General features: G+C 46.8%; 4 protein-coding genes across 16 annotated transcripts; 1 reads left to right on the top strand and 3 right to left on the bottom strand.

Moving 5' to 3' along the window:
• Positions 1–40,925: 40,925 nt before the first annotated feature.
• On the bottom strand, positions 40,926–66,494 carry TSPAN17 (tetraspanin 17). Of its 2 annotated transcripts, none has more exons than XM_082213582.1 (8): positions 66,329–66,494; positions 56,512–56,562; positions 47,840–47,986; positions 45,402–45,572; positions 44,116–44,241; positions 43,544–43,591; positions 43,062–43,178; positions 40,926–42,518 (listed from the first exon to the last, which is right to left on the bottom strand). In XM_082213582.1, exons 1-8 carry the CDS (start codon positions 66,413–66,415, stop codon positions 42,453–42,455), a joined length of 813 nt encoding a protein of 270 aa, XP_082069708.1. In that variant the 5' UTR covers positions 66,416–66,494; the 3' UTR covers positions 40,926–42,452. The 2 variants fall into 2 exon arrangements, with proteins under 2 accessions (XP_082069708.1, XP_082069709.1); XM_082213583.1 differs by having other exon boundaries at positions 66,380–66,492.
• A 2,550-nt stretch (positions 66,495–69,044) lies between these two features.
• SNCB (synuclein beta) lies at positions 69,045–115,258 on the top strand. Of its 3 annotated transcripts, none has more exons than XM_082213593.1 (6): positions 69,045–69,100; positions 83,985–84,119; positions 109,505–109,543; positions 110,137–110,255; positions 113,651–113,740; positions 114,470–115,258. In XM_082213593.1, the coding sequence occupies exons 1-6, from the start codon at positions 69,049–69,051 to the stop codon at positions 114,500–114,502; spliced, it is 468 nt and encodes a 155-aa protein (XP_082069719.1). In that variant the 5' UTR covers positions 69,045–69,048; the 3' UTR covers positions 114,503–115,258. The 3 variants fall into 3 exon arrangements, with proteins under 3 accessions (XP_082069719.1, XP_082069720.1, XP_082069721.1); XM_082213594.1 differs by lacking the exon at positions 69,045–69,100 and adding an exon at positions 82,700–82,953; XM_082213595.1 differs by lacking the exon at positions 69,045–69,100 and adding an exon at positions 83,300–83,497.
• On the bottom strand, positions 74,090–82,539 carry EIF4E1B (eukaryotic translation initiation factor 4E family member 1B). Of its 2 annotated transcripts, XM_082213592.1 has the most exons (8): positions 81,643–82,539; positions 79,980–81,273; positions 78,343–78,431; positions 77,027–77,122; positions 76,472–76,535; positions 76,073–76,186; positions 74,709–74,848; positions 74,090–74,342 (listed from the first exon to the last, which is right to left on the bottom strand). In XM_082213592.1, the coding sequence occupies exons 2-8, from the start codon at positions 79,983–79,985 to the stop codon at positions 74,228–74,230; spliced, it is 624 nt and encodes a 207-aa protein (XP_082069718.1). In that variant the 5' UTR covers positions 79,986–81,273; positions 81,643–82,539; the 3' UTR covers positions 74,090–74,227. The 2 variants fall into 2 exon arrangements, with proteins under 2 accessions (XP_082069718.1, XP_082069717.1); XM_082213591.1 differs by lacking the exons at positions 78,343–78,431; positions 79,980–81,273; positions 81,643–82,539 and having other exon boundaries at positions 77,027–77,385.
• On the bottom strand, positions 114,692–132,237 carry LOC309527087 (glutamate dehydrogenase, mitochondrial-like). Of its 9 annotated transcripts, XM_082213604.1 has the most exons (6): positions 130,129–130,321; positions 128,660–128,740; positions 127,266–127,333; positions 124,358–124,420; positions 124,036–124,122; positions 114,692–117,207 (listed from the first exon to the last, which is right to left on the bottom strand). In XM_082213604.1, exons 1-5 carry the CDS (start codon positions 130,208–130,210, stop codon positions 124,057–124,059), a joined length of 360 nt encoding a protein of 119 aa, XP_082069730.1. In that variant the 5' UTR covers positions 130,211–130,321; the 3' UTR covers positions 114,692–117,207; positions 124,036–124,056. The 9 variants fall into 9 exon arrangements, 4 of the variants coding, with proteins under 4 accessions (XP_082069730.1, XP_082069731.1, XP_082069729.1 ...); XR_014217095.1 differs by lacking the exon at positions 127,266–127,333; XR_014217093.1 differs by lacking the exons at positions 114,692–117,207; positions 130,129–130,321 and adding an exon at positions 130,431–130,597 and having other exon boundaries at positions 123,735–124,122.
• Between the last annotated feature and the right edge of the window lie 10,412 nt (positions 132,238–142,649).

The raw sequence follows: 142,649 nt of genomic DNA, 5'->3' as shown, positions 1-142,649 counted from the left end.
TCCAGGATTGTAGATAAGTGTCTCTCCCAAGCTTCGGTAAATATCTCTTCCTTTCTCTCAAGTAAGAGCCTCTGTTGTCATGATCTGAGTGGGAGCCAGGAAAGGCAGTTGGGTGGAACAGTCAGACTCCCTGGTTTCCACACTGCCCAAGGTTTTGCCCCTTCTGCAGGGCAGAGGTAAGACACCTGTGCAGTGCATGAGGTGTCCAACTCTAGGCCTGCACTGTTCTTCCTGCTAAAAACAAACAAACAAACAAACAAACAAACAAACAAACAAACGCCTCACTTGGGTTTGTGTCAAAGGAAATGGTTTCAGACTCAGCATTCCAAAGGGCTGGTGGCCCCTAGACATGGGGTATTTGGCCATGTTCCTTATGGGGCTGGGAAAGAGGGGTTGGAGCCTCCCCACTGAGATTTGGGACAGGTGGGTAGAACCTGTGGAGAGGGCTAAATGAGGAAGGCCCCAGTTCCATATTTAATCCAGGTCAACCCACCTGCTGTGATTCTGCCCATGGAAAAGTATGTTGTGGGTGCAGTACATTTCCTCAATGCATAAAAACAACTTTGCCCTAGCCACACACAGAGAGATCCCTGTAAATCCCACTTATCATCCTCTTATTTCATCCTTTATCCACCTGTCATGCCACGTCCTTAACTGGGAGTTATGAAAGATTGAGTGGGCCAGCGAAGGCAGCTGATGGATTCATGGTCGCAAGCTGGGAAATGTCCTTTGGATAAATCTCCTACCTTCTTAAGGGAAATGGCGATTTGCCATACCTAATGCTGAGCCAAGGATTGGAGACTTGGGGCCTGCATACAAGGAAGAAAAGTGGAAAAGGAAGACAGGGATACCGTGTATGGATGATGCGGCAATTTGAGAGTTCCACACAGGTGGGATGCTATGGCAGGAGGGCTGCCACTTGGCTTTTGAATGCCACACAGGCTGAAGCTGGCATGGAAAAGTGAGCAGAGGCCCATCCTCTTGAGAACAGGGAGCATATGCAACTAGTTTTGTGGCAACTGCACTGGCTGCTGGTTAGTTTCCAGGCCCAAATCTGCCTGCTATGGTTTTGGCGTCAAAATTCTGCAAACCCCAGAGTTATTGTCTCCCCCTATTTATCCACTCACCACTAATGAAGTTCTAGTTTGGGCTCCCTGCTTTGAGTTACCCCCATTGTGTGAGGTTAGATTGGCCACAGCAAGAGCACAACACGGATGTCTTTTTAGGAAGGCGTTTAGGAACTGAACAGGGTTCTAACAGGAGGTAAATGTTTCTACATTATAATTAAAACAGAAACAATATATGTCTGAAATATTGTGTGTGAGTTGTCTGGCATGTAGATGTGGGAAGGTTAGAAATAAATATGCACATACACCAAAGAGATCCCAGTAATTCAGCTTGATAATATATCCATGCCAGGGGTACTGTCTATGATCCCTGTGGAATTGTTCTCTCCCTCTCCCTCTGTGTGTGTGTGTGTGTGTGTGTGTGTGTGTGCGCGCGCGCACACACACACACACACACACACTTGTTTTCATGAGGGCTTGCAAAGAGAAAGAATTGACTTGGGAGGGGCTTGTTTACTCTACAAAGATATAGAGCTTGCTATCTTAGATTTACTCTCCCAGGATTGTTAGCCTTGGATAACAAACCCTGTCTATAGAAAGAAGGAATTTCGGGGGTTCAACCCATAACTCTTGCTATCGCTTTCTGGTCACTCACAAGACATTGTTTCTCCATGGAACTGTACACTGTACTCTCATCAACTGGAGGAAGCAATCTTGCCTCTCTTTTTTTCCATGGGTGAAAATGAAGTGAGCCAGGAAGAGTCTTTGACCACAGGCTTGACTCCCCGAGCTCATTCCAACTTCTGTATCATTGCTCTGCTTAAGTATTTCAGGGAGGGCACCCTCCAAACCTACCACCTCTGCATGGCAAATTGTTTTGAATTTTTCATCTGCCTGCAAACACTGCCCCTAAAACAGGCATGTTTGACAAACCCTCACCATGATCAACTCCTGCCTGGAAACCTATGTCCCCACTGTGGAAGGACATGAGGGTCCAGAATTGGCTTCCACAGTCACTTAAAACCATGTTCATGGAAGACATTCTTACTCAGCCAGGAGTGGTCACCAAAGACTCTTCTCTCTGGGTCATGCAATGCACTGTCCATGGTCCTGATATGGGACCCGCATGTTCTCCTCTGTTACTTACTTTGTCCAGTACTCCACTCCTGTTTCAGATTGCAGGCTCTTTCCTCCCTCCCTCTCCGTGTAGATGCCAGATGTGAACAGAAGAAACTGAAGTTCCTGCACATTCTGTTCCCAACCTTTGTACAGAGTGTTATGCTTCTGTCCTGGCCCTCCCCACACTCTCCCTAGACTTCCTTGTTGCAGGCTTGGCATAATTCTCTCTCTCACACTCTCTGCAAAACCACTCAGCTCCTCATCTCTCATATGGCTTGGGGAGGTTGCCATGGGAACATGGCATACTACCCCACTTAAACTTGAATGCAAAGTGATTAACAAAGCTGGCTTGAATCACTCAGGAAATCTGAGGAGGACCTAGAGGCTCTGAGTTCAAATGAACATCAGGAAAAGTACACATCCCAGGGCAGAGTGCAGCTTGCTTCACTCCCCTAACAGTGAGGCGAGGCAAGTGCCCATCAAGGGTGATGATCTCGATTTTGAAGTGGTGGGCTGTGCGTACGAAAGAGGGGGTGGGCTTAGCAGGGAAACTGCTGTTGCCATGACAGGCAGCTCCCAGGCACAATAAGTGGCTCAGTGCCTACTAGGAGAACTTGTTGGGTCTGCTGCCCTCCATCTCTCCCCACTTGGATCTATTCACTTTGGAGTCTTGGTGCTTTCTTGATATGTAGCGCTCACCTGGCACATTTCAATCCTGCTGGCTTTCCCCTTCCGACATTCTCTCTAATCTTGCTCTTGAGAGAGACTACAAAGTCCAGTCTCACTCTGCCGGCTGATGCGGGAGATCCACTATTATAGCATCCCTGATGATAGGTGGCCGCCCAGCCCCGCTGCTTGAAAACCTAGCAAAAGAGAATCCATCTTCCAAAGCAAGTCTGCTCTGATGTTGAATAGCTTGTACTGTCAGGAAGTTTAGGGCAGCTGCCTACCATCTCTATTTGGTACTCTGGCTGAGACTCTGCCTGCCCACACACCATCTCGCCAGAGTGGTACGTGCTCTGGCTATCTGCACTCTCTGTGGGCCCACCTTTGAAGGTGACTACAATTAATCCAGAATGTGGCTGGTGACTGGGAGTGGCTGCCAGGACCATATAACACTGATCCTAAGAGATTTTCGCTGGCTCCCAGTACGTTTCCAAGCACAATTCAAAGTATTGGTGCTGACCTTTAAAGCCCTAAATGGCCTCCGCCCAGTATACCTGAAGGAGCGTCTCCATCCCCATCATTCAGCCCAGACACAGGTCTAGCTCTGAGAACCTCCTGGCTGTTCCCTTACTGTGAGTTTCTCATACAAGAGAAAGGAATGAGGCTGGCTGGTTTGTGATTGCCAATGCATTTCCTGACTGGTTCAAAGCGCTGTAAGGCCAATTTACTTAAAAGGGTCACCTTCACATGTATGAACCTACCTGTGCTTGAAGATCAAGTTCAGAGGTCCTGCTTGTAAGCCTGCCCATCAGATCAATAAGCTTGGCAAGCTCTAGAGACAGGTGCTTTTCAGTGGTGGCCCAGCATTTGTGGAGCCCTCCCTCTCAATCAATGTACATATGGCCTTATCAATACAGACTTTAAAAAAAGTTTTCAAAACCTGTTTCTTTCAAGTTGCTTTCTCTTAAATGTTTCAGAACGCTGCTGCTTTGAAATGGTTTTTAAGCATTTTTAGCTGATCTACAGCAGTATTTTGCAAGCTTGTTGCTGGTTTTTACTGCTGTTTGAAGTGGTTGCTTTACTGTAATGCAATATAGCATTTTGTGATTATTTACATTGTGCCACGCATTTTATGTAAACTGCCTTGTGATGGCTCTCCCTTTAAAGGCACCCTTTAAAGAGGCCTAAATAACTTGGTGAGTGCATGGGCAGCATGCTTTGAGGAAGGATTCAGGAGTCACTGGCTCAGTCAGTTTTGAGATAGATGGAGGGCAGTATCCTCTACATCAGGGACAAGGGACCCTCCCACAGGTGTCATGGGACTATGACTCCCATCATCCTCAGCAACTGGCCATGCTGCCTGGCACTAATGGGAGTTGTAGTCCAACAACACCTAGAGCATTTGGTGCCTCTTTCATCAGAAGTAGCTACCTCAACTATCCCCCTCCTGGCTCTCCAGAAGCCTTAACTGCTTTCCTCTGCACTGTGCAGAAGCTTTATTTTTTGACAAACGCAAAGTGGCACTCGCTGCCTGGCGCCTTCTGAGGGCAACCCTATTGATAATAGGGTGGTATGCAAAAGAGAAAGGCTAGGAGTGGGGAAGAGATGGAGAAAGATGCCGCTTTTGAGAAGGCCCCCATCTCCAAGCAAAAGCGGCCAGGAGGGCAGGAGGCTGAACATTCCTGAGGGCAGGACCCTGGCAGCTGCAGCCCACACACGGCTCCATCTGCGCCATGACCTGCTGCTACACCTTGTCACACTCCAGCCCCTCCCTAAAGCAGCTTTGCCAATGCACTTCTCAATGCAGCACTTTTTACTATTCCAGTCTTGCCATCTCCAAACATACAGAAACGGCTCTGCTTCAGCACATCAATCCCGGCTTGCTGTGCCTCTTCCAGCACCCCTGCTAGGATCACACGCTTGCACCCCCAGTGACCACCCCCAGCCCTTTCCTGCCCTCTTCTCTTCAGCTGCCCCAGACGTGGCTTCCCCCAGGTGCTCATTTCAGCCAGTGACCAACAGGCAGATTCTGGTGCTATGCTCAATATTCACCCCGTTGGGTCATTTTTCTTCTCCTTTCTGATTCCCTCACTCCTGGGCTTTGCATATTTTGAACGTTAAAAAAAAAGGTGCAGGGGAAAAAATGTGAGTTCTGGGACTTCAATAAATGACGCAAGTTAAGCCAATCTGCAGGCGTTTTGTAACATTGATTCTGCTTCTGCACATCACAGGGGAAGGACAAGGGGCTGTAGAGAGACTGAGGTCCTGTTCTCTAGTTTCTGGAAATGTTTCTCTCCCCCTTCTGAAATGTCATTAGGCTTTCCAGCCTAATTTCACAGCCTTCAGTACCAGAAACTGGCTTGTTTAAAAAATAAAAAGCTGAGCTTCTTTGGGTCCTGACTTCTGTGCCCAGTACCAATGGTGTATTTTTCAAATGCAGGTGGCAGCCCTGCTCGTAATTTTTTATCTCTTCTAGTGTGAGAGCACCTAGAGCTAAGCTGCTTCATCTTGAGCTCAGTGCCAACACTCCCCCCCCCTTTACCCTCAGGCTCTCTCCCCTTGCAGGGCTGCACTGCTGACACCTTCCACTAGTGGTTCAGCACTTATGGGTCATGGCTGTCCTAGTTCTGATGTTCCTCTTGCCACATCAAGGGCTGCCCTTGCTTCTTGAACCCAGTGTGTGTGTGTGTGTTTGTGTACGCACACACCTTTTCTGTGCTTATTCTGGTGCCAGCGAAGAGCCTACCACTGACTATGATCCTGCGTCAGGATGCCTTGTGATGTTAAATTCTAGGGGGGAACCCTCTAACAGCCACATCTAAAAAAGAAAAAGCAGCAGAGGCCACCAAACTCATCTCACGGGTGACCTAAATCCCAGCTCTTCACCTGTATCTCTGGAGACGAAGGACTGGCTCCGAAGTTAATTAACGTCGCAGACAATTGTGCCGTTTGCAGGGATGTGCCTCTTTTATTGACAGCTCCAGCGGCATCATCTGCAGTGACCGAACAGAGTGCTATCCTGGAGGGAACTGAGAAAATGTGTGTTTGTGGAGTTGGAGGGAGATGTTGTATTTGCATTGTGGGTGGGATGGGAGGGGGAGCAGAGGAAGCGCCTGCAGCAGAGGCACAGCTACACACTCACCCTGGTTCCCAGATCCCCATTTTATAGTGTGTCATTGTTGCTTTTTTTTAAAAAAAAGACTTGTGGTTAATTTGAGGATTGAGTCACTCGACTCCACAGCAATTTAGATGCTACTGTTCTGGCCACACTCCAGTGCTATGCCTTTGTGGCTGTGGGAACCATTTCTGTTTATGGGGCCTGAGGATATGGACTGGGTGCTCGCAGGGACATGTCCAACTAAATGCCATCTTGATCCCTGCCCATTATGACAGGTGAAATTGAGCCAGGAGGGGGGTTGATCAGGTGGGTCCAGGGAGCAGTAAATATGTCTTGCATTAGTGGCGTGGGAGGGCTTGCCACTTTAAAGGAGACAGTTGTGCAACCACTACAGGAAAAAACTAGCCCTGGACCCAATGAACTGGAGCAGCTATTGGCCAGTTGAAAAACTGGCCAGTTTCTGGGGAAGGTGACTGAGAGGGTTGTGGTGGAACAAGCACAGACATTCCTGGATGAGACTGTCTATCTGGATCCATTCCAGTCTGGGTTCGGGACTGAATCAGCCTTGGTTGCCCTGATGGATGACCTTTATAGATAGAAGGATGGAGGGTGCAACCCTGCTTGATCTCTCATCGACTTTTGATACCTTCTGGATTGACTCTGCAGGATGGGTGTTGATGGCCCCATGCTGCATGGCTCCAGTCCTACCTGCAGGGTTGTGTCCAGAGACCGTCTCAAGGCCCCATTTTGTCCCCAGTGGTATTCAACATCTATATGAAGCCCTTGGGAGTGGTCATTAGGAGTTTTGGAGCAAGGTGTCATCTATTTCCTCAGGGCTTGTTTCTTGCAGCATGTTTTCTGTGGGGCTGCTCTTCAAGCTTCATGCTGCAGCAGCCAGACCACTCATAGGAGCAGATTACTGGCAACATGTTACCTCATTGCTGAAAGAGCTGCATTGGTTGCCAGTTTGCTACCAGGTCAGGTTCAAAGTACAAAGCCCTAAACTACTCAGGCCCAAAATTCTTTATGCTCCACTTTGATCACTGTGATGCTCTGATGGGGCACTTCTGGTGGTTCCCAATGCCCCTGAGATCTGGTTGGCAGGCCCTGCCCTGTGGAACTCCCTGCTAGTAGAACTTCAGGTGGAACTATCCCTCCCATCTTTCAGATTCTTGTTTGGACAGGCCTTTGCAACATGAATTTTCTTTTTAGTCCGGCCAGTATCTATTGATGTTTTTAATGACATTTTTATGGATATTGCTGTTGATTTTGTGTTTATATGTTGTACTCTGCCTTGCTGCTGTTATTATCTTTTATGAAAATGCAGCTTATAAGTTCATAAATAAATATATTTAGCAGAAGGGAATCAACTTCCAAGTTTTGCATATGGTGTACTTAGGATACCCCCAGAACTGTCATTTCCCTCTATGGTGAAAATGAAAAACCTTTCCAGTGCCACATTAAAACTGTCCTGTCTGGGGTTTATTCTTTGCAGCTGGGTTCAGGGAAGGAATTCCTTTTTAAAGGGGGTTGGGGGGGAAACAACTTTAAAGATCAATAAGTCAGCCAGTGAAGTGTGGGAATGCACAGCATGATGACATCACTGCATGGGTACATGTGGCCAAATGTTTCAGGAAGAGGGCCAAGGACTTGGCACAGGGATGCCGTTTCGGGTGGGAGCCTTGTGTTGCAACATGCACAGTTCTGCCTGGCTAGGCAATGAGCAATTTAAAAATTCAGCACATTAAACCGAATCAGCAATATTGCTCCCTCCCTACATGTAACTGGCATTACTAAAGGATTTGAGAGAAACCTGGGCAGAAGGGAAAGCTCATAAATCCTACAGCCAGGAACAGGGGAAGCTGCCTTATACCGATCAGACCATTGCTCCACCCAGCTGAGCATTGTCTGCTCTGACTAGCAGCAGCTCTCCGGGGTTCCAGGCAACCCCTCAAGTTGCTGGGGACTGAACTGGGAGCATGCAAAGCCATGCTCTGTCCTTCTCGCCTACATGGAACCTGCTGGCAAGGGCCAGAGAGCCCTCTAAGACTCCAACTCAACATGCAACTGTGTGGTAGCTCTGGCAATGCCGATAATGCCACCAAAAGGAATCCCTTCAGCTGAAGACTTTCATGGAGCACACAGATAAGCCCAGTCTCCTTATTTCCTTAGAAGCAAATGCAGGAAACAAGAGGCAGGAGAGCAATAAGAGGTTTCAACTCATTGTTCTGCATAGTGGAAAGCCACAGGAGAAGGAGGGGGAAGAGGTGGCTGTGAGCTTTGCTCAGCTCCCCGCTCTCTCCATTCTCATGGCTGCTTCTCTGTTGCAGCTGCCGTGCTGGGCCAGGTAGCACATGTGGAGTTATATTGCCTATAAATAGCTTGGCTGATGAATGGGTACCACTGCACAGTCGTCAGCGCTGCAGCCCCGTTCCCCTCCCCTCCCCTGCTCTGTGTGTGCCTTGCCACCTGTTCTGTCCCAGATGGGGTGGAGGGGGGAGGGAGGCAGCCTGCTTGCCAGGCAGCCAGCATCATCCATCCAGAGCTATTAAGTACCCAACAAAGTACAATGTTTGCAGAGCAGCCTTCAGCCCCTTCCTTGCTTCCGTTGGCTGTGCCCATCAGTTTGGCAGGGGCGGCAGCTCGTGGCTCGTCATGGGATGAGGAGGAAGGATCCAAACTCAGGGGCAGAGCTAGGGCTTTGCATGCAAGAGGTCTTGGGTTCAATTCCCTGGCATCTCCAAGGAGGACTGGGGAAGGGCTGCTGCTCAAAAAACTGGCAGTGCTGCTGTTAACAATATTGGGCTATATGGGCTTGTGCAAGGCAGCACTATTGGACCCTAGGAAGCTGTCTTCTTCTGAGGACATCCAGCTGAGTATTGCTGGGCCGGGACAGCAGGAGCTCTCCAAGGTAGTGCTTTAAGCTACCTTTTTTAGCACAATTCAAGGTGTTGGTGCTGACCTTTAAGGCCCTAAACAGCTTCGGCCCTGTAAACCTGAAGGAGCGTCTCCACCTCCATCGTCTAGCCTGCACACTGTAGTCAAGCTCCAAGGGCCTTGTGGCGGTTCCCTCACTGTGAGAAATGAAGTTACAGGGGACCAGACAGAGGGCCTTTTCAGTAGTAGCACCCACTCTGTGGAATGCCCTCCCACCAGATGTCAAGGAGATAAACAACTATCTTTTAGAAGACACCTGAAGGCAGGCCTGTTCAGGGGAGTTTTTAATGGCTGGAGCTTTATTGTGTTTTTATATATGTTGGAAGCTGCCCAGAATGGCTGGGGCAACCCAGTCAGATGGGCAGTGTGCAAATAATAGAATTAGGAGGAGGAGGAGGAGGGAGACATTCCCAGCCCTACCTGGAGATGCCAGGGATTGGACATGGGACTTTCTGCATGCCAAGCAGATGCACTGCCACTGAGCTATGGCCCTTCCCCGTGCAGTGTTCTATGTTCCTATGCCAGGGGGAGTCCTGCATTTCTGTAAGAGGCTGCAGGGTGGCAGGTGTCTTTTGTTTCTGCTGGAGGAAAGAGCTCCAGAGACTTGGATGGTGTTTTTCAATATCAGCCTATGTGCAAAGATGCAGGTCAAGCAGGCAGGGAGCAGGAAGGCACAGCGGCATACGAACACGGGAAGTGGCCCTATTCTGAGTCAGACCATTGGCCCATCTAGTATTGATGAGTTACAAACTGGCAGTCTGGTTGGGAAGATGCTATAGCAGCTGCAGCGACTCCCAGTCACTTCCTGTCCAGACTTCTCTTTGCCCCACTCTCCTTGCTGACCACTCTCTCCATTCCAACTATCACTCCAGCTCTATTTCCCCATCCTCTTCCTCCTACACCCTGTTCCTTCCATCCACTCCACACAAACACATCCATTTGCCCACTTAGCAGTAGCAATGCTGGTCGTAGTGCTGCCCACCCGAAAAGCTATTGTATGATAGCAGAGCATGCAAGCCCTCCACTCCTCCATCCCCTCCAGTAGCTGTCGCCGGAGCAGACTGCAAAGAGAAGGCATCGCCAGGCACTACCCCTCCCTGATTGCGCGTATAATTACAGATTATCACCCCCACCCGCCCCTTCACCTGCAGCACAAACAATAATGGAGCCCTGCCTACTCCAGCACTTTGGAGCAAGCCCTATTGAAAGAGGGCAACATCCATTTCCCTGAAGAGACCTAGAGTAATATAGCAGCTGCTATCCCCGAAGCAGCCATACAATAACAGAGCAGTGTCTTTCTCTACTCCAGCATGCTAGAATAAACCCTGTAATTACAAGGCAATGCCTGCCTACTTCAGTGGGTCTTAAAGGACATCTTTCAATAACATACCAGAGACGGTGTGTAACATGGCATTCACAAGCAAATCTTAACATTTCAAAATGCCAGAGCAGGTGCCTAGGGCTTAGTGCTATCTCTGTCCCTTTTCCTTTCCGCGGCCAAAGAGGGGTGGGTGGGGAGGGGGGACTGGGAACAACGCAGGAGGCAAAAAAACACCTGAAACCAAGGCACTCAGCCAGCCCTTAGCAGATTCAGCGCATCTCTTGATCACAGAAGTCAGATTATTTATATGCCGCATGGTCTGCAAATAGCATTTGTGCGCGCATGGGCTCACAGATAATGAACAGCCAAATACAATAATCATAGTACACAAATAACTATCATAATATCAGTACCATGAAAGGGAGGCAGTGGAATAAGGAACAGTTAATATATACAAGAAAATGTAAGTGAGCATCAAGCTTATCTATGGGCCAGTTCAGAAGATCCACCTTCCAAAGCGGAGCCAAAGCTGGTGGCATGAGTGCCAAGCAACCTCCACCCAACTTTTAGACGCAAGAGGTCAGGAAGCCCCCTCACAGTTCCTCCAGCAGCAGCTCCCTTATGAAGGTGGGGCAAGGGGCAGGTGGAAGCAGCCACCCCCTGAAGGCATACGCAGATTCTTTCCCCCCACCCCAACCATTCACATCCCCAAACCCAGAGCTTCAGTAATGGCTAACTATGAACTTTTGTGTTTCTTGGCCTGACAAGAGATGGTCCTTCAAAGGGGCACCCACCACCCTTTTTTCAATTCAGAAGTTCCAGAAACCATTACTGCGCATGCATGCACACACACAAACTAGCTTTTTAGAAGCCTCTGGGTTAACTTTATTTATAGAAGGTGTCATTCATTAATGCTAGTCTTGCATCACGCATCAGAGCAGCAATCATCAAGTCGTTCAGGTGGCCAGAAACAAAAAGAGGGAGCACATTGAGATTCACACTGGGTGCTGCGTCTTGTTTGTTTAAGAACATGTTTACTAAGGGAAATGAGCAACATTGCCTCTATGCTCCAGCAGCTGTCAAACAGGCAGAAGTTTCTGGTTGCCTCTGCCTTGGGGGGTGGGATCTCTTATTTGCTAGAGGTAATTAAGCAGAGGCTGGGCAGCTCTCTCTCTCAGGGATGCTGGGTGTGCAAGATTCTTGCATTGAGCAGGGGGCTGGACTAGATGACTTCCAAAGAGCTTGCTGGCACACCCAAATCCTGCAGCAAGCAGGACCAAACTTCCCACACATCAGATGATGCATGGCGAGCTCAGTCCTGCTTTATGGCTATCTCCCTCCACTCCCTCAGGCCAACTTTGATCGGTGGGTGGGGCAACCTACCTGTCAGTCACATGGTGTCATTATGATGTCAAATGACTGGCAGGTGGGTGATCCTGCCCACCCTTCAAAGTTGCTGTTGTTGTTGTTGTTGTTTCTTATTATTATTATTATTTATATACTGCCCTATACCCGCAGATCGCAGGGTGGTTAACAAGATAAAATTACAATATAAGAACACAAAATACAGAACCTAAATGTAAACAGAAATAGCCAAATAACACCCCCCAAAAAATAAAAACATTTAAAAACAATTAATGTTTTTAAAAAATGAAAAACACAATAAAAAGCAGTTTAAAAGAATGTAAACAGTACTCTCAACTGGGCAGCAGCAGTCCTTTTGTATGCTGTCAGGCCCTGCCCTAGGTGGAGAGAGGCAGGAGCAGGACCCTCAACCAGTCAGCATGGCCCTGAGAGCCAGTGTGGTGTAGTGGTTAAGAGCAATAGACCCGTAATCTGGGGAACCGGGTTTGTGTCTCCGCTCCTCCGCATGCAGCTGCTGGATGACCTTGGGCCAGTCACACTTCTCTGAAGTCTCTCAGCCCCACTCACCTCACAGAGTGTTTGTTGTGGGGGAAGAAGGGAAAGGAGAATGTTAGCCGCTTTGAGACTCCTTCGGGTAGTGATAAAGCAGGATATCAAATCCAAACTCTTCTTCTCTTCTCAGCCCTGCCATACTCAATGACACTGACTTACCTTACAACTGTAAGGATTGCAGTGACACTATACATCAAGCCCTCTGAACAGGCTAGGTATTATTTTTCAGAAATATTCCAAATATCTGACTGCCCTCCTGGAAGCCCCCAAATGGGCTGCCACACCTAGGAAGCTGGGTCAGGTCTCCCCAAGGCATGCAGATGGAGAAAAGAGATTAGGTATTTCATTAATTAAAAGAGGCTCTTTCTGCTTGATAACAACCGCTAACGACTACAAATAACCAGTTGATGAGGAGGGGAGGGCAGCAGAGGGGGCAGCGAGGAGGCAGAGTTCCTTTGCCAGACATGTCTATTTGATAAACATCAACTAATTGCAACAACTAATTATACAGAACTCTTCAATTTGGAACAGAGTCTCCTTCCCACAACGTGACAATAACATCGGTGTAAATCTTTCAACTAGACAATAGGTAACACTAGTTATAGATGGCTTCACAGGTTCTGAAGATTTTATAGAATTTCTCTCCTAGTTCTAGAAAGTATGGGGAAGATGGGTCATTACAGTCGCCAAGCCAGGGATTAGCATGATAATGGCAGTCTCTTTCTCACAGGCACAGCACCTGGGTCAGAAGTAGTCCAAGCATAGTGGTCTACAAACCGAGGTGGAGCTTTAATTGAACTTTACTGCCCCCATGCACCTTTGATTAGGGTTGTTATGTCCACATGGAGTGCCTCTTTGGAGCACAGGTGTGGGGCGCGCATGCATGCATGCACTCTGATGTATCCATGTGTACTACTGCACACTGGTTTTATACACAGGTTTTGGTAGTCAGATTTCGTGCCTCTGGATAAACCGGCCGGCGAGAGGGTTCCTGCTGGCATGTGGCCTTCTTTAGGCCAGTACCAGCTCCCTCGCTGAGTGTGTTGATTGGAGCCATCAGGGGCTAGAGCAAAACTGGGCTTAGCTGTAATGAGGCAGCCTGCAAACGGCAGGATTGATTGTGTCACTCCAGCTTTGGGGAGAAGGGAGGGGAGAATCAAATTATCAGGTGGGCGCTTGTTACAGAGACGCTGCTTTAATGGATTTGCTCATATTTTGTCAATAGATGTTTGTAAACGATTGCCGCAGCTTAGCCATCGATTTGGCACAGGCAAAATCAACCAGCTGCTCATGCATGCCAGCCTAGGTTGGGGAAGCTGCATGGCCATAGGCAGGGGCAAGGCAAGCGGGGAGATGTCAGTAACTGGGCGGGCAGGAGAGGCTGGTACTGCCACCTCCCTCTGGAGGGGGAGCAGATATCCAGAGCACTTAACTGTACCAAAGCTTTCTACAGCATTGCAGCTGCCAAAGGGTTTAGCATGAAGCATACCTGCACGACCCTCCCAGACCAGGTGCGTACGCCTCATGCTGCTGAGACCGGGGACTAGGACTGGAGGAGCAGCAGACCTAGCACAGACCTCCGCTCAGAAAGATTAAGCTACATCCAAATGTTTGTCTTTCATCTTTTCACACTAAGCTGGCTGCTTCTCCAGATCATCTCCAGGATCACAGCACACCCGACTGACAATGCCCATGCTGGCTCCAAAAGGAGGACAACTTCTGCAGCGCTCTTCCCTCCTGCAGTATTAAAAGCTGCACCTGCCGCTCCTCTTTCGTACCTGGCAGGGAACAAGGAATTTCTTTGGCCTGTCTCGGCCAACACCATCTATAGCAACCTTCTTCAAACTGGTGCCCTCCGGATGCTGTTGGACTGCAACTCTTTTCGCCCCAGGACACTGGCCATGCTGGGCTGGGGCTGATGGGCCTTGTAGTCCCAAACTTCTTGAAGGCACCAGCTTGGGGAAGGGACTGGAAGCAGCTTTCCAAGGTGTCTGACAGAGGGCTTCTACAGCCCAGTCGTTTGACTGGACTTGCCAGATTCTGAACCTGGGGCATATTATGTGCGCTGTGTTCATGCACTGTGCCATTGAGCCATGGCACACCAACCTCTTGTTCTAGCTTTGCAAAGTAATATGTCTCACGCAAGAAGTGCTCAACAAGAAGGGCAGGGTCAATCTGAAACCTGGAGTGCAGCACCCTTCCATTTATGCCTACATGTGTGCAGTGCTTTCTTCCTGTGAATCTTTGTACTTTTGTCCATTTACTGTATTTATTTTCCCAATTTGAACTATAAAATGGTGATTTTCTTGAGACAAAATGAGAGTACCCCCAAACATATTTTTTTTAAGAAAAAAAAGCACTGCACGCATGTATTGTTGGCACCCATTTGTCTCAAGAGACAATGGAGTGTGCCTCTGGGGTGAAGCCAAGCCCAGGCATGTACATAAGCAGCATAGATATCAGACAGTCCCAATACTGCTCAAATAACAAAGGGCCACACTCCTTTCCACCCTGGTCCTGTGCAGAGCCACTGCTGTTAGTAGTCACCAGTTGCTATGGTTTTGCCGCTAAACCCGTTGCTGCGTTCCATATGCCCTTTCCCAACACCCCTGCTATAACCTCATGCTCAGCCACCACTGTACCATCAAATCCCCAGCCTGGTCCATGCACAGAGCATGCCGTGCCATCAGCTGCATGACCCGGAATGATGCCAGGCTGAAGCCCAGTCCACAAACAGTGTGCCTTTCCTCACTATGTGTGTGATTCTCACAGAGCTATGCGGGGTGGGGGGTTGGGGGTGTCCTTTCTGCAGCTCTTCCACCCATCAATCACAGGCAGCAAGAAAGAGCATGCAGCCAGGGATAAGGCAGTGGGAGGGTGCACTGGCAGTGTTCCTAATGAACAGGCAAGTAAGAAGGCAGCAACGGAGGGTGGGGGGAGGCCAGAGAAGCATTCCCAGTCTTGGCCATGAGCCAGCTTCTCACTGGCTGCCGGCAACCAACCAAGGTGACCCCCATCAGGGCGGGGGTGAGGAGGAGAAGGAAAGGCAATGGCTGGAGCGGTCAGCCAAGCACTGGCTACAGACCACCTGGTCGGGATTACTGAGAAAAGACCCTTCAAATTCTTGTCAGTCTCGCCTGTGCAGTCCTACACCTTAGCTTAATGCTGACGACTGACCAGTCCTTTCAGCGTGGATGCTGACAGCAGCCGCTTGACAGGGCTGGCAAAATGGCCCTGTGCTGACTGCTGCTGTGAGATATCGAAAGGCATGCACGCACATTATTGCCAGCCCATATTTGCATTCAGGTGGGAATCTGCTGAACCCCCAACTCATTGCAGAGGGTGCTCCGTCCTTAAGGAATAATGTACCAAAAAGAGCCTGGATGACAACATCACTTCCCTTCCCTCCCCTTTTCTCTTTTCCTTCAAATTCCTCTCACAAGGCACCTCACTCCCACCCTGTGGAGTGTGTGTGTGTGTGTGTGTGTGTGTGTTGGTGTTGTGTGCAGGTACAGCGCACAGCAATAAACATAAATACATATAACTGCACTTCATGACGTCAATTTCTTGTTATCTTTGCCTCCCCACGCTCTCTGATTTCTCTGCTGCAGCCAAACTATCAATTTGTAAGCTTCTTGGGGCAGAGCCTGTCACTTCAGCACCACGGACAGTGGCAGGGCTCTATTCATTGTAGTCACAATCCCAGTCTTACCATTTTGACAGGCTAGCTCTGCCCACACCCCTCAAAGGGCTGCTGTGAGAGGCTGATCTGGCTCCTGCTAGAGCCATGTCTGTAGCCGCTGAGACCTATTGCTCACTTGTGCTGGGGGCTCCTGTTGCTCGGCCCCCTGCACTGCCCAGCTTCTGTTCAGTGGTACCCATTTCCCATTCACTTCTGCTTGGGGCTAGGGCTGTTGTGCCCACACAATCCTCATTGGAAGAACTCTGCAAAGCCCAACCAAGTTTGTGTCCTCTGATGCCAGAACAGGGAAGGACAACTCCAGCAAGGGGGGGTGCCCCCTCCCCACCATTTGCTGCCTGTTCTTCTTCTTCAAGATGCCAATAACTCCCTTCCCAGTAGGTGCAGCGTGGTCTGGTCTCGGCACATTGCCTGCCGCGCAAAGCGCCCACCCGCACCACTGACTTCCTGTGCCAGGCTAGCCACACGCGACACCATCTGCTTCGTTCTTTCATTAGGAGAAGATCTTCATTATTATTGTTATTGACAAGACTGAATCTCTGCAGCTTGTGCGGCAGCAGGACTTGACCAACTCCAGGCAAGCCTACGGTAACGATGTAGGACTCCATACCATCTGAGCCTGCAGGGTGGCGTGGGGGAAGGCAGATAGGCAGATTGGGGTGTGTGTGTGTCCTGCATGCTGCATGGAAGTCTCAAGGAGTAAATGGTCCCGGCTGTAGCAGAAGCCATTGCAGAACTTTATGGCCAATGGTCTAGAAATGGCACTAGCATCCCACTTCTAGTAGCGTCCGGTGCCCAATGGGATGGGTAGGGTGGAAAGCAAGGAGACAGACAAGAGGTGGAGCCAGAGCCAATGAAAGAGAGAGCCAACCCATTCCAGATTTCTCCCCAGCTGAGTTCTACAATGGCAACACTGAGACAAACAAGAGGATGGAGCTGGCTACCCCCTGGACTGGTTGTAAGTAAGAAGGCAGGCAGGTGGGGGCTGGCTGAGGGAAGGCTGAGGCTGGTGGGACAGTGCCCCATTTAGCCAATTGGACCTGCCTTCACTGTGCCTACCAGCCCTTTAGTCCAAGGACCAAAGAGGTAAGAGTGCCGTGTTCATCCCTTGACTCTCCTTTCTTCAAGGCCTCCTTTGTGCAGGGTCTCTATGCTCAACATGCGTAGCCAGCCACACCCACACCCACAGCAGACTGCAGTCTCCCCAAGACACGCTGCAGTGTGAGGAACTCACAGTGTAAAAACAGGCGGTTGTGTCCAGTGCCTCAAACGCAAACGACGTTGCATGCAAATCTTCACACAGAAATGAAAATGGAGAAAAATGTTTTGCTGGAGCTTTGTAGCATCCTGTCGCCCCCGCTTTGTGGGCTTCTATTCCATAAAGAGCTCTGCAGGGGACCCAATGTCCAGGCCTTGGCATAAACCTGAATGTGGATGCCTTTCCTTGCTCTGCTCCCTTCCCTTCATCTCCCTCCCTACAACCCACTTCCCTGTGCCATGCTAGGCAAGGAGTTGGCTCTGAGATGGATGGGCTGCTGCATTCATGCTCAGCACTTTCTATTCCCCAGAAACAGGCTGGGAAATTTATGGGGACGAGCAAGTCAGAAACATTAGTTTGGAGTCTCCCCACCCACCCAAGCGCAGGCCAGCCAGAGACTGTGGCAGATGATGCTCAGTGGCCTGTGGGACCCTGCCTGGCAGCTGCATTTTGATGAACTGCATTGTAATGGGACCTTCCAACCCACTGCATCCTGCAGTTCATTGTGGAGCATGTGGGGAACAGGCTGGCGTAAGACACCCTGGCTTTGTTGGCTGAGAACAGGTTGGGGGGGGTTGGGGGGGAGAGACTAGAAGAAGCACCATAGCACTGCAGTGGCCAAAACAGATTGAGCCTGGAACTGCAACTGGATAATCTTGCCTGTTCAGCAACAGCTTTCATGCCCAGGTCTGGAATGCTTCCACGGAGCAGAGCTCATGCATCTCAAATGAATGCCACTGAGCGCCCAGGGCAGGCAAAATAGGACATCTTGCCCTGACCTACTCAGTAGCATCCAGCATCCCTTGGCCCTTCTACGTAAGCAGAGTCCAGCAATATCACTGCAGTTACTGGGTTCCTAAAGAGCTCCATTTCCACGGAGGGAGGTGTGCTGCAAAGGTCACGTTTACACCCCTAGGACCATGGCACCACTTTAGCCGGTGGTGCCTCAGTGCCAGTAAGTGTTCCCACTTAGTGATTCTATAAAGCACAGATGTAAAAACCATTTACAACGTACTAAAGTCAAATGCTCAATGTGTGGTGGGAATGGCTGAAACACTTGAAAGCGACTCGCTTGTTGTGCACCCGCAAAGATATCACAACACAATGGGAATAGGCTTGAGTTGTATGGGCCTCCTGGTGTGTGGATTGGAGGGTGTGCATGTACATACTCTTTGGCTTGCTACAGAACAAATGTTGTCCCCCATGGGAGGAGCTGATGCCTTACAATGCGCACGAGGCCACTGCCTTGCTGAAGCTAAGCAGCCCTGGGTTTGGTCAATGCCTGGATGGGAGACCAGCTGGAACCGCATACATGCTGCTCTGGGTTCCATAATGGAAGAAAGGTTTATAGTTTTAGGTACAAGAACTTGAGGTCTTGTGTGGATGCTCTTGACTGGTGTAATATACTGGAAGTGCAGCAACTATGGAGAAGGTGAAGGAATTCAGTATTCAAGTGCTGTGCTTCTTAAGGATATCATGGAGGGTTGGGACCACCACAGGTTTTCTCCCTCCCTGCCCCCTGTTGCCCCAGTTCTCACTCATTCCTGCATCAAGGGGCATTACAGACCCCATGTCCATAATGGAAAGGGTCTTAGCTCAATGGGTACGCAGAAGGTCTCAGGTTAAACCCTTGGGATCTCCAGGCAGAATTGAGTAGTAAGCCTCTGAATGTCAGTTTCTAGGAACTACAAGTGAGGGGGGTGCTGTTGTGTTCAGGTCCTGTTTCTGTGAGCTTTCTGCAAGCATCCAGTTGGCCACTGTGAGAATAGGATGCTATGCTGGATGGGCCACTGGCCTGATCCAAAGGGCTCTTCTTATGTTCTTATGACTTTGATGGAGTTGCTTTGGGAGCCACTGCCCGAAACTCTAAAATCTGCAGCCACACAGTGTCAACAATACTGAGCTCTCTATATTAACCAATCAATGTTCTGTTGTGGTGTAAGACAGCTTCCTGTGCTCCTGTTCTTCCTAATGCAAGAAGTTTAATGGAATTATGGAAGTGCCCTCAAATTACAGGGGATACCTGCTAGCTAAACTCACGTCTTTCAACCCTAGGTGTGTGGTAGAATTTAATCAAAGTGTCTACTCACCTACACTAGCCTCTTCAAGAAAAAAAAAAGCTGGGCTCTCTGTAGCCACGTGGTCTTCCCTCAAAAACATGGCTATGAAACTGGTGGAGCAGGTAGTGGCTGTTATGTTCCCACTCACTTGAAATCCCTGCCTATGACTTTATATGAATTATAATAAGGCAAAACAAACAAGCACTTAGTGCTCGTGTCAGCACTGGTCCATGCCTGCATACCAAGGTAACCTTGAGCTGCAGAGCTCATTGCTTTCCCCCCAGCTCTGAGCCCCAGCTCAAGACCACTTTTAACCCCTTGAAGTGCCAAGTCAGCAGTTCATCCTCCAGCCTCCCCTGTCCCAGTATAATGCAGGCTTGGTGGGAACTTACCTTTCCAAGTTTGGTTTCTGTTACAGACCTGTGCCTATGATGAGTGGTAGGTGGGAGGACATGTGGCAGAATGCCCCAAACCACAAGGCAAATCAGAAAAGGAGGTCTGACTGCTCTGAGCAGGGCACAACCTCTATCTGATTTCTCAGGACTGGGGGGAAAGTCATTCAGTTGGGGCCTTGGGACAACAGGGTGAAAAGGCTACCAGCAGCTCTAAGTTTTATGAACTCCCCCATCCTCAAAGATACTGCGGACACTTAAGCAATGCAGTTAAGTACGATGACTTAACATCTAACTCAACCTAGCCTTTAACTGAAACATGGTTGGAACAGGCAATGAAAGAGCACCCTGGCCATGCCATCCATTTCTGGTGTTAAGCAAGGTGAGGATAGCATCCCATTATGTTGGAATGCGTTAGGAGTAGAGCACACTGAAAGAAACCATTCCTTGGGATCCGGGGGGGGGGGGGATGCCACATTTATATACACAGAAATCTCACAGACGTTCTTAAGCAAGCGCTGTTCCGTGCCACCCCAAATCACATACCTAGTCATGCTTGCTTTCTCTCTCTCTCTCTTACATGACCCACACATACCGCTTGGCCTTTCAATCACAACTGTGCAACATCACACCCACACCTATTTAGTTGCACCCTATGCTAACTTGCACACTATGCACTCTCGTCGCCACCCATGCCACGCCCTTGCGTATTCCGTAAATCAAGACAAGTTTTGAAATGGCGAGAGCCTCAGCTCACGGGCAGAGCATGTGCAGAAGGCCCCTGGGTCCACCCCCAGCATCCGTAGGTAGTGCTGGAAAAGGCCGCTGTCTGAAGCCCTAGAGAGACACTGCCAGACCAAGTAGACAATTCTGAGCTAGATAGGCCAGTACAGACTTGCTATAAGGCAGCCTCTTATGTTGCTCAGTATTCTTAGATGTCGTAAAGGTAGAACCAGAGGGCATTTGGCTATGCCAACATGCCACAGATTTTAAGTCAGTAATGTATTTTGTGCTCATGGACCTTTGCCTCTAGAAGTAGGAATTGTTGAAAAATAACAGCATTTTTAAAAATAAAAAATAGACACGTTTATGGAATATAGGGATATCAGTAACTATAGGAGAGGGTGCTAGGGTGCCCGTACTAAGCATGAGAACATCCGCCGTTAGGCCCATATGGCGCAATGGAGCAACGTCTCAGCCTCTCCTCCTCTCCTCTGCTATTTCTCTACAACTTTAGAAGGAAAAAGTGCCAGCATTGCTTTTCTTTAACCAACAAATTCCTTACAGCAGAGTGAACTAAAAAGCAGCAGCTGCACCTGCTGACAGTTTAAAAAAAGTAACCAGACAATGTACTTCAAATTTGTTCAATAAACTCTAATGCACTTTGAAGGAAGCCACAGAAACGGGTGGTGTTAATGAAGTATTAATGGCTTTGGAGGAGGTGTAAATGGTTGCTGCCTTAATGGCTGTTGCACAAGCATTCTAGCACAAAGGGTAAGTGAGAGAAGCCACAGTGGAGTTCCTTGAGCTACATTCTCTTAGTCTCTGATAAAAGAAGAGGAAGGAGCACATGGATGTGCATGTTGCCATGTCTTCTGTGGCCGCAGGCCTTCAGGCAGCTGCTAGGGATGTCAGTGTCCCAGTAGGGCCCAACAGCACTGACACTTACCGTGGGGTTGTTCCCACCATTTTAAAAAAGTTGCCCAAATGCCCTGGTGTGTTATGGGAAATTTGCAATTGCAGCTTCCCAGACATCCATTAATTGCTGCCACCAAGTAAGCTTGCAGCTGGTGTGACAGCCCAACAGAGGAAGCAATCCACTAGACTGCACTTAGCCAAGGCCATCCAACCCTGTAAAGACTTCTGCTCAAAACTTTGCTGAACGGCTGGCAGTCAGTGCTGGCGATACTAGATAGAATAGGTAGAAGGCAGATTTCCTATGTTACTGGAGTCAGCCCTGAGTGGTCCTCGAGATTACTAGTGCCCTTCCCATAAGCCCTAAATTGCCCCATTTCCCACAGTTATCAATTTCGCAGACCATGCAGGGTTGAGCACTACTGGGCTGTACAAACAGCATCGCTACTGGGAGGACACTGCCCACAATGCCACACGACACAACATGCCTTACATGGTCATACTTGAGCACTGTTCCCCACATCAAATTTCCCTGGAATATCTCCTGTTGCACACTCCTTGCGCAGGAATGAATATTCTCCATGCAATGACTGGAGTTTTTCACATGGAAGGATTTCTAAAGGCTAACAAGGCCGATGGCTCCAGCATTGGAACTGGCCTGAAAAAGGCGCTTCTTCAACTTACTTTTGTCAAAATGCATTCTGAAGAATGTGTGCAAGGAAGGCCTTGAAGATGTTCCTTTGTCACTTGCAAATAGTCAGATGGTGCACACAGCTGAAACACATGTTCAGCAAATTTCCTGGAAGTTGCTGTGCCAAACACGTATCTGAAAGCGCTCGCCTGACTATTCCCTTCTCTACAGCAATATGCTACTTTTGGCATATTCCACACACACACACATTTTGGGAAATGTGGATAGAGAAAAGTTTTTCTCCCTCTCTCTTAACACTAAATGTTGAAAGATTCAGGACAGCTAAAAGAAAAGAATAACATTAGTTAAAATCAGATCTACTTTTGGGCACTCTTTTGACACATTAATTCTTTTCTTTTTTAAAAAAAGCATTCTTCCTCTCATTAATATCTCACTCCTGGATAAAATAGTCAATTAATTTAAAGGGGAAACCCCATGGATAATTAATATTGTTTCTGTTGCAGCGCTCACTTGATTTTGCTTTTTTAGCATTCGGGAAATTAATTAAGGATTGACCAACCATCAAGTCAGGTCCCTGCCATACAATAAATTTGATTAAATTATTCCAGTCACTGTCAAACAAAGCGTCAGCAGAATGTTTCTGGGATATTTACTGGGACCAGTATAATTGGATTGCAGCCGGAACACTGGCTCCATCGTAAAAATGTAAGCCTAGCCTGCTGGATCAGGCCACCAGCCCATCTCATAGCTGTCAACTTTTCCCTTTTCTTGCGAGGAATCCTATTCGGAATTAGGGGTTTTCCCTTAAAAAAGGGGGAAACATTGACAGCTATGGCCCCTCTAGTCCAGCATCCTATTCTCTCACTGGCCAGCCAGATGCCTTTGGGAAGCCTGAAAGCAGGACCTTAATGCAATATCACTTTTTGCCACTTCAAATTCCCAGCAGCTGGAATCTAGAGGCACACTGCCTCCAGCAATGGAAGCAGAACACAGCCATTATGAGCAGCAGCCATTGATAGCCTTAAAGGTAAAGGGACCCCTGACCATTAGGTCCAGTCGTGACCGACTCTGGGGTTGCAGCGCTCATCTCACTTTACTGGCCGAGGGAGCCGGTGTAGCTTCTGGGTCATATGGCCAGCATGACTAAGCTGCTTCTGGTGAACCAGAGCAGCGCACGGAAACGCCATTTACCTTCCCACCAGAGGGGTAACTATTTATCTACTTGCACTTTGACGTGCTTTCGAACTGCCAGGTTGGCAGGAGCAGGGACCAAGCAACGGGCGCTCACCCTGGCAAGGGGATTCGAACCGCCGACCTTCTGATCGGCAAGTCCTAGGCTCTGTTTTAACCCACAGCGCCAATCCTTGAATTAGTCCAATCACCTTTTGAAAGCCATCCACATCGATGGCCATCGCTACTTCTTGTGGTAGCAATTCTATAGTTTAACTAGGGGATTATTATTATTATTATTATTATTATTATTATTATTTAGTTTAATAAATCCTTCTTTCTTGTAGCAGTGCTCTGCCTATTGTTATAGCTGGATCCACCTATTTTTAACTAGCCTGCCTGCTGCCCCAGCAGCCACAAGGAGCACCAACCACCACATGCAAATTGTCTCCTTAAACAAAACAAGCTAATCCAGGTCACAATACAATTAGACCACCTTTCAATATTTGAGTTATTATTCAACCCACACAATGCAATTTTTTATTATTATTAAATACCCCTCAGTAATCACGCATAACAAAACCATGTGAGTTCCAATACACCTATGAGGACATTCCAAGCAATTTCCAAATGCACGCATAAGCCAAGGACAATATAGATCATCAAAGACTTGGTTTCTCCAGGCACAAACAAGAGAACCCAAATACCTCCAGATGGGCCACAGCAGGCAGTGCTTCAGCACACGGCCTCCACCTGTAGTAATGGAAACAGGTGAAGGTGTTGCCCCAGTAACAATCCAATCAGTCTCACTCACTATAGTTACGGGCAGGGCGGGTGGGGGAAGGCTTGCCAGCCAAGGACAAAGGCTGTCCCCTCACAAAGTGCCAGAGGCAGAAAAACAAATTCTGGGGCCTCTGAATGAGGGGTGGCCAGGTGAGGAGGAGGGCAGGGAAAGGGAATTTCAGCTTGTATTCTTTGCTTACCTGACAACAGCTGAAATCCCCTCTTCTCTGCAACTATTAAAAATAGTTTAACAGTAGTCCTGCTATTCCCCCAGCTGCCCCCCCACTTCAAATGGAGAGATAATTCCTCCCAGCAGAAGTTCATCCAGCCACTATCAGCACACACCATTTTTTAATTATTATTACTACAAAGGCTATAAAAAGCCCATTCACAAAAGAAAATATGCTTTGTTTTAGGTTAGCAACAGGGAACTATGGACCTCCAGGTGCTGCTGGACTACAACTCCCATCAGGCACAGCCAACAGTGAGGGATGATGGCAGCAGCTGGAGGGTCACAGCCCTCCCCCGCCCGATTTTAGGCAGCGAGAGAGAGAGAGAGAGAGAGAGAGCGCACGCACGCATGCACTCCACTGCCATCATGTTGGGTCAGTCTATTTAGTTTTTTAAGCTATGATTTGAGTCTATTTTGCATACGTTATAACATGTGTCTATCTCATAAGCGGTTTTATGTGCTTTTGTTGTCATATATTTCGTTCCCGCCAATATGTTGAGGTGAAAAACCAGGCCCCACATCTTCTGGAGCTGCACTCCTGAGCGAGTCACAAGATCTGCGCAAGATTGTGGCTACCCCAAAAGCACTTTTGGGTGGCCCCCAAAAACACACAGCCCAATTCTATTGGGACAATTGAGGAGCAGGGTCTATTGCACTGTTCTTTCTATCAGTTATCCTGATTCCCTCTTGTACTGTCTAAGGGTCCCATTGACTTTGTGCAATTTGTGGGGGGGGGGCTTCTCTTTGCATTTCTGCATCCTATTCATGCAGTCGCATTGGGCGGGAACTGCTGCTTGGACTGGTGTGAGGTGGGGTCTGTGAGGCAAGAGTGGCAGTAACTTGAGATGGATGGCGTAGGAAGAACTGCGGGAAGCCTCTCAGCAGATGAATATGTTCTTAGTTTGCTCCAAAGGAGGCCCAGGCATCCTGTGTTTTGAATGTTGTGTTTCAGCCAGCGAGCTTTGCTTTGTGCCTGACAGAACTTCTTATTATTACTTACCCTCGCCCTTTTGTCTCCTGTTTTGGCGTGGAGCAGTTGTCCTCCTTCAGGGAACCGATTCCTTTGGCCTCTGCCCTTTCTCCCATGGGAATTCCATCAACAGTCCTTCCCTCTCTGGCCTCCCAAGAAACAGACTGGTTACGGCCAAATAATTCCTCATGCACAGGCGTTCGCCGAAACATCCTGAAATGGAGGCTGAGCCTTAAAAGCCTCACTGCTGGGACACAGAAATGACAAGCAAAGCGAAAAGGGCTGGGAGGGAGGGGGGGGACTCCTTAGCACATCTGAGAGGGGCCAGCAGCAAATTAACTCTGACAGCGCCAGCCTCACTCATCGGGGTCAGTGTGAAGGAGCTGGCATAGCGAATGGGCTGAGGGTGTGTGTGGGAGAAGCCATGGATGACAGAAGACAATCCTGTTTGCCAGCATTTAGCCTGCCGCCTTCAACTCAGCAAGTCTCCCTCCTCGCTTTGCTCTGTGGACCCGGGCAAAGGTTTTGTAGGCCGTTTGCAGAGAAGGACTGCGCGGCTGCTCTCTCTTTAGGGCAAACCCCTCAGAGCGTACTACTCTGATTCTCCCTCTCCAAAGATGGTGGACATTTCCCCTCAGGCTCCTCTGCGCTGTCTCTGCTTGGGTCCTTCATCTTACACCACGCCTGACTATTGGCTGTGCCGGCTGGACCACAGGCTCACTGCCCCTGCCCTGTACAGTGGAACACAGGAAGCTGCCTTATCAGAGTCAGCCCACTGGTCCATCTTGCTCAATATCATCTACACTGACTGGCAGCTGCTGTCCAGGGTTTCAGGCAGCATTCTCTTCCAGCCTGGGATTGACTCAGGGACCATATTCATGTAAGAGTGATGCTCTACCATTGAGCTACGACGCTTCCCTGTGGGCACCTAAGGGGCCTTCCGCAGTGTGTAGTAGGGAGATGGAGTCCAGAAGGCAATGTGTTAATTTTGTTGTTGTTGTTGTTGTTGTTCTTGTTGATTTATTAGTCGCTTGCTATATGAAGAGTCTCTGAGCGACTTATAAAAATTGTAAAGCACAATATAAAACCAGAAAAGCATTAAAAACTGTAGAAAATCAATATGTTTTGCTGCTGTTTTGCTGGGTCTATTCTATTGATTTTCTATGGTTTTTATTGTCCATGCTCACTCCTAGGAGGGGAGCTGCACCTGTTGAATTTCTACCCTGCCATGCTGCTGTTATGAGGACAGGAGCATTGCAAGGGAGGAAAGAAAGGGGGTATTGTGGGCTGATGTTAGTCTAGGGACATTTTGTTGGGGGCGGGCAGGAAATAATATCTCTTGTCTACCTGAAGGTCTTTAACTTGCCTTGGAGAACCTCTTTGCTTGCCAGCAATCTGGCTTCCAGTGTTCACTTTGTGGGGAGCACTTAATTCCTGACCTCCTGACTCCCTTGTCCCTACTGAAGAGAGGGAGGGTTGTGTGTGTGTTGAGGATAAAGAGTAGGTTTTAACTTGTGTAATCAGGAATCAGTTCTAAAACCTATTTTCAGTGCCTGGTGCATGTAAAAAAATAATAATAATAAAGGACAGTGCCTGTGAGTAGGCCCCAAGTGCATTTCCCTAGCAACCAGAGAGCAGAGCTCACAATTTGATATCTCTGCAATTGAGGACTCAGGCTTCCAAGACAGACAGTGCAGCTTCCAGCCAGCCCTAAGCCTCAACACCTCTCTTTTTCGAAATTAACTAGTGACTGTCCTGCTTAGGCTTGACTGCACGGACCACATTTAAGGCAGACATATTGCTGGAGATTGGGGGGCATGCCCAGGTTGGCTCGTGCAGAATTTGGCAGCCAGGTTGCTCACCAGGGCAAGATGGTTTGAGCATATAATGCCAATCCAAGCCCGACTGCACTGGTTGCCAATTAGTTTATGAGTCCTCTTCAAAGTGCTGGTTTTTACCTATAAAGCTGTAAGCAGCTCAGAACCACAATACGTCATGGACCACTTCTCCCCATATAAACTGACCCAGACCCTGCGATCATCATCTGACGCCCTTCCTTGTGTCAATGTCCAAAGAGTGGCAACATGGGAATGGGCCTTTGCTGTGGTGCCCCCCTGCCTCTTGTAGAATGCTCTCCCCAAGTAGGCTTGCTTGACACCTTCATTACAGTGGTACCTCAGGTTACATACGCTTCAGGTTACATACGCTTCAGGTTACAGACTCCGCTAACCCAGAAATAGTGCTTCAGGTTAAGAACTTTGCTTCAGGATGAGAACAGAAATCGTGCTCCAGCGGCATGGCAGCAGCAGGAGGCCCCATTAGCTAAAGTGGTGCTTCAAGTTAAGAACAGTTTCAGGTTAAGAACGGACCTCCGGAACGAATTAAGTACTTAACCCGAGATACCACTGTACATCTCTTTAGGTGTCAGGCAAAAACTTTCCTTTATAACCAAACCTTCGGCATTTAACTACCTATGACCTTTTGGATGTGGGTAGAATGTTTTTAATATAGTTCTTTTCCCTCTTGGCTTTAATGTATCTTGGGGTGGGCGCTGCAGGGTTATCTGTTATGTTTGGTTGTAAGCTGTTTTGGTTGCCCTGGGCAAGATAAAGCAATTAACAAATTTGAATAATAATAATAATAATAAATAATAATAATGCTATAGGATATGCCAAGTTGAGGCAGTTTGTCCTGCAGGGGCCCATGGAAAACAATTCTATAGGCCAGAGGTAGCCATTGGGGTGCCCTCTCAATGTTTGTTTGTTTACCATATTTATACCTTACCTTTCATCCAAGGTATCACACAAGTTTCTCCCCTCTCCATTTTATCCTCACAACAACCCTATGAGGTGGGTTAGGCAGAGAGAAAGAGACCCATGGCAGAGCTGTAGCTGCAGCAGGGCTAACCAGGTGTGTTTTTTTCTCCCAGGTGAAGCCTCCAGAGGGGTTCCATTGAGATTCCCAGCCTGAGTCTGAGTCTTTAACCTGGGTGAAATAATGCCTAGTTTCGTCCCTGCCCAAGGGTCTCCCAGGTTCCAGCCCAACACTCTAACCCAGGCATAGGCAAACTCGGCCCTCCAGATGTTTTGGGACTACAACTCCCATCATCCCTGACCACTGGTCCTGTTAGCTAGGGATGTTGGGAGTTGTAGTCCCAAAACATCTGGAGGGCTGAGTTTGCCCATACCTGCTCTAACCACTATGCCACACTGACTCCCATGTTGTTGGACAACATGGCCCAGGGGCTGATGGGAGCTGTAGTCTAGCAGCATCCGGAAGGCAGCAGGTTGGCTGCTCCTGCTGACAGCTATTAATATCCCACATTCTTTCTGGTAATGCTCCTCGGTAATGTCATGTTTTCAGGTGAGACAATAACTCTGAGTTGTGTGACACATCGCAGTAATAATGAGAGAAAGCAGTGTTCATTGATAACAGTGAGAGGGAGAGAGAGAAAGCACACAGGCATTTATTTGGGGACGGTGCCAAAAGGGATATTTGCAGGCAAGATGCAAGTGAGGCACCATATATACATACAGTATAATGAAAGGGGGTCCTGGCCCTCATGTTTGGTGTGTCTGAGTTCTCTAGCAAATGAACCCTTGTGCCAAAGAACAGGCCTTCTCCCAGCATGGGCCGTACTGGTGCTGGGGGAGCGGGGGTGGGGGGTGGGGAGGAGTTGGGACACTCAAGGTTAGAGCATGTTTGCCCCCTAGTGGTCACTTTTTCCTTCCATGGAATGAGACGTTTGCGGGAAGAACCAGTCGCTAGGCTTCTCCATGCATGAATCTGAGGCAGCGGCCCAAGCTGGGCTTCCTCGCTGACAGCAGCATCCACACATGAAATAGTTAAGCAACGGGAACATAAGTCATGGGCAGGTGACAAGCACTGGAGCAAGCAAAGCTTTTGAAACAAGCTGGTTGTTTCTCTGTTGAGTCTTTGTTACATAACTTCAAGAATCCCTTATTGTTGTGTGGTCTGCTACCGATCGCCCTTATGGTGAGGGTCTGGCTTAGTTTTCCGCATGTCACTATGACGAGTGAACTCTAAATATAATTGCTGCTGAGGAACCTTTAGCTTTCTTTCTCGATTTGCTTTTCTCAGCAGCTCATACTTTGCTCTCTCTCTTTTTTAGGTCCATTCACTGGAACATCTTTTATATTTGATTTCTTATTTTCCATTGCTGTTGCTGGTGGGAGGAGGGCGCTTAGCCAAACAGTGATAGTACATGATGTAGGAGGGAATTTATATTAGTTTTTTTCTCTCCCAAAGTTGTTATTATGTTTCGTGTCTAAAGTTTAACTAAGCTTTGTGCTTATGTGCCTAGATTTAAGTGTGGCAAGAGCATTAGCAGCTGAAATGTTACTGAAATAACCTGAGTTGCTGGGATGTGGCGAGAGGAGAAAAGAAGTCAGAGTTCCTGTGCTTTTATTAGTTTTGTAGGAGAAGGGGTCCTGACAGTGGCAGCTTGTTTTGTGTGTGTGTGTGTTTTGGGGTTGGATTGGGCTCGGATCATATATAAGAGGCTGCAGATCCTGGCATCTCAACCCTTGACATCTCCAGTTACGGTAATTGCTCAGGAAGCAGGTGGTGAAAAGGTTTCCCTGATTGAGGCCAAGGACATTCACAGCCACTCAGAGCAGACAATTCAGGCCTAAAAGGACAAAGACTAGGGCCTCCCTGTGTTTCTACTGAAAGCCCCTCTTCTGAATCAATGGTACTATCAGGGCAGGATTTGATGTCCATGGCCCACTCAGGACAATGAGCAGGAGGGTTCCCAAACTCAGCAGGGCTGGCAGAGCACTTTAGAATTAATACACAATTACCCGGTAAGACGCATTACTTTGCTTTTCACTGGAAACTTCCAACCAGAGCCAGGTACAAAAGATGTGCAGTTATAGACCAGGTTGCCTCTGAGCTTAGATACTTGTTTTCAGTGTCTGAACCGAACAGAGCTCACAATCCTTTTACATAAAAGTCCAACCTTGCTTAGCTCTCTTCACCTCACCAGCTGAGAAAAGTGTCTGTTTTGTTGCTGCTGTTGTTGTTGTTGCTGCTGCTGTTAAACAACACTTGCTGACCTGCTCCAGATCTCCCAGAGGTCTGCTAGTAGATCCTGAGCTACACTCCTGATCTAAAGAGCCCCCACTCCTGGAAGACCATTAAGTCCAGAATCTAAAATGTCCTAAGCACACCACTGTTCTGCATAACTATTAAAGGTAACAGTAAGTAGTTCTGGCCTCATTTGCCTTTGGCTGTGTGCCCTCGTTCCCTCTGCCAGCAGCACGATCACTGGAGTGCCCTGTATGCCCTTTCCATTGCTTGGAAAATCACAGAGGTAACCATTCTTCTGATTCCAGCTAATGAAGGCCAGGTTTCTGTTCTAAAGGAGATTTTTTTCCCCATTTCAGGTAGTCCAGCACTTGGCAGGGCAAATCAGCTATCAGGAATCTGGAAGTGATTGGCAATTATCCCTCTGCAAAGATGTCTAGCTTTTGGAAGAGACAGAGCAAGATCTTCCAGCAGCCAGAAATGCAGATTGACAGCCCAGTTGTATACATAAGAGGAGCCCTGCTGGATGGGTTCAAAGCCCCATCGAATCCTTCACCCTGGCCTCTCAGTGGCCATCCTGCAAGCAGGAATCATGAGAAGCCCTTAAGCAGGACTGTGCTTGCTTAGAAGTAAATTGATTAGAAGTACGTAAATTGCACTAAATTCAGCAGGCCATTTCCTGCATAAGCATGCACGGCACTGTAGCCAAAGTTTAGCTTCTCAAAATAGGTTTCGCTCTGTGTATGCTGGGCTAGAGAGAAAACAAGAGTCACAGGATACCTCTGTGCCTTTTAATAGCTGCATAGAAGAAGGTAGTTTTGTAAATATTTGGCAAATACCCTCTTCTACCCAACTGTTAAAGGTACAGGAGGAGGGTGGGCTGGTCTCCAAGGGATAGGATGAATTCCTTTGGGAAAAGAAGCCCTGCTTTATTCTTCCAAGTTTAAATAAACCCTTTGCCCATTTGTTTGCATGCTGCCTTCCATGATCTCTCTGTAGGTGTTCACAGCAATTGCTCTAAGTTGCAGCAATTTAGCATTCAAACCTGGGCATCAGGTGGAAACCAAAAGGCTTTCCCTTTCCTTTTTTGACAGCGGAACAAGCAGATATGTTTCCCTTCTTTGTTGTTTATTTACTTACATGTTTGCTAATGAGCATGTGTAGTGTGAAGACATGGCTGGTAGTTGGCTTGCCAAAGAGGAAACCAATTTGGCAGTCACAAATTATAACAGCAACAGTTCCTCAGGTGCTGGATTATTATTCTGTTGGAGAAGCTGTAGGGCTGGCTGCTGCGTCCACCGATAACACAGTGTGGCTCTGCAGTTACTTGGCTGCAGGGCGCAGGTAGATTGCTGAGTTTGGGATTATCGTCCTATTCAGCCCAGCCAGTCTCAAGGAAGCATCCTTGGAGTGGTTAGGCAACAGAGTCTTAGAGGCACATAGGAAGTTGCCTTACAGTCAGTCAGACTGTTGGTCCATCTAGCTTAGTATGGTTTCCTCTGGCTGGCAGCAGCTGTTCCCTGCCCTAACTGGAGACAAAGGGGATTGGACCTAGGACTTACACAAGGTCGATGCTATACCACTGCATTATCAGTGGGAACATTCAAATATTTGGAGTGGGGTGTAGCTTGTGATTTAAGCTGTTTTCTTCCCTTTTATTGGAGCCACCGTGAGCCTCTGTGAGGTTTCAGTACTTTTAAACCCCCCACTTTTCAAGTTTAAATCATTTTACACTCTTGAATGAAATGTCTACCGTAGAGCCATTCTATTCTGCAGTATTTATTTTGGTTTTAAATGGAATGTCGGGATGTTTTAGGAGTGGTGCAAAATTGACCCACACAATTCCCAACATTCCCCTTTGTGGATTTTGATGGCAAATATTCTCAGAACATTCTTTTGGCTGTGAATTCAGTTGTGAATATTTGATAGGCCAAAAGCATTAGCAAAGGTTCAAACTTGTGATGTACCATGAGGTTCAGGACTGTAGCATCCCTAAGGCTGCAGCCCTATACATACTTGGGAGTAACTCTCTTTGAACTCTATGGGTTGCATCCAATGTTAGACATAGACAGAGTAGACACATTGAAATCAATGGATATTGCAGTGGGTTGAACCAGATGACCCTTGTGGTCCCTTCCAGCTCTATAGTTCTATGATTCGATTACTAACTTAGGTCCTTTAATTTCAATGGGTCTCCTCTGAATAAGGCTTACTTCAGAGCAGACACGTATCGAATTGCACTGTAAATGTAGAGTGCTCTACCTCCATTACCTTTTAACTATATGCACATGTAAATTGTGTCTATATTAAACAGAGATGCCCCAGTCCAGTTTTTGTCATGCTTTGTTGCATATTTCTTACTGGGCAATTTCTCTATCTGCATCTGATAGAGCTAGGAAATTCAGTCCAGATGAATCTCTGCCTAAGCAACATATAAATATCTTCCTAGGATGACATTGCCTTTTTAAAAAAACAAAAAAGCATGGGCGTGGCTGATAGTCCCTCCCTTTCAATATACTTTCTGTGGACATTTAAAGCCAGAGAAGTGAAGAGGCTTGTTAGACAGACAAGATAAAACATTTCAGAATTGCTGCAGGATTCCGGATCCCAGTTCTGAAACCCCTCACTTTTCAGGTTCCAAGACAACAAATGCCGTGTGGCAAACAGAACAGAGATTATGAAAATAATTGCAGTCTTTGAAATGGTAAGGAACGTTAAGTGAAGGTTCAGATCTATAAAAAGGGTGGTTAAAAGCTGTTGCCATGAGACACAGTCACATTGCACGGATCACACTTTAGATTTAGCAGGACACCATAAACCCAGTCATGGCACGAAGTAAAGAGTTCCCCTTCTGAATACACTTGTGGGAATGAGCTGTACGGCTCAGGACTGGGACTCCAGTTCAGCACCTGACCTCTGTAACTCCATGGGGTCACCAGTCCCTGCAGTCTTTGATCTGAGAGCTAATCCCAGCCAAAGCTCTCTGCTCAGCCACCTGAGGAAGGAGAACCTCCAGGGTTCAATGGGCAGCTGGAAGCCTCAGAGCAGTCTCTTCACAATAGGGTTGACCTACTGCTGGGCAGGGCAAGGAGGCCTGAGGAAAGACCATTGGGAGTACAATGAAGGAGAGCAAAGTGCCAATTATGTAGTTTGTTTTATTTTTGACTGGGAGGGGGGAACTTCAGGTCCAGGGCCTGAATTTGGACCCTCATGTCTTTCTTCCTGGCCCTCAGGACCAGTGACGGACTTTGGGCTCTCAAACTTTAGCGGCTCGCTGTGTGACACTAAAATCTGGCATGTCCCCCGCCTCTCACGTGTTGTTCTACAGTGGTGGTGTTGTGCTGCCTCCTGCAGCGCGGTGCCCAGGGCAGCCAAGTCTGTTGCAGTGCCCTAAAGCCACTTCTGATGGGACTCTTCCCAGGGTGGCCCTGTTCTGCATCCTCCTCAAGCTCATTTCCATGTGTTCTTGAACTGTGAGGATGCCTCTTGCCTGCATGGAGGACAGAGAGATGGGATGTGTAGGGACATTTCACTTACGTGATTCAAAAGTAAGAGTCACACTTGTTTCTCCGGTTACAGATAGGTAGCCGTGTTGGTCTGCCATAGTAAAAATAAAAAAATTCCTTCCAGTAGCACCTTAAAGACCAACTAAGTTAGTTCTTGGTATGAGCTTTCGTGTGCATCTGAAGAAGTGTGCATGCACACGAAAGCTCATACCAAGAACTAACTTAGTTGGTCTTTAAGGTGCTACTGGAAGGAATTTTTTTTTATTTTTACTTGTTTCTCCGCTCACTTTTGCCTCTGGTCTCACTCACACCTGGCCTGTGGACCCTGGAAGGTTTCCCATGAAGGAACACCGCTCACCATATCTTTTGTTTTAAATTTATTGGACGCCATTTTGGGTGTTCAGCTCTGGGCACCAAGACACCTGAGCCTATCTCTGCCTCACAGCCCCTTTAGCGCACACCACACAATGGCATTTGAACAGCTGGTGGCACCGTGCAGCTTCTGCTCCCCGCCATCCGTCTTGTGGGAGGGGGAGAATGGCTTGCTCCTTATCTTAAAAATTCAGTGCTCCAGGTGACACCCGGTTAGTCCCTCCCATGCTGAAAAGATGGGACAGGCAAAGCAGCGTGCTGTTGGAAACACAGAATAACAATAATAATCATTATTGTTTCTTAACAGCCAAACGATCTAGGCAGAGTACCAAACAGAACTGTAGCCTATGGACCTTGCCTGCAGGCTTACGATCACGGGATTGGGAGGGACCATCCAGTTCATCCCCTGCTCAGTAAAGGACCTGCGGCGTAGGGTGCTGACTCCAGCATCCAGTCTCTGCTTAAATGCCTTGAGCAAAGGGGAGCCTACTGTAGCGCAGCCCTTTCCATTAGAGGACATTTCTCCTAGCATTTGTCAAAGTCTGCCCCCTTACCATTTCTTCCCTTTAGTTCTATTCCTGCCACCCTTGAGTTACAGAGACCAGGGCTGCTCCACCTTCCGTGAGATAGCCCGTCATCTCACCACCATACAAGGAGACCCGTGAAGTATTATGCTTCAGAAACAGCAGGGCTGGATATATTGACATTTTTCTATGTTTTATTTATTAAAGATTTTGCTCGTTTACAAAACACAAGCATTGTCTTTTTATTCAGGTTGTGTTTTCCACAGATGAGTTATATTTGTTGTGAGACGTTGGTGTTATATGCAATATAGGTTGGGGAGAAGGGGGGGGGGACTGGAGAGAGGGTGGGGTGGCAAAGCTTATATTCTGTATGCGTAGGGTTTTTGTGTCAGCATCACTTGGGTGGGTTCTCTTTCTATTCACTTGTCATGTTTCCTTGGTGGTGAGAGAGGTTGGGGTGGCCTGATTCCTTAGTGGGCTGCAGTGGGCTTTGTTGTGCATGTGTGAGGTGGGGTGGGTGGGTGTGTGGGTGTTGTTGGGTAGAGTTAGCCATATTGAATTGTATGCTATGTGTGATACTCTACATAGCAGAGTGAGGTCTTCTATTTCTCCCTGTGTCAGTTTCAGTCTATTGGTTAGCTTTTCTAGCTGTTCTAGGCTGTTTCTTTTTCTTTTCTACACTTTATATATGCTGTAAGCCGCCCAGAGTGGCTGGAAACCCAGCCAGATGGGTGGGATAATAATACAGTGGTACCTCGGGTTAAGTATTTAATTTGTTCCGGAGGTCTGTTCCAGAGGTCTGAAACTGTTCTTAACCTGAAGCACCACTTTAGCTAATGGGGCTTCCCGCTGCCGCTGCGCCGCCAGAGCACAATTTCTGTTCTCATCCTGAAGCAAAGTTCTTAACCCGAGGTAATATTTCTGGGTTAGCAGAGTCTGTAACCTGAAGCGTCTGTAACCCGAGGTACCACTGTATTGTATTTTATTTATTTATTTATTTATTTATTTATTTATTTATTTATTATTATTTCCTCCAGCATCTCAAATATGAAAATGGGGTACCCACAACACACTGCCTTCCTGATCTCATCCCATTGAGTACTGTAGGGTTGGGGGGGGGGCCTGTGGCCCTCAATGTGCTGTTGGACTCCCAACAGCCCATTCCATGACCAAAGGTTAGGAATGATGGGAGCTGTAGACCAACATCTGGAGAGCAATGCTTATATTGCATTCTTTTGTTTTGCAAATAGCCCATCTTGATTTAAACAAACAGTTCTTCTTTTAGTTAAAGGTATATGCAGGGGTAACCTGTCCCATCATGTTATCAGCAGTTCAAAATAAATGTTACCTCCTGCTAAGTGCAAAGTGAATATGTGTGTGCATTTGCTTGCATGTGCACTAGAGACAAGATTCATCTGCCCTTCAGATTTTCTGGCAAGCAGGAATCTGGGAAAAAAGCATTCCTATTAGCAAGATTGTAAGAAGCCCTCCCCACCCACTACCCACCCCATAGCTCACCACCATCTTTGCACAGGCAGAACAAGGATTTGCCAGAAACACAAAATCTGGATTTTCCTTGGTAAAAGGAAGTTCCTGGAGCCTAGGAGCTTACGGTCGGGAGTCAGTCACGTGCATTACTTCATTTAATAAAACACTGCACATCTTTTGAGACATATGAGTGACTCATGGGAGTCCCCAGGCTCTTAAATTGCAGCAGCCCTAAGTTCAGAAGCACCGGCCATGTGAGAAGAGGAAGAAAACAGCTCAGAGCAGTAGCTGAGCAGCAGGAGCCAACATCATTTGCCTCATCACAGAGAGAACAAAATCATTTGGTGCAGATGAAATCACCTTCATATATATATATATATCCACAAAACCCAGCTGATCTTCTCTTCTAAATCTGTCTGTAGAAAAATCAGCTTAGACTAAGCAGATGTGTTTGTTTTCAATGCTTTGGTTCTAAACGCTTGGACTTTTGACTCAAGAGATGTGTGGGCCAGAGGACCAGGGGGTACCAGGAGCTGCCATGGACTCAGGCCCAAAACAGTCAACCACAACTGGCCACAGCTTTCTGGAGGCACAGGCTCAGTTCTTCAATCTTTCAGCTTAAGATCCATGGAGTTGCCAGGGAATGAACCTGGCACTTCTACAAGGGGTGCATGTGTGCAGTGGACCCCCACTTCCAAAAGCACCCCATCCTCCTTTTGCTGCATCACAAGATACTTTTATCCTCTGCAAGTACCATTTACAATGCAGCAAAAGGAAGGGGAATTACAAAGACTTTCTTGTTGCAGTGGGCATTTTAAAGTGGTTTTTGGTTTGATAATGACTTTTTATTTTTTTATTCTTCGTATGGTTTATTTCTACATACACCACTTTGAAATGCTAATGATTAGTGCATGCACACACACACACACATGCATATGGCTGGGAAATCAGGGAGAAAGCATGTGTGTAAAAGAATTGTCTTACAGCCATGGTGTAGAATGAGTCCGCTTGGATTTATTGGAACACAATTATATTGATTTCATCACACTATCTGAAAAGCACTGTCTTCCAGAAATGGAAAGGGGACACCTGTATGCATGATTCTTTCATTAGACACACATAGCAACTACCACGCAGTGTTATCCCGAGTTGCAGGTATGCAACAGCTAAGGTTCCTTGCCAGAAGCCATGAAAGTTCAGGCTGGTACAAAACCAAGAGACATTCATAATGTAGATGGGCCCCAGAATCCTAAAACTGGGAGTGGAGTAACCCAAGGTAACCTGCTACATTATTCCAGCATCCCAATTTTGTATCTCACAATCCTGCCTGTATTTCCTCAGCATGTATGTGTCATCATTTAAGCAGATAGGCTTAATTAAGCCTTGTCTAAAACAGTGTTTATCTGAAAGCATGTTTACTTGGCGTGATATATTAGTTTAACTCGTCATAGTTTATTCTTCCTACATGTGGTTAGGAATACAAGGAGCTGCCTTCTACTGAGTCAGACCACTGATTCATCCATCCCAGTATTGTCAACATAGAGGCAGTGGATTTCAGGCAGGAGTCTCTCCCAGCCCTACCAAGAAATCTTGGGGCTTGAACCCGGGAGCTTCTGCATGAAAAGCAGAGCCAAGGCCCTTCCCAAGATGGACCAGAAACAGTCCAGATGACTGCTGCCTATGACAGATTGTTACCAACATATAACCAGCTGTACGCACTCCACTATATTGCATTAGTGGAGTGCATTAAACTTTTATTGAATTCCATTCTTCAACTGGATTAACACAAATATTTATTTCAAAGCCCATTCCCTCCCCACCTCCCCCAAATCTATTGACAGTTCTGGAGACGCTGAAGGAGCTTGAGCTCAGTTTAAATTGTTTGTGGATTTATTCCTGGTTGATTTTTCCTTTGTATCAGGGGACTTCTTCCAAACACCAACTTTCACCTGATGTGCTTATCTTCTCTCTTTCCTGGTACAGGATAGAGTCATGAAGATGCTGTATTTCGCTGTGGACAATGACTATATCAGATTTATAAATTAGAGATGCTTCCTTAGTGTGTGTCATGTGTGGTCTTTATCAAACCATTTTTCATCCTCCCTGCTTTTTTCTCTGCTCCATTTATATTTTGCAACTTGGGTGGCTTCAGATTTTTGGAGGGGTGGGGGAGGTGAAGGTTGCTTTCTGAGCTCAGAATTATCGATAGCAAACTACCCATTACATACTTGACAACGTCCCATCAATTACTGCTGTTGTGAAAGGTGAATGCTTATTTTGCATATTTTAAAGCTTTACGTGAATTATTACCATATATTTTACATTTCATTGTAAGTGCGCTTTTTCTGATATACACCTGGGTGTATAAAAGGATAAGGCATCTAATGAAGTTAATTCCCGCCTACAATAGCAGGCTCTACATACTCAAAAGCAAACCCCATTGAGTTCAGCAGCACTTTCCCTTGGGAAACAGGGCAGGATAGCAGCTTTTGTCTTTAAGGTGCCACGAGACTCTGGTGCTGCCACAGACTAACATAGCCATCGCTCTAGAATTTAATTTTCAACTACGCTTTGTATTATTTCTTTAAGTCAGCTGTCCCCCATGCTGGCTGAGGCTGATGGGAGATGTAGTCCAAACAGAACCGTCTTTCCTGTTGGGCTTACTGGCATGTTGCACTGGGGCGCTGGCCTCTCAGGGGCGCCCCAGAGAGTGGGGGAGCTGCGGGCATTGCCGGCAGCCTCCCCTTTCCCTGCACGCCCGCCAGCTGTGCCCTGTCAACTACATGGCTGGCGGGCGTGCAGCTTGCCTCCCAAGCCTCCACGGGAGGAGAGCGATCCCCGCAGAGGCTTGGGAAAAGGTTGACAAGTCGACAACTCTGGAAAATTGGGGGGGGGGGCACCAGAGGGATCTTTGCACCACGGCACCGGATATGCTTAAGATGGCCCTGAGTCCAAAACATCTGAAAGATTAGGGAAGGTTGCCTTAAAATATGCTTGCAGCCTGCTGGGGTTTGTATTAGTTTATGCAGATAAAATAATAGGCCATCTGACAACTAAAAAGATCTCTGGGTGGCTTACAACATTGACTGTAAAAGCAGGAGCATGCAATTGTCATCTGCTATTACTTGGCAGCCCAAATGAGAATATATTTTTCCTCTCTCTCTCTCTATACAGTACACACACACACACGTATGTATATATAATTTTTTATACTTCTCTCATGTCTATGGACTAATATACAAGTTGTCACTGCACACTATTCTCGTTTAAGCAGAATGAGATAGGGCAGCAGCAGATAGGACAGAGGACAACCAAACCAATCTACAGTTTAAAACTTTTCAGATATAAAGAACAACTGCAGATGCCACAGTATAAAGTGAGTGCTGCACAATGTGAGCTACTACAGGCGGCTTTAAAAAAATGGGTCGGTGGTTGATAAAGACATGCATGTAGAAAAACATTACTGAGAAGGAAGAGTCTGTACCAAACAAAGATGCACCCCCCAAAACAGTTCATCAGCAGAAGTGGGTTTATTAATTTATTTTAATCCCCTGCCTATTTGGGCCACCAAATAACTGCAGATGACAATCCCGCATTGCAAAACCGAGTACAACTGGCAGCAGGGCTGAAGGAGATAAGGGAATGAGTAAGAGTTCACCTGAAAAGAGCATAAATAACCAAGTGCAGAAAGAATAAACTGGAAAAAGCAGCAAGATGCAAATGAATGGAGTGAGAAATCCTAAGTAGAAAGAGCAGTCGGATGTGATCTGACATGGCAGCCTGTAGTTTGACTAGAAGCATATTTGTATTACTATGCCTTAGAAGTGTTGAAACAGTCAAGCATGCCGTAGACTTTCTGAGTTGAAAGTAAATCTGCTTAGCAAGTTATCCTTTCCCCCTAGATTAAGATGGATAGGTTGTAGCTTTTGCATATGCAGTAGTTAGTTTTCCTTTTCATAAACGCTGACAGCTTCATAATAGCTTTTTCCCTTTTTTCAGAGGGCTGGGTGCGAGGTTGGGGGGGGGAATGCTACTGAGAAGTACATATTTATGCATACATAGACTCTCAGAACTGTAGAGTCGGAAGGGACCGTGAGGGTCATGTAGCCCAACCCCCTGCAATGCAGGAATCTCAACACATGGCCCCCCATCCAATTTGAAACCAGTTTAGCTTTGCAAATGTGCTAGCAGTTTTAGTGCTTCACCCTTGTTTTAACTGAGTTCTGCAAATTCTCTCTTAGCATTGCTAACCTTCTGTTCCACTGTCACTGCCAAAGGTGACAGTAACCAGGAAACCCCTAGCAGGCAGCAACCGCCTGAGCATCAGGCTTCCACCAGCACCTCCCTCATCCCCCCCCCACACTTTTGCATAAAGCATACATTTGCCTATGCCGCAAGCAATAAGCACAAGAGCTGTGGTGTTTGGAATTGTTGGGGGAAAGCTAGCCAGGAGCACCCCCACGTGGAGAGAAGCTGACACTGCAACTGAAAAGGCACCGGGTCTTCTGTAGAGAGGAAGACAAGGGGACACTGCCACCCACTTCACACAGCAGGGAAACCTTGCCAAGAGCACGACAAACCGGGCCACAACTCAGTGGTGGGGCATCTGCTTTCGCAGGTTCGATCCCCGGCATCTCCAGATAGGGCTGGGAGTAGATCCTGCCTGAAACCCTGGGGAGCCACTGCCAGTCAATGTAGTCCAGAGTTTCCCAAACTTGGGCCTTGGGCTGTTTTGGAACTACAACCCCCATCACCCCTAGCTAGCAGGACTCAGTGGTCAGGGATGATGGGAGTTGTAGTCCAAAAACAGCCAGAGACCCAAGTTTGGGAAACTGATGTAGACTATACTGAGCTAGATGGATCAAAGGTCTGGTTCAGTATAAGGCAGCTTTGTATGCTCCTAAAAACAGCAGAGAAATCACTGCTTAAGCACAAAGACCACCCTGTTTTTTGGGGGTGGGGGTTAGAGTAAAAAGAGCATAACAATCGTTTGGTAGGGGTTGCTTTATTATTGGGTACAGCAAAATCCCAGACGGTCGGATCAGTCCTGTTAGCAGCAGAGTCCAGGGGGATTAGGGAAGAATGCCAACCGAAAGAGAGCAAGAAAATGACAACAAATCCAAGCGCAGAACAAAATGCACCTTCCCGAACATGTGCCCTCTCAGAAGTGCCACCAGCGGGCTCCCAAAGAAGCACTGGGGGTGGGGGTCCTGCAGGGCTTATGGGGTGGACAGAGCACGAGGTGCAGGCAAGGCCAAAACTTTGTTCAGCTTAGCCAGGAGTGCTCCCTGTGGGTCCCACAGACAAATACATGAAAGGAGATGGAATTGCATACAAAGGTTTGCATATTTCTTACACAAGTGAATCCAGGTAAGCCTGGAGATAAAGAAACATGTAGTTTCTCTCTCTCTCTCTCTGACACACAAGGGAGTCTTACTCTTTGTGCCAGAGCAGGTGTTAGCTGTGTTCCAGTGTTTTAAACCCAGCACAGCTTTTGTACAGATTGGCTCTCTCTCTTGGGGGAAGCAGCTGAACCCATGTCCAGCTTTGCCTGTGTGTGCATAGCTGTCGAAACAGGGCCTCTGAAAACCCTTTGGAAAACAAAGCAGGTAGGGCTGAGTTGTGATGGGAAAGGGGATGCGGCAGCGGGTCTTGTCCTATGCTTAATACTTTGGGCTGGATTCTGATCCTAAGAGAGAGAGAGAGAGAGAGAGAGGGCAGAGACCAACAGTGTGACCCACATGAGCCAAGAGTCATATTGGTTTGCATGGGGGGGGGGGAGAGCAGGGTACATAACCTCGTGTCCTCCTAATCCAATCCCCCGACATAGAGGAGACCTGAGCAGATGGAGAGAGAGGGGAGCACAGAAAATTCAAGTACAGCAGGGACAAGGATCCCATGGCACTCCTACTGTTGCTGGACTACAACTCCCATCATCCCTTGCCCACCCCCTAGGGCCGATGGGAGCTGGAGTCCAACAATGTCAGATGAGCCACATATTTCCCCTCCTGGAAGTAGAGGCTTAAGGGAGGGTACAAATGTCAGGGCTGCACCAGGCAGCAGAAACAAGACAGTGGTTCCAACCAGCTTCCCAACAAGAAGCCGTAGGGGCTGTGCCTTATCCGCCTGGGGTTCCTGTGGGTGGCACCTACTCAGCCCCAGAGCTCCCTGTGTCATTTGGCCTTCAGAGTCTCTGGCCTGCAGGTGCAACAGGCTGCCTGGCTCCACAAATATTGCAGTGAGGGTAGCGGTGGAAGGAGTCCTGTCCAGAATGTCCTATAATAAATACTATTTACATTGGCCACCCGCAGCTCATATGCCATGTGCACCCCAACCAGGAAGAGGACGATATGGAAGGGCGCCGGGGAGCCATTAATACCGGTAGCGCTGGCTACCCACACAAAAACAGCTGGTCAATGGCACAGCGGCATCCTGTGGCTGTGGCTAGGATTGCGGCTTCAGTCCTGCGGAGGGCGCTGTGGGCCTGGGGAAGGCGACACAGGCCTTGCTCTGGTGTCACCAGTTGGCTTTCACGGCATTGATGTCGCTTACGAGGTTCTGTGCCATGCAGATACCAAAGATCTGAAATACAAGGTTGAGGATGGTGCACGTTAAAGAGAATGAGAAGCACTTGTACGCATGCACACAAGCACTATACAAAGCTGGGACCATCAGGAAGGATATTGATTCCATCTTTTCACAGCTTTCAACTCAGTATTATTACTGCCACACAGGGGCGAGGGGGAGGTCTTGGGCAGTTTTGCCTTTGCAGTACAATGGCAAATAGAATGAGAGGCAGGCACAGAAGAGAGAAAAGGCAGTTCGAGGTGGAGTGAGTGCAGGATCCCCATTGCAGATGTTTGCCTTCCAATGTGTGGAAGACGAAGGGGCTGGCAATGGGGATGCGACAGAGGGGGCAGGGCTAACAAGCGCAACCCTGCCTGCCCTGCCCCTTTGCACAATAAAGAACATGTGAGTTTAAGTATCTGAACAAGGCTTGGGTGGGCTTAGGTTTGGGATGCCTTTTTTGCGGGTTATTGCTTTACAATATAGAGTTCAGAGGCACTTTATCCTGCAAAAACAACCACCACCTCAGCTTCACAGCAGCAGCAGCAGCTTATATACCTGGAGCAGCGCAACGCCCACAAAAGTCCCGGCTACCACAATGAGATTGTCCTGGAGCCATTTCTCAAACTGGCCAGCACATCCTTTGGTATGGATGAAGCTCTGCTGCTCCAGCTCCTGCAGAGAAGGCAAAGCGGGTGAACAGCTCTGGAAGGAGGGATGCATAGAACCATCTTCTGCCCAGAGACGAGGGAACCGCTTCAGCTGAAATGCTACAATCCTCTGTGCCCAGTGGCAAAAATAATATTTGCTCTGTGGCCACTAGTCCCAGCCCACCCCAACCTAGCCACTTGGTCCCACTTCTGCAGCCCCCCATTTAGAACATGCACAGGCCCACCCCTTGCTTTATTATTTCTGCCCTTAATCCAGAATGCTAACTTGTTCCGTTGCCAGTTGCGCCTGGTCCCATGATGTGCCTTCTAGGAAGCACATCTGCCTGCCTCCTCCCACCCAGGGCCCAGACATACCAACCCAGCTCTCACCAGTTTAAGGCGGACATCATAGCCACACTGCGTGTTGAGAACATCCTCCTGTGGAAACAACAGACCCAAAGCTAATCAAACCATACTGGAAAGCTCTCTAACCACTTCCCCGAGAAAGGTCTCACTACTTTGCCCCCTAAATCTCTCCAACACTTGGCTTTGCATGACACACCTTCCCAAATACCTCAGCTGCAGCCCTTGGTTCCGCCATCTACCCCCCAACCCAATCCAATATAGCTCATGAAACAGAAAGTTGTGCCCGTCCAGATCACTGTATTTTTAACCTGGCCTCCTATGTACACTAGGTGCAAATGTTCTTGGACTCCAGCTCCCATCAGCCCCAGCCAGAATGGCCAAAAGTGGGGGCTGATGGGAGTCCAACAACATCTCGAAGGTCACAGGTTCCTCATCTCTGCCATTAGGCAATGATTCATACACTTGAGCAATTGCTCTATTAATGTCTCAGCTTAAGTGTGCTCTCCATAGGTCTGGAGCGAATGAGCAGCAAAGAATTCACCCTTGTTCCTGAGGTTTAAGGCCTATTCACCACCCCTCTCCTTTCAGCTCCTTACCGCAGGGTCCTTGACACAGCAGGAGAAGGGCACCCCGCAGCGCTCCCTGCTGGGGTTGGAGTCAGTGCAGTTGAAATAAATGTTGAGGTTCCAGTCATTAGGGCCATGAGCCCCACAGCAAGACCACTGTACAGGGAGACAGTTTTAACCAGCGTAAGTGTCCAGCAACCAGTTACCCACAAAAACACCAATGCTGCCTTCCTCAAATGGGTGCCCTCCATATGTTTTGAACTACAGCTACAGCCATTCTTGACTACTTGGCCATGCTGGCTGGGGTCAATGGGAGTTGGAGTCCATCAACATCTAGAGAGCATCAGATGGGTACGGAACAAAAATGGACAAAAGGGACAGATATGGTCAAAAGGAAGGACCTGTTGCGGGCAAAATATTACACAGCAGGAGTGGGGAAATGGATCTGACCCATGGGCTGAATCCTTAACTTCTGCATCCCAGCACTCCAAATTTGAAAGGTGGGTAGGACTGTCCACCTGCCAATCACCTGATATCCCAATGGTGTCATGTGACCTGCTTTTGCCCATGTTTACGATCAGCTGATCGGCAGGGCTTGCACAGGTCTGTGCACTGCACTTTATAAGTCTAAACGTAGCATTGTGCACAGGGCTTTGCAGCGCTTGCAAAACTCCTTGGCCCAGCTGCATCTTTACATGCTCTGTACACGAGGTCAGGTGTAGGGAACCTAGGCTTGGCTTGGGCAAAATGGTGTAGCAGGCCAAATTGGGAGACCCAGCTGATCTCATTAGGCCCACGGGCAGGAGGTTTCCAACCCCGGCTATATAGGATGAGGCCTTTCACGGAAGACAGCACAGAGTCCCTGTCACTTTAGGATACAGGCTGCTGGAAGCATTTCTGCAACCCTGCAGCTTCATCAGCTGCCACCAGATGGCAGCGTCAGCTCTGGTGTGCGCTTGGTAACCATTACCACTCTAATCCCACGGGGTGCAGAGGATGCTTTTACACTGGGTACCTATTAATCTGGAAACACCATGCGTTGCTCACTCGCTTGTCATAGGTATCTATGTTAACACTGTCATCACATCACGGTTCTCCTTCATTTTCCCTATGTTTCTTCCATCTCTTTTCTGACCGCAGAAAATACAACTTTGGGGAGAAAGAACAGGCCAGCCAGCAGCACTGGAATCTCCACAGGTGGCCAGAATGGCTTCCCAAACTATCATGTGCACAAGCAGGGTCTTTCCACAGTACAGCGCCACACACTCCACCAGCCCCAGAACAAACAGATCGCTCAGGGCAATCGTACAACTCACATATTCCTGAGCAAAGTCTATGAGGTTCTGCAGGTCGATGTCATCGCGGTAGGCCTTGACGTTATTGTTGATGAAGAAATTGAGCTGATCTTTGATCCAGTCCTTGAAGATGAAGGCCAGGACACCAGCGGTCAGCTCCAGGAAAAAAATGAGCCCCAGGAACACAGAGAACTGAGGGCAAAGCAGAGAGAGGTCAGAGAGTAAGGCAGGGGAATCCTGGGGACGTCCAGGCAGCGCATGGCTGCAGGATAAGGATCGCCCTCACATTTATCAGACAGTCACATCTCACAGGGGAAGAAGGCTGCCCTGAGAACTTGTTTGTTAAGGCAGATTATAAATACGTAAGAGTAAGAAAAACAGTAAGTGTCTCTTGGGAAGCGGGTGGCGCTGTGGGTTAAACCACAGAGCCTAGGGCTTGCCGATCAGAAGGTCGGCGGTTTGAATCCCTGCGACGGGGTGAGGTCCCGTTGCTCAGTCCTTGCTCCTGCCAACCTAGGAGTTCAAAAGCACATCAAAGTGCAAGTAGATAAATAGGTACCGCTCCAGCGGGAAGGTAAACGGCGTTTCCGTATGCTGCTCTGGTTCACCAGAAGCAGCTTAATCATGCTGGCCACATGACCCGGAAGCTGTATACCAGCTCCCTTGGCCAATAAAGCGAGATAAGCGCCGCAACCCCAGAGTCAACTACGACTGGACCTAATGGTCAAGGGTCCCTTTACCCTTAAGTGTCTCTTAAATCACACTAAGATATCAAAAGGGACGCGGGTGGCGCTGTGGGTTAAACCACAGAGCCTAGGACTTGCCGATATCAAAACCTAAAAATGCTGTGCTAATACTCAATACTAGTGCTGCTCACTTCCTCTGAAACTTCTGAAGTAGAAGGAAATCAAGGTGTTATTACGATATTTTCCCCAAAGGAAGGTAACAGAAGTTAAAATGCAGAAGCACTAGGAACAGAGTGCATGTACTCCAGTTTCATTCCCATGCGTACTTCTCATTCTAACCTCCATAGCCCACCCAAAAAATGTTGGCTCCCTGCTCAGTCCTTCCATTCCAAGTACCGTATTTTTCGCTCTATAACACGCACCTGACCATAACACGCAGATCGTTTTTAGAGGAGGAAAACAAGGGAAAAAATATTCTGAATGAAACAGTGGACGTATCATTTTTGTGCTTCATGCTGTGGCCACAGACATGTGATCTGATGGTGAATTTGGGGTGACCCAATGCAAAAATCCTGAGAATCCCTGTGGATCCATGCTTTGTAACCACGTTTTTGCACCATTGCAGCCCCAGGCAACAGTGGGTGCGTGATTTGGGGGGGGGGGCAGGCTGTAGCCATGGACATGCTATGTGATCTGATGGTGAATTTTGGCTGACCCAATGCAAAGATCCTGAGGATCCATGTGGATCCATGCTTTGTAACCACGTTTTTGCACCATTGCAGCCCCAGGCAACAATGGGTGTGTGATTTTGGGGGGGCAGGCTGTAGCCATGGACATGCTGTGTGCTCTGATGGTGAATTTGGGGTGACCCAATGCAAAGTTCCTGAGGATCCATGTGGATCCATGCTTTGTAACCACATTTTAAGTGGGGAGGGAAGGAAAAACACAGAAGGCTAAGAATGCAGGAGAGGGCTATAACGTGAGGAAAGGAAGGCAAAAGTTTCCCCCCACCCACCCACACAAGCCAGCCACTGTTTAAGGATTTCATCCTTTTAAATGGAAGAAAGCATATTTGAATGCTGTGTGTCTCCAAAAACAAAAAGCAGGAAGTCAAATCAGAATTTTAAGCCGAACCTGTAATCTCTCTTCCCTTCACAAACATTGTTCCCTCCGGAGCAGGGAGAGGATAGAGCGACGCTCTGCTTTCCCCTCTACTTGCCTGGAGGGGAGGGGCTTTCCCTGCTCTTTGTTCCGTTTGAGCAAACACAGCAACGAAACAGAGCAGGGACGCAGTAAGACCCTGAGGCAGAATGCAGGAAAGCAGCAACTTCCTGTCTCACGGAGCTCCCTTCTCCCTGAAGCACGGTTTGATTTTTGCCTTATTTTTCGGCTCCAGAGACCACACATTCGCTGCATAACACGCACAGACATTTCCCCTTCCTTTTTAGGAGAAAAAATCTGCGTGTTATAGAGCGAAAAATACGGTAGTACATTCAGTGTTCCTTCCTCAGCTTGCCCTGATCTTCCTTGTACTATCTAGGGAAACCCCTGATTGCAGTTGGCCTTCCTTGTGCAGCAATGACTGCACTCAGCCTCCCTCCAGGCTCCAGCATTAGTTCCTAAGGCCCAAGGAGGCTGAGACAGAAAGGAGCCCACTCCTAGGTATTGATGTGCTGCATTTTGCCAAGCTGAGATCTGAGCATGATGCGCCCAGCTCATGTTATTCAGCTCCCACCGCCCAGAATGGGAAAGCAGGAAGACCCAAAGACTTACAAATTTGAGCAGGAAAGTGTTTTCCCTCAAGGCTCCAATGCAGCCAGCAAACCCCAGGACGAACATCACCCCTCCGACCACAAGGAAGAGCCAGACAGGGTCAAAGCCACCCAGGTCTGTGATGGACGACAGGTTGGAAAGCACGCCCTGCGGGGAGAAGGGATGGATGACTCCCAAGTTCACAGCACTGATGTGTAACACTTTTAATGCTACGATCATGTAAATCACAACAGTTATTACAGCAAATGACTCACTGGTTAACTACTAGCAGTAATAACCGTAACAGAGTGAAGGTCAAACTACCTGTTATGTTATTGAGGCTTTAAAAAAATACGAGCTGTGCGCAGTAAACTGCCCCTTTGGGGTCAAAGAGAAGGAGTGGGGAGAGAGACTAATCTCAGGAAGGAACTGGTTGCTTCTTCTTCAAAGCAGAAGTGGCTGATTTAAGACCACTTTTGTGAATCATGTAACACAGCCTTCCCCAATGCAGTGAGCTCAGGATGTTTTCAGACTCCAGCTCCCAGCACCCCCAGCCTTCACAGCTGCAGAGGGCACCAGGTTGGGAAAGGGAGGTGTGGTACCTGCTCTGAAGAGCTAAATACTCTTTGAGAAGATGGAGGAGCAGGTAGCAGAAAGGAGAACATCCCTTGTCTTGCCATGTTCCAAGAGCAGAGCAGGGGAAGACAGGAGTCTGTTTCTAAGGGAGCGCATCACCATGGACACACACGGAATAGGAGTTTTATTGCAATTTATAGTAATATTAGTGGTAATGCACCAACACTGCTACTCCTGTGGCTTATATGGAAGCTACCGTGCAGGCCAGGGACAGCAACAGGGTTAGGGTGTGTGGCAACGACTTGCTGAGACAGCATTAAAACGATTAGACAGATTCATGGGAGATAAGCGTAGTGTTGGATACTAGTTCTTATAGACAAATGGAGCCTCCATGAACAGCAGCAGCATACCTCTGAACAGCAGGTGCTAAGGACAACAGCTGAAGGCTGGGCAGCTCCCAGAAGCACCTGGCTGGCCACTGCTGGAAGGAAATAGGATGCTACAGGGCTAGATGGACCCTTGGTTTGACGTATCAAAAGAATTCTTACATTCTCGTTTCCATTATTTAGATTCAGAGGAGCTGGCGCTTCCCAAAAACCACTGGATACAAGAGACATGAGTCCCTGCTTAGATGTAACAACAAACCATGGTTTACTAATTATGTCTAAACTAGGCTCAAAGGGTGCTGGGTGATTCCAACCTCTTGATGCTTTTTTTATTTTAATATTTTCCTTTCCCTTTAGATTTTTTATATATGGGGGTGGGATGGATGTTTGGGTGGGCTTGGGAATTTGTTAGATTTTGATGAATTTGTAATTTTTGCAGTTTTTATTTGTATTGTTTTATTGTTTTCTGGGTTGTTTTTGTTTTTATTGTTTTAAGGTTTTATTGTTTTAGGCTGCGAAAGAATACAGTGGTGCCTCGCAAGACGAAAAGAACCCGTTCTGTGATTCTCTTCGTCTAGCGGTTTTTTCGTCCTGTGAAGCAAGCCCATTGACGGATTAGCGGATTAGCGCTATTAGCGGCTTATCGGATCAGCTGATAAGCGGCTTAGCGGCTTAGAAAAAGGGGGGAAGGGGAAAAAACCCGCAGGAACTCGCAAGACATTTTCGTCTTGCGAAGCAAGCCCATAGGAAATTAGTTTTGCAAAGTACCTCCAAAACGAAAAACTCTTTCGTCTAGCGAGTTTTCCATCTTGCGAGGCATTCGTCTTGCGGGGCACCACTGTAACATTAATTGCCATCAATGGAGGCTACTATGAGGCCTGGGATTGCTACCGTGGAGGGGCGAGGGAGGTATGGCGGTGGGGGCAGATGTTATAGGCGAAGGGGATCGAGATATGGATACGCTCGTACCCCTTCCAATCTGCGCCCCATCCCGAGGGACAAGGGTAGGATGAGCAAGGATTACTCAGCTCCATCACTGGTGCTGTGCAATGCCAGGTCTATAGGCAATAAAACCGCCACCCTACGAGATTTCTTTATCTCACAGGGGGTCGACCTGGCTTGTGTGACGGAGACCTGGGTGCACGAAGGGGCAACAGTTACCTTACGAGAGATGGCGCCCCCGGGTTTCTCCGTCCTCCACCAGTCGCGGACTGTGGGCCGGGGGGGGAGGGGTGGCATTATTAATCTGGGAAGATTGTCCTTTCAGGGCTCTACCATCGCCATCGATCCCCGGCATTGAATGTGTTGGCCTAGTGTGGGGCTCTGAGGTGAGCTTGGCTGTCTGGCTGGTGTACCGGCCACCTAGCACACCAGCAGCCACCCTGTCAAGCCTATTGGAGGCGGTGGCCGGCTGGGTCTTGGAGTTCCCTATGTTGAATGGTTTCTTTAAATGTAAAGGTTCATCATTGTTCCACTCCATGTGTATGTCTTTAAGGGGCCGGAGCAAGGGCCAGAGCAAGATAACGAGACCCAGCTTTACAGCTGTGAAACATAGCAGGTGCTGCTGAGTTGTATTTGATTAAGGCGTGTCAGCATTTGGGTAGAGTATATAAGGAGCAGCACCTAGCTCTCCCATTTACCCTGGGGGATGGGTTGGTGGTTGGGTCATGTTGGTTTGTTGATGTATTTAGTGTAAATGGAGTTTTTGTTTTTCTTATTAAAACCTTTAAGTACTTTTTGAGTCCTTTCTTTTTGATGCATGATCTCCCCAGCAAGCTCTCTGCAGCGTTACTATACTGCAAAAAGCCAACATCTTTGGTTATGGGCCCAGCTGCTGAGTGGATGACTGCATATTTTTGGACTCTGAGAAAGGTTTGAAAACTCCTTCTCCTGTTAGCGTAGTTTTTGTGGGTCTGGAAGAGTTCCAGAATGCTTGACCGGGTTCCTGAAGCTGAGAAGGCTCTGGTCTTCCCACAGCTAACAGATGAGAACTATAGTTTATGGTCTTTTCGGGTGGAGGCGCTTTTGACCTCTAGAGAAGTATGGACCTATGTAACTGATGACCCTCCTAACCCTGTAACTAATGCTTGGTCGAAAGGAGATGCAAAAGCCAGGGCGATAATTAATTTGGCAGTCAGCGACCAGCAAGTAGTCTATATAAGAAATAAGAAAACTGCCAAAGAAATGTGGGACAGTCTTGCAGCAGTGCATGTTAGAAAAGAGTCAGCGTCTGCATTGACGTTTTTCAAGCAGTTGTACCAGACGAAGTTGCAGCCTGGTGGAGATTTGGCAGCACACTTGAGACGTCTGGAGGCAATACGCGGCGAATTAATTCGAAGGGACATGGAGGTACCTGATATTCAGTATGTTTTTATCATCCTTTGTTCCCTTAATGAGGACTTTGATTGTATAGCTAGCCAGATATCTGCCGTTCCACCAGCACAATTAACTGTGGAAGGGGTAACGGCAAGATTAATGGGCGAGTTGGATAGAAGGGAGGCTTGTGCCATAAGCACTCCTGTTTCCAGAAAGAATGAGGAACACCATATGCAAACCTGTGGTGATACAACTGCATTTAAAGCTGCAAAGCGTTGTTGGTTCTGCAATAAGCAAGGACATTTTGCAAGGGACTGCAGATCCAAAAGAAAGCAAAGTACTCCCAAGTCTGTTTCTGTTCGTCAATCACGGTCGTCAGTCCAGCAGCCGACATCGTACCGTAGAGACAGAAACGAGCTGCGAGCTTTTCACGCTCGGACTAAAGATCGTAAAAGAGTTAAAGATGCCAAGTGGAAGTCTTTTGTTATCGACTCAGGAGCATCTCAGCATGTCTGCAATGATCGAAGCTTGTTTATTTCTTTTGAAGAGGAAATTGGTAATGTACATTTAGCCAATTCACAAGTCCTGCAGTCGCTTGGCAGGGGTACTGTTAAACTTGACTCTTTAAACATTACAATAGCAAACTGCATTTACTGCCCGTCAGTGGACAATTTATTATCAGTAAGGTGCTTTGCTCATCAAGGGATAACTGTGCGTTTCTTAAAGTCAATGTGTGAGTTTTTCGAGGGGAACAAACGTCTATTGTATGCCCGGGAATCTGATGGTTTATATAGACTGTATTTTCGCACCTACTCCCAATCGCCTATAAATTGCAGAGCAGCACAGTCAAGCCAGGGGTTGAGGAATGTAAGGCCACATTCTGGGTGTGTCCACATGGCGCACAGAATTCTGGGACACCTGAATTTTGCTGATGTAATTAAGACACAGAATATTGTCAATGGCCTCAACTTAAAACCATGTAAATTCTTTATGCAGTGTCTATCTTGTTGCAAGAATAAGATTAAGGTTGCACGCATGGGTAGGTGCTCAGATAGGAAAGTAACTGAGCCATTTGAGCGTGTACATTGTGATTTAGTTGGGCCACTCCCACCATCATTAGGAGGTTCTAAGTACTGGCTTACCCTCATAGACCAGTATAGTAGATACTGTTGGACTTATGCAATAGCTGAGAAGTCCCAAGCATTTGAGAAGTATAAGGTTTTTTGCAACTGGGTAAAAACGCACTTTAACAGACCTATTAAGAACCTGTTTTCTAACCGGGGCGGGGAATTTGTTTCTGAGGATTTTGAGAAATTCCTGGAAGCGCAGGGGACCACTCATGAGTTATCTTGCCCCCAAAGTCCCTGGCAAAATGGGCTTGTTGAAGTTGTGCAGCGTGACCTGCAGGCAGGGGTTAAAACTTATCTGCACAATGCTAATCTGCCCAAAGCGTTTTGGGCTGAAGCACTCAATGCCTTTTGTTATGTTAGAAATCGCAGTTATCATTCTGGTTTAGATGTCACCCCCTATGAGAAGCTGTTTAAAAAACACCCTAATCTGAAATACCTACGTATTTGGGGTTCAGATGTAATTATGCATTATCCTGCTAAGCAGAAATTGGGTGAACGTAGTGTTCAGGGCAAATTAATGGGCTACCAGCAGGGGGCGTACAGAATTTACATACCAGCAACTGGCAAATTTCATATTACCAGAAGCATGATACAAACTGTAAATTGGAATGGGGTTGCTGTTTTCCAAGATACTGATGGTATAAATGATACTGAGGAAGAAGAGGAAGAAGCAGCAGCAGGAGAAAATGGTGCTTCTGAATTAATGGGGAAAGACAAAAAGCCTGTTGAATCGGATAATTTGTTTGATGATTTAAAGTCACAGGCACCCGAGGGGAGGTTAGATTCTCTTGAGTTTTCTGACCGTGAGCTTAGCCTACAGGCACCTCTTCAGTCTGACAATGATGATTTACAACCTGAAACTAGTAGTTCACTTAGTCCCATTAAGTCTGAGGAGTCTGACTCTCCTTCCGGACTGAGACGTTCAGATAGAAAGAGGCAGAAGCCACAACGTTTTGCAGATGAACATTTTAATACTGTGTATGCCAATAAGGTGGTTTTTGAGCCAAAAAGCTACAATGATGTTCAGAATTTACCTAAGCACCAAGCTGTAAATTGGTATAAAGCTATGAACTCTGAGATAGCTTCTTTAAAAGAGCATAACACTTGGTCTCTCGTACCACAAACCCCAGATATGAGACTTATTGATTCAAAATGGGTTTATAGAGTTAAAATGAATGACAAAAATGAAGTTGTAAGGTACAAGGCAAGACTAGTTGCTAGAGGTTTTCAACAAATTCCAGGCGAAGATTATGATTTGTGTTATTCACCAAGTGTAAATTGAAACAGTTAAGCTTTTGTTAAAAGATGCTTCACAGTGTGGAAAAGCCCACTATGCAATGTTTCTCTGCTCTTAAGAAAGTGGTGATGTACCTTAAACATACCAAACATTATAGGTTGCAGTTTACATCACACATGAAAGACATGTACAAAGTATGCTTTATGTCTTTGTTCCACAATGATGAACCGCAGGGGAAATGTTGAATGGTTTCTTTAAATGTAAAGGTTCATCATTGTTCCACTCCATGTGTATGTCTTTAAGGGGCCGGAGCAAGGGCCAGAGCAAGATAACGAGACCCAGCTTTACAGCTGTGAAACATAGCAGGTGCTGCTGAGTTGTATTTGATTAAGGCGTGTCAGCATTTGGGTAGAGTATATAAGGAGCAGCACCTAGCTCTCCCATTTACCCTGGGGGATGGGTTGGTGGTTGGGTCATGTTGGTTTGTTGATGTATTTAGTGTAAATGGAGTTTTTGTTTTTCTTATTAAAACCTTTAAGTACTTTTTGAGTCCTTTCTTTTTGATGCATGATCTCCCCAGCAAGCTCTCTGCAGCGTTACTATACTGCAAAAAGCCAACACCCTAACCTATTGGTATTGGGGGACTTTAACATCCATGCTGATGCCACTCCCTCCTCACAGGCTCTGGACCTGGTGTCTTCCATGGCGACACTAGGGCTCTCCCAGGTTGTTTCGGGCCCCACACATCAAGCAGGCCACACGCTGGATTTGATCTTTGGCGTAGGTATAGATGTGATCATGTCTCCTTCGATGAAGGTGCCATGGTCTGATCACTACGCTCTGAAAGCCAGGATTGACTTTCCACCCCCACCCTGCTTAGGCGGCGAGCCGATTTGGGCTTGCCCGCAGAGGCTGATGGACCCTGATAGATTTCGCCAAGCTTTGCGGGACCTTGCTCCCCCATCTTTGGGATACAGGAGAAGCAGCTAACCCCCAGCTCAAGGGGCTGATGTGGCCAATTTGGGTGGCAGAAGTAAAAAAAAGGGGGGTGGGGAATTGAAGAGGACACAGTACAGGGCAGTAAACCCTCCTCTTCAGCTGCTCTGCCTGGATCAGCTAAGGAGGGACACTGTGTGCCTCAGTCTCCTGCATGTGAGTGTGCATGTGAAAGTGTGTGTGCGAGAGGGAGTGGCCAACCCTGTTCTGGTCGCCTCCACCACTGGATTGGCTAAGGGTAAATGTGGCCATTGAACCAAAAAGAAAAAAAGGTCAGCCACCACTGGGATACAGAATCCGCTACCCACAACCCTTTCCCAGCACTGCAAGTAACAGCAGCATCCTTCTTTGAGCATTAGGACCTGAAATTCACAAGTCACAGGACTCAATATTTCTTCTTTATTGATAGGACACCACACATTCTGTTTAGGATGATTTACTGGGGTTAGAAGGGGAGGTGGGAAGAAAACGAGGCTCTCAGTATAAATGTGCAGTGACTCTGGGGAGAGGAAGGGATTTGCTGTAAATCCCAGGAGAGTTATCCTGCTGAGCCAAGTACAATAAAAGTGATGTTTTGGAGTGGGAGCTCTGCTGTACGTGTGTAAAACAGCTTGTAACACAAGGGATCAGGGTTCAGAATGGAAGTAGGCATTACTGCAGTGTACCCTACATTGATTACCTCTACAAAGGACTAGTAAACACATGCAAGCACATCCCTTGATTTTTCAACAGTGGGCAGCCTGAGCCAATTCAACTGAAAAGCACCATATTTGAGGCGATGTCATGTCATATGAAAGGCCCGTCTGTGGTCATAAACTCTGACAGACAGCTCATTTCAAACATGCAACCTGTCACCTGGTATTGAAGTCCTCAGTTTGCACATAGGCCTGCTGTATACCTGATAAGGACTTGAAACTTGGAAATTCAATTTGATGTATAAGCTGGCACCACAAAGATACTGGGCAGGATTCAACTAACAAGTCTCGTTAGTGGAAGCCAGCACAAGCGCTCCTTCTAGTGCTTTGGGGCTTTACCCCTACCCCACCCTACCCCCCCAAAAAAGGCTCAAGGGGGTGTTGAGAGACCCTGCAGAATGACTGCCATAGCTCTATGGTGAATTCCTCCCACTGGATGGTACTCAACTAAGTTTTACTCAGTCAAACTCCTGAAATTTATAGGCACAACTTAGTCATGTTCATTAATTTCAGTGGGCCTACTTTTAGTAAAACGTGGCTGAATACCACCCACTTTACCTGGAAAACAGGAACACTTATTTCAAAAGGATTCAAGCCCCATGTTAGGAGAAAGATTCCTGCATTGTAGGGAGTTGAACTAGATGATCCTAGAAATACCTTCCAACTCTACACTTCTATGATCCTATGAAACTTACACCCAGAAGTGTGTTTTAAGATCATTGCACAAGTCTGTATTTTCAGTCCAACACTGGGTCCTTAATAAACTGACATAGAGGATCTGGGGCCTGGATCCAACTAGCCTGGCATGCTAGCAGAAGTCAGAGCAAGGGCTTACAAGAGTGCAATGGGGTTTCTCTCCCCCCCACTTCACCTCGCCCAGATCCACTCTGGAGGGTCAGGGTCCCCAGAATACTGCATGGAAGAGACGGGAGATAATTTTACCCAGGAACCACAAATGCTTGTGCTGACAGAAGCATCAGAGAAGTTGCAATGTTGAATCCCTTCCTTGGTGTTTCTAATGAACGTCGCTCACTGGTGAACTAGAGTATCCTTGCCGGCTAGAAGAAAATGATTGGTTACCTCAGCTCACTTGTTAAGAGCTGGCAGCACAGCTATGTGCCACAAAGTGCTCAGAGGCAGAGGCCTGTCAATCACTTGTCCTTTTCACCTAGTCAGAGGGGATAAGCTACTTACTTCCAGAACCTGGGTTAGTTTACAGGCATGTTTGTTTCAGGAACCTAACACCACGGCTAAGAGCACTAGAGACATCTATAATCCTGAACGCCAGTGAGAACATTAAATAGCACCAGCCAGAAAATTCGTCATTACTATGGTCCAAGGCAGCAGCCACACTTACCTTTTCTGCCCAGGCCCACAGACCAATGGCCAGGAAGGCAGCCCCCAGCAACTGGAAAAGAGGAAAGAGCACAGTGTTATGGAGAACACAGCAAGCAGGAGGAGCACACCCTAACACACATTACAGGAATCTTTGCACCAAATCTGTTGCATTGTTGGCATCCATCTGTCTCGAGAGACAATGGAGTGCACCTCTGGGGGTGAAGCCAAACCACTGGAGAATTACAGTGCCTGCTGCGGCTGCAAAGACCAGTAACTCATAATGGCTGCTTCCTGCTGCATTAGCAGCACTGAAGTGGCCTCCCTTGGGCAGTGTGTATGGAGGTCCTGGACTGGCCAGATGACAAGACCCCCCCCCCTTGGCCTCGCTGATGCAGTCCAAAGAAAAGCAGAGCAATGCGTTTGGTACCAGCTTGGCTGCAGGAGTTGCCGGAAAGAGGTGTACATGAGCCATCCAACCACTTTAGGGACCCCATTCTGGATTTGTGTAGGGTTTACTCCTTAGCCTTTTCTTCTCCTAAAGATGTCACGCAAGGCAGTGGGTAATAAGTCTACCAGGATCCACTTCACCATCTGCCTCCCATGCAAAACACACAGCAATCTCCCATGTGCTGCACGAACTGCTGAGAAATAACATAAAGAAGTATTCATCTTCTATCATCTTCCACACGGCTTGAAGCTTTTAGAGTCAGTTAAGACCTGACAAGGTATGTTCAAGTTCCCCTAGATGCAGGGGATCAGTGAGGACCAGGCTAGGTGAAGATGTTGCCAAGGAACTGTACTCCATCCCAACGGGACCTCCAGTCTCTCCAGCACCTACTCCCCAATGCATGCCCACTTCTAAGCACTGCAGCCACCTGCAACTCATTAGCAATGCATGGCATTTCCCAGGCATGGCAGCATGATTGAGACTGAGGGAAGAATTCAGCGTTGTGCTCTTCTAATTGTTCCATCAGCGCAAGCATCTCAGCTTGCCCGACAGAACGATTCCCCCTCTCCTCCTGCTTTGTGCTGTTCTGGTGGTTCTCCAGAGCCAATGGCGGGTGGGGTGGAAGTGCAAGGAGGAAGTCCCGTTGCACTAGCAGGACTCTGTTGTGCTGGCTCCTACAGGTGCATGAACTTAACTGAATCCATCCCTAGGAATGATAGTGCCTTTCAGTGGACTTTGGTTAGAGGATCAGCAGGACCAAAACAGTGTGTATCCTCTTCTGATCTGAGTCCCAGAACCTAGCAATCAGATAGGCCTATATCCTGCCTGGAAAAAAATTCTGAAAACCTAAATTTTGAAAGTGGAAACATTTCATATTCCCTCTCACACACACACTCAGCATTTTTATTTCCATTGCATAATTGACAACACAACCCTATAGATCTTTATTCTAAAGTAGACCTCACTTTGTCCAGAGGGATTTACTCCCTAGTGGGTGTTTAGGACAGCAGTTGATTTGTGGTTTTGGGTAAGGAATTAGGTTTCATTTCAGCTCACTGCCACATCTTGAGACAGGGGAGGGTGAGTCAGGCACAAAGGGGAAGAGGTATGGAGGTCATGACTAGCAGACTGGAACTTTGAGTGAGAGAAGCTCAACTCAAAACATCCACCGTTTTTGTTTTGTTTTTTAAAGATCCTTTTCACAAAATGACTTTTTGATTTCCCAAACTTCAGAAAGTAACAGAGGAAGACAGGGGCACCACATGCTTCCTTGCGTATTTCTGAAATGCAACTTCCAAACATGGAGCGCAGGATGTACAGTTTTACAAATCTAAACTGCATCCACTGTTATATCCTTGGATCCGGATGCCTGATGGATATATTACAGCATTAGGTACCCATTCAGAACACGCAGCAAGAAAGCAATTGCTGTACCTATTAAGTAGGAGCAATTGGAGGGCACAAAATTCACACAATTAAGAACAGGCCATCTGGATGAGACGAAATGCCATCTGTCCATCATCTTTGTCCTCACATTCACCAATCAAATTCAGGAATCTCATAAGCAGGACATAAAGGCAACAGCCCTCTTCCCACTACTGTGCTCCAGCAAGTAGTATTTAGAGGCCTACTGCCTCTGACAGAGGGGGCAGAATATAGCCCTTGTGGCTAGTAGCCATTGATAGCCTTCTCCTCCGTGAATTTGTTATGGAGCAGCAGATACTTCCTGTGTGCCTCAATCAAAGGCATGGAGCTGTTTAGATCCCAAGACCACCAGCTCTCCAGCTAAGAGGAGGCCCACTCTGAATGAGACATCTAGGCCAGGGATGGGGAACCTCAGGGCTTGGGGTTGAATGCTGCCTTCTAGGTCTCTCTATCTGGCTTTCCCTCCCCTCAGCCCACCCCTCTCACTGGGCCTACTTCACACCCTGAGGGTTTCTGCCTGGCTGGAATGTGTCCCTGAACTCTGATAAATCCTCTTGCTTGTCCGGATGGAGGATAGAGATGGGGCATGTAGAATGCCTGTAGAAACTAGTCTAGCCAAATAAAGGTAAGATGTACATGATCTGCTCTGCCAATGTTTGCTTCTGGGATCTCCCACTGATGCTTTGTGCATGAGAGGCTGAGAAGGGTTTCCCACCCCTGATGTAGAATATCTCCCAGCCCTGCACCCTTGGAGCCAACACCTAATCGAGACTCTTAATAAAGGGGATCAACTTCTCTTTCTGAGAGAGATCTTACAAGGCCAACTTTACACCACTGCAGGATAGAACGCACTGAATTGCCACACTTTTCCAGTCCCACTGACACTAACAGGCCACTCCCCACCCCCACCCCCGATATGGGTCCTGGCTTGCCAGTCTTGGAAAACAGAAGGCTGGAGACACAGCGTCTGGAGCAATTCAAAGCCTGGCACAATGCAGACAATGGCTGCTCTGTTCCCGTGGTAGGAGTTGGAACGTTCCTGAAACAGCAGCAGCATTGGTCAGAGCTCTCCCCTTGCCCACTAATAAGGCCCTGCCTCTTTCCTAGGGCAATTGCTGCATGCTTACCCCACTGTCTGTGGGGAGCTGCATGTAGGTGCCACAAAGGAAATTTATGTGATGGGAGACAAGGGGCTCCGGAGCTCCAGGGATGCTCCAACATGGAGGTGATGATATGCAAAAGAAGCAACATCAGTACACAGAGTACTGTTTAACATTGTGCCCATTCAGACGGAAAGATTTTGGCTTAATAAAACAAGGTGTGTTAAGCCAAGAACAGGCATCATGCCTGAGCCCGCCAACCCTGCATGAGGACTTCACCTTTTTATCATGCTTTGTTTAAACTGCAGTTTCCTGTTGCATGTGAACAGGGAAACTGTGGTTTAATCGCAACAACTAGGATCATATCCTGTGGCTCAATGTTTAAATCTTAAACAAATCAGGACAGGATAAGTGTAGCCTGTGAACTAAAGGAGGAGGAAGCAGAGAACTCATTCTTGGCTTAATAAATCATGGTTTATTAAGCTGTGATCGTTACATCCGAACCAGCCCTCTGCCTAAAGCCAGCCTCACATCTGGCCTGCCAAAGTCTCTCAATGATTTTGCATGCCTCAGACAAAGACAAGCAGAGTTTGGGCAAAGCTAGGGCTATTCAGATCCATCTCGGCTATGGCCCAATTCCTGACACATTTTTGGCACAGTAAAAGCATTACAAAGTGACTTTCGAAAATCAAGTCACTGTTGTAAAAACTTTGCCCTGGTTTGGTAGTGCTAATTTGTCACTACTTTGGGACTCATGCAAATACACTACTGACTACACAAAAGCCAATACAGTCGTACCTTGGTTGTCAAATGCCTTGGAACACGTACATTTTGGCTCCCGAACGCCACAAACCCGGAAGTAAGTGTTCCGGTTTGTGAATGTTTTTTGGAAGCCAAACATTTGTTTTGGCTGTTGGCATTTTTCTGGGGCCAATCAGCCAATCGGAAGCCGTTCTTTGGTTTGTGAACATTTTAGAAGTTGAATGGACTTCTGGAATGGATTCTGTTGGACAACCCAAGGTACGACTGTAATGATGACTTTAGCTTGTTAAAAGATAGCATCCTGGCCTGTAGCCACAAGGCCTTCCAGGGTGCTGCTTATGGTTCACCCTACAATCCTGGACAACCTTATCCCTCAATGTCAACCTGGACACTTCAATCTTGCTATTTCTACCACCTTCTGACCTAAGATGATGGATGCTATAGCTTAAAGATCTCCAAAGCAAAGATTGATGCCAGCAACAAATCCTGTTCAGAAGATCAATTTGCCACCCACTAGGACTAGGTAATAATACAATGAAGTATGGCTTCTTTCATCACCATTACATGAGCAAGGGAGGGCAACTCCATCAAGTCCGGCCCTCAATGCAGATTTCAGCTGCCACTGAGTTCTGACAGCTAAACTTGGGTGAACTGTGTGTTACCTGCTTAGCTGCCAGATTTGATTGGTGGTGGGGAAGGAAAAGTGTTTTTTTCCAGAGAGCAGTTGCTCTCTTAGACAGCTAAAATCTACACAAATAGAACTAAATAACTGTGTTATAAGAACAATAACTTTAAGAACTGGTGCCCAAGGCCTCCTCCCTCCCCATCCCTTTTTCTTTGTGTGTTTTGCCTTTTAGATTTAAAGTCTGAGGCAAGCAAATGTCTTACCACAGTTTTTTGTAAGCCACTTGGGGAGCCTCTTTGGCTAAAGAGGGGAGCAAAAATGTTTCAAATAAACTAGGACTCTGAAAGGATAAGCATTCATCTTTAGTTACCTTTATCTCTCAATTCCATCAGGCAAGCTAATGCAGACAAAAAGGTCTGAGGAAATACAATTTCCCCAAATCCTTCATTAACTGATGTATGGAGTGAATCTGATTCTCCCATGCCAACCCTCTCTATTGAACCATTTTTGCTGATGCAATACTCATACCCAGGTGATCCTCTTTGTGTCTCATTTATGGTGATTTCCCCTCCCTCTCTGGTTTTTTTATGCTTTTTCTTCTGGAGAGAAGAAGGAAAAGGGGTGGGAGACAGATCAAACAAGGTATAGTGATAGACAAGTAAACCCTTCCTAGAGAAAAAGATCAAAGTTCTGGAAGCAACACAAATCAAACTTGCATAATACACAGCTGGGAGGTCCTGTCATGCCAATAAAAGCTCTCAGTCCCAACCCACACACCCGCTGCTTACACACACCCCACAATCTCCTAATGCAAAATAAGCACTTCAGCTGGGAACTCAAAGAAAAATTCCACTGAAGTATTTGGCTCTCTGTTTCGACCCAGCGTGAGTACTCCTTGATCTGACTTCATGAAAAGCCAAGAAAAGTTTTCAGGACCAGGGGCTATTGCATTTGGAACTTTGCCAGGCATTTTGTTGTGTGCCCCCAAAATGCAGCAGCCAGCACCAAAATTCTAGCGGTGTATAATGGAGATATAGTTAAGACATCAGCCTACCTAGAGGGGACACTGATTAGGGTTGTGTACACCCAGAAGGTAACGTAAAAGTACTGGTAACTTGCAGCTTATGTGCCTTTAGCATGTGTCCATTCAGCTTTATGTGCTTGGCAAAAATAAAACATAGAAAGGGAGAGGGCATCCAGGAAAAAGTACTTTAGCAATCCCACGTGACATTGAACTCAATTTTGGCTTTACACACTATTTCTGGAAGTAAGCTGAGAGTGTCCTGTGCTGCATTTCCCCCTCTTCAGGTAGTCTCCATGTGTTTTGGAGGTCATTGTGTACCATGGACAATACAAGCTACCACACTGTCTCTGGAAAAGAACTGTTTGTATACAACAGGGCTAGCCAACATGATGCCATCCAGATGCTTTTAAATTACATCTATCATTACTCCTGGCCATTGGTCATGCTGGCTGGGGCTGATGGAAATTGCAATCCAAAACATTTAAAAGCACTCTGTTGGCTAACCTTGTTGTATACAGGCAGTCATATTCCAGAAACATGGAAATGGCAGGAGAGAGCTGGAATTGGCCATGGTACACAATGACCTGCAAAACCCACAGTTCAAAATGGAAGGGGCCAAGAACAGAAAAGTCAAAGAACTAAAAGAAATTGAATTAACTGACGTGGCTTCCAAATGGTTACTATTCTGTGAAAGGGATTCAGGTGCATACCGGAACTTTGGGTTTGTGCCATCAAAGTGGATTAAAAGGCTGCTGTCCCTTGCAGAGCAAATCCACTTTGGAAATTAAAAAAATGGACTTTGTGGTTGGTTGGCAGGAAAATGCACCGAAACGTAAGGGATGAATGAAGCACAGGAAGACATGTAAACAACCCACAAGCAAATCAAGATGAATGTTCCTTGTTCTATAACCGCCCCGTAAAAACAAGGTATGATCTAACCTCCGCATAAGCTTTGTGCAAGCAAATCAGGATGAATGTTCAATAAACAAGTCATCTGGAGGACCCCTGAAAAGAAAGCATAACTCAGTGGCTGAGTGCATGCTTTGTAAACAGTAAGTCAATCCGTGGCTTCTACAGGTGAAAGGATCTCAGGTACCAAGGCTGGGAAATACTTCTCTTCACCCTTGGAGAGCCATTGCCAGTCACAGTAGATAGTACTGTACTGGGCTAGATGGAACAGCAGCCCAACTCAGTATCTGGCAAACTTACAGGTTTGTAAACGAACCAGGATTTAAGTAAACTCTGGATAAGCAAAGCACTCACAAAACCCAAGGAAACTTATTTCTAAACAACAGCATCTGTACCTTTGCACAGCCCATTTCTGGATCACTCTGTCAGGTTGTCTGCCTTATCAAAATGTCAGACATGACTCACCCTCATCCTTCAACAGGTTGAAACAAGTCCCGGCTGTTGCATGAACCAGATGTTCTTATCTGAAGGAATGCTTCCTACCACCTTGCACATATAGATCATCCAAGGAGAATCAGTTGTGAATGCCCCCAGCCACCTGAGGTAGCTCTAGCCACCTGCAAGATCTAGATCAGTAATGCGGAATTTGTGGCCATCCAAATGTTGCTGGACCACAACTCCTATCATCCCTGACCACTGGCTGTACTTGCTAGGGCTGCTGAGAACTGTAGTTCAGCAATACCTGGAGGCCAAAAGGTTCCCCAGCCCAAGTGTAGGACTCCCCGCCCCAAGAGGTTTATCTGTCATCCTTCTTACTGGTTTTCAGAAAACGTGTCAAGACAATACCATTTTCCCTTCAGATAAGCTTGAAGGAATTTTTAATCTGGAGAAATCTTGGGTTCACATCTTTCTCCACCCTATGATCTTGACTTAATAGTTGCTTTTGTGATTTTATTATTTATGCATCTTGAATTGCATCGTGTGGCCTTGCCCAGAGAGTACTATTCCAGACACATTTTAAAATAAATAAATATTTCACAAACAGCAACATTCACTGTACAGGAACTGCAGGAGTCCAATGCCCATCAGGGCAGGCAATGTGTTAAGGGAAGCAACTCTAGCTAATCCCAGCTTCCCTGGAAACTGTAGGCATACTTACTAACACTTTGTTTATTTTCACTCCCAAACGTGACTGGTAGAGGTTGGAACAATCACAGCAGGTCAAAACAAGCCAGCTTCAAATATGACAACATGGAAAGCTGTCTTGTGGGCAAAACAGAAGGCAATGCAATCTATGGGTAGACCAGGGGTCAGCAAACATTTTCAGTAGGGGACCAGTCCACTGTCCCTCAGACCTTGTGGGGGGGCCAGACTATATATATATTTTTTGGGGGGGGGAATGAACGAATTCCTATGCCCCACAAATAACCCAGAGATGCATTTTAAATAAAAGCACACATTCTACTAATGTAAAAACACGCTGATTCCTGGACTGTCCACAGGCCGGATTGAGAAGGTGATTGAGCCAGATCCAGCCTCCGGGCCTTAGTTTGCCTACACATGGGGTAGGCAAACTACATGTGAATATGCACATATGCAGCTCTTCAGTATGATGTATATGCAGCGTACGCATTCTGGGGATGGTTTCGCAACGTCTCCTGCATGGAAGCATTTTCTGTGTAAGAGTTTTGAAACTTTTGAAGCATACCCAAGTCTCATTGTAGATTATAGCTGGAAGCAAAGTTCTTTTGCATTTCCAAAGGAGTAACTTGCTTGCGGCACCATGATGTGTATCAGGGATTTGGGATAACTTCCCTGTAAAAACAACAGTCTTGCTGCAAAATGGCTTCCCCTCTGGGCCTATTTCCCCTGTTAAGAACAATTTTACAGCAAACATACATAGGTATTGTCATAATCAGACACACAGGACCATAACTAAACCCACAACACTGTCTTATATAGAAAAATGCACTTGTTAGCACAATATTGTGGTAAATGAGTCAGAGGGCAAGTCTGGTGTCTAGTATCGCAGGCCACTCCCATCTTTACCACAATGCCTTCTGAGGGTTATGTCAGTCAATGGCAAAAGCCACAAACAAACAGATGCAGGGATTCTCAGTGCTGCAACTGGTAAACCACAAGCATATGATACAACCAAACAGGCAGATGGACACACCTTCCCATAGCACAACTTCCTTTGCCGAGGGTGGTGAAGCACGCAAGAACAGTGGAGGCTGAAAGTAGTGGTGGCTAAGTTCCCCTTGTCTCAAATGGCCACGGTATTTACAAGATTTCTCAGAGAACGCTTAGGAAAAGCTCATCAGATTTGGAGCTCTGCTGAACCAGACCAATGGCCTATCAAGTCCAGCATCTTGTTCTTACAGTGGCTGTGCAAATCCTTATGGGAAGCCCATCTGAGCCCAACAAAACTCTTCCCCAACTGCAGTTCTGAGTAGTTACTATCGACAGTCTTATTCTCTCTGAACTTGTCTGCTTCTGTTTTAAAGCCATCCATGTTGGCCATCATGACATAAAGAGCCCTTCTTTGACTGGAAGATGCTTTTCCGCTCATGGAAGAGAACCAAGGCATTACATGCAAGTTCTTTCCTAGTCAAGCTCACAATGGTGGCACGTGTGACCTGATGGCACTGGGTGCGCTCAGATCATCCTATTGCTCCCTGGGAAATGTAGTTTTGTTGGATGGCAGCTTGCAAAGGCAACTACCCTTCCCAACAAACACACCTGAGAACAAGAAAGGGGGGGTTAAGTTGAATGAGGGGCAACCAACCAATGCAACAGTAAGTAGTTAAAGAACATTGGCGCACGTGCCTTCAAAGCAGCTGACTTTGGGCACCTGGTTTGCTGCACACTGTTCACACATGCGCAGAATTTCTTTCAACCTCCTGAGCCAGAGAATAACTTTTTTTGCGTGGGGGCAAGGGAATGACACTCTATTGGCAATAAATACAGCTGAGCATTACCAGCAGGAAGAATCTGGGAAGAGCACATACTCTGCATACAAAAAGCTCAGGTAGTAAGCGGTGGGGGAAACCGCTGCTCTGCCCGAAGTGTATAATACTGCCCCTCAGACAATACCGGATTACACGGATCACAGTCTAGCTTCGCACATTCATGTACCAAACCAGGTACAGTATAATGACCATCCTAGCTGGAAGCGTCTTCGTCCCAGGGAAAGGGCGCTCATAAAAAGAAACCTTCCCCACCCCACCCCAAGCTCAGTTTCTTGCAGACTCTCCACCGGAGCACCCTTAAAATGAGAGACAGCTCTCCATTATTTCCGCCGCAAGGAGGGTGAGGGGAGAGGGAGAGCCCCTTCTGCTTCCCGGCAGGCCAGCGACCCCCGAGCCAGGCCCGGACCTTGCAGCCGAAAATAAGGGGAGACCCACCCGTCTCTCCCCACGCCCCACTCCTAGTTCGGCACCCCCGCGGGAAGCGGGCGGCGCGAGCCCCCTCCCCACCGCGCCCCCGACGCCTCGAGGCGGGCCGCGTCCCCCCCGCGCGCGCGCCCGCTCGCTCACCCACCCAGAAGAGCACATTGGAGGCGAAGAGCAGGTACTTGGTGCAGCAGCTGACCTGGGGACCTTGGAAGTGCTGGGCTTTGCCTGGCATGGCGGGCGCGGGGCCTGGGCGCTGCCCGGCCGGCTCACAGCCCCATGCCGCCCGCCAGCCAGCGGCCCAGCAGCTCCGCCGCCGCCGCTCCGCCCCGTCTAGCCCGCCCCCTAGAGGAAAGGAGAGGCCGCTGTCGCTTGCAGAGCCAGGCTCCGGGAGCGGCGGGTAGGCTGCTGCTTGTGCGCGCGCATGCAGAACTGGCCGACAGAGACAGAGAAAGAGACAGGCAGGCGGACATACACACACACACCTGACTTGGAGGGAGCAGGAACCTAGACTCGCATGACCTGGGTTGTTGGGGTTTTTTTGGTAATAAATACTTAACGTAGCGCTGTATAAGTGCTCCACACTTTTCACACACATTACCTGAGTAACAAGGCTGGCCCTGCCCTTGGGCATAGAGAGGCGGCAGTCCCTCACGCAAGCTGATTTGGGGTGTCATGGAAGGAAGGGCAGCAAATTATGGGTTATTAAATTTATTGTTGCTGCACCTCTAGTGCCAGGGAGGAGAGAAAGGCGCTTGTGGGATTTCCCTCCTCAGGTACAATAACTTGGCTGGCCTTAGATACTATGCGCCATTTACTGTAAAAGGACGCTCGACACTGCTGCAGCACATGAGGTAAGAATACAGGCTTGCCCACCCCTGGCTTTAAATTAAAGCCTTTAATGTAGCTTCGAATCTATGTGTATGTCAGCTGATTTAGTGTCATCTATATGACATCTACATGACATCTAAGTGAGACACGGGTGGCTTGCCGATTGGAAGGTCAGTGGTTCGAATCCTCACGACGGGGTGAGCTCCCGTTGCTCGGTCCCTGCTCCTGCCAACCTAGCAGTTCAAAAGCACGTCAAGTGCAAGTAGTTAAATAGGTACTGCTCTGGCGGGAAGGTAAACGGCATTTCCGTGCGCTGCTCTGGTTTGCCATGCTGGCCACATGACCTGGAAAAACTGTCTGCGGACAAACACCAGCTCCCTCGGCCTATAGAGCGAGATGAGTGCCGCAGCCCCAGAGTTGTCCATGACTGAACCTAATGGTCAGGGGTACCTTTACCTTTATATGACATCTTCCTCGTCCAAGTGGCATTCTGCTCACTTGGTTCAGTAAAGTTGTTCTTTCACCAACCAGAAAATGCAAAAAAACAAACAAACCACATTTTAAATCCACTGTACTATCAACTTCAAAATTGTCCAAACCAAGGTGGCAGGCGCAGTGCAGCGCTGTGTTGTCAGTGGTTGGTATGTTCCTTTTCAGCAGCTCCCCTTTCCACATAACCTATTTCCTTTTTCTTCTTATTTACCTTCTGGTCACAATTGTGTGACCAGAAGAGTGACTAGTGGGGTGCCACAGGGTTCTGTCTTGGGCCCGGTCTTATTCAACATCTTTATCAACGACTTGGATGATGGACTCAAGGGCATCCTGATTAAATTTGCAGATGACACCAAACTGGGAGGGGTGGCTAACACCCCAGAGGACAGGATCACACTTCTAAATGACCTTGACAGATTAGAGAACTGGGCAAAAACAAACAAGATGAATTTTAACAGGGAGAAATGTAAAGTATTGCACTTGGGCCAAAAAAATGAGAGGCACAAATACAAGATGGGGGACACCTGGCTTGAGAGCAGTACATGTGAAAAGGATCTAGGAGTCTTGGTTGACCACAAACTTGACATGAGCCAACAGTGTGACGCGGCAGCTAAAAAAGCCAATGCAATTCTGGGCTGCATCAATAGGAGTATAGCATCTAGATCAAGGGAAGTAATAGTGCCACTGTATTCTGCTCTGGTCAGACCTCACCTGGAGTACTGTGTCCAGTTCTGGGCACCACAATTCAAGAAGGACACTGACAAACTGGAACGTGTCCAGAGGAGGGCAACCAAAATGGTCAAAGGCCTGGAAACGATGCCTTATGAGGAACGGCTAAGGGAGCTGGGCATGTTTAGCCTGGAGAAGAGGAGGTTAAGGGGTGATATGATAGCCATGTTCAAATATATAAAAGGATGTCACATAGAGGAGGGAGAAAGGTTGTTTTCTGCTGCTCCAGAGAAGCGGACACGGAGCAATGGATCCAAACTACAAGAAAGAAGATTCCACCTAAACATTAGGAAGAACTTCCTGACAGTAAGAGCTGTTTGACAGTGGAATTTGCTGCCAAGGAGTGTGGTGGAGTCTCCTCCTTTGGAGGTCTTTAAGCAGAGGCTTGACAACCATATGTCAGGAGTGCTCTGATGGTGTTTCCTGCTTGGCAGGGGGTTGGACTCGATGGCCCTTGTGGTCTCTTCCAACTCTATGATTCTATGATTCTATGTGTTGTTGATAACACATGCATTGTCGCATTGGTAAGCCAATTAGCACAAAAATTGTGTTAAGAATCCTTTGTCTCGGTTCAGTCCACAAGTGATAGCACTGAACAACTTGCTGTATTGCGTTTTAGCAGCTTCATGTTTCATTCTCCTTTTGAAGTTTCTTTGCTCCAGGATGGCCATTCTAAGAGTCACTTACAGAGAGTGTCCTGGAATGCTGAAATGTTGGTCCACCATTTATTTATTTTTTAAATGTTGACATTTGTGATGTTAGATTTCTTCCCATCTGTTCTTTTGCACAGAGACGGACCTGCTTGCCCTCTGTAGAATGCAGAAGAACATTGCTGGCAATGGCAATTGTAACATAAGAACAGGAACAGGTAAATAACCCCCCGATTACATTATTACCTGCTGTAATGGTGTTGCCAGAGTAAACACATGGGGACAGAATTAGCATCTGGGTCTGCTACAAGAGTTGGTCCCTGTGTTCATATGTCACATAGCCTGTTGTTGCTGGCAAGTAGCTCTTTTAAATCAGGGGACCGGGGTGCCAACTTGAATAAAATATTGTGGAGGCTTAGGTAAGCCCCGCCCTGCATAATCAATCACATGATGCAGTGTGCACACACCATTTGAATGTAAATGTCCATCAACTTTGTGGGGGCCTGGTCCCCTCAAATATTTTATTGTGGGGGCTGAAGCCCCCACAGCCCCTAAGACTTGGCTCCTCTGCAGGGGACTGTATATAAACAGTGTTCGAAATTCCCATTGTTCTCGGTGCATTTTGTGACAGGGAATTTCATTAGCATGAGGAGTTCCTGAGCTCTGGGCACAGTACTGAGCCTAAGATTTCAGATTAAACTGCAGAATGGAAGGAAATAGGACCCTTTTCTACATCCTCACTTCCAGTACTCTCTTAAGAATGGATGAGACCTTCATAAGACTACTAGGGGGTAGGCAGGGGAAGGACTAGACCATGTGAAAAATGAACATAATATTTTAGCAACAGTTCATTCATTTTCAGCTTTGTATTATTGTTATTTTAAAAAGTGCGTCTAGACATCCTGTTGTTGCACCCATAACCTAGGTTTAAGGTGCCATTTAGCTCCTAGCTTTCATATCTTAGTTTCTAACACTGCATATAAGCAAGTACAGGCTTCCCACCTCAGGCCTGTGAGAGGAGTGTCATTTTCTAGAATGGGCTGCAGATCATCAATTATACATTTGAGTGGTTTCAGCTAAGAACTGTCAGAGATAAGAACTGGTGTCCTGGCATTTTCTCTTCTGGGTTTTATATTAAGTTATTCCTATGTCTGCCCTTGTTGTTCTGATTTACCTCTTCATTGGGTGGGGATCATAGTTAGAGAGACACCTGATTTAAAAACTAGAATCTTGTTGCATCTGAACAGATACAATTGTATCATAGGCCTTGACTGTATACTGTATAGTGGATTTTGCTCTGGGTGAGAGCTGAAAGCATGTAGGTATGTAGCGTGATCAATATAAGGTGGTGCTTATATGTCTACTAGGAAATTACACTGCAGTGTCCAAAAAGTCAACCTTTTGCATGGACTGATCAAGGCTCAGGTTGATGATAAAGTGAAAGCTACTGAAGTTCTGCTGGAATCACTCAGCATTCTCCTGTCTAGATAATAAAATATGCAATCAATCTTAATAAATGTTAGCGACTTGTTGCATGAAATTCACCCTTAGTCTAGTTAGCACTTCTGTTCCAGTGACAGGATTTTTCAAGCATGCAAAAATGCATAATTTTGTAATGGGGGAGCAGAGGCATAAGGCTTTCCCCTGGGACACATATCCATTGCACATTTACCAATGTGGCCAGACACTATCTGAGATAGTAGTCGTTTTAAGTACTTCTCTGTATCCACATCCTAGGTTAAGTTTATTTTTTATTTACATTTGCTTCTCTTAAAAAAGGACTGGGAGTAGAAGCCCAGCCTCAGAACTTCACAGCTGGACTCACCCAGATACTTCTCTTCTGTCATTGAATAACACCTGGCACTTTGACATGAAACAAAGCTACCTCCATTTATGTTTTAACAGACATTGTTGAACCTTGCATTTAACTCACAACTGAGGCACAGGGTCTGAATGTGTGCGTAGCTGTTCCATTGCCTGCAGTGTTAAAGATGTGCTGACTTTTAAAAAAAAATATACTAGGGAACAGATGAGAAAGCCAAACATACAGAATCTCCAAGACCAGGCTCTGTCCTAAACACAAAGCGTTCTGGTATGGAAGCTGCTACCATTTGCACTCACACATTTTCCCATGGCAAATTGCAAGGCTGCTTGAGAAGCTCAAGGCCTCCGGTTCAGAAGCGCCTCATTTAGAGTTTTTGTCTTGGCCGTCAAAACCAACCCCCTCCTGTTTAGTGATTCCCTTGGTTTTGATTTTCTTCTTTTGGTTAGTTATTTGAAGAACTCTGTGCTCTTTCCGCAGCTGTCCTTAAAGAACATACAGTCATATTACAATGTCCTGTTTCAAAATCCAGCAAGTTACACCCTTGTCTTTGAAGAAGGAGAGGGGTCAGCAGAAAAAGGATAAGATGCAAATACTGTATACAGACCCAGTTCCCTAGCTGAAGCTAAAAACCAGGGGCTGCTATTCCAATCTTTCTGTTTTGAGCACTCCCTTTTACATGTTTGTCATCTAACAGCTCTGGCCAGCTTCTTCCTCCTTAACTGAAAGGGTTTTTATTTTGTTACTTTATTACCACCAATTTGGTCTTCCAAATTCTACTTAGCTTGCCTGTTGGCAGATTTCTATTTGATTAGCCTAAGTGTTCAGGCTCTATTATGCTGTTGCTTTGCTGCCTAAAGAATGTGACACTAACTGTATCATTTCATCTCTTATTACATAATCCTCTTATTGGATAAATTCTCTCACAACACTAAATATAAGTGTGCTCTGTTTTCAGAAACACAGCACAGCTTTTATTTCTCTCTCTCTTTGTGTGCGTTAGCACAAATCTTGTGTACCATGTTTTGCCCGCCACAATGTGCAAATCCTACCACACTTACCTGAGAGAGTAAGACCCATTGAACCAAATGGGGCTTATTTCTGAGTTGACATGCAGGAATCCATTGTTAGCTGAATCAAATTCCGTCTCCTTTTGCTGCTTCTATAATTAACTGTGACAAAGCACAATCTCCTTTTGAATCTAGAAATTGTATCCATGTCATGACCTGAATTGACATTTAAGCCTGCTGGTAACTGAAGTTGCCCATAATACATGCTTTTGCTGCCTCTCCCAATTTCTTTATGTACTGTGATAACATTCAGTTGTTGTCAACCTTAGCATGGGCCAACTTAGAGAAGCATTAGTTGATTGGTTGTGTAGGTTTTACTCAATTAAATTTGTGCATGAGCAAAGCAGTAATTTTGAAGCAAAAACATGATTTGTTTGTAGATGCATCTTAGAGACATTCCTTTTTATGAGGAAGAATGCACCTGGAGCCATCACTGAACCTTTTAAGCAACTTCTTGTATTTTTTTATGGGTTGGATTCAGGCTTAGTCATTCTCTGAGTAAACCCATTGAAGTCAACAGGACACAAATAATTACTAACTCAACTTCCACTGGTTTCAGTAGATCCACTCAAAGCATGCCTGCCTAGATCCAACCTAATAAACCCAACAAACTCCTGCTGCCTATGGATCATGTGTGGTGGTGTTTTTTAATTGATAATTCATACAGAATTTGGGTGGCCAACAATTAAGGCAAAAGCACTCAGTTAAAGTATATTTTATAACTTGCTATGATGCCTATTGTGCAATAATAGCTTTGTAACACACAGAGTGGCCCTCTATGCACTGACTGCAAATAAGAATAAGGAAAAGGAGTTAGATAAAGGTTGGTGGGACATTGACCCATTCACCCAAATGCACCAGCCTCCACTGTCCTTACTCACACACCTCTATATTCAGAGGATTAACAAAGACTGCCTCTGCAGAAGATAAAGCTGCTCTTGCATTGACACTCATTGCTCAGTAACAACACCCAACAAGGGGCCTCCTATATCACAGGTACCCAGTGCCCCTCATCAAACACACAAAGGCATCATAGTTTTGTTGAAGTACTTGGGCTCTTGGTATTTTCACCGAAGAGAACCATCCAGAGCTACCGTAGTTGTTATGACCAGACATCCTGCTGCTCACTTTGTCAGTTGCCATGAATGGGATAGTGCTGTGGTAGCCGCAGCTCTGAGTTGCAAGAGCAAGCCTGATATCATCTCTTATTACAGAGGCTAATCCCAGGAAGCAACCTCATTGACTTTCAAGTCAGCTCTGCTACCTCCTTAAGAGTCATACAAGCTGCTTCAGAACAGGAAGCAGGCCCTGCAATCCTTTTAATTCAGCAGCTCCTGCTTGCAGCAGAGGCCAGCCTGTTAGCACCAGGCTGCAGGGAGGTCTAAAGGACTGGTGGCTGAAGTCTGGCAGCAGCAGATTAGACTCCATCAAGATCAGTGGTGGTTGTTGCCCATTGGGTCAGGAGGGGAAAGCAACAGCAGGTGGAACCAGAGTCAATGACAGACAGTCAGCTAATTTTGCCCCCATCTCCTTCCTGCTGAGTTGAGTATGAGGAGGAAGGAATTGGCATGCACTGCTACCCCCTAGACTGGTTTGTAAGGAAGCAAGCAGGGAAGTGACTCGCTAAGGGCAGACTGAGGCTGGAGGGGCAGTGCTGCATCTGCCTTAACAGACCAGCTTCTACATGGGCATAGTGAGGGGGGGCAGGGGGCAGTAAAACAATAGAAATACTTAACTGACCAATCACGTTGGTCCTGCCCCCTCCACAAAAATCCTGGCTGTGCCCATGCTGCGGACTATACCCACCTAAAAACTACCGCAATACAAGTATTTATACTAGAACTGACTCTGAGTCTTCCTGCATTTAGCAAATGCATAGTTGCTCATATGAAATAACTGAGCATGGGTAGGCCACTCTTTCTACGTTTCTCCTTATGGGGGCAGCAGAAGTCAGCCTTCCTTCCATCAAAACCTGGGTGATCCAAGAAATCCATTTGTTTTATTCAGAAACCTGAAAAGCTAGGAAGGCTCCAACTACTGGGGGTGGGGGGGAGAGAATTCGTGATTGGTATTTTTTGGCTCTAAAAATCTTCAGGTTTTCAGACATGCCTCTATCTCAGTGTCAAAAAAGATCCCAATCATGTGTCAGGGGTGCATGTAAGAACAGCAGACTTGTGTGCAAATGGCACACTTAGTAACGAAGTTCAGTTCCAGGCAAATCCTCTCAGTGCAGAGGAAGGGAAACAAAACTTAGAAGATGGATATTGACTCTCAAGAGTGGGTGGTTTCCTCCAAAGTTCCAACTCAGGACTAAAAGAATACAACCTGTTTAGCCTCAATTCTTTAATAATGTTGAGAGCCAACAAAATCCATGGGAGTATTATGCCATGATATACTCATCCATCCTGCTTCCCCAGAGATCCTGCCAACTTCAAGGGCCTATTGTAGTGGCTTCACACCACAAACTTGTTCTTCATGAGGGAGCCACTCTTGGTGGCAGTGTCTGCATGAGCCTGATAACCAATCACCACTTTGGAAGACAGGCCCAGGCGTTCCTTGTAAACACGCCTGAAAGAGAAAAAATTAATAATTAAGTTGTGCTCAAGACAGCTACCTATCTTAGCTCATCTCTCTTCTGTAGTGTGTATGCACATATCATCCATTTCCACCAAAGAGTCCTTTCCCTAGGCTGCTATAGACACCTACAAACTCATTGCATGGTATAGCTGGCATTCTTCATGCATAAAGGCTTCAAACTCTTATAACACACACACACACACACACACACACACACACACACTCTTTAGTAATCCTGTTGGTGTTTAATTATACAAACACGCTCTGCCTTACATAAGGTGGTTGGCATTAGCCCTCCTGTGTGTTGCTCAGCATTTCACACACACATCTCAACAAAGGGAACTGTCTGTCAGCTACCCGATATGTGTTACGCCATCCCGGTTCTCTGCCTCCTGGGTCCAGATTGCGATCTTGTCCCCCTTAGCACGGATGTTGATGACGGCCCCACAGACATCTTCGCTGTAGTCATCAAACATCTCTCCAATCAGGCACAGCAGCTACACAGAAAAGGAAAACCTATGAAGCAAACAGGGAACCAGATGCAAGCTACTGCTTGATGTACCATGGTTAAATACAGTGGGGAATATTTCTTGCCTCATAAGGGTCTTTAAGCTGTTTTCCTGCCCAAACAAAAGAGCTACACTATTCGGGGAAGATCAGAATAGCTGGCTCAGCTCAGAAATCCAGCAGGCATCAGAGGGATTGGGGATGAGTGTGTGTGTGTGTGTGTTGTGTAGATAGGAAAGTCCATCTGAGTAGATAAACGCCAAGCATCCTTTCCTCTTCCCCTTCATCTCATGCCGCCATGTGGTTGCCTGAACACAGTAAGCCAGCCTTCACCAATCTGACATTCTCCATATGCTTTGGACTACCAATCAGTGTTCAAAACTCCCATTGTTCTAGGCGCATTTTGCGACAGGGAATTTCATTAGCGCAAGCAGTTTCTGACCTCTGGCCATAGTACTGTGCCTAAGATTTCAGATTAAAACTGAAGAATGGAAGAAAAGGAAGACCTTTTTCTGCCTCCCCACCTCCAGCTGCTCTCTGCAGACTGGAGAAGAGACCCTCTTAAGAATATTAGAGGGGTGGACAGGGGAAGGGCTAAGACCATGTGAAAAATGACATAATATTTTAGCTGCAGTTCATTCATTTTCAGCTTTGTATTCTTGTTATTAAACAAAAAATGTGCCTAGATATTCAGTTGTTGTGCCCATAACCTAGGTTTAGCTCCTAGATTTCATATCTCAGTTTCTAACACTGCTACCAATCCCATCAGCCCCAGCCAGCAGAACTGGTGATGGGAGTTGGTAGTCCAAAACACCTGGAGAGCAGCAGGCGGGCAAAGACCTTGGGCTGAGAAGGGTCACTTTGGGGAGCAGCTTCCACCTGCCCGAGAGAGAATGGGAAGTACTGTATGCCCAGCACTGGCGGAGGAAGAGGAGTGGGGGGAGGAGTGCACCACCCCCAGCAGCACGATCCCCAGGGTGCCATCGTTGCTGCCGCCCACGCTGGGCGCCCCGCCCCCACAGGCTGCACACCCCTGCAGGAGGCACACCACGCCCCCAGGACAAGCGCCAGCCCCGCCCCCGCCTGCTCTCCGCACCCGGTGCTGGTGCATGAAGCTCCGCCACTGATGCCCAGCCCAGAAACACGGCCAGAAAGCAGGGCAAATTCCACATTTCATAAAGGAGAAGCACCCACACAGCGTTCTGCCTACTTACAGTCTCCAGCCAGAAACGGTCAAGCTCTGCATGCCGCTGCTGCTTGGACAATGTGATAAGCCAACGCCCACCACGCTTATTCCTGTTATCTTCCCACATCGGTTCAATGCCATCCTAGAGGAAATGCAGGATCTCAGTATATACAGCTCTTACACACACACACACACACACACACACACACACACACACACATCCCCCTACATGAAGTTGCAAGGCTTTCTTAGTCCATCACAATGCACTTAGATCCACAGCAAGCCACGTGTAGCCCTATGGTGTGTGGGAAAGCCCATACAACAAGAGACCCCAAGACTACCACTTGAGAGCCTGTTTCGCCTCCCTATAGGAGGCACGCAGCGTGAACAGACCAGGAACAGACCAGGAATAACCAGCAGGACTTACCTTGAAAAGGGAATAGTCGCAGCCTGATGTCAACTTGCTGGCCAGTTGGATGTTGCTGTACAGCCTGCAGTCTCAAGGAGAGAAGACAGATATGTCAGGAGAGCAGAATGGGTGGACTTGTGTAAAGAACCTACGGCTCCTGATGTTGATGCAAGGTATCTTGCATGAATAGTCCCAAAGCAGGTGGCCCACCCTGGAAACTGCCTTGAGAGAAGTTTCCACTAAATCCAGGCAAATACCACAGGAAACTATGGTTCATTCGGAGCTCCCTGTAGCACACATCTCTCTCAACTACTTTTAACTTTCAAGTGCTGCTTAGGACTTGTGTAGCCTGCAGATACAAGTACATGGTTTTCAAAAGTGAATGGACTGGAGAACCCTGCTCCCATCATCCCTGACCATGCCAGCTGGGTCTGATGCAAGTGAGGAGTCCAGCAACATCCAGAGGGCCACAATATTCCCCACTGTTGGTTCAATCCCACAATGGCCTTCCTTCTTCTAGCAAGGCTGTTCCAAGGTTTCTAGCTGTCAGAGGAAGGACTGGAATGCACTCACGCCCAGAAGTCTTCCACGGTGTCAAATTTGGTGATAAGCCGCAAGTTATCCTGCCAGGTCTTACTCTTGTCATTTTTGAAGAACCAAAGGGCCCACCTATGGAGATGAATGGAAAGCAAAATTAAGCCACTAGCTATGAACATCAACACTCCCCTGCGTGAGGCTCTATGTACACACAAAGCACCCAGCACATCTTGCCACATGTGTTGTGCTTGAATGCTGCCTGTTTGGAGTAGAAGGTGCTGTGTCACACTCTTCTCATTTCACATTTGATTAGACCCACTGTAAAAAGGCAACCTTAAGGTGGGGTGTGGGTTGTGCTGATAAACAATGTGGTTTTGTAAACCATTCTGATTTTTATTTTTTTTTGTATGAACAGCAGTATATAAATTAGTAAAACGAATATTTTCTTGAACTTCTCCAGAGACACAGATGCAGGTTCTCTCTCCTTCTCCCAGTGAAGGGGCAAGGGAATATAAAATAGGAGTGGTTTCAAGAGATGAATGGTAGGAAATTCAGGACAGAACAATGGAATAACAGCAAATACATAGGATTTGCTGCCATAAGATGTGATGGCTACCAACTTGGACAGCTTTAAAAGGGGATTAGGCAGATCCATGGACAATAAGGTGATTGATGGTGACCACTCATGATGGCTACACATTACCTCCAGTATCAGAAGCTGTATGTGCCCCCTGAAAATCATGTGCTAGGCAACAACAGAAGGAGGATGCTGTTGCCTCCATGCTCAACTTATGGGCTTCTCTATAGGCATCTTAGTTAACTAGTGTGGGAAACAAGATTCTGAGCTAGATGGGCCTTTCATCTGATCCAGGAGGACTCTTCAAGAGCATTCCCCACTCCTCCCTCCTTTGAAAAGGAGGAAGCAAGAACAGGGTGAAAGTAAATGATTTTTCATGTTTAACAGTGATTTATGGAAGCACACAGTAGCATCGGAAGTGTTCCTTGAAACCAAAAATAGCAAGGATTTCTTGGCAATGAGTATCTGCTGTATCATAGCACAGCTCCCTTGGCCACATTTGGATGCACCTTGCCAGGATCTTTTTGGTTAGCAGCCATCAACAAGCAGGGAGAAAGTGAGCATTAACATCATTGCACTGGAGGGGAGATCTGGGAGATTCAAGCATTTTGGCGTTCTGCTAGCATTCTGCCTCTGATTACCAACTGCTGGGAATCGCAGGAAGGTCGAGTGCTGTGGTGCTCATGCCCAGCTTGCAGGCTTCCTACAGGCATCTGGTTGACCACCGTAAGAGCAAGATGCTGGACCAGACGGGCCACTGGCCCGATGTACTTACCTGTTCTGCAGGGGGTGCTTGCTGAAGCATTCCACAGCCCCCTCTTCTCTCTTGGCCTTGCGCATCCACTGCTCCTCCTGAGGACTTGCCTGACGTTTGGAAAAGTGGACAATTCATTACAACAGGCACTACAAGCTCCTTGTACACATTCACCCCCAGGCATGGGGTCCCCTGTACAGGCTACAACTGGCTGGACAAACAGCAAAGCCAGATAGGTTGGGGCAGCTATGTGTTTTGTTTGAGCTCTTGATCTCTCCCAGGACAGCAATAAAATCTGGGAAATTATTATTATTTTCATCTGAAACACGCTTCTATAGAGGAAATTCGTGTTACATATATTGTCTGTGTTTTGCCAAGAATTCAGAAAGTGAGTGTATTCTTACACAGCTTTCAGGAAAAAAACGCTTCACAGGAGAAAGAGGAGCTGCTCCCAGCTTTATTCTGGCTTCAAGGAGGAACATAGCCAGCTTCCCTGGGGCCCAGGAAATAGTTGACAGTACCTGGGGCAAAGGGATCAAAATCCTACACACAAAAGGACAGGCCACCAGCTGCCTCCTCCTCCTCCAGCCTGCTCTAGGGTACAGGACAGAGCATTCAAAAGGGCACTTGTTTGCTGCCTGATAAACGGGATCAGAGAGATCAAGTGCTGCTGATGTTATTTTCTGCCCTTTACCGCACTCTAGATGGCAGTGATGGTGAAATGGGCACCCCTGCCAGCTCCAAAGCTTCCTGTCCACATTGGTTTCACACAGCCCTCTCTCAGGGCAAAGAAAGAATGCTATACAGCATTACATTTAGAAGAAGAACTTGAAGGAGGAAGACCTTGCCAAGCCAAGTAGAGCAACCAAAAAAAGCTTTTGGGTCCTTAAGAGAACTAGGCAAATTATTGCCTAGCTTTTTCACAGCCAAGTGCATTAAAGCCAGGCCAGTCTTGGCCATACTTGCAGTGCCCTCGAGCAACCGTGTGAAAATTGCATACGTAAGCAGACACATTTAGGCTCTCCAGGGACTAGAGTCACCAAGATCAATACATGGCAGACCAAGGATTGGCAACTCCCCACCTTTTTTTTCTGGCAGGGACTGTGTACCTTTAATAGCTGCATGACAAGCAGAAATTCTGTAGGAGACACTCCCTTCCCCCCCCCAACATGCAATGCATTATGGGAAGAGCATCTCAGACTATTGCTAAAGGTACAGGAGCCCTGGACGAAGCAGCCCTGCAAGCCATGGCTGGGCCTCCTACAAGTTTTATAGCAGGGACTCACCACAATACCAAAGTAAAGTGGTCACTCTACTGGGAATAGACACTCTGGAACACATCCCAGCATAAAGCTCAGTACTGTGCACACTTGCTCAGAGAAGTCAGGTTCATTGAATTCAATATACCCTTGCTGACATAATCATACACAGAACTGCAGAACTTGCATCAGACAAGATGTTCAACATACAGAACAAACACTTGGCTACATCCAGCCTAGCTTTTCCTACCCTTCAAGAGCAATAAGGTCCCTGAAAGCTAAACAAGGAGCTTTGGAGGTAGAACTATATTTCAGGAACACAACAGCCTCACAGTTGCAGGGTTATACCCTAGGGAGAAAGAAGAAAAAGACCTCAGCAGAAAGAAAACTACTACTCACCATCATTAGTGCTACGGCCACCACTTTTCCAAGAAAATAACTGAGCCTACCTCTCCAGGCTTCCTTTTTATATAGAAAGCACCTTTGAGCACCGCCTTTAACCTAGAAAATGGTTTTGTTAAAGAGCCAGGCCTTTTTTGTGTGTCATTCCTTCAAATGCTGCCATTGTAGAAACTGTAACCCCTGTCCCTCTTTTTCGGCTGGAACACAATAGGGACCCATGGCCCTCTGGATGTTGCTGGAGGCCAGTTCCCATCATCCCAAGTCAGCATGACCAAAGGTTGGGGATAGCGGGAGTTTTAGTCCAGCAACAACTGGAGGACTTTCCTATCCTTGATTTAGGCCAATGGGGTCACTTAAAAGTCACTGCGTTCAAGACACTAGATCAGAGGTGGGGAGCCTTTTGTCCTCCAGATGTTGCTGGACTATAACTTCATCATCCTTGTTCATTGGCCATGTTGGACAGGAGTTAGAGCACCACAACTGGTGGCCACAGGTTTCCCATCCCAGTACAAGATCACTGTGTTCATGTCAAAATTAAAAGGCAAACAATATAGGGCCATCAGAGATATTGTCTCCATGGAACTAAGGTATCGTGAAAAGCTCAGCCTCCAATAGGTAACCAAGGCTGCTTTGAAATAGGTGGTTCCAAAGCCTGTGTAATGTAAGGGACAACTGTTGCTGAAGATTGCAACCAGGTGCTCTTGGCTTGGCTCCACCTTACTAATCAGGCCTTTAAAAACATAGCTTGTAAGAGGAGATAATTTTTCAAGTGTGCCATTCTAGGTTTCGTTAGTGTTGCCCTCGGGGCTTTTTGGTGTGTGGGTGGAGGGTGGGGGAGAGATCTTTAGCAAATCTATAGTACGACTTAGATCTGTGCAGCAACCTTGGAATTCTGTCTATAGCTCTGATACAACCACACCACAAAAAGGGTACTGTAGAGCTGGGAAAGTTGCAGAAAAGGACAACCAAAATCATCAAAGGGCTGGAGCAACTTCCCTATGATGAAGGGTTGCAATGTTTGGGGCTTTTTTAGCTTACCAGAAAGACAAGTGAGCAGGATATAAGCAATAATGCCTTAGAGAAATTAAATGCATATATACATTATATAGTGTGGCATCACAGAGTGGGAAGGGAGCCTATACACACACATACATACACATAATGATAAGCATGTTAAAGCTTACATGCACATAAAATTATTTACAATGACCGTTCATAAATCAGTCTTGATGGTAACACAAAGATATTGGCACTGGTAAACTAATGAACACTTGTAGTGGGATTAAAGCACCTGTAGTGGGACGCGGGTGGCACTGTGGGTTAAAGCCTCAGCGCCTAGGGCTTGCCGATCGAAAGGTCGGCGGTTCGAATCCCCGCGGCGGGGTGCGCTCCCGCTGCTCGGTCCCAGCGCCTGCCCACCTAGCAGTTCGAAAGCACCCCCGGGGGCAAGTAGATAAATAGGTACCGCTTACCAGCGGGAAGGTAAACGGCGTTTCCGTGTGCGGCTCTGGCTCGCCAGAGCAGCGTTGTCACGCTGGCCACGTGACCCGGAAGTGTCTCCGGACAGCGCTGGCCCCTGGCCAATAGATGTGAGATGGGCGCACAAACCCCAGAGTCTGTCAAGACTGGCCCGTTCGGGCAGGGGTACCTTTACCTTTACCTTTAGTGGGATTATAGTTCAATTCAGGCTAGAGGGGATAGAATTTAACTTCTTGGTAAACTGTAATTCAGTGACCTCCCTTTGAAGTTTTTTATTCAAGGATGATTACTTAGGTTAGTACCAAGCGTCTAAAGAGACTGAAATCAGGGTAGTGTCCTTCCTGATGTCAGATTTGTGCCCCCTTAATTATGTGCATAGACCTGTTTGTCCTAGGTAGAGTTATTGGCAGGTGATGCCATAAGTCACATTAGATGAGCAGGTGAATGAACCCCTGATGTTGTCATCTGAGAGAAGAAAGTGTCCTTAATCCAGGATGGGCTGTAATTCATTGATGATAACATGCAGTGGCTTTAGCTGGGAATTAAGGTGGTAACAGGTAGTGCCTTATCACTTTCTCTTCTTAGTCTGTCCTATGTACTACATTGTTCCTGAGTCCTCAATCTTGCTTTGTTCTTTGGCTCTTTCACTTGATTGGGCGAATATTTTAGTCTTTAAGGAATAAATACATAACTAATATGTTTTGTCCAAACACTGCGGGGGGGGCAACAGCCCTCCCACTACCGTTTTCCCCATCACGCTCCCTGTGAACTAGTGCCTAATGCTGCCCTTCCTCCATGTATATCAAATCCCTTCCAAAAGCCACGATCTAAGCAAGGGCACATCGCATCTTGTGTGGCAACCCAGAAAAGTGGCATCATCCGTGGTCTGCGATTCTGCATCCTTCTGCCTTCTTAGCTGTGAGCCACTGACTACGTGCCTCTCTCTCTCGTTCTCTCTCTGTACGTGCCAGCCCTCGACTCCTCTCTGCTCCCCATCTCCCCAAATCACCGCCGCCATCAGCCACGCGGCAGGCTCCACAGCTCCCCCTATGTGTCGGGGCAGGTAGGCTCCTTTGGCGCCTTCTTATCGGATGCCCCGCCCCAGGTCAGCGGGCCGGCGGCCTCTCCGCGCCAGGGCTCCCGCCGCTGCATCCGGGCAGGGCCGAGGGGCGGGGAGCGCGAGTTGCGCGCTATGATGAAATCCCCTCGCCGAGCGGGTATAGGGCGCGCGGCGGCTCATTGCAATATTCGGCGGCGGCGGCGGCGGCAGCAGCAGGGCGAAGGCGCCGGCGTCTCCTCGGCTCTCCTCTTCTCCACCTCCTCCTCTTCCTCCCCGCCGAGCTGCTCCATGGCAGAGCTGCCCTGACTGCCCCGCTGCACCTCGCCGCCTGCTCCACTGACCCTGCCCAGCCGGCTCGCTCGCTCTGGCCCGGAATGATCTGAACCCCCTTAGCGGAGACGCACCCGAGTCCAGCGCTATCGCCGATCGCAGGTGAGCAGCGCCTGGGCGCGCTCCTCTCGCTCGCCCCTCTGGAGATCGGATTGGGGGCGGCGGGCGGTGGCATAAGGTTTGGCCTGGAGGTGAATTCCCCCCTCCATCAGTGCGCAGGGCGACGGTGCCGCTATCTCTCTTTTCGGGAGGGGGGGTGGGATATATACCCCCACACCATCTCCGCAAGCGTGCCCCCCCCTCGGGAATTGGAATACTGATGGAGAAAAGAGATGGCTTATATTCCTGGATAGGAACACCACACCCTACAAAAACCCCACCCCAAATAATTGGCAGAAAAGGAGAGCGCAGCAGCGTCTCCTGTCCTCACCCTTCCCTTCCCCTCCCCGGTTTCAAGGACACGGAGTCATCCCTGTTTTGACGGCTTTAATCCTGGCTAAATCCCAGCCTCTCTTCCCTCTTCCTGTCTCTCGGGGGATGCGGGAGCGGATGCTTTTGAGGAACGGGGCTGAAGAGGAGCGGCGCTTTCCACCCCCGCGTTAAAATGCCCAGGAAGGGAGCAGCTGCAGCCATTAGAGCAGGCGAGGTAGGCCGGGAGGATGGGGATGGTCATGGCAGCAGCCGAGGAGGAGGATGGAGGGTGACGGCGGCCTTTGCAGCACTAACAGCTGTCATCAGACTTGTTGAATCCGGGGCAGAAGGTTGCTTTTGTCATGGCACCGAGCTGGGCTCTGCACCTGCTCCCCCAGCCTTCCACCTTGGGAGAGCCCGTTGGGCAGTGGAAATCTCCTGCCTGTTTCAACAGCAAGCTAAGATGTTGTGGCTGCAGTAAGATACAGCCTGAGGCTGTTGAGTTAGGGGGCAGCCCTCATGCTTTGCTGTTGGGAACGCTGTGGCTCCAGCCTAGGGAGGTCCCTCCTCGGAACCATACCCGATTTCCTCCATCTCTCTCCAAAGCCCATATCCCTCCAGGTCCTTCTCCCCAGCAGTCCATGTAACCATTCCCCTTCCTTGGAAGCAGCAGAGCCCTCTGCTGAAGCCATCTTGCCTGGTCTCTTGTCTCCCCCACACAGAGCTCAGTGCCGGGATGGATGCGTTTATGAAGGGCTTGTCCAAGGCAAAAGAAGGGGTCGTTGCTGCAGCAGAGAAGACTAAGGAAGGGGTAGCGGTGGCAGCGGAGAAGACCAAGGAAGGCGTGCTCTATGTCGGTAAGGCTGCTGCAGGCACAGCTGCAGAGCTGCCCTGCTAGCTGTGCCCGCCTTTCGCAGGAGGAAACAAATCTGCTAGAGGAAGGGAGGGAAGGAGGAGAGATGGTTCCCGTTGCTTGGGTTTCTGTATCATTCTGGCCAGGCCTTCAAAGCTGGCAAATTGGCATCCCTTCCCCACTTTGATTTCTCCCTCTTCCCCTCAATGGTGAAGGGACACAATTTACAGGGTGACGGCAACCTAGAAAACTGGAGTCTGATGCTGTGGGGCAGTATCTGCAAAGCAATGCTCTGCATCCTCCTTCCTGAGCACCACCACCCCCTGGGGTTCTGATGTCATAAGTCCCTCAACGTGCAAAAGGTATCACCTTCTTAGGCATACCTGTGGGGTTCTGTTTGTTTTTCAGATATCTGCACAGTTCTTGGGTGATCCAAGAATCTCACGTTTACTGTATTTAAAGCACTGCTAGCAGGTAGACCTGAACCATAATCCTCTTCTAACCAAGGCATACAGAATGAATGGTATGCCCATAGTGGCATATGGGGTCTATGACACAACTAGGAATACCCATAGGATGATGATAATAATAATTAGTTTTATCCAGCTTTTCAGCCAAAAAGCGTCCCAGAGTGGTTTATAAATAGTGACAAAACCGTACCTGCCTGCAAGCTCACAATTTTAGAAGACATGACACAAAAGGAAAAGGAATGCGTAGGGAGAAGGGGGAAAACAATCTCAGGTACTAGATCTAAGTTTCAGAGTTTTTGTAGTGACTAGCTGGGATGGAAATATTTGGAGAAGAGAAGCCAATGGAGGAAACATTGCTTTCTCTCTGATGGAACAGCTGCTGATAAGATGACAGTTAAGGGAGTGACCTGTTGAAGCTGGTCTCTTAGAGCCAGTGCAGAAGCCCTGTAGTCCCATCTCTCCCTCTCCTGTAGCCTGATGGACTGGCTGCTGATTGGAACTCTACGAGACCCAACACTGCATGGTTATTCCTTAATTCTGTTTTCGTTCCTTCTCAAGTTCCTGGCCTTCTTGGTCTCATGTGAAAAAGCAGGCACAAGGCGCAAGCTGGATGCAAAATAAATGAAATACAGTGGTACCTCGGGTTACATACACTTCAGGTTACATATGCTTCAGGTTACACACTCCGCTAACCCAGAAATAGTGCTTCAGGTTAAGAACTTTGCTTCAGGATGAGAACAGAAATTGTACTCTGGCGGTGCGGCGGCAGCAGGAGGCCCCATTAGCTAAAGTGGTGCTTCAGGTTAAGAACAGTTTCAGGTTAAGTACGGACCTCCGGAACGAATTAAGTACCACTGTAGTAGTTTTAAATGGGCATGCAAGCTTTCTAGTTTCCCAGGATGGAAAACAAGTGTACCTTAGATCAGTGTTTCCCAACCTTTTTTGGGCAAAGGCACACTTGTTTCATGAAAAAAATCTCGAGGCACACCACCATTACAGCCCCGTGACGTCAGTGCGCAGCGTCACGCCGGGAGGGACATGAATTGCTAGCAAATTACATAATCACCTCCTTGAGGGCTGGCTCATCTTCTCCGAAGGCAAAACCCCATTAATTAACAGCACAGACTCACACCATAGCCAAGACGAGGGGGGAAAACCTCAGTCATGCATAGTCATGCACATGTGGGGGCTAAATGAGGACGAAGACCGGGCAGAGAACAGGGTTCAAATCACCCCACCTGGCCAGGACAATCCCTGGGTGCTCCCTTGGGCCACTCGCCTGACCCACCTCGCAGGGCTGTTGCTGCGAGGATAACACGGAGAGAACCATGCGCGCCCCCGGGAGCTCCTTGGAGGAGAAAGCGGGCGATGAATGCAATGCACGAAATATATGAGAGGCGACCAGGTTTTGCAGGTGAGGGGCCCCCGCCAGCCTCCGCTTCCAACACCCGGCGCAACGACGCCAAAGTTTCCCCCCGGGCTCGGCTCGGGGAGCAGCGCTGCTCCCCCCGGCTCCCCTTCGCCCTCCCGGCTCTCTCTGCCGCCCACTGGGGACCCCCCTCACCTGCCAAGTCCGGAGCGCCGGTGGAAGTTGCATGCATGCATGCAGGGCGCCGCGTCGCCATTGCATTGCACTGCACTCCATGCAACGCCTGCACGCATGCATTGCCTTGCACGCCCGCCAAGGGGTCTCCCCGCGGTCCAATGCGTCCCCTCTGGCGCGGATGCAGCATTGCAAAAATAACACACACCCCGACGCAGCCCTACCTGGGGGGCAGCCTCCGCCTCCGCCGCTCCGCCTCCGCGGGGATCCCCGGGCTCCATCCTGCCGCCCGATCTCCGCGGGGGCGCAGGCAGGCTGCGCGGGGTCTGCGCGGAAGAGCCCCTGCCCGCCCGGCCGCCGCTGCGCTCATTCCATGGCCGGGAGAAGAGCGCTTCAAACAAAACGCCCGGCCCGCCAGGCCACGCTGGGAAACGTAGTTCGCGCACCCCGCGCAGGCGCGGAGCCCAAGGGCGAGGGGACTACAGATCCCGGCAGCCCCCGCGCCGGGGACGGAGGGGGAGAGGCCGGGTGCAGGGATGGAGGGACGGGTGGGCGAGCGAGTGAGAGTGAGTGGCAGCCGCCAAGCCTTGGCCGAGAGCCAGGAAGGGCCTCTCCGGAGGAGGAGGAGGAGGAGGAGGGAGGCGCAGAGCGGGAGGAAGGGAGGGAACCCCAGGGGTCATCTAGTGACGGCGCCCCAATCGAAAATTTGACTTAAAAAAAAAAATCTTTCAATTTTTTAAATTTTTCCCGCGGCACACCAGGCAACATCTCGCGGCACACTAGTGTGCCGCGGAACAGTGGTTGGGAAACACTGCCTTAGATGGACATTATGATGTAGCATGGCCTAATTAAGCTAGGAAGTCTTCCTTATCTTTTTTAACGGGTTGGTCCAATAAAATAAATAAATGTTAATTTATTTCTGCCTGCTCCTGCATGTAGAACGATGAGGCCCAAGCCGTTGGCTCAGTGTTGCCCTAGGCAATTTCTTTTAACACGAAAGCTGCTGCCCATAGATATAGACACCCCAATGCAGCAATCTGTATTTCAGGGAACAAAGGAGGACAATCTTCTTAGCTTCTCTCCTTTGGATGTAATAGAGGGACCATAATGTGGCTAAAGCAGAAAGACCTCAGAATAGTGAAATGCATTTATGGTCCTCCTTTCCTCTCCCTGCCCCCAATAATTTAAGGCTTGCTTAGGTTCTGGATGAGATGTGTGCAGATGCCAGCCCAACCTTGAGGCTGGTGTTTCCGGGGAACCTTTTGCCCGGGCACAAGTGGGATGTACCACTGCATTTTATTGGGCAACATGGTAGGGAAAAGGCATGGGGATGGCTCTCTGTCTGCTGCTTTTGTGTCTGGCTCTGCATGAGAGCCAGATGGATGAATATTCATAAATGCCTGCTCTGCATTCAGGACCTACCTTGCCTCTTACAGATTCATCAGCAAAACGGCCCCAATCAGCATGGGCAAGTCAGATCTTCTTCTGTCATACCACACCCTCTAGCCAGGACAATGAGATGCATATCCAGAGTGCTTCTCCTTCCAGGACTTCATCTACCATCTTCTCACTGACACTTTTGTCAGCTGTCACTTTTATTTCACTTTGTCCCTCACTGTGCTGGTCTTCATTGTGGGCAGTCTTCTTGTACATATGAGTTTCTTCCTCCTAGAATTGTAGGTTCAGTTAAAATAAAATGTGAATGTGAATGTGTACAATTGCAGGCATCCACTGTAATTCATTTGATGCATTCCACCTCCCACCCCCCCCAAAATAGAAGGTAGCAACAGAAATCCTGGGTGAGATCAGGAAGAGTAGATCAGGAAGGGTAGTCGAACGAGAGGAAATGGGAAGAAGGAAATATTAAGCTATTGCTGAAAAACAGGCAAGAGATTTAAGTGCACAGGTGCAATGGCACAAATTTGCTTTTGGGAGAAAAAAGGAGCGATTCTGATAAGGGACAGAGCAAGAGTGAGAAAGTGAGAGGAGGGTAAGACTTCTGTCCACTAAGGAGGTCCAAACTTTTATGGGGGAAATTATATACATTGTGATGGCATTGTCCACATCACATCATGTTGTTTATATGTCAGTCTGGACAGGCTCTTCACAGCAGAAAACTTGGGAACCCACCCTTCCTTGAATATTGTTGTGGGCAGATATTACAGTACTGTATAGGCCCACCAGATGTCCTCAGACCAGGGCCGTCTTAAGCATATCCGGTGCCATGGTGCATAGCTCCCTCCGGCACCCCCCCCGCCCCCGTTTCCCTGAGTTGTCAACCTTTTTTTAGGGAGGACAACGGGGCTGGAGGAAGTGGACAGCGGCTGGAGGGTGGGGAAGAGGCGGAGGCTGGACGCAGTCCCTCCCGGCTCAGCTGGATGCTTTGTGCCACGGTGGCCATGGCAGATGGAGGCTGCGGGCGTGGCACTGCTTCGGTGTGGCATGGCGGAGGCGGGCGAGGTTGGCGAGCTGATGCTGGAAGGTGCCATGTCCAACCTCCGCCTCTTCCCTGGCGCCCTCCAGAACATGGCGCCCTGCGCCACTAGTCTCTGGGTAAGACGTCCCTGCCTCAGACTACAACTCCCATCAGCCTTAGATAGCATTTGTTACCTTGTGGTTAATGGGAGTTGTATTCCAAAAGATCTTCCTGCTTCAGACTTTGCTGCCTGTATCACCCAGTCTTTCTTTGCTTCATTTTCTGTGTATCTCTGCTTATCTTTAAATAAAAATTTTAGGGGCTGTGGAATGGCATGCCACAAGTTCCCCTAATCCTCCAGACCAGATTAAAGTGGTTCACAGTGACGGGGGACTTCATTGCATGCACATGGTAACTTGATTGAATCCCACCCATAGTTGCATGCATGGATATAAAATTTCTTCCCCTTTTAACAATAGAAGAAAGAACATATAGAAAAGGCCTGGGGAAGAGGATAGGAGTTGTAAGGATGGGGAGATGTTTATTGGAGGTTAAAGGCTGGGGCTGACATGTTAAGTGAACAATGGATGCCCAAACCTCCTTCATGAGGGAGGGGCCGTGGCTCAGTGCTAGAGCATCTGCTTTGCATTCAGAAGGTCTCGAGTGGGATTCAATCTCATACCGCAAATACAGGATATGACATTATAGCTGATTGGGAGGTGTTGTACAAACAAACCCACGTGAAAGAACCCCAGCAACAACTCCACAGCCTTTTTTGGTGAGAAGGAAAGTGGCAGGAAAATGCGCTGGAAGTGTGGGGGTCAGCCTTGCTTTGATGCAGTGTCATCACACCTCCTCACAAGCAAGCAAGAATGAATGCTCATTAAATAGCCACTGTCACTTAACTTCCCTGCAAACAAACCTGGATGAGTTCTCAACAAACTGGTTGTTTGAAAGTACCAAACGTTTTGGTGGTGCTAGGAGAGCACTGAATCTGCGGGTGGTATGCAACAGTTACTCAGAGTGGAGCTATTGAAATGAATGGAGCTAAATTCAGTCATGTTCATTAATTTTAATGGGTCTACTCTGAGTAAAACCCTTTTCAGAAGACTGCCGTGTAGTTTATAACATAGAACACAAATATTCATAGATAATATCTATACAGTGTAAAAATTCTATACAATATCAAAAGTGAAAGAGTTATATATAACGATAGTAATTAAAATATATAATAAAATACAGCAACACCATAAAAATAAGGGAAGAGAAAATCGGCAGGAGGTTATATAAATTACAAAAAAATAGTGCACAAATATGGAATCTTATCTCTATTGAAGAACTACATAGAGAGTACCCAAGCAGTCTGCCTCTCCTGCTGCTGTTATAAACTTGTGGATCTTGGGTTCACAGTAGCCAGCCGTAATAATCCAGTTCAGGGATGAGGAACTTGTGGCCCCCCATATGTTGTTTGACTTCAACCCCCACTGACCCTAAGTATATATCCTACAGTTTCCTCACCCCATGTTATCAAATGGTGGGGCAGCCTAATGGTTGCATGGTGACATGGAGAAAAACCTGAAATTAATAGAATCATAGAATTGTAGAGTTGGAAGGGACCCTGAGGGTCATCTGGTCCAACCCACTTCAATGAAGAAATCTCAACTAGATCATACATGACAGATGGCCATCCAACCTCTGCTCAAATACCTCCAAGGAAGGAGAGTCCACCACTTCTTGTAGGAGTCGGTTCCAGTGCTCAACAGCTCATACCCTCAGAAGGTTCTTCCTGATGTTTAGTCAGAATCTCCTTTCTTGTAACTTGTAGTCATTGGTTTGGGTTCTAGCTTATGGAGCCGGAGAAAACAAGCTTACTCCATTTTCCATGTGACAGCCCTTGATATATCTGAAGATGGCTATAATCTCTCCTCTCAGTTTCCTCTTTACCTGGCTAAACATATTCAATTCCCTCAACCGTTCCTCATAAGACATGGTTTCCAGATCCTTGATCATCTTGGTCGCCCTCTTCTGTACAGGTTCCAGCTTGTCAGTATCCTTCTTAAATTGTGATGCCCAGAACTGGACACAGTACTCCAAGTGTGGTCTGACCAAGACAGAGTAGAGCAGGACTATTATTTCCCTTGACCAGGATACTATACTTCTGCTGATGTAGCCTAGAAGAGCACCAGCTTTTTTTGCTGCTGCATCACACTGTTGACTCATGTTAAGTTTGTAGTCTACTGAGACAGCTAGATCCTTTTCACATGTACTACTGGCAATCCAAGAGAGAGAAAATATTTGAGGCAGATGGAACTCTCTCTCCCTTTTCTGCTAAGATGTGCTGTTGTAGCCACAGCTGCCCTGAAGAAAAGAGGCAGGGCCTTTTGGTGTGAGGCCCCAAGGTGGCAGAAGAAGGCTACAGGTATAGAGAAGAAGAATAGGAGCTACTGCCATTGCTGCACACATGTAATGATGTGCACAGATCTCCGTGGAAAAGATGGTTGTGTGGGAAGGAATAAAATAGGGAAGGTCTGGGCCCAACTTTGCAACATTTATTACACTAATCTAAGGGTATTTTGCCCATTGCCAACTATTTTGTGCTAATGATTACCTTTTATAGCCCGAAAGTCTAGGATACCTTAGGCATCACCTCCCATCTCATTCCTGTCTGTCCCCCATAATCAGAAAGGGGAGGTCATTCTCTGTGTCTCCTGCCTAAGGTGGAGGCACAACTGAGCGGAATAAGGAATAACCTTCTTAGCGGTTGCACCCATATCATAGAATCATAGAATTGTAGAATTGGAAGGGACCATGAGCGTCATCTGGTCCAGCTCCTTGCAATTCAGGAATCTTTTGCCCAGTGTGGGGCTCAAATCCACAACCCTGAGATTAAGAGTCTCATGTTCTACTGACTGAGCTATAAAGAGTTGTTGGCCACCTCCCCTACTGTTTTTCACCAGTTACTGAAGATATTTTAATTTTGGCAGGCTTTTATGAAGCACATATATGTTGATCCTGTGTCTTTTTCAATAATTTATTTCATATTGCTTTATGAAATTGTGCTGAGAGATGTTGTAAACCACACTGAAAGATATATTTACTCTAGAAGGCCAGGATGTCAATATTTTAATAATTCCTGAATGATTATATGAATGAACTTAGAATGAAGTGGGACCATTTTTTATTGTGAGTGGGCCTGTGGGGCCATCTTTCTGAATGCTCCCCCATATTTAAAAACAAAAAACAAAACAAACCTCCCTGCATGTACAGAATTAGCGCACCAGGTAAAATGGCCAGATATAACCTTCACACTTCCATATGTGAAGTGTGCTAGTGTGCATATGGAAGAATGTTACCAAAAAAGAATAGCCTTATGTAAAGATTGTGGCTATCTGGACTTAGGGCTGGAGTCAACTTAATAGTTGTGCTCACAAGAGCTGGCATGAGTCCTACTAGCACAATGAGGCTTTCCCCTTTTCTCCTTCCCATGCCCCACATGTCCCCAATCAGATCTGGGGGCTGAGGAGAACCCCCAGGTCTGCTTTCAGGGGGAAGAGAGAAGAGGTCATTCCATCAGGAAAGCTGAAACGCTTTGCACAGACAGAGCAATCTCCATAGCGCTACGTTGAATTCCACCCTTAGCCTGGATCCTCACAGGAGTAAGTAATGTGGCAATCTCGTGTTCACCTACCTGAGAGTAAGTCCTGTACAGTGTAATGCACCAGTACTTATTTCCAGTAAGTACCAATGAGTTTTTTTCCAGGGTGTTTGGTATGTTTAGCCTGGTGAAGAGGTGATAAATGTTTAATTTTTAGCCTGGAGAAGAGGTAATGTGATAGTCACCTTCAAATATTTGATGAGCAATGGGTTCAAATGACAAGAAAAAGGATTAGGAAGAAGGCAGCGGACTCTCCTTTGTTAGAGGTTTTTAAGCAGAAGCTGGGTACCTATCGGGGATGCCGTAGCAGAGCGTTTCTTGGGAGGAGGTTGGACTAGATGAGTTTTGAGATCCTGTCCAATTTTCTGCATAGGATCAGGCTGTCCATTATTCTGTTTTTGATATCAGGCTGTGATTTCTGTGGCTAATGTAGCCAAATAGTCACCTCCCACATGCAAAAGGGTTGTATCAGTACGTTGGGAGAACCTTAAGATTTGGAGAAGTAAAAAAAACCAAAACCCTTTATAGCACCTGTCAGGGGTTCAGGAGCAGAGACGCAGAGAAGGGAGGAAGCAGAGAGCGAGGGGGAGGAATCCGAAGGGAAAATGAGTGATGATGACGACCCGAGATCTCCAAGCCTAAGCAGTGAGTCAGAGGACTCCCAAAAGGGAGCCCCAGTGAGCAGAGCAAGGGGGGGATCCGGGGGGACACCCCAGGAGGAAGGGAACAGAGGAGATTCAGAGAGCAGCAGCTGGAAGTCGGGACCCACGCTCATAACTGAGAGCGGCAGCAGCTGGAAGTCGGGACCCACGCTCAAGACTGAGAGCAGCAGGGAGGAAGGTAGCCAGGCATCGGTTTCCGGAGGCTGTCAGCAGGAGGGAGGGCACGAGTCAGGGGTGGTCACGCCCTCCTCAGAGAGCGAGGCAACGGTTAAGAGGAAAGTAGAGAGTTGGGCGCGCGCGCCAAGTTCAAATGCAGCGGAAGCTGGAGCAGTAAGCAGCCCGGAGAGTGAGCCAGGTCCTAAAGCCCGCCGCAAGGAGGCAGAAGGATCAGGGGGGTCAGCGTCAGAGGAGAGTAGAAGGGAGGAGGCCCAGGGGGGCAGAAGGACCCAGAGACGTAGGGAGAGGCGAAGGAGGTGGAGCAAGGCTAGGGTATTAAGCTGGTGTGCAAGAGGCGGGGACTCAGACGGGTCTTCGCCGACTTAGGGCAGAAGGTGTAGAGCTGCACGCTGCAGTTCGGAAATGAAACCTGTAACTTAATAAAGACTCTTATAAAGTGAACGCTGGCGGACTTGGTCCTATGTGAGCTGGGACTGGGTGGCAGCCCTGACAGTAAGACCCGTCTCTCAAAAGCTTCGGACACCTGATATCTCGCAGCGGAGAGAGAGGCAGCTGGAGGAGGGGATCGGTGTTTGGGAGCAAGCTCACGACGGTTAGCAGAGATGACGGAAGCAGAGACAGTTGCAGCGCTGCAACAGGCAGTTACCCAATTGAACGCGGAGGTACTGGCATCCAAGAAGAGGGAGGAGGATGCGGCAGCCGCCTACAGAGATCTCCACGCCAGGTTTGAAGCATGGGTTAAACACGGGCAGCCAGGACCCAGACCGGAGGGGGTTGGGTTGGCACGGAGAGCAGGAGGGCTTGTGGCTCACTTCGATGGGAATTTACAACAGTACCCCAATTTTCGAGCAGACGTAATGTGCGCACTGCAACTGCTGGCAAAAGACTTTAGAGATGAGGAAGAGAAAGTGGGGTTCATACTATCCCATTTGCATGGGGATGCTAAAGCGTGGCTACGCAATTTGTGGAGGGATAAAGATCCGGCGCTTCAGAATGCAGATGCCTTTATCAAAGCGATGGATGCGTGTTTTTTGTCTACTATTGATGTGGATCTTGCCCGACGGGAGATTCATGGACTAAAACAAGGGAGGGCAAGCGTCCGGCAGTACCACGCCCGCTTTTTTGCGCTGGTCAGTGCCTTAGAGTGGGACCGGGATTCGCCCCCTGTCAAAGACCTGTTCTGGGAGGGTCTAAGCTCTGCGGTCAAGGATGAAATTGCAAGGGGGGAGAGGCCCCGAAGCACGCAGGAGGTGGTCCAAAGGGCGCTGACTGTGGGGGTGAGGCTGGAAGAACGTCCATGGTGCAGAGATGAAGGACGTGGCGGGCGCGAAGCAGCGAGAAGTTTCTCTTTCGTTCCAAGAGAAGCAGCGCGTGCGCAATCCACACCTCCGCCTGGAGGGGGAGGGGAACCGATGGAGGTTGGAGGTGCAAGGGCTCAGTCAGCAGCCAGAGCCCAAGCACCGACAGCAGTGAAAGCGAAGCCTCCTAGAGGGAACAGGAAGTGTTACATCTGCGAGGATCCAGGCCATTTGGCGAAAGAGTGTCCCCGGAGGCTCCACAAGCACACTGCAGCCTCAGCAATGGTGACTGCAGCAACGCAGCAAGGAGAACCACAGCAGGGAAACGACGATGTCTGGCTGGAGACAGAGGCACTGGGGCCCAGCCAGACGCATCAGTGAAGCAGTCCCCAGCGATCTTGCAACCCACGGACCCCCTCCCACCCAAACCAGTAGTGCAGCTCACAGCATCTCTCCAGCTACCCGATGGCGTCACTATCGAAGTGCCGCTTTCTGTGGATTCTGGAAGCAACGCAGACTTTATAGCGCAGGATTTTGTGGAGCAGCACGCTATACAGCTACTGCCTGCCACTCTGCCCCTGCAAGTCGTCACAGTGGATGGCAGGGAGTTGCTAGGGGGGCAGGTGGTGAAGCAAACGCCACCGATGGTGATGCGCCTTGGCAACCACAGGGAAGTCATCAGTTTTAATGTCACCAGACTGTCGGACACGCCCATTGTGTTGGGCATGAGTTGGCTGGACAGGCACAGTCCGACACTGGCTTGGTACCAGAGACAGCTGATCTTCGGCTCCTCTTATTGCGCAGAACACTGCATCCTGCCCAGACAGGAGGGAGAGGAGGAGGAATCACAACTGCAGTTGGGAACGTTGCAAGCAGTCCCCCACAAATACGCAGACTTTCTGGAGGTCTTCTGCGAGAAAGAGGCTGACAAGCTACCACCGCACAGGCAATATGACTGCAAGATTGACCTCCTACCAGGGGCGACGCTGCCGAAAGGGAAGCTGTATTCCATGTCTGAGGACGAATTACAGGAACTCAAACAGTTCATAGATCACAATTTGCAGCGCGGTTTCATCCGGGAGTCCAGGGCAGTAGGGGGCAGTCCTGTTTTCTTCGTGAAGAAGAAAGACACGCCCCAAAAAAGACTGGTGGTGGATTTTCGCCTCTTAAACAAGATGACCAAGCCTTCTGATTTCCCCATGCCCAGGATTGACGACCTACTAGCGACGGTGCGCAAGGGACGCGTGTTCACCAAGTTGGACCTGCGAGGTGCGTACAATCTCATCCGCATGAGGGAGGGCGATGAGTGGAAGACAGCCATGTTCACGCCTCTGGGCACCTACGAATACAGAGTGATGCCGTTTGGATTGCAAAACGGTTCTCACTGTTTCCAAGCTTTCATGCATCATGTGTTGGCGGGACTCCTTTACAAGAAGTGCGTCTGCTTTCTGGATGACATCCTGATATTCTCCGAATCGCAGCAAGCCCATGACCAAGATGTTCGGGAGGTGCTGGAGAGGCTGCAGCAGCATAGACTGTACGCCAAACTGGAGAAGTGCCAGTTCGACACGACGGAGGTGGATTTCTTGGGTTACAAGTTGTCGGACAAGGGGCTAGCCATGGACAGCGCCAAGGTTCGTGCGGTGTTGGATTGGAAGAGCCCGCGCAACCGGAAGGAGGTCCAGCGGTTTGTCGGCTTCGCCAACTTCTATCGCAAGTTTATCAAGGGGTTCGCGATGCAGACGGCGGCCATTACGGACACGCTAAGCTCCAAGAAAAAGAAATTCATCTGGACGGAGCAGGCGGAGCAGTCCTTTCAGGCACTCAAGCGTCTCTTCGCGTCGGAAGAGCAACTGCTGCATATCGACCCCAGCAGGCCGATGCGGGTAGAGACAGACGCGTCCGATAGAGCAGTGGGAGCTGTCCTGCTGCAAAGGGACCCACAGGGGGTCTGGAGGCCGGGAGCGTTCTACTCCAGAAAGCTCAGCAAGTCGGAGCAGAACTACACCATCTGGGACAGGGAGTTGCTGGCCATTCATGCAGCTTTCAAGGCGTGGAGGCACTTCCTGATCGGCGCCAAGCACACGGTGCAGGTCTGCACGGATCACAAGAATCTGGAGCACTGGCGCACGGCTCAGTTCCTGAACCAGAGGCAGATACGTTGGGCGGAGTTCTTTGCTGACTTCAATTTCCGAATAGAGTACGTCCCAGGCGACACCAACGTCATGGCGGATGCACTGTCCCGCAAACCGCAATACCTCGAAGAGGCGACGCCAGCGGCAGCCATGCACATCTTCGCGCCAACAGCGTGGGCGTGCGCTTCAGCCACAGTAGACCTGGATGCGGTGCGGCGGGCGTTGCAGGACGACTCCTTCGCGCAGGCGAAGATGGCAGAGGTGCACAAGGGCACGGCAAAGGGCGACGAGTTCCAGATACGAGACGGCTTGCTCTTACGTAAAGGGGCCATCTACGTGCCGGGAGACGAACTTCGCGCCAGGGTACTGCAGCAGCTGCACGACGCACCCACGGCCGGGCACTTTGGCACGGAAAAAACGGTGGAATTAGTCGCAAGGGACTTTTGGTGGCCCAGACTGAGAGGGGAAGTCGCGGACTACGTTGCGAGGTGCGACACCTGCCAGAGGGCCAAACCGGTGCACAAACCACCGGCGGGACTGCTGGAACCGCTGCAAAAGCCGTTTGAACCGTGGGAGAGAGTGGCCCTGGACTTTGTTACGGATCTACCCAGCTCGAGAGGCAAGACAGCTGTACTAGTGGTGGTGGACTTGTTCACCAAGATGGCACATTTCATTCCGTGTGCGAAGGTGGCCACGGCGGAACAAACCGCCAAACTGTTCATAGATCACGTGTTCAAAGTGCATGGTCTGCCGCGGTCTATCCTGTCCGACCGCGGGCGCCAGTTCGTCTCGAATTTCTGGCAGAAGCTGATGAGTTTTCTAAATGTCAAGGTCGATTTGGCATCAGCAAGACACCCGCAGACCAACGGGCAAGCAGAGAGGGTCAATGCCATCATGCAGCAGTACCTGAGATGCTATGCCAATCAACAACCTGCGACCTGGGTGGATTACCTGCCGCTCGCCGAGTTCGCTTACAACAACACGAAGCACGTGTCCACAGGGGTGACGCCGTTCTTCGCCAACAATGGGAGGAATCCCAGAACCTTCCCGGGACGGGAGAGAGTGGGGGACGGAGAACCACAGACGGCGGACGCGTTCGCGTCAGAGTTGCAGGCGGTACACGATCAACTCAGACGGCAGCTGGAGCTAGCTAAGCACGCCTACAAGGTGCAAGCTGACAAGCACAGGCGGGTTGGCGAAGAGATCCAAGTGGGAGACTGGGTCTGGTTGGCAGCCCACGCAGTGCCGACCAGGTCACTAGCCAAGAAGAAGTTGGGGCACAAGCAAATTGGTCCGTACCAAGTCGAAGCACAGATCAACCCGGTAGCCTTCCGACTGGCGCTGCCGGAGGGTTCCAGAATGCATCCGGTGTTCCACAGGTCGGTGCTCACTCCCTACAAGGCACCTCACAGATTCCAGGAGCCAGGGACGGCACCGAGTCCGTTCCGGGAGCGGACGGAGACGCGAGGGGTGACGCAGCAAGACCCCATCAACGAGGTCACGGAGATTTTGGACTCCAGATGGGGGGAAGAGGGAGTCGAATACCTCCTAGCCAGAGAGGGCACCCGGGCCAGCGCCAATAGCTGGGTGCCAGACTACGTTTTGGAGGAACCCCTGCTCAAGGACGAGTTTCATGCCCTTTTCCCACACAGACCCATGCCAGCGAGCTTCTTCGACGACTGGCTGTTCACGCCCACACTTTCTTCCAGCACGTTCCATGGATTCGACTCGGACGGGGAACCCGCACTGAGCACCCGTTCCCCAGAAGGATCGCCGGCGGGTTCGGCGTCAGACACCTCGTATTGGTGGGACGATCGACCGGAGGAGCAATGGCGCCGGAAGTGGCTGGAGATGCCAGGTCGAGCGACCGACGCAGAGACTGACATGGACGTGTTCGGGGAGGACCTTGGGTTCGAGCACGGCGGTACAGAGATGGAAGCGGAACAGGTCAACGTCGGCGACCGCGAGGAGGAAGACTCGGAGGTCTTCAGTTGGCGGCCAACCACGGGGAGCGAACTGTATCCGGCATTCCCTCCCGTGATGATGGAGCACCCAGCACCCACACCTGAAAGCGGGGAGGGGGGAAAGGGGGGCTTCGAGGGGGGGATGGATGTCAGGGGTTCAGGAGCAGAGACGCAGAGAAGGGAGGAAGCAGAGAGCGAGGGGGAGGAATCCGAAGGGAAAATGAGTGATGATGACGACCCGAGATCTCCAAGCCTAAGCAGTGAGTCAGAGGACTCCCAAAAGGGAGCCCCAGTGAGCAGAGCAAGGGGGGGATCCGGGGGGACACCCCAGGAGGAAGGGAACAGAGGAGATTCAGAGAGCAGCAGCTGGAAGTCGGGACCCACGCTCATAACTGAGAGCGGCAGCAGCTGGAAGTCGGGACCCACGCTCAAGACTGAGAGCAGCAGGGAGGAAGGTAGCCAGGCATCGGTTTCCGGAGGCTGTCAGCAGGAGGGAGGGCACGAGTCAGGGGTGGTCACGCCCTCCTCAGAGAGCGAGGCAACGGTTAAGAGGAAAGTAGAGAGTTGGGCGCGCGCGCCAAGTTCAAATGCAGCGGAAGCTGGAGCAGTAAGCAGCCCGGAGAGTGAGCCAGGTCCTAAAGCCCGCCGCAAGGAGGCAGAAGGATCAGGGGGGTCAGCGTCAGAGGAGAGTAGAAGGGAGGAGGCCCAGGGGGGCAGAAGGACCCAGAGACGTAGGGAGAGGCGAAGGAGGTGGAGCAAGGCTAGGGTATTAAGCTGGTGTGCAAGAGGCGGGGACTCAGACGGGTCTTCGCCGACCTAGGGCAGAAGGTGTAGAGCTGCACGCTGCAGTTCGGAAATGAAACCTGTAACTTAATAAAGACTCTTATAAAGTGAACGCTGGCGGACTTGGTCCTATGTGAGCTGGGACTGGGTGGCAGCCCTGACAGCACCTAAGCACACTCAGTGGCCACAGAATTCTGACTAATTGGGGGAACAGAATGGAGCAGCATGGGAAAAGACTTAACTAACTGAAGAGTGAACAAGAACAGTCCATGCTGCAACATTTTGTTTCAGGTTCCACTCATTTCCTTCTATTATCACTGTTTCAAATGCACAGAATTCTATTTGGCTAAAGAATCTGCTTGACAGGAGAATCTTGCCTTGTTCCACAGCAGAAAACCCAACCAGTCCATAAGCCAGTAATTAATTATCTTCATTATTGCTGCATGCAAGCAGGGTAATGGAACAGAGAGGTAAAACACCCTTTTGCAAGCTTTTGATATTGAAGGTTGTCTGAAGAAGATGTTGGTTAGCAGGCTTAAGGTTTAACTAGTGCAACTATTTGGGATAGGGCTGCAGCTCAGGGGCAGAGCATCCGACTTGCATGGTCACTCTCTGACATCTCCCAGCAAGGCTGGGGATGTCTCCTGCTCGAAACTCTGGAGATCAGCTACCAGGCAGTGTTAAGACCAGGATGGGCCATTGGGTCTGACTCAGCATAAGGCAGCTTCTCATCATCCTAACCAACCCATGTAAAACATGGTGGTGGGAGGGTAATTCTCACAAGCAGGGAATGTCAGAGGGAAATAAGGGGCAGATGCCATGTACTGCAGGGTGTTTTAATAGGGAGAGCTTCTGCTTTCCAGGCAGTCTCCCATTCCCTAGGTATGCCCTGCATTCATTGTTCCTAGAGGGATGACCTTGCATCTGGCTGCAGCAACATGTTTCTTGGAACGGGCCCAGCATAGCAAGCAATTCAGAGAGCTGGAAGCGCCCGGTCCTTCCCATTAATTACCACTCTAGCCATTTTGTTTCTTGGGCATGCTTTATTGGCAGGGATTTTAAGACCTTTCTCCAGATTGCTGATTAAAAAAAGCATATTGAAGACCGCTGGGCCTGCAGGCGATCCCTCTGGGATCTTAATGCAGACATCTCTGGTTTCGGCGCACTTAATCATTGGATTGTGCACTTTATCGATATGGCATGGTGCTACTTTCTTAATTGGAATGTCCTAAGGAAGCAAGTCCAAGTCCCTTGAAGCTGTTTTTTTTGTAATGACTCGGTTACCCTTGTGAACCAGTGCTTGTAAATAATAAAAAGAGTGGTCCCAGAAGATGCTGGGCAGCAACACTGACCATGTGGTCTGGGAAGTGGAAGAAGGGAGGGAGGAAGTGCTTGGAGGCCAGTTGGCCAGGAGGGCACAGTAGAAAAAGGCAGGAGTGGCATCTGCAGGGAATTCCCAAGTTACTCCCTTTCCACCCCCTGCTAGATGTGCTACAGAAATCAGAGCAAGAGCACAAAGGAGAAGCAGCAAGCCACCACTTCAGTCCCGGGCCCTAAGTAGGGGCAGAATCCACTGTGAAACTAATGAATCTTAAGCTATTACCAGAAGGCCCCCAGAAGTGAATTTAGTACACATTGCTTAAAATTTTTGGGTCTAGTAATCCCAATTTGAGTCGCACAACTCAATGTTATTTATTTATTTTTGGCTGTGTATAGTTCAACAATCCCATAGTTTGAGAGTCAGTAGCACAGATGTTGTAAAGGTGGGTGATCTATCATGGAACAGCTCAATTGAAGAAAGTAACACTGGTTACCCAGATATTGTTGCTAGTTGCAAAGGGGCCCCCATAAGAGTTCAAGCTTCAGGGCCGCAAAAATGTAGGTCCGCCACTGTCCCTAAGTGTGAGGAATGGATTTCTAATTTTTAGGGTTCTATCCCGTGTTCATCATATTCTGATAATGGACATGACTAACTTAGGTCTATTAATTCCAGTGGGTTTCCTCTGCAGAGAGCTTAGTTGGATACAACCCTTAGTCTGCAAAGTGCTTCACTGTCTTTCCCCTACAGACTTTGGAAACTGGCAAGTGTTTCAGAGGGAGGCTGCACTGTTAGGTCTTGCCTGCATGCTGCATTGGAATTGCCCCCCAAGGGTCTCATCTCACAGCTATGCGGATGCAGAGGTGCTCAGTGGCAGTGGTCATGCTTTGAAAGTGAAGACCCAAGGTTCAGTCTTTTGACGTGCATCAAAAGCCTGTTGTCAGTTGAGTAGATGGTGTTGGGTTAGAAGATTTTGCATCGATATAGGCTGCTTTGTATGTTCATAAGCCGCCTGCCTGAAGGCTTTTGTGAAACACTGTTATTCTTCACTGCCCTTGTCTCTTGTCTCAGTGTTCTGGTGGTGGTGAGGTAGGTCATTAATATCTCCATTTTACAGTGTGAATGGTGACACAGTGTCTCACCCAAGGCTTGGCGTGCTTTGAGAGAAAATCCTATGCAAAGGGACCCCCAGATTTTGCAGTAAGAATAGTAGAATTCTGCAACCTGTATAACTCACGCAGATTAGCAGTTTCCCCCCTCCCTTAATTATGCACAATTTATTCAGCTGCTCTGCCCACCATGGGGAGTTGTAAGGAGCTACGTAGGGCACTGAAGCCTCACACCCTGAACGCTGGGCTTTTTATACAGTAACAACTCTGACTTCTGAGAATTACCCATACAAGTTCAAGCCTATCTTTACAACCATAAGGTCTAGAAACATGCTTACTTATTTAAAAGAAAGTCGGGAGAGAAAACAGAGATTCTTAGGATGCTGAATTTTGCTATCAATACCTCATTCTGCAGATTATTAGCCATCCAGTAAGTGCATGGTTGATGAGGGATTTTTAGGTCTTTTATGGGCATGCCTGGAGCCCAAATTATACTTGATGTTAAGTGGGTATTTGCTTCTCACTTTTGCTAATGGGAGATCCCCCCACCATCAAATGCCATCTTTAGGGAGATGGGGGAGGAGGTCCTCAGAACTGCAGCAGGAGCAGAAAAGAGCTATATTTGCCCTTCACCCTACTCTGATCACATTTTCTCCCTGCCCCACAATCTGATACCACTTCCACATTTTTAAAAACCTGCATGTTAAATGCAAAGGAAGATTTAATTTCAGCTCCAATTTAGCCATCAGTTTCTCCTGACCCACTCTTCCCAGGATCAAGGAGAACTGGACAAGAAGGGCTAGAATGCTGTGCTGGTGTTGATGCCTGATCCCTGCTGTTCTGAACTGTGCATCTTCCTCCAGGCAGGTTTGCCATAGGAAAAAAAATACTTGCTGAAATTGGTGAAGCTTTGGAGGTGTAAATTTGACCTCAAGGGACAGATGCCCACAAAGTATCCATTTTGGAATGGAGGTTGTTTACAAGAGCTCAGGTCACCTCAATTGCTAGGCAGGCAGGGTGTGAAATCTTTGGCTGTGGCCTAACCTCTTTCTTGGCCGTCAGCATGATAATGCTCTTTGCCAAGGAGGGATTTAGCATCTGCAGGACAATTGCTGGAAAGCTTCCAAGGGAGTAAAACAGCTCTTGTGCCAATTATACTGCTGGAAGGAGGTATTGGTAGTGGACGGGAGCCTCCGGCATGCTGGAGCCCTCCCTCCCCAACTGCCCAGGACTGTCTGGGATACTTTAGGTGCTATGCACACCTGACCCCAGCATGTCCCCATTGGACCCGTTAAGGGAGATCAGATCATAGCAGATTACGCTGCCTAAGAGATGACTTACTGTGACTGCTCTGACAGCGGCCTCCAGCCGTCACATACCACACTCTCTGATGCTGTGCACCCCTCTCCCATGGCTGATTATGGGATTCCCTGCTGGGAGGGCTGGGTGCTGTGGTGTTAGCTGCATTTCCAGGACCTGGAAGGCTATATTTGCCTGCACATATGGGCTTGCAAGGGCAAGGCGCACATCTTTATTTTGAACAAAGCCCCCAGGCATGAGCAGGGAAGCTTGCAGAGGAGGCGATGCAGTGGCCTCATATGTTTAAGCATGGATTCTGCTAGCACATGCTCCAGAGAGGCAGAGGAACCTCAGGGAGAAATGCTGGATGCAGCAGTGCTTGGAAAGGATTGCTGGCCAGACAAATATGGCCAATGAAAGCACTGCTGGAGGAAGGGGGGCATGATTAATGCCACCCTTCCCTGGAAGAAGGCAATGTGAAAAGCACAGTGTGTCGACCAAAGTCGTTTTTGCTCCCTGGTGGTTCAGCATTTTAAAAGGTTTTATTGCACCACTCAGGCACCTGTTCCTGCCTTCATCCAGCTCCCCACTTGCCCATTTTGTTGCCTGAAGCAGATAGCTTCACCTGGTGCATGACAGGGCTGGCTCAGGGAGAGCAGAGTTAAGGGCTAGCAAGGTAAGTTGATCCCACCTGCTGCTGCTTCAGGATGCTCCACAAGGGGGTGGTGTAACCAGGAGTACTAAAACAATGTTGGGTATAGAATTGTAGAGTTGGGAGAGCTTCTGTCTGCCCCTGCCTGAAGGTTTTTGGAGAATCCATGAAAAGCAGTGGAGTTGGAGTGGGGGAATATAAGCTCCATGGAGATGCAGTGATATACTTTGGGGGCTCAGCTTTCTTTTAGTACAAGGCCTCAGCCTTGGCATATGTGAAACTTTAATAAAGCGGAGTGCCTTTGAATGTGTACAGATTGAATTCACTTGACTGCTTTTTATTTTATTTTTATCTTGCCTTCTGTTATAGAACTCAACAGTTTGCCTCCATAAATCTAGGTTTTGGAGCAGGCAGAGCTTTCCAGACGTGGCTCAAGCCACAACACACCTCCTGCTACGGTTTCCGTAAATTATCATAGCACGTTCTTTGCATATTCAGGCAAGCCTTGAGAGTTACACTTAAAATGGCCTCCTGCATGAGTCACTGCAGATTCAGGTAGATGTTGATGTGATAGTTGTATTCCAAGAGCAGTTTCCCTTCACAGAGGAAGGCTCATCTACAAATACCACTGTACCCCATACACAAGGCCTGTCCCCAGGATTGCCATTGGATGCCCCGCACAGCACTTAATGGTGAAACCTGCCTGTGTCAAATGGCACTGCAAGTCACATTGTTTCATAGGCATGCATCTTTGCATAAGCTCACCCTATGACTGTACTGTGCATGCAAGCTGCTAATTCACAGCACAGCCAGAAGATAGACGTGGAGTCCTTAGGATTTTGGCAAGCTCAGCCACTCACCTCACATGTAGATTGTTTTTTAAAAAAATATTTTATTAATTTAGCATAGTTATTACAAAATCAAAACAAAATATTACAATTACATAACATATGTACAAAGTTCTCAATAATATTATTAATAAAAAAGAAAAATATAGAAGAAGGATAAAAGGAAAGAAAGAAGGAATAAATCTATAAAAAGGAAAAGAAAATTAGAAAAAGAAAAAAGAAGAAAATAGGAAGTTTCTTCCAAGTTTATTCTACATCTATTTCAATAAGTAAATAATAATAAAATTTCATTGATTGTCTTCCACCACTTACACTGCACTTCCTATAAACATTTTAAACAAAGTTACAGTATATCTGTTATTCCATATTTTTTTCTCCCATAGAATCCCACATAGATGATCAATTCAATAAATTATCTAGATCTCTCACAAGTCTACTCTAAACACAACCAACACCTTGTATTTGATCCTTGTCTACATAAATTATCATTTAAACATTTCCATTGTTTCTGTATTATACTTTTTGATTTTTGTCTTATTAAATCAGTTAACTTTGCTAATTCCAAATATTCGCATAGTTTGTTCAATCATTCCTCTTTGGTTGGAATGTGGGAATGAAGATTTATTACTGTGTAGCTTTTCTTTATTATCTCACAGCACAGAAACTGACGTAACTGTAGCTTTGATTTTGATAGCACCTCATGAATTGAAAACCTAGCAGAACCCTGTGATATCTGGACTTTCATCTGGCCTTTGTTAAGATCTGATAGCTAGGAAGTTCAGGCTTATCTATGTATATGTGATAAACCAGGTTCCATTTTGCTCTTTTGGATACTTGGAATGTAAGAGGTGGCTCACAACACTGAAGAGCTGAGCTAGTACAGTATAGTTGTTTCTACCTGTGGAATACCCCACCACAAGAAGTCAGTGGAAGATCATCACCTCTCGCAAAAGATTTACACTGCAGAAAGTAATAGGGTATTCTCTTTCACATTCTCCTCAGCATCAAGCTGCAATTTACAGGTAAAGGCTTATCCAAAAAAAAAGCAGAATTGCTGCTTTTCTGTTAATGCTATACTTAATGCTAGCATTGGCAAGACACTATTCTGCCTTGAGGTGGGATACACAATCTTCCAGTAATAAACTTCCATTTTTAAAAAGGCAGTGGAATCTTGTTGGGTTTGACGATGTTATTTTTAAAAAATTTTAATGGGTGCATGCAGACCCACACACTTCATTGGCAGAGACTCCAGAAGAATTTAAAATCCCATCCAGGCACTGACCAGACTAAGAACAGCTTGGTGTTTCAGCAGGTGGCTGCATCATGCACCCTCAGTTGATTCCTTAGGGTTTAAAAAAGATGTGGGGAGAAAGGGGGAGTTGCATCAATCATTCCTAGTGATGTCACAGGCATTAGCCAATGAATGCCTGTGATATTCATGCACCTACATAGCACCCACATCATTCACAACCATCATTGCTGCTTGTCTACCAGTCAGGCTATTTTCTCAGTGACAAAACGTTGCCGCTTGTAGGTTGGAACTGGGCAATATACATTCAACACAAGTTCTGCCTTGAAGAAGGACACACCTGGGTTCCCTGCAACAATTGTGTAACATTTGTGCATTTATTGTGTACAGGCACACTAAAAAAAAATGTCCAGAAGGGTAGCAATTTCAGTCATGAAGTCCTGGGAATAAGCCAGATTTCACCACTAGGGGGCCTTTTGCATTATGTCAGATGAGTTTAAGGCCAATAAATTTGGTACACAGGGTTCCTTCTGTCAAGGGATAAGCAGCTCCACCTTTCAGTATTCGTTGCAGACCTCATAATGAGTATGACTCTTGCCAACAACTCCTGCTTTATTCTGCCTGTCACATTTCCCTGCTATTGGCATCTTGCATGGTAATGATAGGCAGCTGCCACCATCCATGTTTTTTGAGATAACCAGCCTCATTTTATTTGGATCTTGTCTTGGTGCCTCTGAGTCAGCTGTGATGTCAGATCTGTGCACTTGGCATGGACAGTTCAACTTAAAACCCAGTCTCCCCAGTTGTAGCTTCTTGCCTAGAACCTTGTGAGGGATGCAACATTTCGGGAGCTGATCAGCTGCCTGCCTTGTGTTTTGTTAATGAGGTTTATCTTCTTTTATTAACACCGCACCATGTGTGTGCAGTGTCAGGGTGTGCTAGACAGCTTTTTATAGCTCAGCAAGTTTAGAATTGGGGACTTTTCCCTCCCCACAGCTGCTGCCTACTGTTCTCTCACATCACTCTACAGTATTTCACAGCCCCCTGCCTCCCTTCTGAGACACTGTCTCTTAGCTAGCTCTCAAGTTTGTCTGACTAGAGGACCAAGCCCTAGGAACATCAGTCTAAAGGATGGGGGACCTGTAGCCCCCCACATGTTTATGACCTCCAGTTCCCATCAGCCCCAGCCAGCAAGACCAAAGGTCAAGTATCATTGGAGTGTACTTCAATGATGTATGGTGTGTGGCAGCAGAGTGTCATCTGGAGGCCCTAAGGAACAAATTGCTTCTTGTAACCATTCATGTCCATTCAAACCCTGAGAGCTACTTGTGATTTGGAGTGGGGAAGGCTGGAAGGGAGTGCTTAACCTGGACACCACTTGCCTTGAAATATTCCCAACCCTTCACTTTGGGGTTCCAGAAATGTTTAGAAATGGAGGTGGGTTGGGAGCTGGAAGCAGAAAAGCAAGTGCTGGGGGAAGAGTTCAAGTCACACGTTCCACACAATGGCTACCCCTAGCCATGATGTCTGCATTGCTTCCAGTCTTGGAGGCAGTATGTCTCTGATTACTAGCTGCTGGTTATCTCCAGTAAAAGTCATGTCTTGCTTGGAGGCATCTAGTTGGCCACCGCAGGGCTGCTCTTATATTAAGTCTCAGTCAATGGATTCAGGATTGCAACCTGACTTTGTGGTCATAGGTGGTGCAGTAGTTAAGAGTGTTGGACTGAAAGATCCAGATTTCAATCACTGCTAGAGTCATGAAGCTCATTCCGTGACTGGGACTGCCTTGCTCCTTCCTTCTTGCATAGATGCAGGGTGGGGGCCCTGGTGGTCAGTAGGGCTTGCTGGTGGAGAGTAGCTGAGAGGCAAGCCGGCAGCTAGACAAGCCATGCCATTTTTTTCTGCCTTGCAGTGAGGCCTGATAAGGAACAGCTGGGAGAGACAGAGGTGTGGACAGCGAGGGTTCAGAGTTATTATTGTTGTCTATTGAATTTGTATACTGCCCTTCATCCATAGATCTCAGGGAGGTTCCTTATAACTGAGAAGGTAAGGGGCGTGAGGGTCCAGCCAAGCCCAGCAGGAAGGAGGTGCTAGAGAGGAACTAGAGAAGGAGCAGGCCACAGGGAGAGGCCTCAGATGACACCTAATCAGTGCCCCAGCAGGGAACTGCTGGATTGTATTCAGTGGGGAATCGGAATGTGATGGCACACCTTGCTCCTAATAAATACGTGAATGAAACAATCCAGTGGTTGTGTCTATTTTGTGTGAAGGAAGAGAAGGACCAAGGGCATAGACACATGGGCTTTTGATGTACCCTTGCACATAGAAACCCAACAGTGATGTTGGGCCAGTCGTTATTTCTCAGCCTTACCTACCTCACACGTTTACCTTTCCAAACTATAAGGCCATGACAATAAGGGCATAATTGCACAGATACGATTTGATCACTCTCTTCATTACATACCCCACAAAAGGCTGTGTTTCCTGCCACCATGTTGCGAACCAGCCCAAGAGCAGGAGAGGCAGTATAGAATTATTTTAAATATGGGCATTCACTTCTTTCTGGCTTTTTCCTACATTCTATTACTACATTCTATTACCATAACCTTTCTTCTTTGTGGCATGGAGTCATTTGGGTGACTGACTGGTCTCAGTATGGTTGGCTTATCGAGTTCTGGGAGATGGGGAGGTGGCTGTCTCTCCAAGAGGGCCAAAAGCAGGTGTGTAGTCTCAAAGAGGTGGGGATTAAGTTTCAGAACAATGAACAAGGATCAGAGGGATCCAAATCAAGTGAGCGCCTCTCCTTTTGAGAGTTGTGTTCCTCTATCCTTCAAAAAGAATTTCAGAATGTGGAACATATTGTGTCCTTATATGGCAAGTTGTATCAGCCTCATTTCCCCCTCCTCAAATATTAAAGACCCAGGATCTTTGCTTTTGGTCAGCTGAAGTACTAGTGGGGCCTTCCTTTGAGTGAGCACTTAGGTCAGGAGCAGGTAGCCTGTGGTCCTCTAGATGTTGCTGGACTACAACTTCCATCAACCCCAGCCAGCATAGCCAATGGCCAGGCATGATGGGAGTTGTAGTCCCAACATATGGAGAGCACTATGGGCTACTCCTACCCTAACATAACACTGTAATACCACCAGGAAAAAAGTACAATGGGGGGGTCAGTATGGAGTCGTAATTCACATAAAATGTGTGTGAGTAATATGTGCACAAAGAGCTGGCTCTTCAGGATTTTTCTCAGGTATTTTGACTCTGCAAACAAGCCTGCTGAGGTAAAACATACAGGGATGGAGAAACTGTGGCTCTCTAGATGTTATTGCACCCCACTGCCATGAACCCCAGCCAGTTGCTTATGGATGATGGGAGTTGAAGACCCAAAATATGAAGGCCACATTCCTGGCAGAGAACCTGAAGATTGGTCAGAAGCAGATGTTTCTGAGACATAGGCACAAAGTCTGAAATGCTGCCCGCTTCCTAAAGAGTTGATCTCCTAAATTCCCTCCCATGTTCTGAAGAAGGCAACTTGAATAGGATTGACCATATCCAATATATGGATGAAAGATTAACTATATTTGGAAGTGTTCCTTCTCACAATTTTTTTTATTCTGCAGGAAGATTATTTCTCTGAGAAGAGTCTGTGGCTGGGATGCCGAGGAAATGTGGGCTGGGTCTGAAGGGCATTGGCTAAGCTTTATTTGCTTCTCCTTATCTTGTGTGGCTATTTATTGCACTACACATTTTCTCAGGTGACATTGCTCTTCTCACACGTTTTTGAACTATGCATCCTTTCTCTTTCTCTTTTTAGGAAGCAAAACTCGGGAAGGTGTTGCAGGTGTGGCCTCAGGTATTGGCTGCTTGTGTTCTCCTTTCCCATGCTTTGCCTGGTCACTGAGTGGGCGGCTGTGCTAAAGCGATCACAGGCTAACAGGACAAGCGCTGTCATTAAAACCTCTTATGTAACTGGGCCCAGGACAAAGCCTTCCAGCTGCTTCTCACGCGTCTGCAGAGCCAGCTGTGGGGATTGGCTAAGATACCTGACCCCAGCTTTCCGGAGAAGCAGGCATACAAACCTGGAAGCCTTGGTGAACTTGAACTTGCAAAGTACTAGGGCAGGTAAAGGAATGAGCTTACGCACATTGGTGGAGAAGAAACTGTGATGCCAGGTGAGGGCCCAAAAGGGGGGGGGGAAGGATCCTATGGTCGAAGAAGGATTATTTCATGGCCTTGTGAAACATGTACATAGATAGCAGAGGAGAGAGATACAATTCATACGTCTGCTACAGCAGCCTTCACTCACCAGACCCCTGCTAGACTCCCTTCCAGATGATAAGATCCTTTGCCACTCATTCAGGATGCAAAAGGCCACAAACTGTAAATCTAGAATAAGGAGCTAACTGCATGGCCTCAATATGTTGGTCGCTCTCTTCTGGCTTTCAGTTGCTGAGAAGACGAAGGAGCAGGCATCTCAGCTGGGTGGAGCCGTCTTCTCGGGGGCTGGCAATATCGCAGCTGCCACAGGCCTGGTCAAGAAGGAAGATTTCCCCACTGACCTGAAGGTGAGCATCCCACACTCTACAAGTGACCTTGAGAAAAAGCCCATAGCCCGTGGCCATATAAAAGTCTCCCATAGAAAGGCAACTTATCCTTGGAGCCTACTGGGACTATCAGTAGATACGATGGGCATTTGGGATTGGTGCAAGATCCCACAAAACAGAATCTTGGGTATGGTATGGAGTTTTGCTGTATCCTGCTCTTGACAGAAGATAAGCACAATTGGTTGAGCAGCAGAAGATGGAAAGGCAACAAACTTGTGCGACAGTGACACGAACATGTCCAGGATGCCCATCGTCCTGGCACCTCTCAGACTGAGGGTACATAAGCAGTGTGGACAGATACAGGCATGCACGGGCAGAAGAACAAATGCCCTTGCATGAGAGTATGTGTACTGTGTGCTACATAACAACATGCAATGAATGCCCACATGGGCACAGTGTAAGTCTCCAGGCCAGTGACAACTGCACATTCCAGAGGGATGTTTGCATACATTTATGTCGGCATCTCACTTCCGTGTGCATCGATGTGCTTCATGTTGTGTGCGAACATGTACGTTTGTGCCGGCATGTGCTTCGAAGCCTGCCTACGTGCACGTTTGAGAATGAGTGTGTTTCTCACAGTAGGTGGGTGGGCGGGCAGCCTGCACTGAAACGGTCTGGCAGCTGCAGGGCTGGTCGATCTGAGAAAGGGCTCTCGAATCTTGCAGCCGAGCTGCCACAACGAGCTGAGCCGTTTGCTTCCAGCTTAGCTTAAAATAGCAACAGCTGAAGAAGAAATGAGGCCAGCGCAGCCAGGCAGGAGCAGGCACTCTGTTCTACTCAGCATGGGGGAAGGGAGCTGTGCAGCGTCCCCCCTTCTCCCCACTGAACAGCTCCTGTCCCTCGATGAGAAGCACTGTGCAGGGCCAATCACAGCTCAGCCCTTCCTCAAACGGGAGGTTGTAGATCTACCAGCCACTCTCGCAACTGAACTGGGGAAATAGAATAATCGAGCATATATTAAGGCTTCATCCAGACATCTAAACATGTGTAATACAGGCCACCTGACCTGCCATTTTTGGTCAGCCGGACTACATATTTGAAGTTAGGTTCTGGGCATGGAACTAAAATGGAAATTCTATACTTACCAGTGACAATTTCTGTTCTTCATAAGTGTGGGAATTGCCCCCCCCCTCCAGGGTCAAGAAGGCAATTCTTCAGTTTTAATGTTTAGGGGAGGAGGGACCCCTCCCCTCAACCCCCAGACACTTCAAACCAAGGCAACATTTCTAATGACAACTCTAAATTAGAACAAGCAAGCCCACAGAGGCAGCAACAGATTGAATTTGGGCCTCTGAAGGGCAGACTACAGACTTAAGTAAAAATGAATTTATTGATAAAAATATGCAGTAATAACACACCAACTTTCCTCTTACGTGTGGGGTGAATCTCCAAATCACTCCATAGGGCAGGAATGGGGATCCTGTGGCACTCCAGAGGTTGTAGACTGTAACTCCCTCTGTGCCTGATCACTGGCCATGCTATATAGGGCTGATGGGAGTTGTAGTCCAAAAAACAGCTGGAGACACAAGTCCGGGAAACCCTGAAGCTGTTAAATTAAGTTTGTGTTCACATATTTACTTTTTGTATTTACTTACGATTATTTCTAATTGCTTCTAATGTGTCATTTGAATCATTATACTTACTGAGCACTCAATACATTGTGAGCCACTTTTTGTGGGACAATTTTGTGGGAAACCAGCATACAAATAAACAAGGATTCTGAATGAGAGCAGTAGCATCTCCTGGACCTACAGTGTCCCTTTTGTTGGAGTGTGAGGAAGTGAGATGTATTGTGACACCCGTGGCTGTGATAACCTCTGCAGCTGCTATGCATGGCATATCTCCCTCTAGCCCTGTGGGGAATGTATTGCTTGAGGCTCTGTTCTTTGCTCTGGGAATATTACAGCATGCTTGGGTGAGGCCGTGGCCAAAGGTGGCTTTAATCCAAAGAAATTTCTAAGTGAGGGTGGATATTATCTCCCTTCACTGCAGTGGGGTAGGGGAGTGTTTTGACTCTTGATGCCCTCTGGTCTTCCTTGGAGAAGACGACACTGATTGCCTGAGTGCTCTCCCACCCTGTCCCATTGGGGCAACACTTGCGGGGGGTTTTCCCACCAAGGCGTCCCTGTGCAGATCTGCCATGAACATATTTCCTGCAGCGAGGAGCTGTATGGCATTTTGTTTGAAAGCCTAGGAGGGAAGTGAGCATAGACAGCGGTACTGAATCTCTTCCTCTTATCTGGCACTCTATGGAAGTGGTCCAGACTTCAAACTCCCACTGACGTTAGTCATGCAGGAAAGAGGCAAAGTGTGCTGTAAGGGGACAAATTATCCCTGCCAATGCAGCCAAGCTACGAATCAGAACAAGACAAGCTATGAGAGGTCTCTCTGTTCTACCCCCCCCCTCAATGCTTGACTTGCCATAATGGGTGGCGGCTGCTGCTTGGCTCTCATAAAATGCTGGAGTCTGCCTGTGATGAAGACAGGAAGTCACCTGGGGGTTGAAAAGAGAGGACCTTCCTCCTCCCCAAATGAAAAGTGGAGATGGTCTTCCCAGTCCCAGAAGGACCTATTCCTGTACTACCTGTCCTCCTACAGTAGAGAGATTCTAATCCCCAAAGTTCAAGGAGAGAGGAGCCTATAAGAATGGGACTACTTTAATACAGAACATGATGGCAGTTATTCCTCCAGGGTGGTGAGTCTTGAAGGCGGCTGGCCAAACCTGCAAGAACAAGACCTGAGAATCCAGAGAGGTATTCCAAGAAAGCTCCTGAGTACTTAATTGTTAGAAAAAAACATCTTGGGGACTGCTGCCTATAAACCTGCCTGGGACTTTGCAGAAAATAATGCCTGCCTCCCTGCAGCTGTAAAAACACTTGCAACAGAGTCAGAATGAGTGTCAGAAATGCTAAAGGGTAGGTAGCAACAACTGGCAGCCCTTGGGCTAAACCCTGTCCTCATCTGCACTCTCCCTCCAGGTGCCTATCCAAAGGCAAAAAGCTATGTGACCATAGGACTAGTTATTAGGGCCCTTTCACTGCAGAGCTGGACTCTGGCCCTTGACTCCTCTTCAACTAATATACTAATTATATTAGTATTCAACTGGTTAAGTAGGAGCCGCTGGGCTTACTTACCTCTCCTTTCCATAGTGTCAGGAATGCTCAGTGCTACCAAGTACTTGCTCTTTTTTGTTCTTAATAAAAGCTTTCTAAAATATTACTGTAAAAGGTGCTCACATCTTACAGTACAACTCCCTCAGCATCTGCAGCCTGCTGATTTTGACTCTGCTGGGCTTTCAGAAGAGACACGTGGGAAGGACACTGTCAGTGCTTAATAAGATGTTATTCCTTCCACAGCCTGAGGAGGTTGGTCAGGAAGCTGTGGAGGAGCCACTGATAGAGCCACTGTTGGAACCTGAGGGTGAGAACTATGAAGAACCCCCGCAGGTGAGTGGAAAAATTAAGGCAACCTGATGAACAAATGGGGCGGGGGGAATGCTGGGAAATAAAGTATCTTGGCCTCCCACCATCCCCCTGTGAAACAGACCTGCACACGTCCTAACAACTGATGGGTGTGATCTACATTAAGGATGCAGGATGGGTGTGATCTACATTAAGAGGTCACAAGCAAGCAGGTGGTGAGGATAGGGGAAATACTATAGTATACACACAACATTTTGCATGCAAAGTCTCAGGTTCAATCCTGGAATCTCTAGGTAGGGTGGGGAGAGACTCCTGCCTGCAACCCTGGAGAGACCTGAAAGTCAACGTAGACAATATTGAGCTTTGATGGACTACTGGTCTTGTGTACTGGGAGGCTTCATTGGAAATTTGAGGAAGCAAACTGGTTGTATGGTCATGCAAGAGAGAAGAGTAGCTGCGTTCACAGGAGTGCTTACTGGTCTAATCTGTGCAGATAAATGTAACTGAACAGAATGGGGGAAAGGCTGTATGTTTGAGCTGGTTAGGGCCCAGCTTGGGGACAGCTATCACGTATGGTAGTTAATGCAACTGGCACAGCCAACCTAACAGGAGCTTAGCAAGGGCAATATAGGAGTAAGCCCAGGGCCTGTATCTCAGGTAAGCTTATCCATGTGGGGTCTACCTCGTCACCTCCAGTGCTGGGTTGTTCTGACTCACATCCTTGTTTCACTTCATGACATTTATTCTTTTCAGGAGGAATATCAGGAATACGAGCCGGAAGCATAATGGCTACCCCTGTTCCCGACACTTCCACCAGCAGCACAATAACAATAATGACCCTCCCCCTCCCATCCCTCCTCCACCTCTCCAAAGGAAGGCCTTGACGCAGATGGCGATGGAGAGGAGCCCCAACACCCCATCCTGTCATGAGTTCTTCCTCCAGTTCTGCTCCAAGGGACCTCATCGGGATCTGTGTTTTATGTATCGTGGTCTTTAGCATTAAGAGAAGAATTCTGAAGGCAAACCCTGGCTGCAGCGGTTTGTGTGCGCGCACATTTGCGAGCCCAGCCTTACTGCCCTGTCTCCCTCCCAGCGCAGTAAGGCCAGGCTTCCTTGTGTCAGTAAGAAGCATGTTGTATCTTCTCCGTTTTTAAGCAGAGCATTCCATCACCTCGGCCAGGACCCTGCATTGGGCCTGCTGTACATTTGCTTGCACGTGAATCACGCCAACTCCGCTTCATTACCATTGGTGGAACTTTTTTTTATATCTCTGAATGGATTGTTTACGCCTTTGTGATCTGTCCCTTTCCTGAGCCCCCGCCCCTGGCCTTGTAACAGAGACTCCCTGATTTTGACGGTTCAGAAGTTGTGTCTGTGTATCCCAAACAAAAGGAATACCCTCCCTCTCCTGCCCCCAGCGCTCTGTGTTGTGACTGTGGCATGGATATATACCTCCCACTGTCGCTGTGTGTGCAATCCTGGGGCAACTGCCAGTGACACAGCTGCCCCTGTGTCCATGAATAAAGCCAACTCTTGTCTGTACCTTCTTGTCTGCCTCCACATTGTTCACAAGTCCAGAGGAAAGCAGTTGCCTTGCTGTGTGCTGCAACCAGGGGTGGCTTTTATAGACTAGGTCTCCTGCAGCCACTCTGAAACAGTGAAATAAATATATCATAGGAGTAGGGAGAGGCATCGCTTCTAGCAAGGAAAAAGTAAAAACCGATTCAACACCAGTGGAGGCTCAAGTATAGGTACCCAGATGCAAAGGACAACAAGGTTGCTTTTAATATTTAAAATGAAACAGGCATTTCAGCAAATACAACCTTGGAAAGAAATTAAAAAATAAAACTGATAGTGTTATAAAGGCTTTTATAGATATCCACGATGTGGCCACCCTTAGAAAACTGTGTACAGTTTGGGCCAACACATTTCAAAAAAGATAGTGTGAAGTGAGAAAACAGGCTGAAAGGCATAACAGAAATAACTGGGGCTGGAACTCCTATAAGGAAAGGCTACATTTGGAGCTTGGAGGGTTTTTTATTTTTAAAAAAGCAAGTAAGGGGAGATCAACATTTATCAAATTATGCAAAGTTTGGAGAAAATGGACCAAACTTTCTCCCTCTCCTAACATTAGAACCCAGGATCACCCAACAAAGTTTTAGGATGGGGAAAGGATGTGCTTCTTCACACAGTGCATAGTTAATTTATGAAATATGCTACTACAGGATGAGATGGCTACTAGCTTTATAGCTTTGAATGGGGATTTGTGGAGAACAAGTCTTATCAATGGCTATAAGACATGGTGACCTCCAGTTGCAGAAAGTGTACGCCTTTGAATTAGCAGTTGTTAGGGAATAACTATAAAAAGGTAAAGGGATCCCTGACCATTAGGTCTAGTCACGGACGACACTGGGGTTGTGGCATTCATCTCCCTTTACTGGTCGAGGGAGCCGGCGTACAGCTTCCGGGCCATGTGGCCAGCATGACTAAGCCGCTTCTGGCGAACCAGAGCAGCACACAGAAATGCCATTTACCTTCCCACTGGAGCGAACTGCTAGGTTGGCAGGAGCAGGGACTGAACAACGGGAGCTCACCCCGTCACGGGGATTTGAACCGCAAACCTTCTGATCAGCAAGCCCTAGGCTCTGTGGTTTAACCCATAGTGCCGCCCGCTATGGGAGAGGGTTATTGCCTTTGTGTACTACTTGTAGGTTCCCACAAGGGGTCTACTTGGTCACTGAAGGTTGCAGGATACTGGATAGATAAACCTTTAGTCTGATGCACCAGGGAGAGCTGTCTCAAGGCCAGGACAACCTCCCCAGGCCTGGTGCCAGCAGTTCTACTGCCTAGACCAGGACTGTCGCCTCCTAAGAGCAACACTGGGAGGAGGTGGAAGAAGACGAACTCGCTGCCACCGCTACAGCAGCAGCAAAATGTACGTCTGGAGAGGTCACTGCACCAGCACCAGCACCATGAAGAGGAGGAGTGTCAGAGATACTGGGAAATGAAAGCAGAAGGGGAGCCTACACAGTGATTTGCCTCAGGCGCTGCACCTGCAAGGCTCTTAGCTTAAGCTGCACCTGCCAAAATTTGCTCTCTTACACATCAGTACTTAAAAAGATACAGGAACCTTTTCAGTCTTTACATCTAGTGAACCTAACACTAAGGCAGCTGCTGAGAGTGTTTCAGGCACTAATTACTACATGTTCAAGTGCAGTGCTGTCCATGTAGCAGATGAGGGAAGACAGGACGTACAACTCTTGCTGAGTAAGGTATTCAATGTACCACTCTGTACATTTGGGGAAAGTGAAATGCCCACTCAAAAGCTGTTGTTCAGGCAGGCTGCAACAGAGGGAATAAATTCTGTGCTTCTGAAAATTGAAAGATGTTTAATATAACACAGTTTTGTTGGATGCATCCTTTTCAAGTATGGGCTCTCTTCTGTGATGGTTAATCTCTGCTAAGCTGCCCAGCCAACACTGGTATTATTGCTACAATAAATGTTAGAAAAGGCTTCTGGAGGCAGACAATTTTTGCATTGTTTTGGTCTATTAGAGATTGCACAAATCTCTAGCCATATATATTAAAATCCTTTTAAATAACACACACAAATATTAGAACCGACCTAACGCTATGCCCCTTATCAATAGCAAAGGTCTTCTGGATAAACATGTCTAAGTCTCTTCCACCATGGCCCATGTTCCAACCTCTTATTTTGATTTTACCACTGCCTGCACATATAGCAGTCCACATTTTTTCAGAGCTTTCAAACACTCAAGTTGGCTAATGAGGCCTGGCTTTACTTAGTACATGCTATGTTGATTATTGGCTTAATGTGCTGTGTAACAGTACATACGGTAGCTATTAACTGTGGTTTTCAGTAAAGCACCCACAAATTTGTCTGATACACATACACCAAGGTCATAGTGGTGGCACACATGCATACATAAAAGAAATTTAATATCAAGCTACCTGGGTGATGTCCCCAGTAAACATTATTTCCAAATGCGTAATTTCACACTTAGAACTACTGCATTTTATGCATTTTTTCAAATGAAGTCAGTTTATCTGCATAACTCAACCCCTAACCTAAGGTCTTTCTCTAAGACCATCAGATAAAACACTGAACAAAATACTCCTAAGAGACCAGAAATATAATTTCCTTTATTCATTCAGTATCTGTGCAGATAATACCTATATTTTTCCATTTATTAGTGATTTGCTAACAATGGTCATAATATGTAGTATGGGAAGAGGAATGAAGCAAAAATACTACATTCTGAGAATTGTAAAAAATTGGTGCCCACAGCGAAGGCCATTGATGTAGATCACAGGGTAGGAAAACTCACAATGTGAAGGGTGGTGACTCATGCTGTGAGTTGTTCTAATTTAAACGATAAGAGTGGGAAAGTTGCTGTGGGAATGCCAATCCTTGTAACAAGCACAGTGTCTAGACAAGCTTGCAGCTATTCAGCAAAAAATGCACACTGCAAGTAGTGCCGAAAATGAGCATGTTAACAAAATGTTACGGTCACTGCCAGATACATTGCCACAGAGGTCCATTTATGCGATCTGGGGTTTTTTTCTGAGCCCTATAGGTGTTCAGAAAAAAACACCTTTGGATAAAAAGCAGCGGAGAAGAGTACCTGTACAATTTCATTGTACCACGAAAGGAGGAAGAGCATTAGCAGAGTTCTTAACTAACAGGCAGTAAGTTCGTGGCCTTGATAGAGTATATTTGTAAATTGCTCTAAGATACAAATACATGTTAATACTGCACACTGCTAGCATGCTAATGGATGACTTCAAGAACAGTGAAAATCCACAGTTATTAAGAACTTTTACAGAATGCACAAACTTACATATAAGTCTGGCTCCCTGTGCACTGAACGGCCAGGACACAGAAGTGCAGAAATTCAGACACACATAATGCACAGCCAAGAAGCTACCTCATATCTTGCCTATTCTGACACTAGCGGCTTCCCCTTTTCCATTCTACAGGCAACTGGGATGGGACACTGCTAGAAAGAAGTCTACTTGGAGTGAAGAAAGGGTTTGCTTTCTTCTTCAGCCCAAAGAAAGTTTAGGTTCAAGTGGCATTAACTACCGTATTTTTTGCACCATAACACTCACTTTTTTCCTCCTAGAAAGTAAGGGGAAATGTCTGTGCGTGTTATGGAGCGAATGCCTGCGGGTGGCGGGGGGGGGGGGAATCTGCTGCAGTCGTGAGCAGAGGATCCATGGTTCCCCTTCCTTCCCTCCTCCGTGGTTACAAAGCATGGATCCACATGGATCCTCAGGATTTTTGCATTGGGCTACTCCAAACTCACTGTCAGTTCACATGTCTGTGGTCACAGCATGAACCACAAAAATCATATATCCACTATTTTGTTTAGAATAATTTTTTTCTTGTTTTCCTCCTCTAAAAACTACGTGCGTGTTATGGTCTGGTGCGTGTTATAGAGCGAAAAATACGGTAATTTGACATCTGCAACGACAGCCTGATCTATCAGACTGAAAGTGGCCTGATACTTTGCTTCTATTAGTAGAAAAGCAATCCCTGTTGGAGAGCAACCAGAGCCAAGCTGCCCAGATTGCAAAGCAAGGTCACAAGCAAAGGAGGAAAGTCTGAACTAATGAAGCCGGTATTAGTTTATTGTGGGAAGAGGGGTGAGTCTACCAAGTCTGCTTTCCTACTACGCTTTTTGGCTGGAAAAAGGCACACTGTATAGCCTCACTATGGTTATATGCAGAGTCCATCTCAAAAAGCAATTCTGGATTTCTAAGGCCAATGTGAAGGTGTTTGAACAAGGAACTATATTAGAGAGAATGCAAACATACATAAAGAGCTAACCAATGTTTTTACAGGGACTAGGTGAATAAAGTGATGGTTTGCAAACATCCCTAAGATTAATAGATTGATTCATATTTCATTTGAAGACTTCAAACAATGGAAATTCTATACATTCATTTCTTGGAATATTATTTCCAGGTCTCTTGTGATCATTACTCTTAAAGCATCCTACCACTGATACTGCTGTATAAATAAATATATATCACATCACTATGCATATCAATATCCAAAACGATTAATACAGTTGCCTGGTAGCTGAGAATAATCCTAGAAAGTATTGTTCCTAAGCAAGATGAAGAGACTCCAGTCCATGAAAGCTGTTCTTAGTCCAAATCATGCAGGGAACATCTCTGGATTCAGATTCCAGTTCTGGCACATTAGCCAAAAACTTCTTATCAGCCAGTGTGGTACATTCCCAGCACACAAACCAGCAGCAGTGAGGCAGTCAACAGTGCCTCATTCTGCACTAAGCCATTTGCCATGCTGACTGCAATGTCTTTCTGGGGCGATTTCTGCAGCATGACTGAGCAGTTAAGCTCAGGGCGACAGCAAACAACACTTCTTCCCAACACTCCAAGTTGTATGGAGGGTGCACGTCACCAGAAGCACTGGTTGTTTTCCAGTGATGTATTCACTGAATCTGCTGGAAAGGATCCTTCCTCCAGCTTTACCATAAGAAACGCAGCAGACAAGCGCAAACCTTTTCAGCAAGCAGCAGAACCTGGCACACCTGCTACCAATTAAATAGGCCCCAAGCTGCTAATGTAGCACCCTGCTTGTGGTTAACGCTTAGCTGGAATGAAATATTCAACGCAGCAATAGAGAAATTAAAATAATTATTTATTTGTCAGACAAATAAATGAGAGGCACAGTGGTATATGGTTACCAAGCTCTGGCCTGGCCTCCTGCCATTATGGCCAGCACTTATATTCCCTTAATCCAGCCCCCTTTGCTCCTCCTGTGGCTGCCTCTGTCCAATCAGCCTGGTTGAAATTCCTATTGGCTGATTGCTAGAACCAATCACAAAAAGATACACCCATATCCTCCTGTCCTTATATGGAACACAAAGAGCTATATATTGTTACATCTATAAATGACAAATAAGTAGTAATATATCTTACATGTGTCTCAACAAGGAATCTTAATTACCAACTCACCTCTTGCCCTCCTTGCCCTATTGCCTTCTAAAACAAATGGTTAATCTTAAATTTTTATCTTAAACATATGTCAAGGATCTTGAGTTTCACATCAACATTGAAAGATCTCCTTCATTTGAAGGTTTCTAAACAAATGTCTGACAACTAATATATCAGGACTGCTCAGGACTGCTTGGATGGCGTCTTCCTGTCTGGCAGGGCTAGGCTGGTGGCTGACTTAATTTCAAAATACAACTCTTACAACTATATGAAATCTAGCATTTCTTAAATCCTTTGCATAATTACATTTAAGCCAATATATTTAATACACAACACAGATAGCCTCTTAAAAGGAATAAGGCCTTTTGTAAAGTAGAAAAGGAACTCAGTAAAAAGGAACACAGTAAAAAACCGCTTTAAAAGAAGCCTCTTCCCCTGTTTACACTTCCCCCCCTTCTCCAGCCAGTTGCTTTGTTTCCATGTGCTCTTCCCAACATTTATTGCCCTCTAACTTTCTCAGTTTAAGAAAGAAACAGCTTTAAAAAAAGACTTGCCAGCTAGATGCTTCTCCATTTGGTCTTTAACCTTGGAAAGAAGATCTGGCTCATTTTACTGGGAGGCACATTGGCATTATTTTACTATTTACTCATTCCTAATTATATTTATTTCTGCCTTTTTTTATCTTCTGTAACATGTAGGGTCAGTGTCCTCGTTCTTAGCCTGTAATTTCAGCTTTTACGACTTTGAGAATTGTTTTCTGCTATCAATCAAAGGGGCCCCTTTGTCTAGGAAAAACATTGCCAGTGTTTTCTTAAGCAGCTGGTCTGCCTGGCATGAAACTTTTGAAAATCTAAGCTCTCTCTTTAATATACAAGTCCTGATCAAACATTAATAAAATGCAGGCTTATGCCTGATGCCTCACTAAAACGTGACAAGGCTTGTGATCAGCCAGCCAAATCTGCTGAAATTCAGATTAGCACAGAATGCTTCATTTCAGTAAAATCATGAAGTAAACTGATACTAAGGTCTCCACTAGCCACTCAATCTTATGTTCACGTTCCAAAGAGATTGCAGATGTATTGGAAAGGATTCAGTAAAGAACTGGGGATAGATGTACAGAAGTAAGGATTCATATGCAAACATTTTCCTCCACAGTGAAGTGAATTCTTGTAGTTGTCTCACAATGGAATTTTTATGGGCATCCCAGTGTTTTCAGAATTATTCAATACATCCAATCACAGCCCAGTCCAACCTAAGTCCATATGGGGGGAAATCAAGCCTGTCCAAATCATGGTAATCTGCAATCATAACATAGATGCTAAAACATTCACAAGACTAGCCCCATGGTTCAAAAATAACCTCCCCCACTCTCTAGTGAGCATATGATATTGCTAATCTGCCACAAACAACAGCTCTTCAATCCAGTGCGTAAGGCTGAAGCTGGATAACTGCAGGTGACAATGTACAGAAAAACGATGTGCCAGCTGGGAGAGAGGAGGAGCTGTCCAGTACAGTAAAGCTCAAAGCGATACGACCCAAATTTGACATTACCTATGGCATATGTGGCATTCCTATCAGTCACCATTTACAACTGTGATGATGAGAAGTGCCCATCCAGTATAAAACAAAGTTAAACGTGAACCAACAACCTGGACGAACAGAAACACCATAAGTAATTAGCAAGTAGTGAGTTAAAATTCCAGCCAATAAATTTGTTAGAACAGCAATACTAGGACACCATTGTTTCAAAGCAGGTTTTTTTTAAAAGGCTGAACTGTTCCATAAGGCCAATAATCTTCACATCACTGGTGAACCAAAAGACAATACATCACAGTTACAATGTGAATGTTTCCCAAATATCCAATCCCCATTGTCTAGGAGCAGCAGGTTCCTCTTTCTTGTCATTCATCTTCCCTGAATCACAGTTACAGGGTGCCATAGCTGCCTCTGGCTTTTGCTGTGTCCTAAGCCTACTGCAATATGAGAAGCAGCCTTCATCCAACAGGCAAACTGACTGGATATCATTGTACAAACAATAGTAACTTCAGCAGGCTGACTAGACTACACATGTGTGATGGTGTGATGTTGTTTCTGGACAAACACTTCATTGGCACCTATTCACTCAGCCTTGCAAGCATACTTGCAACAAATTCAATCCTTTTGAGCAAGCAGCCTCACCAGTAAAGAATATGCCGTTAAAGACCCTACAGCCACACAAGTGTACTGATGCTCATATAGCCAAGACTAAGATCTTCTTTTCTTATCCAGAGCTTTGGGCACCAACACATACAACCTGTACTAAGAGCTCTCCAACCTTTCAAATCCTGTTAAGGCAAAAAATGCAGTAAGATGTCCTCTGGCCAGCTATCAGGATGGACACAGGCTGAAACCAAAGGTGTGACTGATTCTGGAGCTCTGCTGGAAGTGGGTGAGGAACAGTAACTTGATTGTTCTAATTGAGATTCTGACAACAGGAAGGTAGGCTCACTATCTTGTATCAAGCAACAGTATGTGGAGATTTACTAACATATTCTGAGAAAATGCTGTGACTCAGGCAACAGCAAGCCTTTAGTATAGCTGTGGAAAAAAGAGATCCAGGTACTAGGAATGAAAATGAAGGGTACACCACAACTAGGGTGCAAACCAAGAGAGAACAGAAAACATTAGTGTGGATTTTCTATTGTGGCATTTAAATAAAGTATGTATATGGGGAGTATAGTGCAGATAATGCTTGCTAGGACAAGCCTGCAATAAAATATGTGCACAAACTCAGGATCTCTCCTTTATGGCAGGAAGAAATAAAGTAGATTCACTTGCAAAGATGGTTCTCATCTGCAGGAGAGGCCACTGAACAGACGGAAAAGCACCATTACCACAGTCCAAGAAGCAATTAAATGTTTAGGACCAAATATTGAGCTAGCTACAATATGGACATAACCCTGAAACAAGGAGATCAGGGCATTCCAAGCATGTGGTAAAGGCAAGCCACATGAAATAAAAGAATAAGACATTAAACTCTAACAGATGGTTAATTTGAACAGCTACAGTGTATAATTCAGTAAATCAACAGCTTCTCCAAACGGCTGGCACCATCTACAGGTCTAAAAAAGAACAGCTCTCCAAATAAATATCAAGGAAATTGGGAACAGGAAAGGGAGGAGTAAGATGTAAACAGAAGGGAAAGCTTCCAGAAATTCACAGCGACACCTCAGGTCTCCTCACTCACTGTGATGTTCTAACTTCTCAAAGGCAACACACACTTTTTCCTCTTCAGGCAACAGACAGAAGGTCAATAGAATGGTAGTCTCAAGAAGTGAAACTTGACTCACTGTAAACCTTAAAATACTTTTTCAACGGTGCAGTAACAGGCAACAGTCCAAGTCTAGGTTATACCTTGTGGCTGCACCCATGATTTTCTAGAAGATAAAACATAAATAGAAATTAGCATGTCCCGGTACTCTTGTCCTAAGCCAAAACTTAGAAAATGGTGGGTTACAAGGAATTAATGCCAGTGAGCACTATTCTGATGAAATTATAATGAATGTTATAGAAGCATAGAGAAGGATATTAGAGAGGTATCTGTAGGATAGTGATTGGCTTGTCCTGTGAAAATAGTGAAAAGAGAAAAATATTGAGTGAATAGACACCTACCTTGGCTGAACATTCCATGGTGAAAGCTAATCCTGAGTGTACAATTCCTTTCTCTGAGGCACCCTATAAGGAAAAAAAAAACACTGTATGGTTTTTAGTTGTATTTGTATTGCTTTTATTTCTTGAATTGTATTTTATTTTATTGTAATTGAAATACAATATCTAAGTAATAAAATCAGCAGTAAAAATAAAATTGGAAACCATACAGTGTCTAGCACGGCAAATTAAAAATGCTAAAAGAGGTAGAAAAATCATTAAGCCACTGCTCTAAGGACTAGGTGAAATTTATATACAGAAGACTGCACTGAACTACATATTTTAAATGGAGGAGGAATGTCATGGAGAATAGTATGCCCAACACACACATCCCCATCAAAATTCCAAGATTGTATTAAACAGGGGAGACCTTGCAGGGCCCACATACAGTGGTACTTCAGGTTATAGACGCTTCAGGTTACAGACTCCATTAACCCAGAAATAGTACCTCGGGTTAAGAACTTTGCTTCAGGATGAGAACAGAAATTGCGTAGCGGTGGCACCAGGAGGCCCCATTAGCTAAAGTGGTACCTCAGGTTAAGAACAGTTTCAGGTTAAGAACGGACCTCCGGAACGAATTAAGTTCTTAACCCGAGGTACTACTGTATCTCCTATGATTATGGGGCCACATTTTCATTAGCTGTAATCTGCTGTCACATATGTTCTGCAGCACAGATAAGAACTCAAAGTGTTTAGCAACCCATAACCAGATTTTCAGACTCTGTAATTTCTCTCCGCACACGGATCGGGCAGAGCCTAATCTTTTACTCACTGTTATTGTCATAATGTTGCAAACAATGCTGAGATGAGGGAAAAAGTAAGTAAAAAATAAAAGCTGTTCTACATGTTCCTGCTTGACTCAGTCCCAGAACTGAAGAGTCCCATCGTGTTACTTATTGCATCTCTAACAGAAAGATCCATGCATTTCCAGTTCTAGTTCTTGCAGCTCTTGATTAGATTGCTTCAAGAGCCTCCAGAATAAATCACTTGTGATCCGTTGCTAGGGATATTTTCATACAGGGAAAACTGGTTGCTTGCAAACCTGAACACACTACAATTTTTCTCCTTTTGCCAGCTTTGTGCATTAGGGAACAGAAGTGGCTTGCTTGGTAAACTAGCTTCCCAGCAGATCACTGTTGATCACAGGAGGGAAAGGGGAGAAATTGCAGAGCTGCATTGTGCAAACATACTAGCGGAGCCAATTCAGTGCTTCTGCTGGCGCATTTGCATCATGCCAACCTCTCTACTACCTCACCGCCTCCTTCCAGGTGAGCAGCAAGGACCTATGTGACAGGAAGCTAGTACAGCTGCTCTGCCCCACCCAGTGAGCTGCTTCTGTTAGGAAGCTCACCCAATATAAAAAGAGTGGATCAGTCAGCTACTACCTAGTCAGAATATTGACATACACTTGCTGCATGCTTAATAAATACATATAAGCACATCAGTCTGGTCAAACGAGGAGCATTCTCCATTGTAAGTTGTTTCTCAATAGTAGCCAAGATGAGGATATTGCAAGGCACTTTGAGGATGCTGCTTTCAAGCTTCTAAGCTTTTCAAAATTCAACTATAGTGCCATGACTGTGGAATGAGAAACACACTTCAGTTTGTCTAGCCTGACATCCAAGGCAGGAGTTTTAGGGATGCCTAACAGTAGGAAAAAAGTGATTAACCTTCCACTGAACCAATGTCTTAAAATGATAAGCTTTGAATTGCTCAGAAAGGCTTGTCCTTTGTCCCATAAGTAGACAGTGTTTCCTTTCTGCTATTAATGTTTACAGAAGGGCCCATATCTAAACCACTTGTATCATCTAACATTTTAACTTTTTATTCACCAGCACTGGATTTAGGGCAGTGTGGATGGTTCCCCACACACACACACAGAGGCATTGAGCCAAGGGGGTGTAAGTTTGAGAAGATTCATTTGGGGGAACTAAATTTTGGCCTCGCACAGGGCACCATCTTGCAAAAGATTATCAAAGTCTGCCCCTGCCTTCATCAAAGTATCCGTTGCTTGAACGAACTTTTCCAAGGAAAAATCCACAGCAGCACCGAGAACCAAACATGACAACTTTGGTAAGAGGATGAGAGCTACAGTCAAGACAACAGCCAAATTGACAGCACAGCCCGTTCCAGGTTAACTGCCAAGAATAAATAGGAGAAAGATGAATACAGAATGCATACACAGTAGCTGAGTTCTTCCCCTTGGAGCTCAGAGTTCAGCTCCTGCCTCAGCTGCCTCAGCTGATTTCTTCGAGGAAAATTTAAACTTGATTTATTGGGGAAGGAAAAACAATTCACAAAGACAACATTCCCCGAGGACCAGAGGGCTTCCCCTCTTAGTTTAATTTTCTTGGCAAGTTAATTAGAGTAAGCAAAGTATTCCTTGGGGGATTGCTCAGCAAACTTAATTCAATAGAGGTGACTTAGACACGGTTCCTGGTACATGAACAGCTAGCCAAGTTTTTTAACCTGAGGGAAGGATTGCTTAGGGGACAAAATGTATTTCTCCAGGATTGAAGGGAAACTGGCAGGCTGCCATCTCCTAAACCTGCACAAACAAATGTGTTAGCAGGATCCACATTCTGATGAAAAGCTGGTATCCAAGAGTCCACCACCCACCAAACAAAATGTTAGTATTATTCACTTAATGATGCCACAAACAACAACAACAAAAAATGATTTTGTGGAGTCCAGAGGGGTAGCTATGTTATTCTGTTGCAGCATAAACAAGAATGCTATAGCACCCAAGACACAGAATAGCAATCACGTATTGATCTAGGATTTCAGTGATCAGGTTCAAATCCCCTCTTCAGCCAGCTATAAAGCACACAGGCCGACTCTTGGCTACCTGCTGTATTTCAGCCTAACCTACCACATTGAGTTGTTGCGAGCGTAAAACGTGGGTGTGGGGGGGGGAATAGTGAATCCCGCCCTGAGTTCCTTGGAAGAAAAACACAGTACAAATATAGTAATTGGTTACAAAAGCTTTCATGGGCCACAACTCACTTTGTCAGAGGTCTAATGAAGTTACCGAACCAGGCACACGCCCTGAATAACTTTTATAATGATTCCCAGGATTTTGCTGACTTCACATTGGATACCAGTTACCATTCTTAACATTCAATTTGTGTCCCTTTATCCTCTTTCCTTGAGACAGACCTGTTCGACTTATGTAGATGGCAAAAAGGCATTGTTGGCAGATGCCAGTGTATATTATGTTAGAACACATGCATGTGAATAAGTCATTGATTGTATGGCTGATATTGTTGGCTCCAAGATGGTATTGCTCAGATAGATATGGGGACAAAGTTGACATGAATATTTGTTCCTGGGACTTCATTTTCCTTGGGTACAGATGGGAAAGACCTCTGTCTGACACCTAGGGAGCTCTGCCAGTTAAGAGCAGATAGTATACTCAGCGAGCTGGGAAAATAGTCTGACTTGGTATAAGGCAGCTTCTTATGCTCATGTGGGCTACAAACTTAATAAAATGTGTAACAGGGAAAAGCAAAAGATAGAAGCCAGAGGTACCGTAATTTCCTCCAACATTCCAATCTTCTCTCCATTTCATTCTGTCCTGTTTTCATTATCTCCACTCCATCAATTCAAGAAATGCCAACAAAGACACTTCTATTGTGTACTTTAAGTACATAATACAATGCTTCTAAAATTGTTGGTCCCAGCATATTCCACGGTGTGTCATACAAGAAATAACTTTCTTTCACTGGGCTGACAGCACAGTATTACAGTTATATGAACCCTTTTGGAGATAGGCTTCTTCTCTTCTTCCCAAAATATATGTAAATTCTATTCAAATACACATTGCGTATTTATACTGCCATTAAATATGAAATATAATATATATATGTTGTAGAGGGGTCCCAATTCAAAGTGTCTGAGAAGCACTGCATACTGTTTTTGGGTTTGATATCCCGCTTTATCACTACCCGAAGGAGTCTCAAAGCGGCTAACATTCTCCTTTCCCTTCCTCCCCCACAACAAACACTCTGTGAGGTGAGTGGGGCTGAGAGACTTCAGAGAAGTGTGACTGGCCCAAGGTCACCCAGCAGCTGCATGTGGAGGAGCGGGGAAGTGAATCCGGTTCCCCAGATTAAGAGACTACTGCTCTTAACCACTACACCATGCTGGTTTTTCTGAGATATGCATTAACTCTTCTGCGTATCTCATCCATACGGTATTAGAGTAGTGCCACCTCCTAGCCTGTTGTGCCCATCCTAGTATTTTTCACATTTGGTGTAAACTTACCCACTACAGCACATTTGTATGTCATCAAAGCAGCCAAGGCCTTTACTTCATCAACAGTAACGGCACTGCTGTAATGAATCCCTGGGGAAAGATAAGAGAAACAAACAGGCACGTAGTCAGTGAATGTACAACAGAAATGTATCAATGTATTTGTATTGACTGTCCTCCCCACCTACTCCAGTTCCAAGGGCTCTGAGCAGTACATATAAAAATGTACAATTTTCTGCTCATGGTGGGCACTGAATTCCTATCTATAAAAAAGAGATTGTAGTTTTGGCATAATTAGTTTGGAAGGATGTCATCAGATTAATATAAGGCAGCTCAGGCCATTACAACTTCTGAGTTAGTTGGAGATACTTTGTTCCAGCCACATGTCATCGCAATACAAAATAAAATAATTAGCAGGAGTTAATTTTTCTAAAGTCCCCTTGGAATGATGACCTTATTTGATCCTGCTCCCCTTTTTGTAGGACACTGAGGATTAATGGGGGGGAATCTGATTAACTGATGAATAATCTAATGAAAAGGGGGGTGGGAGACAGGGAGATTGGACTTTTTAAAAAGGTGTCAAAGGACACATTCCTCCCTACTATTTTCATACACGCACCTGCTATTTGTCAGCATACAACAAAGGTAAGTTCATGTATCTTATGGTGTAGTGGTTTAAAAGCCAATCTCTAACACCGGGTATATTTGTAATCATTTGGTGTGTAGGACTGGTAAGACAGACATTATTACATATATTACAATTTTATCCAAAATTTCTGTTTCCCCACCCCTGGGGTCCGTTCCCATGGCTTCCCAAAATCAGAAGTGTTTTTATAATGCTAGTTTCAAAGCAGATGTCAGCTTCTGTCAAGTCCTTCTTTCTAAAACAACCCATCACTTTGTGATTGGATTATAAAAGAGCAATTTCTAGGATTGATGGGTGTAGAAAACTAAGACAGTGCTAAGGACCACAGACTAGGAAGCACAGCCCAACTGACAGTAGTGCCTCTATAGTGAGCTAGATGGTAGTATTAACCAAGTAAGAGAAAAGAAGCAGGATGTACACCACAGTTCAAAGGAGTTCTACTCTTGGAACCATACTTATTCACATTCATTGCAGGATAGGAATCTTGTCGAGCTGTTGCCATAAGCGGCAAAAGCAAAGACAAATGCAGTTCACCAGTCCTGTAGCCTGCCAGGTGCTTGATCAATCCTCTCATGTTTTTGCAGTTCCACCCTTTCGTGGCTGGTTGGCTGTTTTGCCTGATGGTAACATGTCTGCCAGACCTTTTCCTTTGCTTGTAACAAACGCAAGTCAGTTACAGCAAACACACACACACACACACACACACACACACACACACACACACTAGTCTTGTGACTCCTTAAAGACAAACACATTTGTTGCAGCATATACTTTTGTGGTCTAAAGTCCTCCTTTATCAGATACTGTACAGGATAACTGAAGGGAGCCACTTCACTTATCTGCTGAAGTGTGGGGCTAGAACTCACGCCACAGTTACTCTGCAATCTCATGCATCTGCGCTCCGAATTAAGTTGCATGGTGGTCAGTGAGGTTCACTCCTAATAATCGTGTTTGGGATTTCACAAGGATCTTTTCATATGCCGCTAGCTTCGTTTGGGAAGGTTTGCTTCTGAAACCCTTGCCAACAGAGGAAAGGCTCCCCCTCCCCTTGCAGGGCAAGCGGTTCTGGCTGTGCTGGGCCCGGCAGGCCTGGATCACTTCCCAGCTGCCCCAATCCCTGCGGAAAGGGAAGACCACCTCCAGGACGTGGCCGGAGTCCGCAGCTCCGGATGGCCCTGAGGATCCCGTGAATCCGCTGCTCCCGCCAATTCTAGTCTTTGGAGCTGTGGAGCCGCTTCACCAGCGGAATATCTTGACCATGCCCAAACTGGGCTCTCCGCCCCGCGCGCCCTAGCGGCGTTCTTCCTTCCACCTGCGCAACACGAGTGCTTTCCCGCAGGCGGCAGCGGCTTCTCGCGGTCGCCATGGAAACGCGGCCTGGTGCCCCTGGAGCCTTGTCAGAAGCCTCTTGGGGCTGGTACCGCAAGTGGTCTACCCCACGGAGGCCGCTTCCCTTTCCCCCCAAAAAAAGATATTTATTAAAGTTTTTAAAATATAACAATGAAAATAAAAAATAAAAAGAAACAAAATACAAAATACAACATAAAAACAGTTAAAAAACAGATAATTTTCCATAACATATCTTCCTTACGCTTATTTCCCCAGACCTCCTCATACCTCCCTTCTTTGTATTCCACTTCAATTTGTTAGTTCAGCAAATCCTTACCATTAAGCTTTTACCCATTTGTAAACCTTTTTTTCGTATCTCCTAAAGCATTACAGCTGGAAACCCCTTAGTTTCTATCCAACATCCTTCTAACATTCATTAATTTTACAATATTTCTGTAAATAGTCTTTAAATTTCTTCCAATCTTCTTCCACCGACTCTTCTCCCTGGTCTCAGATTCTGCCAGTCATTTCTGCCAATTCCATGTAGTTGATCACCTTCATCTGCCATTCTTCCAGAGTGGGTAAATCTTGTGTCTTCCAATACTTTGCAATGAGTATTCTTGCTGCTGTTGTAGCATACATAAAAAAAGTTCTGTCCTTCTTTAGCACCAAGGCAAAACCTTTTCCCAAGGTTTTTCCCAAGGCAAAACCTTAACACTCCTTAACAACCACCGCATTCCAAGCAGGGGGAGTCAGGAGCCGACGTGGTATCCACCAGCCGGCGCGAGGGACCAGCGCCCTAAACGGGGGGGGGGAAGGACGGGCGACCACGGCCTACCCTAGCCATTAGAAAGAGGATTTAAAAGGGCGGGAATCTAACATATTGGTTTCCCGTTGGATAGGAATTTTGCCCAGTGGGTAAAGAAGGCGGGGAGAGGAAAGCGTGGTCATTGGAGAAGAAAACGAGGGAGCCATGAATTGGGTGGGTCTTATGGACAGTTTGTGGAAGAAGGTGTTGAAATTCTGTTGAGGGATGTAATTGAAGTGGGTGGGGAGGCGGTATCGATTAACTAGATTTAAATGCAATTCGAGGTGCAGTGGCAGAGATTGCATTCACCGAGCAGGTGAAGGAGAGTAAGTATGCAAAGTCCTCCCATTTCCATGCTGTTTCCTATATACCATGAGGGCTAGTAGCTCTACTTATGAAAACAGGCTTTGGGGTGTGAGGCTTTGAAAGATCTGGGACCCTCAACAGTTTCCTTTGCTTATTCCATTCTTAATTCAGCGTTGTACAGACTGGAAAGTGGGAGGGCAGTTTTTTAGGATGAATGTTCCTGATTCACTCATGTTCCAGAAGCAGGATTGTTAACTATTTTGTTTATTTGCTTACTTGCTATTGAAGGTGCAGCATTCCGCATCAACAACTGACAGAAATCAATAAAAACGTTTTCCACTACTTCCTCTGGCTCAGCAGTGGAGAGCCTCAGGCCTTGGGGCTAAATGTGGCTCTCTTGGCTTTTTATATTTCCCCAGGCCACAACACTCACTGGCTCTGGCGCCCTTCTTGAGTGTCTTTCCTTGGCTGGAATGTGTCCTTGAATTGTCATAATGTTCCTTGCTTACCTGGATGGAGGACTGAGTGGGGTGTGGGAGCTTGTAGAAACTAGCCTGCTTTACTAAGATGACCTTTGCACCTACTGCTCTGCACAGTTTTGCCTTTGACCAAGGCCAAGCCTATTCTTTGTGTGTGGTTCCTGGAAGTGAATGCGGCCTTGAGTTGGAAAGGGCTCCCTGCCCATGATCAAGATGCTAGATTAACCAAGATTCAGTAATATCCAACTGTCTACGCTAAACTCTCTTAATGAAATTATCCATGGGCATATTTGTTGGTTAAATTACGTTTGACAAGTCAGTCACTCACATAAATTTCTGAGACATCCATCTGATCTACTGAGAACAATTTGTACACAAAAACTGGTTTTCCAGTGTAGAGCCACTGAATCAGTTTCCTTGGGTTCAGAAGGTTGCTGAATGCAAAGTTTCTGTTGCTGGAAGCCTATCTGGAGCACCCAGAGTGTATATGTGGTTTCCTTCTCTTTAGGGAGGCAGCCACAATGCCTATATAAACATACATTCTGTAAAAGCCAGCCATTTTATCATAGGTTTTGGTTAAACGATGAACAGCATTTACTAGTTACAGTATTCTCTTTTATCGTTCTAGCAGACATGGATGGAGGGTCAATGGATATGAACTGATGCAACTGGCAGTTACCTAGTCAAATATCTGAGACAGAACACACTACACTCTCTGCTGAGATCAGTATATAGAGCTCCTTTGGGAAGGCATCGTGACATGTAAGTGCTTGCAGTAGCTTGCCCTGCTCTGCAGTGATAGCATAAAGTGATAATTGGGAATCTTTCATTCTTCATAACTGTCAGCTTGCACACCTCTCCTTGATGCTAAGTTGATCATAAAACATTTAAAAATAAATAAAATGGCTTCATTTTGTTTTTTAAGATTTGTCAAAAATATTTAAGCTCACTGGTTGAGAGCACATCTTCCCAAAGCAGCTTAATGAGGCATTCACCTGACAAATCTCAAACACTGTAGGGTAGGTGATGCATATTTTATAGCCCTGAATATTAAACCCAAAGAAATTAATCACACTTGCTGGAGAGGTTTTTTATTTATTTAAATATTGCTATTCTCCTGTTAATACATACTAGCCTTTAGGAGCCGGGGGGGGACCCTCCCTCTTCCTTGAATTTCCACTATTACTGATTGTTAGGGTTTTTTTAGGTTATTGAGTTTAATATCTAAGCATTAGATTCTAAGGTTTTGATATTATGTACTCTTACATGGAGAGATAATTCTGTTGAATTAAATAGGATTTATGTCAAGATAAATATTCATAGGATTGAGTTGCACATCAGTTCACCTAATTCTAATGTTTATTTGGAAGAAAAGGTGTGGTTTGTAGAGAGGCAAATATTGAAAGGTTCTAGAGCAAGGATGTAGGGAAGACTTCTGGCCCTTGAGCTGGCTCCAGTTTACACCTTGGCACCCCCCCAGCAAATAGGATCTCCCTCTCCCTATAAACCTATGGGTACCATTAGAAGCTTTTACTCTAAGCTGGGGGAGGGCTTGTCTGGGGGAAGAAGGGTTAACCCTCTAGAATCTAGTGTAAAAATAATTATTTCAGGCTGCTTGGTTTTATAATAATAAACAATGGATGTTAAGAGAAACAAGAAGATGATGTTGTGCATGTTAGACAAACAAACATGGTAAGGTGATATTGTATATTGGCATTAAATGTTCAAGCTTTTTAGTTACACAGAATTATCCAAAAGTCATAATGGAAAGTGTATTAATTCTAAGGTATGCAGGATACAATAATGAAATTTGAAATCCCTTTTCATTGAAGAAATAATTATGTAGCTTTCTGCGTGCATATGATGCAATATGTTAACCAGGTGTTAGTTAATATATTTTACATTGAATAGAGAATGTGGATCTTAGAATTTTGATGTATTTTGATAGTCCACTTTGTAATGATATTTGCTAAAATATTTGTAAAATTTCTCTCTGGGCTTTCTTTCTGTGAGATTGAGTAACTTTTGCATTGTGCCTGGTTAGATTTCTGTGAGATTGAGCAACTTTTGCATTGTGCCTGGTTAATTGTTCTGTGTAAATCAAAAGTTGGCATGACAACGGCTGTCTGTACTAAATCCCACATTTGCTCATTTTCCTGGTTCTCACCATGAGTACTCCAAGGGCTTGTCTGCATGGTGCTGTCTTCATAGTGCTTGTTGTGGGTCATGCTGATCCCTAGCTAGATGGAATTGTGGACTGAGCACAGTGTGCATAGTCCACATGACAAGAGCAATGATGTCAGAACAAGAAACTATATGCTTCCTTTATTTTAGGAATACTAAGTGCTGAATATTGGGCTCAATGCAAAACAATAGGATTTCTTTCCTGGACAAAGGAAAAAAAACACCATTCAGTTTTACCTATGGAAATTATTTCCCATTATTCACTTTATTAGCATATTTGCATTTCTCCAAGCCATTGAATCAATTAGTTCATCCTCACAACAACCCTTCAAGGGAGATTAGACTGGGAGATAATGCCTGGTTCAAATCCTCCTAGTTAATTTACTAGAATTTTAATTTACTGGAATTTTAATCCAGGCAGGTAAAGTGGACCCCTGACCATTAGGTCCAGTCGTGACCGACTCTGGGGTTGCGGCATTCATCTTGCTTTATTGGCCGAGGTAGCCGGTGTACAGCTTTTGGGTCATGTGGCCAGCATGACTAAGCCACTTCTGGCGAACCAGAGCAGTGCACGGAAACGCCATTTACCTTCCCGCCGGAGCAGTACCTATTTATCTACTTGCACTTTGACGTGCTTTTGAACTGCTAGGTGGGCAGGAGCAGGGACTGAGCAATGGAAGCTCACCCCGTCGTGGGGATTCGAACCACCGACCTTCTGATCGGCAAGTCCTAGGCTCTGTGGTTTAACCCACAGCGCCACCTGCGTCCCTAATCGAGGCAGGTGTTGTTGATGTTGTTTAGTCGTTTAGTCATGTTCAGCTCTTCATGACCCCATGGACCAGAGCACGCCAGGCACTCCTGTCTTCCACTGCCTCCCGCAGTTTGATCAAACTCATGCTGGTAGCTTCGAGAACACTATCCAACCATCTCGTCCTCTGTCATCCCCTTCTTCTTGTGCCCTCCATCTTTCCCAACATCAGGGTCTTTTCCAGGGAGTCTTCTCTTCTCATGAGGTGGCCAAAGTATTGGAGTCTCAGCTTCATGATCTGTCCTTCCAGTGAGCAGTCAGGGCTGATTTCCTTAAGAATGGATACGTTTGATCTTCTTGCAGTCCATGGGACTCTCAAGAGTCTCCTCCAGCACCATAATTCAAAAGCATCAATTCTTTGGCGATCAGCCTTCTTTAGGGTCCAGCTCTCACTTCCATACATCACTACTGGGAAAACCATAGCTTTAACTATACGGACCTTTGTTGGCAAGGTGATGTCTCTGCTTTTTGAGATGCTGTCTAGGGTATCCCACCCAAATCCAGTGTCACCCACGTTTGTGTGTGTGTGTGTGTGTGTGTGTGTGTGTGTGTAACATACACACAGTCCAAACAGTATTTTAGAGTACTTAATACAATGTAGTACAATAAAATAATATTAGACCTGTTCTTAAATTGGGGGCTGCATTAAGGGGAAACCAAGAAGTGACAGGAAAAGACAAAACATGGAGATCTACAGAAGTAAATTCAGATTGTGAACTGTTTTGTGTTTTTTTTTTGCTACTATACTATTTTTATTTTTATTTTACTGTCTTTATTTTTTTCTCTTCCCCCTTTTTTCTTTTGTTAATTTTGTGAATAAAAATTACTTTTAATAAGAGAAATAAGCTCTACACCAACAAGTTTATCGCATTAAAGGCCTGATCACCTGCTGATCTAAGCTACAATGATGGAATCCCCAAACACCTGGTGGTATTGGAGCATGCGCTGAGATTCCTGGGGCAGATCTTGATGAAACTCAAAGGGGCTATTTTGTTCAGTTTCTCGCCTTTCCCTCACCCTTCTACCTGTTGTTGTTGGTTTTACAGTATACAGGAAACAGAAGGTATTCACTCAGATCTATTCCCAGAGTTTAAGTCACTGGAAATCTTGAATCAGTCTGTGCCTTTGTCATAGTGAACATATTAATGTTAACCAACTCGCCTTTTTTATTATGATGATTGCAGAGGAATGTGGAGGTTCTCATTTTGCAAGGTGTGAGAATCTTCAATTTTTATAATGTTTCTCACTCTGAAAAAAGCTAGATATTTTTCCCATCAGAAAGCATTCTGGAGGAAAATCTAGAAGATACAGCTGCAGCTCTTTTGAAATTATGGTTTAATGTGAACATTCTTTTACATTCACATAATAGCTTAATTGGCTTAAATTCCATGTACATGATTTCAAAATCAGGCATTCAACGAGTTTCTCATTGTATTTATTCAGCATGCATGCACTATACCAGCTATTGGCAGAGTCTATGCTTTTGAATAGACTCACAAGAACATCTTTTTTTCGCATCTGAAAGTAGAGTTTATAGTGTGAGATAATGTCCACAGACTCCATGATGGATGAGCAGCTCTCAGCAGTATTAGTGCAAGCTTTGTCACTTAGACAATGCAGCCATGCTGCAAGGCATTCTCTTCTTAACAATGACTTCATCATTCATAGCCTCTTGGTTGCCACCACTTGTCATTCTAGCAGTGTTTTGCAAGCAGCTGTAGCTTGCAATCTGTGGGATAAGGGAACTCAGGAAGTCAAAGAGCAACTGGCTACTATGCAACCCAAGTAGAAACTGAAAAGGCCATTATGAATGTATCCACATCAGATCTGTTGTTAAGAGGCAAGCCATTTTTAGGGCATTTAAATTTTTTAGATCCCCTTGGTAACTTTCAGATCGTTCAAAAATGTTTCACCATTCTCTTGATGAACCTCAAGCAGGTGATTCTCTTTTTTTACGCTGCAGCATTTCATTTTCTGTTGCAGTCACTCAACTGTATGGCAGGATCTGTTCAATAAATACTCATTTTTATATATTTTAAAAGGTAGTTATAGATATTTATTGTATTATAGTTCCACATCTTATGAAAGAGGATAGCTAGTGGAGAGGGAGGGAGGGCGGGAGAGAGAGTTTTGATTGGGTTTATGCATGTTAGTGAATACAATTCTAGGAAGCTTACGAAAATATAGTAGTGGTAATAATAAATGTAGTAGGAGTAGTAAAAGTCGGATACATTTGTTTGCCTAATGCTAATGCAGAGCATATTAGTACTGGGTGACAACATAGGTCTTGGGTCAGATCTGTTGCAACGAAGGGGGAAGTATTGCTTTTCTGACCTTTAGTTCCCAATTATCTAGATGGTCAAGCATGACCAACAAGGTAGTCAGAATCTCCTAATTATAACAGTAGTACTTATGTCAAACTAATTATCCATGTAGTCCAAGGTCTTGTATCTATCCATTGCTACTTTGGAGGAAGTTACATGACCATTTTATAGTGTGATCCAGCTTTAAATGTTTATGCACATTGTTAAATATTTGTACAATATGAAAAGATGGCACCAGGCCAAACTCCCCCAAATATGGGTTTAATAATTTTAAGGGAGTTACAGAGTTACGAAAATGGTTCTGCAAATTCCATGACCTTCCTCTCTCTCAAAACTTGTTCCTTGCTGTTTTGTCCCAAACCTAATCCCACCCCCCCATGGCCAGATACAAGCATTTTGGAATGTGTCCTTAATGGGTATAAATTGTACCAACACATCACAGAGATTAACGTTTTCAGAGACTCTAGGTCTCCCTACACCTAGTTTAGGGGGAAAACAGGAGAGTAGAACAGAGATGTGGCCTACATGGTACGGGAAAAGTGGATAGGGATATGCCCCCACCATAATACAAGAACTGTGGTCATCTATCGAAGCTCAACGTTGGAAGAGTCAAGAAAGACAAAAATAAGTACTTCTTTACACAGCACATGGAATTTGCTGCCATGTGATGCAGTGCTGACCACCAATTTAGATGGCTTTAAAAGAGGATTGACAAATTCATGGAGGATAAAGCTAACAATGACTACTAGCCAGAATGGTTAGGTATGCCTTTGAATACCAGCTGTGTTTGTGTTCTGCTTTTGGGTTTCCCACAAACATCTGGATGGCTCCTGTGAGAACAGGATGCTGGACTAGATGGGTCTTGGATGTGATCTAGCAGGCCTCTTCTTAAGTGGAAATGTTTTCTGTTCAGCCTTCTGAGTAAATAAGTTTTAATTGAGGAAGAATGTGTTTAAAAAGTAAGTGTAAACTGCTTCTCAATATATCTGCATGTTCCAGCCTTAAGATGTGCTGTTAATCCTTTGGGGCAGCTGTTCTCCAAGAAACTGAAGTGAGAGGTGTCTCAAAGGGGATCAGGAGGGAATTAATGATGTGGTCTGGCCGATGTGTTTGCTTACACGTTGCCAGAATATTTTGTATTCCATAGGGATGCAGGAGAGATCTCCAGGCGCTCTGTGTGGTGCTTGATTTCTGAGAAATGTCACTTCAGGGACTTCGGGAACTCCTTGTCAGAATGGCTTGAAAGCAGTCACAACTTCACGAGTAGAGAAAATACTTTTCAGAAGTACCTATACATCTGCTTATTATGTTGTATACAAAGCAACCACAACGAATGACCTTAAAATGTACTGCTCCTCTCTCCCCCCCACCCCACCCCCAGCCATCTTGTGTGTGCATGTGTAATTTAGAGCAGGCCCCTGTCAGGCCTGGGGCTAGCTCTGAGACAGCCTCAGTTTGGGGTGTGTCTGTGTCCAGTTGTGCTCTAGCAACCAAGGTTCAAAAGGGCCTGAGGCGGAAGATGTCGTCAAAAACAGGCTTGTGCTCAGCTTCTGGAAGGGGTGGCCGCTGGAAGGAGTGGCTACTCCATGAGATGAGTTCTTCAGACTTGAGGAACTTGGCTTGGATGTGAGGGCTTTATCTGAGCCTGAGGTATGCCCTCCCCACCCCATCAGCTCCGATGTCAGTTCAGGCTGTGGTCTTGGCTAGTTTACTCAGGCTGCAACTGCAGCCTAGAGGGTGCACAGAGCTGAACCTACCTTGTTTGCTGAGGGAGCAAAATGCCAGTTCCCCACCCCCAGAAGGGCCTTGTTAGCCTATGGACCTTTCAGTGGATCACTTTTCCCAACCCCAACAGCTCAAGGGTATTCCTAGCGGCAAGTGACTTAGAGAGCAGATTTGTTAATAGTCAAATCAATGGAGATGGGGAGAGACTATGGGGTGCGAAATAGAGATAATTATACTCTCAGTAGCAGGGCTTCCTTAATCTTTGCCTCCCCATTTGCATTGGTGCACAAAAAAGATGTGCGGTATTTATGCAGCTGGAGTTGGGTACGGGTATGTGTCTGTGTGTAAAACCCTTCTTCCTTGGTCCAGCCCACCCCTTCTTCCTGAAGTCAAGACTTTGCTTTTCATCTGTCAGCACCACATCTGCTTTGGAGCTTGGCCTTTCTGCTCGGCTGCCTGCAGGAATTGGCAGAGCACTCTTGCAGATAAAGCAGGCAGCCATGTGTGAAAGAAGGGGGTGGAGTGGGGGAGCATAGCTTCAGGCATCTCTGTGCCTTTCTACAGGAGAGAATGCTCAGTGCTAACACCATGCAACGCCAGCCAAGCAAATCAAGTTTCGGATGTGTGTCCCGCAGGTCACTCCAGGCTTGCCAAGTCTATTCTGTTTGCTTCTCACCTTTCCTTTCCAAGGGTTTCCCCCACATCTGTTGTAACTGCAGATTTCTACCTTGTGCCTTTGGTCGTTAAAGGAGGGAGGGGTAGAGCATTTTACTGCAGATTTTGTAGCAAGGAAGTTTGACATGACCAGTTACTTTCCTTTTGGCCAATCTGAATGAATGTTTGAAATTTGCATGGGTAATATATGCAGTTTTAAGCTTCTCTCCCCCCCCCCAGTTTGGTGAGAGCAGTGGGTGTCTTTCCCATCCCTGGGCAGAGAAAACAAGCACCAAGGCCTTGTGGAAATACCCTCTTTTTGCCAAGTTTCTGTGAGGGGGGACATGGTGGTTGAAAGGGTGGAGTGGTTGGTGTAGTAGGGGGCAGGGTTTGAGGGGACAGGAGGTAGCACATTTGTGTTCTGCCTCAGGAGTTAAAATGGGACCTGGATTTGGTAGAACATCAGGTACACCACCACCGTGATAGATGTTGCAGGAGAACACCTTAGGTGCACTGCCAAAATAGGTGAAATGGGAGGGACCTATGGGAGGGAAATGGATAGCTGAGGGGGTGAACCACACTTCTGCTGTGTTTTAAACCCCTTAAATCTACAGCCACATGTCCTGTCAATAACGCAATTTATACCAGCTCCAGACCTGGCGCAGGAAATTTCCCACCCATTTATTCATTGGAGTGGGGTGGGGGATTCAAAAATAGCCCCCTCCAACATTGACAAGTGCCCTGCTCACATTGCTAAAACAGGGCATTAGGTATGGGCCTTGGGTACTTTGAATGGTGTGTAAAAGTTGGAAATTATGTTGAATCCAGGCTGTTCTGTTTTTCTGTGGTATGGAAATTAAGCAGCCCATGTGCTCATGGGAGCTGAACTGCATTTGTGGATTTATGGTTTTGAAATATGCTTTTGAAGCCTCCCATTTTGAAATCCTAATAAGATATTTTTTTAAAAAAAGAAACCTAGCAAACTTTGCACAGCGTTCGCTGTAGACCCAGAACACGAACACACAAACCCCTCTCAGAAGATATCCTAATAGTTTTTTCATCATTCAATTATTTCAGCTTTTCAGCAGGGGGTCCCCACTCATATGTTTGAATAGTTAGGGTTGACAACTCAGCAGTTGTGGGTAAATTGGAGCAAGACATGTGTGCAAAATCTGTGTAACTGTTGCACTATGTGTGATCTCTGGCATATGTCTATAAATGAAGAATGTTGGCGTGGGGGGGCATATGTTTCCATGCTTCTTCCAGTACAAGGGAGAAGGGAGGCTAGGGGGTGGGGGATGAATACAATTCCTCTTGAGCTGCCAGCCTTCTCTGGCACAGGGACTGGGAGCATGCGTTTCCAAGGCAATCAGTAACATCTTACTCATCCCTTTCTCCTATTGTTATCCTGCCAATCTTACTTCTTTTAGCCGGGAAAGGAGGATGGACCAGCTGTTGGTACAAGGCCCCATGCTGCCTCAACCGGGGGGGGGGACCCCACCTTTAGTTAAAGCTGTTTTTCCTCATGTAACTGAGGAATGAAGACCTATATACAGAAACAACAAGATTATTAACAAGGCTGAAGGGGTTTGCTTCAGCCAAGGCTATTTTACTGTTTTAAAAATGCAAAGTGGGGGTGAATGCATCAAACCCAGTAATTCTGCATGCTGTGTTGTTGGAAACTGATCAGACCAGCCCAAAAGGAGTAACTAGGGGCATTTCATCATGAATTCTATAGCTGAGCTCAACAACAACAACAAAAACCCCAAAACAGGTGGGATATTCCTCATTAATACAGGAAAGGACCTTTGCTAAGTGGGATTTTCTTGTGAATAAACATATTGATCACAGGGAAATGCTTTGCAGGATAATGTAAAGACATAGTAAGTTCTGCGTGGAACCTCTGCTTTAATTTCACATCCAGCTAATTAACCGTAAAGCAATGCCTCAGGGACACTAAAGCACTCTGATGTGGAAACAACCTTGGACTGTACCAGACTGCATGTGAGGGGTCATATATAAAACTACCTGTATGGAGGCAACAGGATATCATGGGTAAGTTACAACGTAATTTCATATTTGCTAACTCTTTCACAAGGGATGTATATACCATAGTTTGGTGTATGCAGAGAACCTTTTTCATGGGGAAGCATTCATATATGAAGTCCCTTCCCATGTAGTCGGAATTGTTAACAGTCCGGGACCAATTTTACCACTTCATCTGATATTGTGTGACCCAGCTGCCTTTCCTGACCCCAGTGGTCTAGGCAAAGTGACAGGTGCCATTGACATCTGTGTCCTCAGAGTGATTCTCTGTCACCATCTGCCAGGAACCATAAGATGTGGTTGCCATGTCAGGCTGCTAGCCCTTAAGGCAAAAGAGAAGTCAAGAGGATTACACAGGCAGCCTCAAATGGAGGCAGCCAATTTGAGCTTTCTTGCTTTTTTGAGTTTTGCCACACAAGTGCTCAACCTGGGAGCTGTTTGCCACTTGTGAAAAAGTAAGTACAGTGGTGCCCTGCAAGACGAATGCCTCGCAAGACGGAAAACCCGCTAGACAAAAGGGTTTTCCGTTTTTGAGCTGCTTCGCAAGACGATTTTCCCTATGGGCTTGCTTTGCAAGACAAAAACGTCTTGCGAGTGTTCCGATTCTTTTTTGTCCCCCCCCCTTTTTCTAAGCCGCTAAGCCGCTAATAGCCTTTTAGCCACTAATCCACTAAGCCTTTAATAGCCGCTAAG

The sequence above is a fragment of the Podarcis vaucheri genome (genome assembly GCF_965113315.1).
Source record: "Podarcis vaucheri genome assembly, chromosome: 2".
NCBI classification, from domain to species: Eukaryota; Metazoa; Chordata; class Lepidosauria; order Squamata; family Lacertidae; genus Podarcis; species Podarcis vaucheri.
Note: the sequence above shows the minus strand (reverse complement) of the source record. Positions and strands in the feature narration are given on the sequence as shown.

Bases quoted from the DNA above. Each gene is read 5' to 3' on its own strand.
- TSPAN17 (XM_082213582.1), bottom strand. From the start codon at position 66,415: ATGCCAGGCAAAGCCCAGCACTTCCAAGGTCCCCAGGTCAGCTGCTGC. The intron at 44,242-45,401 runs GTGAGTTGTACG...CTCCCTGTACAG, and splicing joins TAGACTTTGCTCAGGAATAT to TGGTCTTGCTGTGGGGCTCA. The intron at 43,179-43,543 runs GTGAGAGCTGGG...CCTTCTCTGCAG, and splicing joins ATGATGTCCGCCTTAAACTG to GAGCTGGAGCAGCAGAGCTT.
- SNCB (XM_082213593.1), top strand. From the start codon at position 69,049: ATGCAGAAGAACATTGCTGGCAATGGCAATTGTAACATAAGAACAGGA. The intron at 84,120-109,504 runs GTAAGGCTGCTG...TTCTCTTTTTAG, and splicing joins GGAAGGCGTGCTCTATGTCG to GAAGCAAAACTCGGGAAGGT. The intron at 109,544-110,136 runs GTATTGGCTGCT...TCTGGCTTTCAG, and splicing joins TGTTGCAGGTGTGGCCTCAG to TTGCTGAGAAGACGAAGGAG.
- LOC309527087 (XM_082213604.1), bottom strand. From the start codon at position 130,210: ATGCAACTTAATTCGGAGCGCAGATGCATGAGATTGCAGAGTAACTGT. The intron at 128,741-130,128 runs GTGAAGTGGCTC...ATCTTTCCCCAG, and splicing joins CCCCACACTTCAGCAGATAA to GGATTCATTACAGCAGTGCC. The intron at 127,334-128,659 runs GTAAGTTTACAC...TTTTCTTCCAAG, and splicing joins ATACAAATGTGCTGTAGTGG to GAACTCAGGGCGGGATTCAC.
- EIF4E1B (XM_082213591.1), bottom strand. From the start codon at position 77,229: ATGTGGCAAGATGTGCTGGGTGCTTTGTGTGTACATAGAGCCTCACGC. The intron at 76,536-77,026 runs GTGAGTGCATTC...TTGAGACTGCAG, and splicing joins ACCGTGGAAGACTTCTGGGC to GCTGTACAGCAACATCCAAC. The intron at 74,849-76,072 runs GTAAGTAGGCAG...TTTTCTGTGTAG, and splicing joins ACCGTTTCTGGCTGGAGACT to CTGCTGTGCCTGATTGGAGA.